This window comes from Neolamprologus brichardi, chromosome 1, assembly GCF_056152115.1.
Source record: "Neolamprologus brichardi isolate AB-2024 chromosome 1, ASM5615211v1, whole genome shotgun sequence".
NCBI lineage: Eukaryota > Metazoa > Chordata > Actinopteri > Cichliformes > Cichlidae > Neolamprologus > Neolamprologus brichardi.
The window spans coordinates 26058588-26190573 of record NC_142104.1 but is presented as its reverse complement, the minus strand read 5'-3'; the positions used below and the strand labels follow the sequence as shown (position 1 = coordinate 26190573).

Here is a 131986-nt window from a genome sequence, read left to right as displayed (position 1 = left end):
ATCCTGAAGCTTTCCACATCCACCACGTAAAGCCTTTTCCCAGTGTGAGCCCCACAGGGAAGCCAAAGGAAGGTTTGCCTACCTTCATAAGTTAAAAACAAAGTATTTCAATCTCATCAGATCTCTTTCCTCTGTGTGTTTTCTCGTTGTCTGCTCTCTGCCTATGTTCATTTTAATGCATAAAGATGACTATTCCCTCAACTTTGAGTGCAATGAATTCCCAACATCAAGGATTTTTTTCTCAGCTGTACCATGATGATGCAAACACACTTTCCAATCCTGTTAGGGGAAATGTCATTAACTGTGTTCCTTTTCTTAAGCATCACCATTAGTCACTCTCCTGTCTAGACAGCAGGGACATGCCATCTCACCTGGGGCCGTATGGTGAAGCAGGACTACCTGCTTTATCCCAGGTGAAGTCAGCCTACGTAGGAAAATGTACGACATACATCATGATATAACATGCAGCACTGTGGCTCATAACATTATCAGCTCACAGAAACAAGTACAACCAGTGGAAGGTATGTCTGTTTGGAGTTTGCATGCTCTCACCTTTTCTGTTCTGGTATCCATCAAAACCATGACAGGTAAATTGGCCTGTTAAGTGCCCCTGACCAAGGCATACGCTTAGTGCTGGAGCTGTTCCCCAGGCACTGCAGGATGACTGCCCACTGCTCCAAAGACTTGGCTTGCAAGTGTGGTTAAAAGTTTACATACACTCGCCATGGGCATGAATGTCATGGTAATTTTGGGCTTTTGATGAATTCTTTGAACTGTTCTTTTTTCCAAGTGGAGTGATTGTACATTTACTTTCATGACCTTAAAAAATAAGAATCGAGTGAAAAAGTTAATTTAGGGGGGATCCACACAGGATCAAAACTATACATACAGGCTCAAATATAATAATATTTGGTTAAATGTCCTTTAGGAAGTTGCAACTCAATCAAACACTTTGGTAGCCATCAACAAGCTTCTGGCAAAATCTATAAATTCAGAAATGGTAGAGTTTGTTCAAGTTAGTTGGTTGGCTTTGCAACATAGTCTACAAATTTTCAATAGGTCTGAGGTCGAGAACATAATTCCAAAGGCCTAATGTTAGCCTGACTTTTCCATTTCAAAAAGTTTTTATGTGTGCTTAGGATCATTGTCCTGTTAGAAAACCCAACTGTGTCCAAGTTTTAACTGTCTCATACTGATTTGGCATGAAGTTGAAAAAAGTTCAAAGGTATGCCTTCTTCATTATACCATCCAGTTTGTGCAAGGACCAGTGCTACTGGCAGCAAGACAGTCCCAGAGCATGAGGCTTCCACCGCCATTTTTGACCATGTATGGTGATTTTAAGATTGAAAGCCTCGCCTTTACTCCTCCACACAAACCCCTTGTTATTGTGGGCAGCTGCAAGTTTCAGTCAATTTCAAATGTGTCAATCAAAGTTTGTGTCTTTTTCCAGACCTTGGCCAAGTGATGACACATCAGAATAACTTGTACTTTTGGCAAATAAAAACTAATAGGTATCCTTGGCCTTGTCAAGTTAAAAGATACTGCAGAACCTTCAGCAGAACTTGTTAAAAGACTGAAACTAGAGTGCATATATATTTGAGCCTCTATGTCTACTCCTTACCCTAATTCTAAAATTCTAAATAAATTCACATTTCTGCACCCAATTTTTTTCCAAGTCATTAAAGCTGTATGCTGTACAATCATTCCAGTCTGGGAAAAGAAAAGTTCAAAGAAATAATAAAAAGCCCAAAATTACAAGTACACACCTCAACAGTTCTTTCAAAAACTGACACACAGTCAGACACTTCCAGAAATATACACACTGCAGACACTTCAGCAAACATAGTCCACACAGTTGTTTGTCCTCTGCCAGAAAAGTATGTTAGATGTGGGCACCCAAGGAACAAAAACTGGACTAGTTTGAAGTAATCTTACTTATCTTACTCTTTTCTACTCTCCCAGAGGATGTTATACAACCTCCCTCATCCATCCAAGCACTTTCATCTATGCTTCAAGTGCTTTCTATGTAGCATTCACACACATTCATACTCCAATGAATGCATCAGAGAGTTGGTATCCCAAGGATATTTGGCACACAGTCTGGGGCAGCCAGGGATCGAACCACCAACCCTTCTGATCAGCAGCTGACCTGCTCTACCTCCTGAGCTAAAGCCATGTCTCACATTGTGCAGACACACTGTGTTTGCATTCTGTTTTGACACCACTACTTGAAATAATTCCCTGGCTTCCATATCTGCAGTGCCAGCGTGGGCACAGCAGGACTGGGCTGCTTGATTCAGAGATGTTAAAGAGAGGCGAGAGCACAAAGGGTGTGGATGAGCAGTCTGCTGTAGTTGGTGAGTGAAGCTTGGATCACAGTTCACACCCACACAGTGATTTCACCAGTGGCTAACAGTGGGGATATAATGGCATTTCTTCAGCTTTGGTAGGGTCATGAGGATGTTAGGACTGTAAACTGTGACCTCTCATGCAAAGAGAATCACAATCCTATTTCAAAACCAGAAAGTCAATATTAAAGGAAGCAAACTCTCGGATTTGGTCAGTTCTACATTTCTATTGCATTTATTTCCACCACTTTTGAATGTCTTTCTTCTACAGTATTTGGATATGGCATCTAGAGTAGTGTTAAACTAGAAGAATTATGGCTGTGAGCTATGGTTTAGGTGAGTTTGGTTAATGTTAGTGCATTATGCACAGAGAAAGTTTGTGATTAAGGGAAATTAGAAGGTGTCTTCGAAGATAGAGGCTTATCCACCATCCCAGCCTCCACCCCTCTGCTTTTTAATTGGATTCTTAAAGGAATTATGTATTTAATATTTAAGTATTTATCAACACAAGGACACCAACTACAAATTACCCGTGTTACCTTTTTTTAGTCTGAATTGCTTTCAGTAATTAGAGTAGAAACTGGAAACATTTGAGGGGAAAACTTTCCACAAAGAACTACTAAAGCAGACGGCAAGATTGTTCACATTTCCCTGAAATGATTCAAGTCCCATTTATAGAGCAGAAAGTAATTTGTCCCATGTTTTGTCTAAGTTACACATTCAAACGGAATATGACGTAAAGCAATCTCCCAGGCTTTTATTCTTGTAATTTCGTTACGTCAAATAGTTCAAAGAAAACTCTGAAATCTCATGTTCTTAATGTGTGATTTATCATGAATGCAACAATAAGGTTCTAAGAGGACTTAGCTGTGTCACTATCAAGATAATGATAAGGTAGTCAGGTGATGAACACATAATTTCTTTCCATAATAGCTTAATGGGATGATGGAGGTGTGTTACTTATTGATTGATTGATTTGTTATGATATTGTTGATTTGTTATGATATAGTTGATTTGTTAGGATTAAATGTCCTGCCAGCGATTCACCTGATGTTATAAGCTTTCATCACAAAAAAGCAACATTATGAAAGCTGGTAGATACTTAAGATTTCACCAAGTGCATCTTGGTCTGCTGTACGTTTCACGTTTGCTTTGTAGGGCAGTCATGCTGCATGTAAGTTTATTATAAACTTGTTTTTGAGTCAGGGATTTCTTTGCAGTTTCAAATTATTTGTCTTGCGATTTCAACTTACTGTTACTTACAATTATGCATGTAATTTTTGGAAATGTGCTTTTGTGAATACTTTTAAGAAATTATCGGTCCATATTTTATTTATTTATTAGAGGGTAAATTGTTTGAAGATGTTGCTACTAACAACAGTATTAACAATATTTGCTGAGTGGGCTTAAGAACACCATTTCATCTATTTCATACATTTGTGTGGCAACTACATTCCTGGGGAAACAGTAATGATAACTGTAGTGATCTGAAAGTTGATTCTGAGTTTATATTTGGAAGTTTTAAATCAAAGAAAACTGGATTTACTGGATTCGCTTCAGAAGAACTGGGCATGATTTATTGACATAAAAAATTCATCAGTTTAAAAAATTAAACTGATGATCCATCACATCAGAACAGAATCCCAGCGGTGACAGGAATTAGGACAACACCCTCAAAGTATAGGCGCTAGTGGTGGTGAAGATGAAGAAAGAGACCTGGATGGCGCTCTGAGTGACCAGGGTGAAGCGGAGAGGAGGTGGGTTCAACAAATGAGAGCCTGAAAAGGAAAATGACAGAAGAGCAGAGAGACTTAAAGTATACAGAGTGGAGGCTGATTGGCTAAAACAAGGGGGGAAAGAAAATGATAGTCAAAGTGATGTAAACAATCTCACAAGCTTCTTTTTTTCAGCCACATAAGTTGCCCCTTTCTGGCATTTAAATCCATCTATCCATTTTCTTCATCTTATCCTATTATGGGTTGTGGGGGAGCTGAAGCCTATCCCTGCTGTCGTAAGGTGAATGGCGGGGTACAACCTGGACAGGCTGCCAGTCTGCCACAGAGCTAACACAGAGAGACAGAAAACTATTTGTGCTCACATTCAAAAATTGGAGTCACCAGTTAACCTAACATGCATGTCTTTGGACTGTGTGAGGAAGGAAGGAGGAACCCACACAGACACATGCTGGGAAAAGTGTTCGACCTAAATGGTCCTTCAGACCATCAATGGTTCAAATAGCGCTAAAGCAAACTGAAAGTGATGACACAGTAGCAGGGAATAATTTAATGTGGGCGAGATATCATTCCACCTTTTCGTGTTTTATCCCTCCTTGTTTTGTTTTTTTGTTGTTGTTTTTTTGCCAATTTCACCATCCCCCACTCTCCTCTTCCCTTCTTCACTTACCTTTTTTGGTCTCAGTCTGAGTACTCCTCTCCATTTGGCTTCACTGACTGCACCGCTCCTCTGACCATTTGCCGTAGTGCTGTTTTCTGAAGGAAATGCCAGAATGTTTTACTGTCTGTGGCACAGAGACCCAAACACTTTAACCACAACACACTGAGCTCACAGAATGTTTTGTACTTGAATGTGACTATTATTTGGTTTACCGGAGCACATTTTCTGATGTCCTAAATAGGCAAATAAACCAAATTTACTGTAATAATAAACTTTCATTTGGGTAACGATAGGCTGCAGCAGGTTTGCTATGACTCACGTGTATGGCAATGCAGCATGACAAAATCATAGCCAGGCTGCGGGAGAATGACTCACAGTCTGTGGACGGGCACATTGACGGTCCTGATTACATTATTTCCCAGCAGAATCGTTTTTTGCATGGAGAAAACATTAAGAATGAAATGAAAAGAGTTTCCTAAAGCTTTCCCTGTTTGGCACAGCACTACACTTCACCACAGCAGAGTGGAGTTACAAGCCCTTTAAAAAGCCTCTCTCTCTTGGAAAGGAAATTCTTTCATAATGAAACTATAACAAGCAACAACACAATGAAGCAAACGAACAAACGAATAGAGGCCTTCATAACAACATCTGAACCCTGCCTCACATAAACCCTCCCTTATTTTGCAATTATTTTTCAGACACAATACAAACTCACAGTCTGTCCCACTGCACAGCTTTGAAGGCTATTAAACAGATGATGATAGGACCTCGGAAAAAGCGTGACATCATCTCACCGTGTATGCGCGTGCATTCGTTTGTTTGCACCGGTTTGATGTCTCTCTCTCCCTTTCTTACCTCCTATAATTACAGCTCTTGTACCCCCTGAAGACAAGCAGCAGATGTTAACATCATCTGACCATGAGTCATGTTATTTATTTCAAGGTGAAAAGTTGGAACAACTTGACTTTCTCACACATTAGACTGGAAACAGTGACACCATAAGAGGTGTGAAGCATCGATCCAGGTAATAAGTCATATATAAGTGATCAGCACGTGTTCCAACATGTAAAAGAAACTTTTATCCTTGTGGTTATATCGACACAGGATTTCAGGCTGAACTACATTTGACCTAAACACTGCTGAAGTTGCAAATGTGACAGTGAGATAGTGAGGTATTGTGAAAGTTGGAGTTTGTTGTGGAGATGCTTCGGTCAGTGATGAGTGTCTCACTGCCAGAGAGGAAGTGTGGAGAAGACACATTACCTAATGCCTTTGTGCAAATAAGCTTATATGAAAGTGGAAGTAAGGGTTCCCTTTTATGCATTTATTAATACATTTCAAAAGACTACATTTCAGGACATAACAAGAATAGTCTTTTTCTTAGCAGGTCTTAAAATGACATAGTACATGTGACATTTCACAAAATGCTCTTAATTATTTAACAAAAATTCTGTTAAAATGCAGAAAATGTGTGTGGGAAAACTACATCTTTACTGCTTCCATCTTAAAAGCACCATGAATAATTCAAGATCCCACCAAATTCATCCCAAGGTCAATGTTGAAATTCATGATCATACAGTTAGAGAAAACAGACAATTATAGCTTTTTAAGGTTGCCTGGAGAAAAAGGAACATTATAGCACCATGTTCCTTTTAGGTTTGCAAAGCTGAATCTGAAAAAACCAAAGGACATCTGAAAAAATGGCATATGAGACCCAAGGGGAGAAGTTCATGTATAATCCACAGCAGCAAAAAAAACACCACCAACAACAAATGTCATGTCAGCTCACACCTAGCACAGTTTGTTCTGCAGCCATGGGACCTGGACACCTGTCAGTCATTCTGTTGATCATGAATTCCTCTGTATACCAAAATATACTTGACTCAAATGTGAGGACGTCTGTCTGACAGCTAAACTTGGCTGAAAATGAGTCATGCAACATGGCAACGATCCCAAACATTAAGATGTTGATGTTTGATGGATGAATAAAAGTAAGTTCCAAAAAAAGAAAAGAAGAACCACTTAAGGTGGTTCAACAAGCTATTCAGCTGTAGGATGTACTTAGTTTTTCACACACTGCTTCTGTGTTTTGGTTTAGTTTTTGTGAAATAAATAATACGGTGTACATGGTGTAATATGTCATGTGTTGTTGCTTTATTGTGTCCTCACACATACAACCTTAAAACTGGTGGAGATTATTCTTTCTTTTTGCCATGACTGTAAAAGATGGACATAACCTTTGGGTCTGAAAAATGAAGTCAGAGCAGCAGTAACCATGTGTGATTGTCTAGCAGTCTACAGCCCTGGTCATCTCAGAAAGGAGTTTATAGTTTTAATAGCTAGTTTCAGGCTAGAAGTCCATTTTTCAAAGCTATTTTAGTGGACAAACAGAAAACTAGAAGATAAAGCAGGGTGTGTTTTAGTGAGTGGCATTCACGGTCTCATCATTAGCTTTCCCATTCTCTTCTGTTCATAAACTAAAGCAGTGGTGGGAGAACTGGTTTTTTTCGACAGGAACATGATTAAAATTGACCCTGAATGCAACTGGGAGAGAGTGATGTAGGTTACGTGGAGTTTAAATTTTGAATCTCAGCTGTACTGTCTCTTTCAGGTTGTTTCTGAAAGAGACAAGAGGTGTTCATATTTTCTAACTACTGTTTTTTTAATCCTCTTCATTCAAACGACTCTATCAAAATATTCAGAAAGTGTACTTACTAATGTATTACCCAGCATATTACATGCCACAGCATCATTATCTGGCAGAAATATTAGGCTTAATAAATCCATGCACTGACATTTTAGATCCACTTGATCTGTGTAACAGAAAACTTCCCACCAGTATCTCCAGACTTCCCCGAAACGATCATAAGCTGTCAGGAATTCCAGCTATATAATAAAAAATACAATATTTCATGCATCTAACTCAGAATGACTTTTCTTTATTTGGCTGTACTTCCACTGATATCTTAAAAGAGAAACTTGTGTGCGTGTGTGTGCAGGAATATGCGGGAATATGTCAGGAGTTCATTGTTGACTTAAATAACACCAGCCCAGACGGTGAGTCCCTGAAGGCTAGACCAATGAAAAACAGCACCTCTGTTTTGTGGTTCTGTTCGGCAGACCCTCTTCTCTGTGCAAACGCAGCTGGTCCGACTGCACATACAAAACCCACACACACACACCCACTCGCTTCCCCTCTGCAGGCTCTGTGCTGTGGTGGAAACTCTGTGGACGCTGACATCATCACTCCGAGACCACTGAGGAACATTACAGACAGAGAGTGGAAATATAGTCCCGGGCAACAACATCAGACTACGGTTACTGTCATTGCTGTACCACAGAGATGGAAGCAGAGACTGCAGGATCCACATATCACATGTCCACCCCACCCCCCGTCCTCCTAAGGACCAGCGTACACAAACAAAGTGCAGAAATGCAGGAAATCAGCGCTCTGGAGACACAACTCTGAGCCCTCTAAGGTCCTCACTGCTTTCCAAGGATCTTGCTTCATGATAAAACCATCTAGAAACGAATCATCGTTGCTGCTTTAATTGCATGTTCTTATGACAGCTCCGGATGGCTTTTGTGTACTTGTTCACTATGGAATCCCTCCCTAACAATCATTTGTCCATCCAGTATCTCGAGAGGCACCTTTAAGCAAACACTCTGGTGGGGGTGAGCTATTCCCTGATGTGTTTATCTGCCTTGAAAGATAACAGTTTCTGGTAAATTCCTGCACTTATTCGCTCTCTCCTGTGGATTGGAAGCATATGGCTTCATTGCATAACGCTGACAAAGAAGGTAATCAAGGGGAGAAATGAATTCATGTTATTAGAAGGAGTAGGTGTGCAGGCTCCCTTTGTGAATTTTAAGTTTGGCCATTAATCTTATGAGTATAACCTGATCTATTTTGCACATGTCCGAACACAAATGAAGTCTTAGTCAGTGTTTCCGTTTCCAGGTAATTGGCAGTTTAAAAAAAGCCCAGAGGACAAAGCATTCCCCGTCAAAGTAGAACGAAAACAAATCGGGACAGTAACAAAAAGTTTAAGCCAGAAATTAGTCTCTAAATGTGACGTAGTTCTAACACAGATGGTTAAATATAATAATTACCGTGTTTGCCTTTTGGTCTGGTCTGCTGTTACACCACTTCACTAAATACAGACCAGAAGCTTCATTTACTGGATAAGTATACTTAAAAAGAGAACAAATTCAAACAATTCAGTGTTTACACTGAGTCTGGCATAACACTTGAAGCATTTTTTATGTTATATTTTTAAACTTTTAAACGTTCACATCATTTGCTACTATGGCCTTACTTTCCTTCTTATTTTAACCAATGCTCTGCATAGTACCAGGAGCACAAGCAAATCTATTGGATTTCATTCAGCACTCACAGTCCTTAATGAAAAGATCTAATCAGCCAATCAAACGGCAGCATCTCAATGCATTGTTCACTTCAAAATTCTACACAAAATGCTAATAAATAATGACAAAGTGAAAATGTTAGATTGAAATAATGCAAATTTATTAAAACCAAGAGACAAACGTATAACATTTACCTAAGAATTCATGGCCTTTGCCACAACACTCAAAATTGAGTTCAGGTGCATCTTGTTTGCACTGATATCTGTCAGATGTTTCTTCAACTTGCCTGGAGTCAACCCATAGTAAATTGAGTTAATTGGACATGATTTGAAAAGACGCACACCGGTCTATATAAAGTGCATGTGAGAGCACAAACCAAGCCATGAAGTTCAAAGGATTTTCTGTAGACCTCTGAGACAGGATTGTATCAAGGTGCAGATCTGCGGAAGTGTATAGAAAAGTTTCTGTAGCCCTGACATTCCCAGAGTCTCGGTGCATAGTGGCCTCCATCAGTCTGTAAATAGAAGAGATTTGGAACCACCAGGACTCTTCCAGTATGAGTGATTAAGGTTAAAGTGTGTCAGTCATGGAGGTGACCGAGGAATCAATGGTCTCACTGACAAAGCTCCAGTCACCAATATTTCTGCAGCACTCCACCAATCAAGGCTGCCTGGTAGAGTGGCCAGACAGAAGCAGTAAAAGGCACATCACATCCCAGCTGGAGGTTACCAAAAGGCACCTGAAGGACTCTCAGACCATGAGAAACAAAACTCTCTGGTTTGATGAAATAAATATTGAAGTCTTTCGAATGTCAAGCATCATTTCTAGAGTAAACCAGGCACTGCTCATCACCTGGCTAATTCCTACCCTACAGTGAAGCACGGTGGTGGCAGCGTTATGCTGTTGGGATGTTTTTCAGCAGCAAGAACTGGGAGACTAGTAAGGGTCGAGGGAAAGATGAATGCAGCAATATACAGAGACATCCTTGATGATAACCTGCTCCAGAGCACTGTGGACTTTGGACTGGGGTGAGGGGTCATCTTCCAACAGGACAATGACCCTAAAAGCACACAGAGATGAATGGCCAGAGTGCCTCAAGCTGATATAAAGCCAACAGTAACTCAAATAACCACTTGTTGCAACCAAGCAAAGTGAAACAATATCTCTGAACTCATAGCACACTGAACCTTGAAGCAGATGGAGCAGCAGAAGACCAGACTGGCTGCTAATATCAGCTAAGAACAGGAAACTGAGGCTACAATTTACACAGGCTCAGCAAAATTTTTCAACAGAGCATTAAAAAAACTTTGGCTGATCTGAAGAGTCTCGGTTACCCCTGCAACATTTGGATATTTGGAAGAAACAACATGAAAGCAGTTCAGGCTTCTGGCCATTTTCTTGGCGCACTTTGGGCTCCTTAATACCAATGGGCATCATTAAAGCGGCACAGCCTACCTGAGTATTGTTGTTGAGAATGTCCATCCCTTTGTGACCACAGTGTTCGCGTCTTCTGAAAGCTGCTTCCAGCACGATAATGCACATGTCACAAAACTCAAATCATCTCAAAAGAGGAATTAAAAACGTTCTACAAAGAAAAGCGAATAAAGCCTGGTGTCTGGTGCATATATAAGGGACGAATAAAGTCATAAAACATGAATCCCTAGAGGTAGAATAACTACTTGCTTCCATCTTTGCAATTCATTTGTTCTCTCTTATGCGTTTTGGTGAAAGAGGCTAGAAGGCAGGTGGTAACTGATGGTTTAAACTATGATCATTTCCTCTCTGACTTTGATTAATTAAAAGCTTAAGAGTAAGATAAACAGGGCTGAAATTTTACTAGCAGAAGTCACTGATGTCTGCTTGGTCAGAATGTTGGATGAAGCCAGGTTCAAACTTCTGCTTCTTTTCACTGACGCATTAGAGTCAAAGGTCTAATTTATTTATTTGCCTATTGTGTCACATTATTGCTTAAAGTCCATAAAGTATAGCCCAGCGATGTAATGCCTTGTTCTAACAGTGGCAGGTACCATCTATCACATCCTGTATATGTTTGAGAGAGAACACTGCAGGTACAAAGCAGCCTGAGCTGAACTAAACAGGATGTTATTTAAGAGTGAAGCTCTGTTTATTTCTTGGCTGAACAGATTTGCTGAGAAGGGAAGGACCTTTGCAGGTTAAGGCCATTCTGCCTGGAGGGGCAGGGTGCACAAGAACAGACACCGAGTTGACGTACCACAGCTGTCTGACAGATTGCATTGCATTTAAAATGTCCAAATGTTTCACATTTACTCTGAATCATTTAAAAGATGAAAATGGAAATACAGTTGGGATTGCTCTAGGAAGACTCTGGAAAATCAGATCTGGGTTCACGGGCGGGTCCTTATCGCCTCAAAGAGACGCTCCTCCAGATGTGCAGACCACTGGCCAAACTTCACAGCTTCGTGCAATAACGAACAAGTAGAAATATTTATTCACACCTTCAGCGTATTGTGGAGATCTCCACATGTGGAAGACAGAGAGAGGGCCGTGATATCACCCAAAGCTCCAATCGCTGGCTATTCTGGAGTTTTTCTTGTTTGTCATGAAAAGGAAAATGATGCTTTTCTATCCGAGCACTTAAAGTAACTCAGTTTATGCACAGTCTGCTAGCAGCTCTGTGAGGTTTTACAAAGGCTGCGCAACACTTTGTGCTGAATGTCAGCCTAATACCAAAAGACATAAAAGAAGCAACATGATGCTAAAAGAATTTCACTGTGTAACAGTGGAGGTGGTAGAAGTATAACTTCCAGGCATAAAAAGACCTAAAACCTCACATTGGTGCAAACTCAGCAGTGTTTCAAAATAACTGTACATTTCAAAATAGATGACACAGTCTCAACCTCCGTGCTAACTCATTGTGCAATTTAACATACCAGCATGTGATATAGGAGGAATTAACTCAATAAACTTGTACACATGTACACAGTATATATGGATCAATAATATGATATTTTTGTGTCTCAACACATAATTATATAGGTTCTAAAACATGTAAAATATTTGCAGTGCAAATAATGTATATTGTTTTACATTTTGCTATCTAAAAACCATAAATATAAGATCACAAATTAACTGTGCTTCACAGATTTTTTTTATTGTTAAAATAGTCCCATATTATAAATAATATTAATTCTAAAGATATTGAGATAATTTAATGTTGACCATCACTGTATGTCCTCAAATGTCATGGTGGTACAACCATAAACACAAGACTTTTATTATGAAGCAAAACAAACAAACAAAAATCATAGAGAGAACTCTATGTGACTAAAGAGGTTGATAACTGTCTTGTGAATATGGATAAAAAAAAATACCCTGCTGCTTCTCAGGTTGTAGAAGCAGTGTAAATCTGGGAAACCATCAACTTACCATAAATATCTGTGTGTTCTTTCTGCCAGTCATGAGCCTTAATACATGTGTCCAAGTACAATCATGTTTAAATTGAAAACAGCTGCCAAACTCAGGCAGCACAAGTGCAAGAAATGTTGCTTACATAAATCAATAATGTTATATAAACTCTGAGACGATCTAGTTGGTTTCTAAAACATATAAAATATGATCATTTATGGAAAAGAAACACCTACAGATCATGAACTGAATCATTTCATTTAAACAGAACAGCTGCACTCAGACATTATCGCACCAGTGAAAAACTAAAAGTATTAAGCAAAGTCAAATCTTCCCCAATGCTGGCATGAGATCAAAAGCCCAAGAAGTTTATTGCGATTTATTGTTGAATGTGTGCACTAAATTTAATAGCAGCCAAGCTGGTGAGATATTTTACTAGAAATTCTTAGTAGTGCTGGAGAAAAAGGTATTTCAGATTTATTATCTGGAAACTAAATATGTCCATATCACAGTTTTTGCCTATTCATCAAGATTTTTCCCAATTTTCCAGAATCAGTAAAACATTCGAACTGATATTGGCTGGATGAAAAGTCTCTGGAGTCATCGTCTGCAGATGGTTTGTGCAAAGTTTTATGGCGAACCATCAAATATTTGTCTAAATATTTCTGATTGGATCAAAGCAGCGAGTAACTGAACAAAAATCCTAAGAGCCATTTACGAATACGGCTAAAAAAAACCGAGGTGAAGATCATGTGAGATGATGAAAAGTTAAAAGTTATGAGATGTGATTTATTTATTTATTTGTCAACAGCATTTTAAGAATTTTTAAACTGTTCACAAAAACTTTTTTTTTGTTGCTATAATATAAATTGTCCATCTGGCAGAGCCGGGCAATTAAAAAGCTTTAACTCTGTCATCCTTTGGCTCCGGTCCACTAAGGTGGAGCAGAGTGCTGTGTGCTTGGCCGTGGCCCCGTGGGAGTAATCTGTTTTCTTGGACCGCACCAAACAGCTCCAGCATTTATTAAAGAGCCTGCCTTGTTTTACGCCTCCCTCTTTAGCTCATCTCTTTGGAAGTCCTTTGGAAGCAGGGAGAAAAACACTTTTTTTATGAGAGATACCATGAGCTAGTGTCTTTTCAGTTTCCTTGCAAGAGAAGATGTTGTTAGATTTGGGGAGGCAGAGAAGATGATGTCTGACCACGAAGGATCAGCTGCATGAATACTCAAACATGGAGAGTCTGCAAACTTCCCAAGTCTTCTAAGAAAAAGAAAGCAGACTTTTCTCATTCCCAGCAAAAGTGTCCAACAACAAATACATTCAGCTTAGACTTGAAGTTTGGAAGTTTCTGGAGGGTGAAGATAACATTGTGTTGTTGTTATGGCTGCTGCTCCGTGCGCACGACTGGTTTTGTGCTGTAATCTCAGGGAGACATCTCCTGACATTTGCAGAAGAATATGTCTGAAAATGCTTTCAGTGCAAGCTAGCATGATTCAGCACTAGAAATATGAAGGTACACTTTGTACCTAAATACATAGACTTGCTGCATGTGAATTGGCCCTTCATGCTGACTATGTTTTTAAGTAAGTGAAGCATGAGTTATTATTGAGATATGGTGATATCATCTGTTCATACAAGATAATCAATTATAATAAACTCCACTGAAATGCAAACATATTATTACAATGTAATAATAATGCAATATTCATACATTTGAACTAATATTACAAAAGAAGCTATGCTTCTATGACTTATATAAATAGTAATTAGGCATTTTATTGCTACTTCTGTAGGCTTGTATTTTGGTTTCTAAATGTACATTGTGGTGTAAATACACTGTGGTTTACAACATTGTTATCTGGAACTATAACTATGTCTTTATTGGGTGTGGAAACATAATATTTTTACAAGATGGTCTCTGTTGGTCTAATAGCTGATGAAAGATAAAAGCTCACCAACATGAACCTCACAGTGGAGCTTACATCGGAGGTCTCTTACGGAGATCTTTCACAAAAAGTAAACATTTTGGCCTGTTGGTGACATCAAAGATTTGTGGCATTATTTCTCTTCTTCTTTCTTCTGGTTATTTTCCTACAGTTTATTTTCTATCTATTCACTGTAACTGAGAAATAATACTTACCTCTTTAGCATTTATGGAGCCTAATTTCTTCAAAGGGATAGATAGGCATAGATTCAATAAGGTGATGGTAACATATCCATGTCCATATTGACATGACAACATCACACAGTCACTGTAGATGTGTCAACTGCACCCTTGGGATGCTCTATGCTATGCGAAGCAGCCATCAATATGTATAATCTGCATTCATAATGAGATGGTCATGGCATCTGCTTCTGCTTCTGTCTATTTCAGTTATTATTGCCTTTCTATCACCTCTAAGCAGTCTGGGTGTTCTCTTCTGACCTCTGACCCTCATCAACTGCTTCTCACTGGATATTTTCTCTTTTAAAAATCATTCTCAGTAAACCTTAGAGATGATGGAAAATCTGAGTAAATCAGCAGTTTCTGAAATACTCAGAACATCCGGTCTGGTACCAAAAACCACGTCACATTCAAAGTCACTTAAATCAACTGCACTGAGTTATTGCCATGTGATCGGCTGACTTGATATTTACATTAACAAGCTGTTCAATGGAGTGCTGAGTGTGTGATTGCATCAAAATAACCCCATGAAGAATTTCAGGAAGGGAAAGACAAGGTAACGTTTATAACCAGGGATTATCATCCTTCCACATTCTTACATAAACTGACACTTTGAAATGTTTATAATTTTATACATTTACAGAATGTTACTGATACCTTTGATGTTTGCAAAGTTACAGCTTGAGTCGTTATCAATTATTAAGAACGCCAGGCTTTTACTGATTTCCTGTTGGCTTGTCATTAATTTTTCATTAATTTAGGTCAAAGATCTTGAAAGGGTACTCCAGCTTCCTCCCACTATCCAAAGATATTTAGTTAGGTCAACTAGTGATCCTGAATTGGACATTGAGGTGAATTTGAGGGTGAATTATTGTGTGTGTGTGTGTGTGTGTGTGTGTGTGTGTGTGTGTGTGTGTGTGTGTGTGTGTGTGTGTGTGTGTGTGTGTGTGTGTGTGTGTGTGTGTGTGCGCGTGTGTGTGTGTGCGTTAGCTCTGTGATGACCTGGTGACCAGTCCAATGTGTGCCATGCTTCTCACTGTATGACAGCTGGACGAGGCTTCAGTTCCCAGCAACCAGGAACTGGACAAGCAGTTGAGAAAACAAATGCTTTCCAGTCATCTGCACAGCTGTAAAATACATCTTGGAATGTCATGTTTTTGATATCAAACTCTTTTGAATTATTTGTAGGCTTGCTTTGTCATTTGTCTTTGAGTGTGCTGTTTAACTGAACAGCCCTTTTTTATAAAAAATCATTTTTCACAGCTTTGGGTTGCAGAGATTTTGGTGAGGAGCAAAAATGACGTAGCCTGAAATACCTTAAGGTTGACAGAAGGGCAGGAGACCATGACTGTCATAACTATCTGTCCAGTTAGTATATATTAGATAGAGAGGAGCGAGACCATATGCTCCACATTCTTCGCCATCACTGGAGTTGATGTGATATATGTTGTTTGTCTGGCTGAGATCCTGTGAACCCATTGTCTTTTTTCCCTTTTTAATGAACTAAGACGAGCATCGGCTGTTAGGCTCAGCTTTTGCTGTTAGAAAATGAGTTCTCCCACACATATACACGCCTTTGCATAAGCTGAGAATGAGGTCTTTGTCAAGATGCTATATGTTCAGCCACATAATTTGTAAACTTTACAGTTCGTGCAGTCTCTCAGTTCATACCAAGGTCTAGTAATACATCATTACTTTATTTGTTCCTCCTTTCTAGAAAAGCTGTTATCTGTGCAGTTTCTTTTCCATGTCCTCGCCGCTGATTCACATACGAAGTGACGCAAATGTCAGCAGAATCACACTAAAAAGGACCTTTCAATCTCACTGATTAGTCTTTTTCTAAAAACAGGGAAACAGAATTATTACACATATTTTTCCTGTAAACTGACTTTGTGCAAACAAGTCTTGCCTTGGTCAAGAAAAACCTTTCACAACATCTGGCCAGTTATCACTGTCAAAGTCTACAACTGAGAGATGCTTTCATAAATGCAAGTACAAAGGGTTTACCACAAGGTGCAAACTGCAGAGCTGTACTCTACAACAAATAGGTCAGCTTAGACTTTCCCAGAAAACAGAGTCTGCACAGTTCTGGAAAAATTCTTTGAACAGATGAAACCAAGATTAACTTGTACCAGAATGGCAGGGAGTGAAAAGAAGATGACGAAAAACATCCTGTAAAACATCTGTCAGTGTTGTGGCATGAGCATGTGTGGATGCCAGTAGTATTTGTTTAGTGGCAGTTTTTATGGATGATGTGACTGCTGATAGAAGTCACAGGATGAACTCTGAAGTGTTCAGAGCTGTACTCTCTCCTCAGATTGAGCCAAATGCTGCAAAAGTGATCCCACGGCACTTCACAGTGCAGATGGATAATGGCCGAAAGCAAAATGTGAAAGCAACACAGGAGTTTAAAAGGACACAGAAATTGGATACTCTTCAATGTCCAAGTCAGTCACCTCATTTCAACTCAACAAAGCATGCTTTGCAGCTTCTGAAAACAAACCTGAAGGCAGAGAGGTCCACAAACAAGCAGCACTTGAAGGCGGTGAAAAATATATTAATGGTCCAATTAACTTTGATCTCCTGAAAATGGAACCCTTCATATAAAAAAATGTCAGTCCAAAACTTTTTTTAAAACCCCGCAAAATAAAGCTTCAAATTAAGTCTGCGCCTCACAAATGGTTTGATTTCTTTACTTCCATAAGTACAGTACAGAGGAAAAAAAAGAATTAAAGTTCTCTCTGTGTGGATAAGAGCGTATGCATATGAACCTTTGTTTCTTCATTAGTTGAATTATGTAAATGTATTTTATATAAGAGCATTATAGTTTTGGGGATTCTCAACCATTTCAACAGAAAGAGCTGTAGACCCTGAGGAAGGAGCCCATTTTTTACCAGGTCAGCAGTCAACTGATTTTAATACTGAAGGTGGGGCTGTTGGCCCTGTGGCATGTAACCCTGTCCCCATCTAATGGTCAAGAGAGGCGTTACATGAACATACAGTCTCTGCTGAGTCAGCTCAGTGATATTAGAAGCTTCGGCACAAAAGAACAAAGTTGTTTGCCCTCTGTGATGTCTGTAAAATATATTCTGATAAAAGCAGTAACTTCATGGTAGGTTTTTTTTTCCACTTTTTGTTTTAAGCTACTGAAACCTCCAACAACGGAAAACATCTGGCTGCTAATACTTGAATGTTCTGTAAAGGCTACAGTTGAGCATCAGGAGTAAGGTGGTCATGTATATTGTGCTGGCACTTATTTATCAAATGTTCAGAGTTGTTTTTACAATCTGTTTTAGAATAACTGATTAATAGACTGCACTGCTTGGTGCAAACAGTCAACCGGACTCCAGTTTCTGACAGATTACATCAGCTATAAAACCTAATCTGACATTTCTGGTTCTTTCCAATAAATAGTCGGGTATGTTTTTGCTTATTTACAAGTGGGCACTTTTTGCATCGCGTCATCTGACAGGTTACTGTTCTTATATTTGTAACATTGTCTTGGATTAAGCTTTTCCAAGTGCCCTGCGTTAATTAAACTAGATTTCTCCCTGTGGTGTATTTGCTGTGGTTCAACTTCCCTCAGTAACTGTTAACAAGTTCAGTTTACTACAAGTCAGTCCAGACACAAGCACAGGAATTACTGTCATACATACATTTATTTTATATAAAAGAAAACAAGGGTTGTAATATTAACAGTTATACACACACAGCCCAATCACTGGAAAACTACTGTATCCAACATGGCAGCTAGGCACTGAACAATGTTGGATGTCATTAAAACATCTACGTGCTCCTCCAAGTGCCTCTTGGGATCCTGTAGATTAAATAACAAAAAAAAAAAAAAATTTAAATTAAAAAGATGAAAAATGTAAACCACAGGGTCAAGATTTTCAGATCCTTTTTGAGAATCCCCTGGTTTCAATAAAGTTTATAATAAATACAAACAAAAATCTACCTGTTTTCCAACATTCTTGATTGCCAGCTGCTCAGGGGTCATTTTGTCCTCTTCTTCAACGGCCTGAGGTGGAAATATGACAGTATGTCAGTATTGTGGAACAGCATGGTAAAAAAATAATAAAAATAAAATAAAATAAAACATTATCTGCTGCTGAATTACACTATTTCAAGTCATACCTTATTGTAGTTCTTAGCCAGCTCCAGCATTTCTTTGACAATGGTCTCGTTGTGCTTGCAGTGCTCGCTGTAGTCCTGCAGGGTCAGACCCTCCATCCAGCTCTTCTTATGCAAGTTCAACAGCATCTGAATAAGAAAAGTCATGTTTAATATGTTCTACCACAAATTTAAAAAAGCAATAACTTTTTAATAGGTTGTGAGACTCAAACCTTCTGCTCCAGCTCATTTTTCCTGTAATTGATGGTGATGGAGTAGTAGTGTCTGTTGAGTCCGTGAATCAGGGCCTGAAAACACAAGAAGCATCAAGTTTAGCATTTTTTTCCTTTTTGGATAATGTCAACAAACATTGCACAAAAAAATCCTAACACTGGATTTGTTTTGATTTTTTTTTAATCCTCTTTAGAACTTTTACACTGATTTAGTTTCAATACAATGGCTGGAAATGAAGTGTGATGAATGGCGGGACGCACAGCTGTTCCTGTTCTTCACATCTCTCTGAATGCAACCTTACTAGTGCCAACTGCCTCAGGTATATGCTGTTATGCAACGATTTAACTGCATGTAAATAAAGTTAACTGAATTGTGTTTGTTCATGTTATAACAAGCTGATTGTTGAGGGTAACTGAACACTAACAACAAAACATCAAACAGCTGATGTTATCTGTAAATATTCAAAGAAAACTCTGAACATAATTTTATGGAGAAGCATGAGTGACTATTACTTTGCATATGATGTTCAGAAACTGGAGATAACAATACATTTTGCTACTGTTAGGAGATTTTAAGAAAAAAAACATGTTCTAAGAACAAAAACAGCAGGTTACCTGGATTGAAGGCTTGTTCAGATGACCCAGGTTGGATGTGGTTTGTCTTGGTTCATGACCCAACACCATCATGTTGGCATTGATCAATCGGAAGGCATCAATAACAACCTGAAGATGACAGTGGAGGAAAAAACATTTCACAATTAAACGATCATCATCACTAATTCATTATGAATTCTCACTTAATAACTAACCTTGTGCGCTGCACTTGAAATAATAAGAGGCTGATTAGAGGGTTTCTCCTTGGTACCCACTCATCCCTACCTTCCCTTTGACGCTCTGAATTGGATCAACGACCACTGCGACAGCTCGCTCTGACAGGGCCTCAAAACTCTGCTGTGTGTTGATGTCCACACCAGATAACCAACAACCAAACCCAGGGTGACTGTGGTACCATCCCACCACCATCTCTGGTCTGTTAAACAGCACAGGAAGAGGACAGCAGACATATGTGAATATGATTTTAGAGACATTTAATGGAAAAAATTTTTTATAAAAACTTTTCATTTTCTCTTCTAAGCCTTCACTTTATGCATCAATTACTAGCTAAGCAGGTATTTGATCAAACTATCCTTTTGAAAATGAGTTTTTATTCATTATATCTAGTCTCAAGTATTAGCGTGTTACCTGCCGGTCTGCTTTAGCATGTCCAACATCTTGGCCTGAAACACAGGATCCACTGCTTCGACACTCACACCCTGTGAGGCACAAAATTGTGATTTTGTGAAAAAGTATAAAGTCAACATTAATCATCACAAATTTATTTCAAAATTGGTCATATCATGATACAAACAAGGTGTTTATTATCCAACTGTGCACTCCTTGGTAATCTAGAGGACGGGATTAGGACAAATGAACTTACCGTTCCTGACTGTGGCATGGCAAACACATCAATCACTCGCACTGTGTAGTCATCAACAAATTCTCCCAGCATCAATCCCATGACCTCCATGGGTACACCAGCACGCCCATGTTTCAACATCTGAGGAATAGCATGAAAAGTCATCGAGATGGGGTTTTTTATGGACATTATATATTTACTGCTGATGATGTGGTGCAGAGGTGTTACCTTGAGTAGGGCAAGAGAGGAGATGTACACCTGCTCTGCTGTGTCCACAGCAGGTGCATCTGTTGGGGGGCCCTGAGGAGGCGGAGCAGTGTTTTTTTATTAGTTCAGGCTTTCGTAAGACAGCAGCAGCTTTTACTATTCACCACATTCCAGGTATCAGTTAGATTTTTAGAGCATACAATGTGCATATGCATTATATTTTTTCTGGTAATATTTATTTTAATGGCAGTAACCATCTGGTAAAACCTGCAGCAGACAAGCACTCCCCTTTAGCCGGTGTTTTTTCTATGTAATGTAGTTATACTGTTGGTTATCTTTATGTTACCTGGCCAAGACCTGGCATTCCACCTCCGAGCCTAAGCAGCCGGTCCATACTGAGATGTGTTAACTGAGAAACAGAAACAAACAAACAAACAAAAAAAACCTTTGTTAAAGTCGTGATCAGGACACGGTTTGTGAAGATAAAGAGTTATATGTAATAGTTCCTTGAGTCCACATTTATTCAAAGCAAACTTATAGAGATTAGATTTTACTCTGTTTGGACAATCTCCAAATTAATAAGATTACCTATATATCACCTAAGTCTAAATTTATATTTAACTGCTAACATTAAAATAAATGTACCTTATACATATTTTATTTTTATATTTTGGTTATATTTTGTTTTTATGAGATTAGACGTTATGTATACAGTGTACGTAGGCCTAACAAGTAAACTCGAGTAGAAAATTCGGACTATTTCTAAGCTCTGTGTGCAGAAAATGAGCTAAACTGCACTGTGAGTAACACAAAAAAATACATTAATTAATCAAATATCCATATTCCGCAGAAAGGCTAATGACAGTTAGCTTCAATGTGCTAATTCACCCACAATCGTCAAACGCAATACGGCAACATCATAAGCCTGATAAAACATTATCGGCTCGTATGTTTTAATTAATGTATCACTACATGCCTGTGGCTGATGACTATAGTTTTAGCTTGTTTACTGTTTTAAGCTGCTTTTAGCTGAGTTCACGGACACAATTAGCGTGATGCTAGCGCTAGCCTGTTTGTGCTAACTTAGCCTGCACCGTTTAGTACAAGAAAATGATTAACAAATTGTTTACAGTAATCCCCTTTCATCAGATTTAATGACTTCTGTGAGCTGTGTTGAACGTCTGCCTCCACTTACCTGCTGTCAGACCTGTGTGGTATTCAGAAGAGTTTGTTTTTCTGGTCGTAGCCGAAACAAACCACCCGGCTACAATGAATCAGCCAGAATCGTCTTTTTTCCACAGAGTAACTGTCGCACTAATGACGTATATTGGTGGAGCCCAATGACTGTAGAAAACCGTTTTCTACAGTCATTGGTGGAGCCCGACTGGCAGTTGCAACATTGAGACACTAGAGGGAGCCACAGTTATGTATGTGAAGTCATTTAGGACAACAAATCGATTATGTACAGAATTCGACAACAACAAGAATAAGAATAACCAGATTTATACCAAATTTCTTTATAATCTATTATTTGCATTAACTTTTCTGTTAATCTAACCAGCTGAATTATGGCTACTTATATATCAGCTCATCTTTCTGTCAATAAAAACATATTTTTGAAGTCATTTACATACCCTCATCATGGACATGACTGTCATGTTAATTTTGGACACCAATAAACATACACATCAACTTATATTAAAATGTCTATTAACAAGCAGCACCTTGACCAGATGCTTTTGCTAGCCATCAAGTCAACCCAAACTAACAGTAACCAAGTTTGAACTGTCGCACTGTTTTTGATGTAATTAGATTTGAAGAGAAGTGGAAGAATTTGGAGGTAGCCCCTCATTATTATTCTTCCATCCATTTTGTGCAATTTACCACTGACAGCAAAACAGCCCCAGAGTATGACGCTACAACCACCATGCTTGACAGTCAGTCCATTTTTTTTAGTTTGAAAGCCTCACCTTCACTCCTCAGTACCTACCTACCTCTTGTCACTTTATCTCATGTGACTAAAAGGCGTTTTGCTTGCTTTAGATTTTTTTGGAGCAGGGGCTTCTTTCTCTCTCTCAGCCCATGGACATGTAAAACTAGCTTCACTGTGGACAGTGACGCTGGTTTTCCAGCAGCTTTCAGTTAATAGAAGGCGTGAGCCTTGGTTTCTGAACATCCTAACCAATTTACTCTCATCTGAGGGCGAAAGTTTCTTTTTCCAGAACTTGCCAAAGTGGCAACACATTCAAATTACTGATAATCCTGGAATCTGCAGCTGTTTACAAATGGCCCAAGAGACCTTCCCAACTTGTGTAACTCTAGAATTCTCTTTCTTAGATCTTCACTGAGATCCTTGGATGTTCCCATTGCTCTAAGTGTTGATCAATCCAGTGAGTGCTGTCAAACAAATCCTTTTTATGTATTTTCTAAATGTAATGAATCTAACCAGTTGCTACCTCTAGCCCTCACATCAGTATCATTTCTATGGAAAACAGTAGTGTATAAAGTAAATAGTATTTTTATATAAAGGCTGAAGACTGCTGTGATGTTTTCATGGTTTCTCCTTTTTCAGCAATCAAGCATTTCATTGCTCCCAAAGGAGCCGCAAATGCTGAGCCAAACCACACCATTACTGGAGTTGTGAAAAAGCTTTTCTGTTTGTTTCCTGTATTCTAGCCAGACAGGAGCCAGTTCTACAGAACAACTCGTATGATCTCACCCAGCACCGTTACTAGCCACACTGCGACGCTAGACGTGTCAGCTGCCACGCTGATGGCGCCAAGGGGGTATTTCAAATTCCCTAATTCTTTGGTGGATGTGGACAGAGCAGATAATCATCTACATTCCTCAGCCCCTCCCTCTTCAAACCCTCAGGACCCCCTGCTACATCAACACAGTTCAATACACTCAGCAGTCTTAACCAGGATGTGCTTCCTTATGATGGGTTTCTCTGACCTTTGGGATCCAGGGCTAAATTAGTAGGGCATATATTATTAACTTTGCCTCAAAAGTACATTGTTTCAGGGCTTTCTGCTGGCTTATTGTTTGTTATAGTTTTAATACACACAGTCATTATTCTACCAAAAATGATGATGAAAACAGGGAAAGAAGAAATTCTTAAAACATCTGGAGGAATTATTCAGAAAACTAAAAATAAATTCTATGGAACAATCGACCTACTGGATATTTTAATTATTTATAAAGAAGAGCTTTAAAAAAAAAGTAGAATGAAAAAATACACAGATTTGACTCATCTACATTTGAATCTTTTGTGAAACCTCATCTGTCACCAGAACATTGGATGTATTGGGTTTATTAATCAAACATGGCCTAACTTCATAAAAACAAGTGCACAAACACATTTATGAAAACAAATGGTGCAGCTGACTGTTCAGATAGGAATGATTGGACTTTTTAAGTCACATCAGAAGTGGCTTGTAACTCAAAACCAGCATGAAACCTTAATCCTACCAGCAGAGGAAATAAGGAAGAGAAATTTGATGCTTTAAGAGCTTCCCTGCACCCTGATGGGATTTGGATTTAGAGCTGCTTTATAAATCTCCAGCAGGACTTGCAGCAGGATGACTACTAGAGGCAGGCACTGCTTTGAGCCTTTAAACATTTGTATGTGAATGCAAAATGAGTGTAATTAGATCAAAGTAAAAAAGGTAAAATGGGTGCTCTAAAAGTTAGAACCAACAAATCCACAACACACATCTACATGTGTGTGGTCTCTGATACCATTTCCTCCTTTTTTCCTCCTTTTTATATGTGCAAAAACCTCTTGGTAATGGTTCAGCTTGGGCCCGGGCTTGTATGCCATCATTTTCCTATTTTCCCTTAATAATAATAATAATAATAATAATAATAATAATAATAATAATAATAATAACTATTATTATTATTATTATTATTATTATTATTATTATTATTATTATTATTATTATTATTATTATTATTATTATAAAAAAAGAGCATCATACCATTTTTCTATGTGTTTATTAATTGTTATTAATATTTATTCCTTTTCCGTAGCAGCTTGTTTCTTTTCTACACTGAAATCCCCTGCATCATTTGCACAGGTGAAAAACTCAAACTCAATCCTGAAAAGATTCTGATGACCTGCACACTGCTGTGGACTCGTTTTCTTACACAATTAAGGCAATGCACTGTGGTAAATGTGGTAATTTTGCGGTACTGTACTTACTATTTATGTCAAACTAGGCTACCATGACTGTAAATTGACCCATATACAGAAGCAATCTGTTCCTGTGTGGATGTGAAGTTTATTTGCCCAATAAATAAAAGACTTCTTTACTCAAAATTTCCGATTTTTGTACAGACATTTTGGTTTTGTTTGGTTGTTTTTTAGAATAAAATTCTCGGCCTTAAAGGTAGGCGACGGGGGACGGGACTTTTAAAGCGCTTGGTCTTTAAATAAAGTCTTCAATACACAATGAAGCCGCTGATGAGAATCTAGAAAGGTACAGTTCCTGTTTTCCCATAATTCAGTGAAGTGGTTAGTATTAAAACGCACTTTTACGAAGGGTTCATGAACTCATCAATCTTGTAAAGCCGTTCAATTAAAAAAAAAAATATATATATTTCTTCTTCTGACTCATAATTATGTGATATGAAGTACACGAAGCCTTCCAGGCTACATTCCAGAAAACATCAATAGCATGTTTTTATGCTTTTTGAATTCAATATTTGCTCTGTGTTCTTGCCTCCGTCCCACATTGTGCGGTTTACAGGGAAACTGTGACCTCGTCTCTGGGCCGGTGGCGGCTGCTTATATTTCACTGCATCCTGACTTCTGTGACATGTACTAGCCTATGTTGGACGGGGTGTGTGTGTCGGGGGGAGGCGGGGGGAAGGGTACAAAGAGGAAGAGGGTGTGTGTGTACAACTCTGTGTGTGTGGTTTCAGGAGGTGGGGGTGAAGAATGCTTGGTATGTGCGGACGACGACAACATGAAAGGCGGCGAGGGTTGAGCCCAAACTGATTGTGCTTCCCAAAATCAAACCCAAACCCGCTTTGTGTCTGAATTTCGACCGAGCCTCAGACACCACACGTCCGTTTATCGCAATAAGCAAGCGTAAGCTGCGAGTTTTTAGGTGGCGGCAACGCAGTTTATTTGATGTCAAACACCCTGCAGAGGCGGAGATGGTTTAGTCTGTAGTAGGTGGGACTGCCGAGCGGTCTGCAGCAGGACGTCGTAGATCAATGAACCGGACCGGAGGGCTGGTCCATCGCCTGGTGTGCATCTGACTGTATAGATGTAACAGTGTACCTATGCGGGACCGAGGCTTCTTTTTTAAAGTGTCCAGCAGCCGTTCATGATGCGGATGTTATAAAGCGACTGGCTATTTGATAGGCTCCCGAACCCCGCTCGGATTTCGTCTCTATAGTGGCTCTCATCGGTGCGATTTTTTTCCCTTTTTTTCTGGGGGGGAGGAAGTAAAATCCATCTGTAACCTCCAGGATGATCTTTGCAAACACGGGCAACCCGCCGAAGACAGCCAATCGTAAGCAGGTAGGCCAAACACACACACATACACACATTGGGTTTTTCCCCCTTCTTCCTACTTTTTTTTTAAATCACACTTTGAGGGGAGAAAATGGGGTGAATGATAGCACATGACATTGGAAAGCCATTTCAGGATTTACATGCATTCACGCCACATTCTGGTAATAATTAAACCCCGTTTGGAAAGCAGATCATCTGCTCTCAGCACTTGTCAAAAGGGGAAACCTAATAAGATGAAGAGATTTAAAATAATAATAATAATAAAGATAAAATCCGAGCCGATCTGTAGCTGTACAACCGATACTTTAATTATTACGTCCGTATAACCTTGCTGGCCAACTCTGGTCAATGTGCATGACGGTTGTAGTCCATTTTATAGGTTAATGCATTCTGGTTGGATCCAGAGAGGGAGAGAGAGAGAGCTGGGATGAATGTCAGTGTGCTGGGTGAACTATGCAGCCTGCCTGCCTGCATTCTTCTTTTTGACCTCTCAGGTGAAGAGAAAAGGCTGGTCTGAATGAAGGCCGTGCCCCTGTGCTTTTCCATCTGAAGATGGAAGATGGAAGGAGAGAGGCGGCGGGTGTTTAACCTCTGCCGCTAACGGAAATGTGAACCCTGCTTCAGATAAGGTGGAGCGAGGGTTCAATTTTCTTGTAATATATATTCATCGGAAGGTACTGTACGTTACTTTGAGGACGGGGATGTGAATCCGATCTCCTATGAATCCCTTCAGGGGGAGAATGAATCTTCAGTGTAGGTGTTTAATCAGCTATAAGAGGGCCCTGCGTGTAAAATATACCATAGCTGCCCTCTAATGGAGAAGCTTTGATGGGCTTTTTTTTTTTTTTTAGCTTTAACTTAAGCTTTGTAATTGCACACCAACAAAAGTGTAAGGCCTCTACTTGAACACATAAGAGACCTAACAGATGTTCCTGCCACAGGTATCAGGTCTTCACGTGTGAAAGAATAATACCTGCTTTGAACATTTAGCCCTAGTTGGCCTTGTTTGGCCCATGTGCACAGTTTTGGCTCCTAAAATGTGGATTGTATTTCGGTTATGGACAGATGGTGTTATTTTGCCACGCTTTGTCTTTGATCTGATCTGGAGAGGGTTGCGGTGGCTGGTGGGGGGATTTTAATGAATGAGTAAAGGGAAGGAAATGCTTTGCAGGGCAGTGGTGTGGTTTGGTGTGCAAGTAAGAAAAAAAAAGGAAGTGTCTGTCTGATGTCAGACCCAAAGGCCCACCTATAAGAATGCACAGGAAATTTGTCTTTTTACAGCTAAGGGGTTAAAGGGCAAACCTTTTACTCAGTTTAAGAAAAGGTAGAGAATTCAAGGAGTTCCTCTGTGACTCTAAGTCAGATAAGCGAGTTAAGAACACGCATGCATCGATGGAAATATGGAAACGTACAAAATTATTATAAGAACATATTCAAGATGTAGGAAAGCTGCTTTTAGGCTGCTGTCCCTTTAAATAATTTAATTTGTTTGATTGCTTAATTTTAGGCACCTCTATGCACAACTGGGTAGTTAATTAGTAACATTTGTTAATATTTGTTGGGTTTTCTGTGATCGGCATCACTGCAAACTCACCAAATGTGTAGCAAGCCTTATTCTTTAAAAGGAATGTGAGTGGCATGCAAGCAAATAACCTAAAAGCAGTTCAAAGTTGGCCAATCCTTGAGTCCTTCTTCTGCTACCACCGGACCTGTTGTGGTCTCAGGTGTGTCTCGCTATAGAAAACCAACTGAAATGCACCTCTTTAGTGAGCAGTGCTTATTGATGTTAGACGAGTACTGCATGGACTAGTGCAGACAGCGTTTTCCCTGTGTGTTTGTCACACTGATGAAATGTTCTTGTGATCACGCTTGACCTGAGTTTAAATTAGATTATCCAGCTCCCGTACATTTCCTAACAGTGTGTTTCCTGTGTGCAGTCCTACCCCATGACTCCGTCCAGTCCCAGCAGCAACAGCAGCAGCAGCACAGGCCTGGAGCAGCTCAGCAAAACTAACCTTTACATCCGTGGCCTGCCTCCTGCCACGACAGACCTGGACCTGATCAAACTCTGTCACCAGTGAGTTCGTGCTCATATACGCTTATGGCTGTGCAAACTAATGTTTTGTCACTTATTGTACTTTGCAAATGAAAAGGGGTTGAATAGTAGCTCTAAAAAAGGACAGCAACAGTTTCTAAAAATACATTTTAATTGAAAGAATATATGACAAATTCAGGCTCAGATAATGGCCCAGAAAAGACAAAATATAAGTAGTTTGCGCTAAAATAACTCACAAAATTGAAAATTATTTATTAATTTTTTTATGTAAGGGATTTCTTATGGTACACGAGCAGCACTTCAGTGGTTCACCAGGTCGATAAGCTCCACACACTGGGAATCACTGATCCACAGGTTACTGAAGTCCTGCTATTGACCCTTGAGTGTTTTCGCCATGATCGTCCTGCTGTTTAAATTTGCAGCATTAATTTGAACTTTTGTTCAGTGTAATCAGAAACTAGCAATTGTGACCATAAATGTATCAGGAACATGTTAACCGAGGTCCCAGTCCAGGGGTTTCTATCCAGCCCAAAATTTATTGTGGAACCACAAGAGTCGTCCCCTGCTGTTAAAGACAATCCAAAGTAATTCCACCTTAGATTCACTTTCCACAGCTAGAAGCTAGCTCCATTGTTCAAGAGCTGTCCTCTTTATTGGACATCAAAAGGGGAAAAAAATTATATTCCCCAACCATTTCGTAAGTAGTTGCTTTTTTGTACTACAAGAAAAACCCTTTAGCGATTGCTTTGGTCACTAGCTTGTCTGCAAACACTTGTTAACTACTAGCCAAGTAGTAAACCCTGAAAAAGTGCAGCACAAACTGGAAAACAATAATGTTTGTCTAGCTAAGACATTTCAAAAGGCGCATTTTTCACAGTTCTACCACCATTTTTAGAATAGTTGGCCAGTGTTGGTAGACAAGCTAGCTGGGTTCATGCAGACTACAGGCGACTGCAGCATTCTGCTAGCAACCAAAAACCATCACAACAAAGTTTTTGCCTATCGGTCAGGGAATCCATTTTTTCCAAGAAATGGATGGTTGTCAGATGGTCGCAGACCGGTCTTTAGGCCTGTGTATCTGGGGTTTTATTCACTTAACTTTAAATTGTCAGCATGATTGTCACGTGTCCAAAAATGGCAGATAAGTTGACATCTCATGGCTGCAAAATCTCAATACTTTCTATGGTCAGCTTGTCTTAGGACAAAGAACAGAAAATAGAAAGCTAACATCTGTACCAGCACAGCATGAAATTGTTACATTTAAGGTTTTTAAAGCTAATTAGTAAGAATTTAAGAGTGGACATGAGACATATTTTGTTCTTTTGGGCAGAATATATATTTATTTTCAATTCATCACATTGTACTAAGCTAAGCAGATTAACAGATAGCGTTAGCCATCAAACACCACCTGTGTTGTGTGGACTCCTGCTTTGATATTACGGCTTTTACAATCTTCAGTTTTTGAAGCCAGAGGTGAGCATATTTGGGGAGGATGGTTGGATTTTTGCTACTCAGTGCTTGGTGACAGGAATATTTCATTCACCATATATTTAGCACACTTCTTAAAACTTTCTCCAAAAGGCACCAACACTACAAACACAGTCGTTGTTGTTGGATAGTAATTCGTTTAAGTAAAGCCTAGCAGTCTGCCTGTTATTGCATAATATTGAGTCTGAATGCAATATAAAGAGGTGAGTTATGATTTCTTGTTATTATTTTGTGTATAACTGGTTTCCTATACAATAAGAAGAGACATTTCCTGAATATGCTAAATAAATAGCATAAGTGGTTTAATAGTTACTGAAATTAAACTAAAATATTACACTCTTAAAAATAAAAGTCTGTTTGCTGTTTGATGCCAAAAAATCAATGCAGACATGCAAAAACCATGCTGGTTTAACTGTATTGTCCACATAAAAGGTGCCAACCACCATAAAGAAACATATAGAAAAGTCACAGCTCATCTTTGGTATGCAAAGCAGATTGCGAAACCCTCATTCAACTGGTGAGAATGCCTTATACGTGCTGATAGTACAGACGCCAGTCTAAGTGGTTAATGTGGTGGGTTGCCATAATTAGTGCTGTTTTGTCCAATCTTTTTCCTTCTGATTCACAAGCAAATGGAAAAGGACGTCCACTCATGTAACCCGCAGCAGCAACAGCAGCTGTTTGTGTCATGTTTGCTTGTGTTTTGTTCGTGTTCCCAGTGGTGTTTGGCAGCACAAAGCAGAAATGAAAGTGCTTTTCATAGCAACAAGGTCTGAATGGTGATGTAAGCTAGGCATTCAGTGTGTATGGCGTGCGGGTAGAGAAGCTCACAGTTTGTGTCAGAGTTCAACTTGAATGAAAAGTCAGAGATAAAGCAAAGCCTGAAACATGTAAACTGAAACCAGTTACACATTGTGTGGTTTAATCGTCCTGTGAACTGTTCTTTTCTTTAACCTCACTGTAAAGTTGAATGAAGGCTCTCCATGTAGAGATTTCTCTGGAAACAAATCCAGAGAAATATGGATCTGGAAATCTTAAATAATACACAATGAGAACAGTCTCAGCTGTTGATTCATCGTTGTCTTTAACAGTAGTCCACATCTTTTGTGCACGCAGGTATGGAAAGATTCAGTCTGCAAAGGCAATCCTGGACAAGACAACCAACAAGTGTAAAGGTCAGTGAGATCAATAAGTTCTAGCTGCCAAAATATACTAACAGTTCAACTTTAAGTACAGAGAGCCACCTAACACGTGAACACTGTTGAATTTCCACACCTATAAATCAGTGATGACCTGAAGCTAACTGTGAATACGCCCGGTTTATAATTTTGTCACACAACGTGTGCTGTTGTTTTGCTTCGCAGGTGAAAGTGTAGATTGATTGGTAAAATCTTCATTGCATTTTAACACTATGAAGACAGAAGTGTGATAAGTATCACAGAGGTTTCACCGAGTCTCCGCAAATAGATTTAACAGATTTTTACACTTTATGGAAATAAATGGAAAACAGTGCATAATGGCTGGCTGTATAATAAGAAAGCAGATGGTAAGATTCAATGCACTGTTAAAAAATACAGAAAAACTTTCTTCATTTTAAAATGCAGAACATACTGTACTGCATTTTTACAGATCCTTTTCACACTGTTGGAATGCTCTAGAAAATGGTGAAAAGGCATGCATAGAATGTGGGTGAGACATAGATACCGGTTTAAAGGAATAGTACAGCATTTTGATTTCAATACTACAGAAAGGTGGCTGAAAACCAAAGGTTTTGCACAGATAAACAGGATACAATGCAATAATTATATCCTGCTCATTCTGAAGAGGTCCTGGTAGACTGTTATCTTTTTATCTTTCAACAAAGCCAAGTATAGTTTTTAGTGTTTATTCTTAGCTGAGCTTACCCGCTCAAGGATCTTAGTGTTATCAAGCTTCTGGTCTAACTCTGGGGAAGGAAATGAATAAGCAGACTTCCCAAAGCAATTCCTTTAAAAGATTTCCCACACATCTCAATTACAAGATTTCTTTTATGACTCTTTCACGTATAAAATATGTTGTTGTATTTATGAGAAAAAGCAATTTATATATATATATATATATATATATATATATATATATATATATATATATATATATATATATATATATATATATATATATATATACATATATATATATATATAAGTAAGTGATGTTATCACTTACCGACTGCTGATGTAAATACTATTCTGCAAACTCCAGGTTACGGCTTTGTGGACTTTGACAGCCCAGCGGCTGCTTTAAAAGCAGTCCATGCTCTGAAAACCAGCGGCATACAGGCCCAGATGGCCAAGGTGAGTTTGGTACATGCACATGTGCATGTCTGTGCATATTTGTTATGCTTGCAAACATCTCTTTGGGGTTGTGCTTTTATTCTTCCTTTTTTTTTTAATGCGTGCACGCTTGTGTCCACTGTGTGTTGGGGAATGACATTAGACCGGTCACATGACCTCAGCTGACAAGCTGTTCTTCCCGTGACCCCATTTACTTTCACTGTAGAAACCAGATGTCACATCTCTCTCTGCCAGATAACCTGTCAGTGCAACACATTACCCACTATCCTTTATACACTATACAGAATTTTACCAGGAACTTTACTGCTATTGGGTATTTGCAGTTGCTATTTATACATATCTGCAGCAGTGCTCTGTTATAGCAGCACTTTAAGCGTTGAGGCATTCTCGAGCCTTTGTGGCCAGTTGAAAGTAAAGCACACAAGGATATTTTTGCATAATATCTGTGATTTTTCTCATAGTGGGCAAATGTCTTCCAGTCCTTTCCCTTTCACATGCATGCTGCGTGTGATTGAATTCACGGGTTAGAATTCACTGGTGTGCGGTGGCTCACTGGAGACCTGCATGTAGCTGCTTTGTTTGGAGCAAACATGGCTGAACGCAGTTTGTGTGTTGCGGTAGCTAGGCTACACCGCTCTCCTGCTGTTTCTAGGGAAGACTGTGGAGGCGCTGAGCTGCTGCACAGTGCGGATGAAGTGTGTAACACTGTGTGTGTGTGTGTGTGTGTCTGTGTGTGCAGGAGAGCTTGTTTAACCAAATGTTCCTCTAGCCATTAACCACACTTTAGCTGATCTGCGCCCAGGCAAGTTTCATGCAGAGAATTTATTTTTTTTTGTCATGCATTCATTTGTCAGTAGAGAAATGGCACAACACAGCCTTTGTGAGTGTTGATTTCATTTTATCGTGATATGATGCTAAAGCATTCAGTGCATTTCTTCTTTTCTGTCTCTTTCCACATGAGCAGCAGCAGGAACAGGACCCCACAAATCTGTACATTTCCAACTTGCCTCTGTCTGTGGATGAGAAAGAGCTGGAGAACATGCTGCAGCCCTTTGGTCAGGTCGTCTCCACGCGGATCCTACGAGACTACAGCGGCAACAGCCGAGGTGTGGGCTTTGCCAGGTCTGTCACAGGAGACTCACAGAAAGAACATTCTTTTCTTTTTTCCCCTGTTTGATCGCCATTAAAGGAGGTGCAACATAAACCTTCAGCAAACCTACGATGATAAATTGCGTTATGAAGTAGCAGTGGCACTGTGCAGCTCCTGTCCTAGCACAGCAATCTGTAACCTGCCTTCCTTTATTAGACATAGAATTAACAGTGCATTAGTTACTGTTACCGTTTGCTTTTGACATTGTGTAATACAATAGCTCACTTGAGGTACCATTTTATTGCAATATAGAGCAAACAAGCCTGTGTTCTGCCCTCAGACTTATTAAATAGAGTCAGTTATGGCTCATTGTCTGTGTAAGACATGCTTTTGCATAACACTGCTGTCAGTAACAGCAAACACAAAGCATACAGGCTGTGTTTGTGTTGTCTGTGTTCCTCCAGAATCTGGCGTTACAGTGCAAAACCCAAAGCAGTCATCGATAACTGGATATATAACCCTATACTGCCTCCTGTTTCACTTCACATATCTATGCCGGTTGTTGGCTATAAACCCTACAGAATGTAAATGGTCACAAAAACGAGAATCCGAGTTATTCCAGTCATGCCAGCATCACTGCATTAAAGAAGATTTCACTTTAGATGATCTCTGTGTCACTTGATGATGAGTCTTTGTTGTTGTTTCATCCTCTCCTCCATCAGGATGGACACAACAGAGCAGTGCAATGCAGTCATCTCCCACTTCAATGGGAAGTTTATCAAGACGGCTTCTGGAGCTCTGGGTAGGGAAGAGTTTCCCCTTTCTGGATACTTTCCCACAGATGAAAACCGCAGAGGCGGTGATTAATAATTGTTGAGTGATTGTTAACATGTCAGGGTTTTTGTTTTTGTTTTGTTTTTTCCACATCCCTCCTCCCCAGCACCCTCTCAGCCCTTGCTGTGTAAGTTTGCTGACAGTCAAAGGAAGAAACATGCTCATGGCGGATTTGTTCCCAACGGACAGACAGCGGATCTCAGATTAGTACGTAATGTCATCTATCTTGCATGTATGCGACCTCGTTTTTATTACTGAGAATCAATCTTCTTCTAACAAGTCTATCAAGAATATTGTATGGGTCTGTTGAGCCATACCGTTGAAATGAAAGGGTCATTTCACCAATTATGGTTTCATGGTGTTTTACTGTTACGCTAAAGTAGTAAGAACTAATAATTCAGTTATGTAATTCTACCTTTTTGTCTGGTTTTGTCATTTAGGGGGCAATGACTCTCACTTATGACCCCTCCTCAGCAGCTATACAGAACGGGTAAGTTGCACTCTGGTTATAACAGTTCATGCCCTCATTTCACACTTTACTAGCCTCATAATTCCCAAGCTTTGTTGTAAAATGCTGTCTTGTTTCCTAGGTACTATGCTTCTCCTTATCCAGTCACCAACAGGATAATGACTGTGCAGCCCACAATGCCTCCCTACATGTCTCCAGTCTCTGCTTACCAGGTACTGCACAATATCCCTTTAAATGGGCCAAGAAAATCCTTTCTAAGAGCTGAACCGGTACTTGTCCGCTCCTCTGTATTCCACATTTGAGGTTACAGTGTGTGGGCTGGTGGGTCTTTTTGCTTGTATATGCAACTTACACTGGCAGCCTAGTCACTGTGTACCCCACCTCTTGCTCAATGTTTGCCAGGATAGGCTCCACCCCTCCAACCCCCACATCCTAAATCGGTTAAGATGGATGGATGAATGTAATTTTCCTGGGCTGCCTCAGACGTTGGAAGCTCCTTGTGGTTTTACATTTTTTTAATGTGTGAACAGAGCTCGTGGTATCTGACAGTAAGCTTAGGAGTTCGTTGGAACAAACTCATCATTTGAGCAGGCACAGTCGTCATCTCTGAGTCACGGATTCTCTGAATTCTCACGTCTTCCTTCCTGTTGCCAAAGAGTTTTAATGAATGACATTCTGTGTGGAAAATACCTCAAACCACTGAAAAGGTCTGTCACTTGCACAGGAGGGATAAATTTAAGTTTTGATTTGAGTTTTTTTTTTTTTTTTCTCACCAGCCATCTGCCAGATGGTCGCAGATAAATTCACTTCGGAGTTTTAAGAGCTGTGTAGTAGATACTCGGATCACGTGAGGAGTTAATTACGAACTCCAATAGATTCTTAACCTGTTTCCAAGAAAGCAATGCCTTTACATTTGTAACACTATGATCTTCTACTGCCAGAGCTTTCCTGTATATTGCCAGAGCTTTCCTGTATATTGCCCATACCAAATTTAAGTGATAACTGTTTAACATCTAACAGGCTTACGAGGAAGGCAGCTGATTACAACAACAAATCAGCTTAAGCTTATAAAAAACTATAAAAACAAATCTTTTAAAAAAAAAGGGTTTTCAGGAAAAAAGCAGTTCAGCAGAAGTAGGGTGGACCTCACCCAGGCTGTTAGTAAGGCATATGAACTCCTTAATGGAGATGATTAGGCTCAGTACTGAAGGCAGAACTGGAGTTATGAAGCCACTGGTGTGCTTAGTGCCACACCAAGAGAAACAACCAGGCTTTTACTTAAAAAGATGATGGCTTTGGATATTACTGGGGCTCTTATGTCTGAGCAGGAGTGTGCTGTCTTTATGATGATAGATGGCGTTTATGCTGATTTGCCTGTGGCTTGTGATTCAGACTGTTAGAATCATTCAATTTCTATCCTAGTATGCATCCTAGTTTCTTTGTCATATATATTCATTCTTAGAGTGGTAGATGTTCATATTAAAAATGGCCAAAGGATCAAATGATCCATTACTTCTGAACTGTAAATTGTGCAGAGCTACTCTTATACAGTCCACAAATAAAACTACTGAGGTGGAGATGAGATAAATGTTTTTGCATTTGTAAATGGGCGACACGTTTTGCTGCTTTCTTTCTTTGCATCTGTCTCTCAATCTGCCTCTCTCGTCATTAGGTGCAGAGTCATTCTTGGGTGGCACATCAACCATACATCATGCAACACCCGGTAAGGCAGCTGCAGCCGCGGCTTTATACACTGCGTCGTGTTCTGTGCACAGGAAATGGGTGTGTGGTGCCACTGCAGCTAAACTTCTGAGCTCATAGCCGCTCACAGTGTCACTTTATTCCCCCTGTTCTGCTGATGCAGTCAAGTCCAGCTACAAAACTTCCCCAAACACACGAGAAGGCCAGAGGCTGAGACAAGTTCTGGGAAATAGCCGCTGCATGCTTTAAGTGTGTGTTGGACTGCGTATGAAAGAGAAATGGAACTAAAGAGGCTTCCAGCCTCTGCCCCCCCCCTTCTCCCGCTTTCTGGATCCAGCAGGAAATGCCTGAAGCAGAGACAGTCTTGTGACTCTTTGACTCTTCCAACAGATGGTTTCCAGTGGAACAAGTGTCTCTGCTGATCTGCCCCCTCCCCCATTTTTTTTTGGTTAGGAAATTGTCTGTTCCCTGAGGGCATCATGTTTAAAGCAATACTCCATCTGAAAACTGGCTAGAGCTGGCAACACCACACCTTCTGCATAATTTACTAGCATAGGAGACAATGTTCTGAATGTGCAGCGTTTTCTTTTGACCTGAAACTACTACACCGTCACAGTTAGTGTTACGGATGTGTTTCGAAAGCCCGTCCTTCTCCCCAGCTCGCTGGCCTGTGCTGACCCGTATATATGTCAGAGAGTAACACTTGTTATTTTTGTACCAATCACTGCCTTCCCTGTGTGGTGTTGCTGTTTTTATCTAAATGACTTGACTCATGTGACGTGTGCTACAAAACTGAGCCACTTTGTGTTTTCAGGCCTCTGTGATGTCGCCCTCTGTGGATCCCTCCATGTCACTGCACCCAACAGCCATGATTACTCAGCAGATGGGCCAGCTGTCATTGGGAAACACTGGAGCGGTGAGTGGAATTCTGGGATATCGTCCATCTCTCATGCACACACACACACAGCACTAATCAAATGAAATCTGTGCTACCATTAAACAGCACACTAGCAGCAATTATGATTATGATTGCAACACTGTGCACAGATATCTGTGAATTGGCAAGATGAAATCTTTATTTTTGGTTATTACCAGCTTTAGTATAGCTGGCAATTGCACCTTGTGAGTGTGTGTGGTGTGTGTGTGTGTCATTATTGCAAATAAGGTCATGTTAATTTTTTTTAAAAAGGGCCTTTGGCACACTTTTATTATTTAGTCTGAGCCAGAAGACCCTTTTTTTTTTTGCGCTTTAAGGAAGTTAAATTCATTCATACGTGACAGATGTTTTGGGTTCTTATAACTGCATCTGGGGATATGCAGATGCAGTTATAAGAACATAACATGAGCATCTAACTGCTAGTTACAGGAGGTTTTTTTCAACCAAACTTTGACATTCTCCTTTGGATCAACATTGTTATCCTGAAAATGCTGTGCACATAAAGTTTAGTCGCCTAACTGTCTTTCATGCATCTCCATAGGTAATATACTATTAAATTATATTATATTTTCTTATCTTTCAGTATATTCCAGCAAACCCAGGTGTCCAGGGAGCTTACATGCCTCAGTATCCCGCCATGCAGGCAGCACCGGTAGGTTTATTCTATCTTTAGCATATTCAACTTTTCATTTAAAATGTTCCGTTTCTGCCTTAACGGTGTCGTACATCTTAAAACAATAAACCGCTTAAACAAAATTGCAACAGCCAGTCCAGTGGTCTGTCCTTCATAAGGGCCTGGATTGTTTTTGAGGTGCTTGTCCTCTAAAACTATAAATTATCTCAATGCACACACAGCGAGGATGGTTATTATCAGATTCTAAATGAGAGATGCTGATGTTTTGCTTTTTAGGAAAATGGCACGCCGCAGCAAGTGGATTCCTCCAACAACTCGTCCCCTTACAGTCAACTCAGCAAGTAGATGCAGGTATGCTTTGGTTTCCCAACGTAAATCTCAACAACTTGAGTGTTTACTTCAGCAGCTTCACTGACACGTAACAGTCAAGTGGACATCGTAATAAAGCCCCGGGACGAATTTCTGTAATGATACAAAACGTTTGAGGAGAAACCTTTGTGTGAATGCAAAGTACTGTAAATGTTTATATAAGCTACTCTGTTACAGTTGTCTCTTTTATTAAGTTAAGAGTTGGGCCTCACTCAGCTGCCTGAGTGCACACATAACACCTGAGCAAAGGCATGTTGAGTCAAGTCCCACTGACTTATTTACCACATGATCAAAAACATACTGAAAATGTGGATTACTCGTGGGAATGTATATGTCTGAGTTCAAATCGTTAATTTAGTCGGTTGTGATTGTTATGTCTGCTATGCTCCATTTAACCTTTGACTGTTGTGTTTGTGCGACCCTGTGGTTTAGCTAGCAATGGGCCACCCTGAACGACGACACTTCTGTAGTGATTAATTGCACCCGGACGTTCAGGATTGTTGTTCAAATCTCAAGTGTGTTTATAGATATACACCGGCCACTTCATTAGTTATACCTTGCCTGTACCATGTTGAACCCCTTTGTGTCTTCAGAGCTGCCTAGAGTCTTTGCGGCACAGATTCAACAGGCAGTGTTGGGAAGGTTACTTTTAAAATGTATTCCATTACAGAATACAGAATACATGCCCCAAAATGTATTCTGTAACGTATTCTGTTAGGTTACTCAATGAGAGTACCGTATTCTGAATACTTTGGATTACTTAATATATTATCATGCTGTTTACAACTACATGAATGTACAATTGCTGTGATTTATTACTGTTACTGAAGGTCCGCGGCTCCGAACCCTAGTAAAGGGACCTCTGGCTAATACGGTGGGTTCTGTGTCGGGCTCGTAGCCGAAAACTAGCTTTGTTGTCTGGGTCAACTTTGCTAGCAAGAGACAGAGAGAGGCGTTGAAAGGCTGCTCCAACGGAACTTATTGTTTTTGGAGGAAAACACGAACACGGTGTACAGTCGAGTCTTAATAGCTTACTTACAACTGGGCTCGTCAGGCTCTCTTCTTGGCTGCAGTGGTTATTATTATATTTACATGCTTCCAGCTCCCGTTTTTGCTCGACAGCTCATACTTTTCCTTTTTCTCCCTCCCTCGCTCACAGACACATAACGGGTATGGCAGTCCATTCTCCCTGCAGCACGGACTACACTGCCTATGATGCTACATTCTTTAGAGCTATGCCTGTAGCATTCTGCCTATTAGCTTAGCGCAACAACAACAAAAAGGCCTCTCTCACCCAGGAAACACGTAGAGAGAGAGAGCGTCACCCTGTAACCATGGCAACCGTAACGCTGCCACCTGGAACAACAGAACGTAGCTGTCAAACAAAACCCAAACAGGCCTGACCCGCCACAATATGAAACAGGAAAGTACCGCCGTGTAATCCATTTATTTCAACAAAGTAACTGTATTCTAAATACCACCTTTTTAAACGGTAACTGTAACGGAATACAGTTATTTTGTATTTTAAATACGTAACGGCGGTACATGTATTCCGTTACTCCCCAACACTGTCAACAGGTTGCTGGAAACATCCCTCTGAGTTTTTGGTTCCATATTAACATGATAGTATCACAGCCAGTTTCTTCACTTTTGTCATCTTCACATGGAAATAAGTTGACTGCGGATTGCATTTGAGTACAGTCAACTTATTTATGTTATTGGCCAATTACCGTATTTTTCGGACCATAAGGCGCACTGTCGATGAACGGGTCTGTTTTCATTAATAAGGCACACTGGATTATAAGGCGCATTAAGCGAAACAAAATCAGATAAGTCAAACTTTACTCAAATCATTCTTCTTGCTTCCTCCACTTCCGTTCCATTGATTCATTAATGTTGAATTCTCTCACAGCTGCTCTATTCTCATGTTGTTGCAGTATATTAATGACTGACCTCGTATTGTGGATGGATTATCTCAGTTGTTCTCCTGACTGAAGTTTGGACCATTTACAGCATCCTGCCATGCGATTGCATTTGTCACGTTAACTTTTATAGAGTGGAAAAAGTTAGCGTTCATCCTCCAGCTTCACTGTGTTTATGTTATGCTAACATAGCCGTGTCGCCAGTGTTGCCAACTCCTCAGTAAGGAAAATCGCTATTGGCTGTCCTAAAAGTCGCTAGAAGTCGCTGAATGATGTCATCGCCAAATTTGCATAATTGGTCATGCTAATGTAATTGTAACCTACGTTATTGGAGAGAAATAACATCGTGGAAGAGACATAGAGTGAGTAAAAAACGTCCTAAATGCAGTTTAGTTTATTTAGAACTACGAATTAAATTTATTTTAGCAATTATTGTTTTTTGTAATGTCACAATTCCAACCCTGCTCATTTATCCGGGCTTGGACTGGAAAAAGTGACCCGAAATAGGCACTCTGGTAGAGTTACTTTGTGTGTGTGTGTGTGTGTGTTTATAAGTAGTTTTAAACCTGATCCACAAAACAGCATAACAGTAAAAGACGAACTGACTGCGTTACAGTCAATGCGGGAGCAGTGGCTTCGCTCATGCGCGATTCATTTGCAGTTTGGACGCACAGGTGTGAACACCTCCTGCCCTGATAGCAGCTGGGGGAGGACTATCCTCCGCCTGTGAGCGCTTTGGCACGGGCGAGGTGCCCACGGCAGCACCCGCTGCTTGTTGAGAGTAAAAGCGATACGCGCTTCACGTCAAAAAGATGTCATAAATAAGTCTTCAATAACACCAGAAAAAGTCGCCAGATTTGTCGCTAGTCGCTTTTTAGAAAAAAAGTCGCTAAGGGTGTCTGAAAACTCGCTAAATATAGCGACAAAGTCGCTAAGTTGGCAACACTGTGTGTCTCTATCGATCACGTAGCACATCATTGTATACCAGCTAGCCCAACTTCAGTAACCCTACAAAAGTCACTGCTGTTTAGTTTTCTGTCTTCATTTGTGTTGGAAGTGATAGCAGAGCTGTACGTTTTAATTTTTTCAGGAATCTCTGTCAGAACATGCTGTATCATGTTTAGGTGGAAACTAGCGAGCTAACTTCCTGCTAATTTCTAACTCCGTTAAATTTAATCAATTCTGGTTTTATGGATGCCTGGATGTTAAATTTAATTGTTACACCCGGTAAAGCAGAAACGCTGATCATTTTATTAAAGATGAAAGAATTTAGAGGGTTTTTAACTCTCAGTAATGCCACAGTGTTCGTTTGACTTTGAGACCTGAAGCGAACGGAGTTTTGGACGCAGATTACTCCGCGAGGCTCCTGACTACGGGAGCCGTAATGCTCTGACAATCTATCTAGCGGTGTGGCTTCATAGCTTACCAAAAAACATTTTTTGACAGTTTTTTGAGCACCGCGTACCACATAAAATCGGTTCGAGGTCAGTAAGCACAACCAGAATTCATACATAAGGCACACCGGATTATAAGGTGCGCTGTCGATTTTTGCGAAAAATAAAGGATTTTAAGTGCGCCTTATAGTGTGAAAAATACGGTAGATATTTGCGTTAAGGAGCAGTTGACCTGTAGCAGTTGAGTGTACTTTTGTGTACATTTGTGGCCACTGTTTAGTAAAAAAAATCTAGTTTTATATCTCTGTTTCTGCTTTCTGTGTCTTTCAGGCCACATTCCTGTCTTGTGAGCCAGTTGGCAGGTGGGAAGTTGCTGATGACATCACAGGAATAACAGTCTCCGTCTGCTGATTGGACCAGAAACATGAACTTTTTTTTTTTTTTTGCACAGCCCCAACATTTGTAGTTGAAAATGAGGACAGTGTAAACAGACTCAAGCAGCCAGCGAGTCACGGGGGGGAAAAGGAGAAAAAAAAAAAAAAAGAAAAACCAAGATTTATTTTGATAACAAAAAAATACAAAATGCTGTTCTTGTTTTCCTCTTTTTCAAGGATTCTCAAACACTTGCCAGATGACCCCGTACCTCCCTCCATCCCCACCTGTGCCCATTCACCCTCACCTTCCCCATTCAAGTACGATGTGGTAATAAATGCATGAGATGGAGATATCACTCCCTCCCTCCTTATCCCATCAAGGTTTCTATGATTTGATAGTTCCTTTATTCGTGGTATATGGACAAAAACCTTGCAGACCTTGTTTGCACTGAATTTTGAAGTTTTAAAATAACTTCACTTTGGTTTTCGACTTTGCCACAGCTCAGAAAACTGCACTCGACAGTTGATACGAGTGACCATTTCATTAGGAATTTACTATTGGAAAAGGTGCCTTCCTTACGTGATATCGAACATTCTCCAACCTTGTTTCATCAAAACTTGATCAGGTGTCACATTTCTTATCGGACTGAGCAAAATGGTGTGTGTGTAATCACGAGGCTTTCCATTGAGCGTTGCGCTATCTAGTCGTCTGGTAGCAATAAAGAAAATGAGAGTCCCGCGGCAATACTGAGAAGTGAGAACGGTGACAAACTCAGAGCAAGGGAAATCCTTATATTCTTCTTTCCTTTTTTTTACAAAAATAAATAAATAAATAAACAAAACGACAACAAATTCATGACATGATTTGAAACGAGAGCTGTACTTTTATGAAATTGCATGTATCTCACCCAGGCGGCATCGTTTTTGGGAGGGTTTTTGTTTCTCTTGTGGTCACTTTGACCCGTAATCTACCTCATGGTTCTGCTAGCGTCCGCTGGGGTGGTGGGGTTTGCAGGTAAAGCCCCTTTTCACCAGGGTGGACAAAAGGGGAACAGAAGCCACGCTCAGGAGCTGGCTAAACAGGACTTCTAACATTTTTCTCCCACATGCAGCATTACGCTTTCTGATCTTCAAAAAGGCAACATTGTGCTTTATTTTTTATTTTCCATCCGTATTTGTCATTGCTTCTGTTCCGGGTTTTCTTTTTCTAGACATTACGAGTGCTTTTCAGGTGCGATACTCCCCCTTTTCGAAAGCAAGACAAATGCCGGCTTCTCTGTAAAGTAGATGACTTAGTGTGTGCTTGAAACATATGAAATGCAGGCAACATGAATTTGCTGCATTCTTCTGACTCTGACTTCTATTTTCCCTCTTCAAAATTAATATTACGATTTTGGTTACTCTCCATTTAACAATGTAGATCTCAAACTATTTGGATGAGTGGGGAAAAAACCCAAATCTTGCCTTGCCTTGTGCAAAACAAAATATATGCAACAATCATGGATGGAATACTTAAAAATAAAATAAAAACTGTGGTATTTCATTAATATTAGATGGATGGTGAAATCACACGGCTGATGGCCTGTGTTTCTTAAGAATGCGATGTGTAAATTATACGTTCAGGGCCAAAAGTGAACAGTTTTATTGTGTTCTTAGCTTTTCTTCTTGACATTTACGATGTATTACCTCTACACCACTCTGAGACAAGAGAAATGGTAAAAGATGTATGGTCACCGTTCATCTGCCCACAATCAATAGTAAGCATTAAATGCTCAACGTAGAAAAATACAGCCAGGCTTTACCTGAGTGTACTTTCCCTTACTGAACATTTGTTGCTGGAAAAAAAATGTAAAAATGAGAAAAAAAAAGAGGAAAAAAAATCATTGCTTTCACCTACCACCTTCTGCTGATTCTCAAGTTTCCCCTTGCTCTTTCCTTGGAACAAAACCAGTGCTGAATAAAATGCTCTTTTCTTTTTCAGACGTGACTCCGATCTCTTTAATTTAATTGACTGACAGACTTTATGCATTAGTTCATGTCTCTGTACTGTACTGTACTTTTGGGGCTAGCTCACTGGACTTTTTAGGTATGTTACACTCACAAGGATTCCTTAATTGCCACATTTGAGTTACTGACGAGCACTGTGCTTGATAAGTATATAGATTATCATAATAAATATAAATTGGTACAATATAACGCCTTGGGACCAGAATCAGCCTGTGAAAAACTTGGATGGCTTTGGAAAAAAAAGATGGAGGGCATAAATTCTGGAGTTTCATCTGTATTTTTATAGGTTTTATAGCTTTTCTTGCTGATAAATAGCTTCCCCGCAGCCATCATACCACACAGCTAAATATAGTTAAGTAATAGATAAAGAATTAAATGACAGAAAAGTTATTGTTCTTCATTTTCTACTATAGAAATTTAGCTTAAAGAAAAAAAGGAAACACTTTATCAATCAGCAAAAACTTTTACGTTTTATAAAAGTGAGCTACCAGAACCATTTCCTCTAGTTTTACACATTTATCATGTAGAAAAACTGAGACGTGCTGTTGAGATTGCACTTCTTCTTCCTACATAAAGATATCTCAGAGATTAAATGTGTAGTTAAATGTCTTTAACTACGTTGTATGTGGCTCTTGATGTAAAATGAGTTTGACATCCCTGATGTAAACTGGACTCAAACCCTTGAGTGGAGGCTATACCAATTATCTGCCAGCAGAGGGTGCTGAGAGCCAAAGCTGTCCAGCATATTTGAATCCAGAGATCATTTCTGAAGGACTGTAAGTCTGCTCTTATCTATGTAACTTATACTGGATCAAATTAGCAACAAGTGCGACATGTGTGCTCACACCCCAGCCCTTTCCTGCACTATTTCGGGCACACAGGCTTTGTAGTCTCACTCATGTGCCGGATCTCCCTTCTTAAGCTCTGACATAGCACAACTGATCCCAGGGACATAAAGGCACCATGCGCGCATCTCTTACCAGTTGAAGGGATCAAAAGCACTCAGGGTGCAAGATTAGCCATCATCCCCACATCGCTCCGACCCCCACACCAGGAATATACATACATACATGTAGTTCATGCACACTCTCATGTCAATCAAATACTTATTGTAAGGGAATCAGACCTTTGAACGTCACATACAAGACAAATCCCTCTCTCTCGTTCTCCACAGCTGAGAGGACACATGGCACTGATCCCTTGGGAAAGACCAAGGTCAGATTTGGGGCATAGACACAGAGAGGACTCCTACAGTACTTGTTTTCATGCATTTAGTGAAATACGCATGTATCCGAAAAGTGAGATGCAATCAGGCTGAATAAGCCTGGTAAAGACTGTGTAGCAGATCATATATTTGTTATATCTTTTTAAGTTTTATATTTTCTCTTGCTGATAAAGACCTTCCCCATTGCCATTCAAAAAAAAGTAATTAAGTAATAGATAAATAGTAACAATAAAAACACAGGCGGCATTTTCTGTCAATTAGTCTGGCTAGTGAGCCACCAGAACTTTATATATAATTAATTCTATATAATTGTATACATTTATTTATTTGTGGTGACAAATTCCTTCATTTAATACATTTACTTAACTGTTAAAACTGCACTACTTTTTCTCAAATGGGATGAAATGTGTAGTTAAATATCTTTACACTGAGAAAAACGAGTTTCACTGGTACAGCCCAGATAAGATCAACAGTGCAAAAAGATCAGTTTTAAAGTCGCATCAAAAACAAAAAGAAATCCATTCCAGGACGCAGAAGCTAGCTAACGGCGACTATTTGAGGGTAGAACAAAAATTATTATTATTATCTTTTAGTTATTAACAATAAAATTCTAATATATATACATAATTGTTAAGTTTATACGAGGTGCAGGCTCTGGATTATCATGTTGACTTCATCATTAGTTTCAGTTACTGATAAAAGCATTAAGAAAAACTGGCTCGACCATGACCAACTACAACAGTAAAATGATGCTTCATCATAAGTTATTTTAATAGAGAAACTATATTAATATGTTGTTGTTGTTCAGTCTGAATACTTTCACTTTCACTGGTGAAGGCAATTTCTGGCATAAATGTCGTATATATGTCATTTTATGATATCTAATGTTATGAATAAATGTTAGTGCTGCAAGCTCATGTTCTGCTTTTACATCACCGGGTAAAGATTTTTTTATGATGGATTGTTAAAAATCTGTCAATCAGCTTTTTGAGTTCTGCTGCTTTGCCTAAACATCAACTGAGCTCAATTTTTAAAATAGTTTATATTTAAAATATACTTCCACATCTGAGCCAAACTTTATTTTGTTTATAAATAGTTAAAATATTAATATTATAAAGAACTAATAATAGTCAGAGAAGTAATCATTGTCTTAAATAAATAATGCCTTTATTGTTTCACAGCTAAAACCAAACCTAAAGTAGAAAATTTGGACTTATGATGAATTGCGGTTTTCCAAATGTAGTCAACACCATTTTTCAGAAGTATCACAAACGTCAAATGCTATTATAAACAAAGCAATGAAGGGAACATTTGTTATCATTTCTCATTCCTAGTTCCTGTTATGCAAGTCATGTTTTTACATTTCCCCATGCTGAGTCACAATACTTAGCCATTAAAAGTATAGCCAGAAGCACCTTCTGACAGGTTTGCATATATACATATATGTATACATATACATATGTATGTTTTTACTACTTTCTACATTGTAGATACTTACTGAAGACATCACATACTGTATATGAAGCAAGATATATGGAATTATATAGCAAACAAAAAACTTTCATATTTTATATTCCCTTTGTTTTGTTGACAGTGATGCAAACCTTTGGCCTTCATAGTGGGGTTGGGACCATCAGTTGTGTTGTGCAGAAGTCAGGTTGGTACACAGCTGACAGCCCTATTTGACAACTGTTAGAATTCATATTATGGCAAGAACGAATCAGCAAAGTAAAGAAAAACAACAGTCCATCAATACTTTGTAGAACTGAAAGTCAATTAGTCTGGAAAATTGCTACAACTTTAAATGTGTCCCCAAATGCAGTTGCAAAAACCATCGAGCGCTATGACGAAACTGGTTCACATGAGGACCGCCCCAGGAAAGTAAGAACAAAAGTCCCCTCTGCTGCCAAAGGTAAAATCATCTGAGTCCCCAACCTCCAAAATCGCAAGTTAACAGCACCTCAGATTAGAGCCCAGATAAATGCCACACAGAGTTCCAGCAGCAGACATCTCTAGATCAACTGTTCAGAGGAGACTGTGCGAATCAGGCATTTATGGTCAAATAGCTGCTAAGAAACCACCACTAAGGGAAAGCAGCAAGCAGAAGAGATTTGTTTGGGCAAAGAAACACAAGGAATGGACATTAAACCAGTGGAAAACTGTACTTTGGTCTAAAGATCTTTCGTTCTATCTGCCGTGTCTTTGTGTGACGCAGAAAAGGTGAACGGATGGTCTCTACGTGCATGGTTCACAGTCCACAGTCACCTGACTTAAACCCAGTCAAGATGGTTTTGGATGAGATGGACTGCAGAATGAAATGCAAAACAGCCAACAAGTGCTCAGCATCTCTGGGAACTCCGTCAAGACTGTTGGAAAACCATTTCAGGTGACTAACTCATGGAGCTCATCGAGAGAATGCCAAGAGTGTGCAAAGCAGTAATCAAAGCAAAGGGTTTCTATTTTGAAAGTCTAACATATAAAACATGTTTTGAGTTATTTCACACTTTGTTTACTACATAATTTCATATGTGCTGATTCATAGTTTGGATGCCTTGAGTGAGAATCTACAATGTAAATAGTCATGAAAGCAAAGAAAAACCATTAAATGAGAAGGTGTGTCCAAACTTTTGACTGGTAGTTTATATATATGTATGTATTCTCTTCTTTTTCATTCAAATCAAACAATGGTCCAGCAAAAAAATAGCATGTACAATGCTGTGAAACACTATGTGCTCCTTCCTTATTTCTTGTTCTGTTGCATATATGTCACCCTACATATATTTTGTATATCATCAAACAAAAATAATAATATTAGACAACAATAACCAGAGTAAAATCTAAATACAGTTTTTAAATAGTGATTTCATTTATTAAGGGGGAAAATCTGGAACTCCAGCTTTCCTTCTGTAAGTTGTGGATTGAATGGGTATTCAACCTAAGGACATTCACACTGATGTACCATCCAGTTAAATATCAAAAGACTAATCTCCACTTTATGTTTCAGTTTTTTCCACAGTGAATCAGACTACTGTCAAGAGAAAGAAACACTGTTGATGTACATGTCGGCACAGCTCCTCGGCTTGACCACCTCACATCAGTTTTGTTTGGCAGACAATGGGTATTGTTTTGTCAGTAAGCAGACTTCAAGACCAACAGCGATTCAGACTTCTGGAATGGATCATAATTAGAAACAACCACTCCTGTGACCTGATCCCTTCTTAATCTCGACGCAAACCGCAGCTTATCCTATGCTCAGACGTTTTTATATTTATACTTTTATATTTATATTTGCTGAACCCCCTGATGAGGTTGACTTTTTAGTCTCTTTTTAGCCTCACGTTACATGGCATGCTGTGAAATTTGGTAATATGGTGATGATTAGCATTCAGCTCAAGTGCATTTGTTTGTAGACTCTTTAGATCAGAAATGAGGCTCAAAGAAAAGAATCCTTTGTTGTTGTCTTAACAGTAATAACTTAGGGAAACCTAGAAGACTTACAGTTATTATTTTTCTCACTAACATATCCATGTACACCTGCATTCCTATCATACCACTGCAAGAAGGAGGCTGTATTACGCTCTGACACTCCTTCTCTTAGCGTCCTCCTCCTCCTCACTGCAGGAAGTAATTGTAGCAAAACACACACACACACACACACAAGTGCACACACAGAATCTTGACTAATCACAAGGTCTTTGAGTCAGAAGTGTTGTGATCCAGTTCATAAAGGGTTTAGCCTCTAGAGTGCAACACTAGCACATCAGTCAGATCGACTCTTAATAAAGAAGCTGGATCTGGAGGTCTCACAGCCAGCAGTTGTTACCGTCACTCATTGTCGTTGCGGCCTCCCCCTACACACACACACTCACACACACACACACACACACACACACACACACACACACACACACACACACACACAGGCAAGCTAGAGCTTGTACAAACACCCACACACAACCCCAGAATGCATACATGCACACATACTTACAAACTTCCAGACACACACACTCACACGCGCGCGCACGCACACATGAGCCAAGGAGCATGGGCAGCAGGGTCATCCTAGCGCCATGCTTCATAAAGGGCGCCGTTACAATAGGTTTACTGTTACTCTGCCAATTGCTGGGATACAATAGGACTGAATGTGCTGGGCTGATGCTTCTCCACTTCTCTCCATTTTTCACTTGATGTCAAGGAAGAAAGACTGAGACGGGACAGCATGTTATCAGAGGACAGCCTTGAAGGTGAGTCGGCTCACTGCAGTATTACACTTGCGTATAATGCTGAGAGAAGAGAGATAGGGGAACGAGATCTCTGAATTTGTAAATATTGATTGGCCTGATACTCATTGAGAATGCTACTTTGTGGTTTAAAGAGTCCCACTGGGTTTAAAAAGCCTGAATATCTCTGAAATGCTAGTGAAAGGCTACAGGTTTTAAAGTCATTTTGAGACATGAGACAGTGAGGTGAGGTGCAGAGGCAGTGATGCTGCAGTACACCTTTCACACAGGACAAACAGCAGGACATGACAGGCTACAAAAGTGGTGTTGGACTGCATCATGTTGAGGAATTCAGAGGAGAGGAGAGGAGTGAAGTGTGAGACAAGGGAAGAATTAAGCTGAAGGAGGCATGAATTAAATGGCAGAGGCTACTGGAAAATATGGATCACAACATAAAGAACTTGGGAGAAGAGAGCCAATGAAAGACAAAAGGAGAAGAGGCATTAAGGGGTGAGAGGGTTTGCTGTAAGAGGAGTGGAGGTGGGGTTTAACTCGGGGTGGCAGATGCGTCTCACAGATTCAGAAGGGGTGTGGTGCTGAATTGTGAGATTCCTCTAACTTAGGACATGCGGGGATATCTGCACTGCAGCTGTCAATAGTTCAACACCTACTCAGCCACACCCCTCCTCCCCTTCTATTACACACACACACACACTGATCATATTTCATATCTTGCGATAGGCCTGGTTTTCATCGTGAGTTAATCGTCAAGCTGGAAAATTCTTGTGAGACAGTGACACTGACTCATGTTCTCTGAGTCGCTGTGTTAAATATTAACATAACTTCTGTTATAGAGCCCACAGAATAGAGTTTTGAAGGATTTATTTGCTCATGGCGTGCCCTGTCTGCACTTTATTATTCCTCTCCACACACAATTTCAGCAATCCCATTTGACTGTAGCTTAATTCTAGCCTATTACACTGTAGCAGCAGTGTAATGAGGGTATAAACAATCTCATATTTCAAATCCAGAGTGACAAGGTGCGCCGCCAGGGCCTCACAGAGAACAACAACATTTTTAAAAGAACAGAGACTTCAAGGGGATGGCCCAACAGAGAGAAAGAGAGTACATTCAAAAGCAACACTAGTTTGCTATCATTAGCTCATAACAAAATGGCATAGCTTAATATGAAGTATTAAGCCACATTTAATGCTTCATTACAACAGAATGTTGTACTTTTACTTCAGTTTCAAATTTACAAGCAATCTAGCCTTAACAAGAAAGTCACTCACACTTACATAACACAAACACGACTATTTTTTAAAGGCCATTCATTCTACAGAAACACTGTAGCTGATGCAAGGTGGGGCTAATTTTACCTACTTTATATACCGCTGCAGAGTTTAGACCAACGCTAAGCCAGGGTATCTACCAAAGGTCACAAAGTTAAATTGAGGAGTCAATATCAAAAATATATATTTTTTTAAAGTATTAAAGACATTCAATTACACATTTGTGACGCCTGAATTTGTGATGTACTGTAAGATTTTAACTCCTGATATTAAAGGGGAAGTACGCATTTAGCTTGAAATAATAAGCTAATTATTTTAGGGGGAAAATAGGCCTTTTTAATATTTTTATTTACCTATTAATTTATTTGCAATGCCATTTATTTTTGGCTTCAGGTTACTTTTAACTAAGAATTCCTATTTCCTGTCTTATTCCGTACTAATACACAGACACAGATGGTGGGAACAAACCTGATTCATTAACGAACAGCTAAATAAGAAGGGGAGACATCAGCTAGCGGTCGCGGTTGCTTGCTTGCGGTTTGTTTTCTCCTCGCGCCCGCCTCGCGTTCTCACCTGGACGGAAGTTGACTTAAAAAGGCAGGGCAGGTAGAGGCAGCCCTTCACCTCCTCCTCCTCCTCTATCCAGGTGGTGGAAAGCGAACTCCTCTCTTATTCTAGCCTACGTTTGGCTGAAGAGAGGAGCCATGTCGTTGGATAGCCTTCACTCCTGTTAACGCGCTATGAAATAACCTGAAACATTCACCCTGTGTTTCTTATCAACCAGTAACCTCACGGACTCATGGGGCTTCTACTGCTGAGCCTGATTCTCCGGTACTGGATCAACGCCGTGGAGGGTAAGCTGAAGTCCTGGCTTTCTTTTTAAAAGCTCATTTGCAATGTAGTAGCCACTCAAGAGCAAGTCAACAATGCTGTCTAGGCACTGAAGAGTGGTTGGGATGTTTTATTGTGAGAAGTTATTTGAAACCAAGAATTATGTTACATTTACTACACTGGACTACACATTTACTACTACTAAGGATTAGAATAAACACACAGATTAAAATAATCATATCAATAAGTAAATAAAAAATGACACCATAAATGCAGACTTTTTCTAGTGTTGGACTCTGGTCTGTGCTGACAACCCTTACCTGTTTATGTGCTGTGCAGCAGGTTTGTGTTCAGCCGGCAGTACTGTGACTTGTGACGACTGTCTGCAACTCAGCCCCCAGTGCGCCTGGTGCACACAGGAGGTGAGCAGCTATACGAAAAGACAGTCACATTTAAAGTGAAGTGATTTTTTTGCAAAATATCTTCTTGTGTTTGATTTACATGATGACGCTGATGACAAAGTAATAATCTTTATGGCCTGCTGTAAAACAGCCTGCAAACTGAGGTTGCTACTTGTCACATGTTCCCCTTTGTTTGTCAGAATTTCACAGACTGGTTTTCAGTCACACAAAGATGTGACACACTGGATGTCTTACTGGAAAAGGGATGTGGCAGGGACCAGCTGCAGTTCCCTGTTTCCAAACACCAGATCCTCCAGGATCAGCCACTTGGCAAGAAGATGGGCAGCACTAATAGCACACAGATATTCCCTCAAAAAATGTCCCTCGAGCTCCGACCTGGTATGCAGTCCGACATCCTCTGAAGTGACGATTTGTCTTCTGAAGCAGTTTTTTGAGTTCAGAGAGATAAAACGTGGCCTGATTTTGTTTCTTGCACAGGCAGTGAGGTGACCTTCCAGGTGAAGGTTCAACACACAGAGGACTATCCTGTGGACATGTACTACCTGATGGACCTGTCAGCATCCATGGTCGACGATCTGAAAATGATCAAAGACTTGGGCTCTACTTTGTCAAAAGAAATGGCGAAGCTCACGAGTAAATTTCGAATGGGCTTTGGCTCTTTTGTGGAGAAACCCTTGTTGCCCTTCATCAAGATCACAGAAGAAGAACTGGCCAACCCGTGCAGGTTTACAATAAAATAAAAATCTAAACATGACTAGAAGTTTGTTTCTTTTTGTCTTTTTTAAAGTGCTCTGATCTTGTAAATCTGACACTCTGACTCTTCTAACGCTCGCTTTTAATGTCTTGTTACATTACAGCCGTGTAGACGAGACCTGCTTACCGACGTTTGGCTACAAGCACGTCTTGTCTCTGACGAGCAACACCAGCAAGTTCAACGAGATAATCGCCGTGCAGCATATATCTGCAAACATTGATGACACGGAGTGTGGTTTTGATGCCATCATGCAAGCAGCCGTTTGTGGGGTAACATTTCCCATTTCAAGGTTCCAAAGATGCCGGCCGTTCGTTTGTGACGCCACCTCGCCAACTGTTTTTTTCAGAGCAGCTGTGTGTCTCCTGCTAGGACAAGATCGGCTGGAGGAACGACTCCATGCGTTTGCTGGTGTTTGTCAGCGATGGCAACTCACACGTCGGGATGGACAGCAGGCTGGCCGGTATTGTGATTCCCAATGACGGGCAGTGTCACCTGGATGCCAACAATGAATACTCAAAGTCCACAGTGCATGTAAAACCTGATTTTATCATTTGATTCATCTAGGATTATTATTTTTTTATTATTATTTGGCTTTCTCCTTTAACACTGTGGTAACTCATGGTAAATAATCACCTGAAACCTCTTATAAATGTAACCCTTTTTTTTTCAGGAATATCCAACTCTTGGTCAGCTGATTGATAAGCTGGTGGACAACAACATCTTGCTGATATTTGCAGTGACAGAAAACCAGAAAGACAACTACATGGTAACAGCTCCCTAGTTTTTTTCCCTGTTAGAAGAGATCAAACTAGAGACCTGAATAACACAAGTGTTTGTGAGGTTAGCATATTTATCTTCTGAGTTGCATTCAACTTGTTACAACTGGCCCCGTTTCTCTTCCACACTCCTTTTCGTACTGATCTTTTAGGGAAGATGTGTGATGATGAGCTTCCCGTATTTGTAACAGTGACATTACTGTTTATCTGGCTTTTTTGTTTTGTTTTCTGTGTCTCTTAGAACTATGCAGATCTCATACCTGGTGCCACCGTTGGAGTCGTGGCGAAAGACTCGCGGAACATCCTGGAACTGATTGTAACAGCATACAAAGTAAATAAAAGGGCCTGATAATCAGGATGTGCTGGCAGAGTGGATGTGTGGCTTTGTGTGTGTGTGTGTGTGTGTGTGTGTGTGTGTGTGTGTGTGTGTGTGTGTGTGTGTGTGTGTGTGTAAAAGTCATAAGACAATTTTTTTTTTTTAAATCAAGTAATATTTAATGGTGCAAGCACAAAAAAGTATCTATAGCAAACTGGTACGTTACTATTTTCATTTTCTCCACCCCTTTGTTATTATTTCTTTTCCTTCTTTTATTCTTTCTTCTATCACATTTTCCCCTCCACCACCCTACACTCTGCATCAGCATGTTGGCCAGCATGTTTCTGCTTGTCCCAACCGTTTCATCTCCTCGCCCCCTCCAAATCTGATTTGCTCTAAACTTCCCCTCCCTCTCCCGCACACTGCCTCTTTTTTCTCACTCTTGGTCGTTTTCGTTCTGCCCATCTCATCCACCGTGCGTCGTTTTGTAAATCCCCCTTGGCGGCGATGACTGGTAGTTGTGCAGTCCTCTAATTACTTCATCGGTTGCGTCATTTAAACCCACATTTAGTCTCTGCCGCACTAGCAGAGGAGTCCCTGTCATCACAGTGATTGTAGATGTGGTGCTTAACTGGAACGCAGTGCAAACAGGGGACTATTTAGTGATACTGCACAGGTGATGAGTACTTGCACTCACCTGTAATTCTGATGAGTAACAGCGAAGTCTCTTTAGATGCGTTTTATCTACTTGATCCATCCTCAGCTGGGTGTATCCCATAAGTGCTCCGGTTTTCTTCTTCCTTACCAACACCAAAGCCAGGAAGCACACAATATGCCCTCTGTTAGCAGTCAGACGGGCCGTTACAGAGTTCATTAGTCAGTCAAGCACACTATTTTCTCAAGATGAGGTTAGCTGTCACACTTTCTTCAGGTGCTTTATACAGTGCAGCACACCTGGGATGCTGACTCACCCCCCCAAAAAAGAATTAGACAGGTCAGGTCAATGCAGGGTGAAAAGTATAATTCATCTGACAGCCCTGGAAATCCCACTTCATCTTGACTGAACAAAAGGAAAATCTGATTTGATTTTAGTTAACTTAGTTTTGCTTTATTTTGGTTTTTTTGAAGGAGCAACCTGATCAGTACCAAGGTGTGCTGCCCATTGTGTTCTCATATGGCTCACAATACACATAATCTGTTTTCCAGGAACTTCGCTCAGAGATTGAACTAGAGGTCCTTGGAGCCACAAAGGAGCTGCACATGTCTTTCACAACCATTTGCCCTAATGGAACTATCCTCCCTGATCTAAAACGCTGCTCCAACATCAAACCAGGAGAGACGGTGAGTTGCTGTTGTTACAAATTGCTTCATTTTTTATTTTATTTTTTGAAGCACCTTTCATTAAACTATCTCATCAGACAAGAACAGTTATTAACAATTCTAGTGAAACACCAAACATAACATAAAAAATGTAGATATTTAAGATTAAATGTGAACAAAAGTTGAAAACTTAAAGGAAACTAAACAAAGGCATTAATTCTCACAAGGCATCAGGAGGGCATCATCCCTGGGTCCTGATGGTAGGAGGGCCTCCTCTAAAGTGTACTGGAAGCTCATAATCATGGTGTTATGATGAAGTGGACATACTATAGGAGTTCCACTATGCCCATGGTTCTGTCTTGTGAATCAAAGCCTAGCTTTTATGCAGTGTACATTTTTCCTCATAAACTGAAACAAGGCTAAATCTGTTTTGAGTTTGTGGGAGCTTAGCTGAAGAAAATAGTGTTAGCGTTCATTCCCATGACATCTGACCCCAGATGTTGTCCATGGTGCTGATCAAAACGCTGGAAATATACTATTAATAGTATCGATTATTATTGTATGCTATTTTTTTGCACTTGCATCGTGTGCCAGAGAGAGAATGGGATGCTGTGTTCGTTCTGTTGTTGTTACGCCTGTGAAACTAAATAATGGAAGGGACAAAAGACTATTCTAACACACAGACAGTCCTAACAGCTCAAGAGTGTTAGGTCTTTCTAACTGTGTTAGGTCTTTCACTACAGCGGTAAAAGCTTAATTTTAGGGTATGCAGAGAACTTCGCAAGACCTGCAGTGCTTTATAAACTTGTAAAAGTATGTAAAAAAAAAATCAATACACAGACTGACAGGTGAAAAAAATAACACAAGGTGCACTCTGCCTCGTCAACATTCATGCCTTAGTTGTACCTGAAGAATTGTTTGGATTGGGTCAGATAGGAATGTGTTGTGTAAATCTGGAAAATTTTAAGTTGTTTTTTGTCAGAGACTAATGTTGATTAGAGGGAGACCTGGTGAATTTGAGGCTTTAGCACTTGTAACTGATAGATCAGACAATATTTCTGAGAGAAAAAAACCCCAACCAGTTTGTCTGGCAAAACACAAATGCATAAAACACGCTAGGACAGGATAAGAACTTAGATTAGATAAGACTTCATCAATCCCTCGGGTGGCTTCCTCTGGGGGCATGTGCAGAGGAGGGATGGTGGATATATTGGACAAAGTTAAAGATGGAGGAACATAGGAAGATGACAGAAGATTCATGGATGTAGTGAAGGAGGACATGCAGAGGATTGGTGTAACAGAGGGCGATGCTACAGATACGTGAAATGGAGATGGGTGATCTGCTGTGGCGACCCCTAAAGGAAGCAGCTGAAAGAAGAAGAAGAACGGAGGAACTAGTTTACTTACTTTCACCAACATCAGGGCTTAATGATCTTGTTTAGCTGGTTCAAATCTGAAGTTTTTCCTCTCTCTCTTAGCTGTGCTGTCTAAAACAGATGAAAAAGCCCCAAATTATCAATGGCGTTCCTGTGGGGATCAATAGCGCTGACTTTTCACATGCAGAATATTTGCAGTCTGTTCTTAGTTTGATCTTAATTTGATGCCCTCCTTGTTTTTGCTCCTCAGGTAGTGTTCAATGTGTCTGTGGAGCTTCTGGGATGCCTGTCAGGTGTTCGGCACTTTTCCCTCAGACCTGTAGGCCTTCAGGACAGTTTGGAGATAGAAGTGCAGTCCCTTTGTTCCTGTGATTGCCGGCAGCCTCCAAAGTCAGACAGCAGCCAGTGCACTGAGGGCCAAGGGGTTTTCCAGTGCGGCGTGTGCATATGTCAGCCGGGCTTCCTGGGAGCGCAGTGCGAATGCAATGAGGAGAGCACTTTGTTGAGCAACTGCCTCGCAAACAATGAGTCTGAAATATGCAGTGGTCAGGGGCAGTGCTACTGTGGACAGTGTGTGTGTCATGCATCCAGTTTTGGGCGCATCTACGGTCCCTACTGCGAGTGTGACAATTACTCCTGTGTTCGCTTCCGTGGGGAGCTCTGCGGAGGTGAGTAACTTCATGTGAAAGCTTCTGACTTGTTCATGTGTTTTTGTGGAAAGCCTTTTATTATAAACGAAGATTTCTTGTTTGTAGGCCATGGAGTGTGCGACTGCGGAGAGTGTGTTTGTGAACACGGATGGAAAGGGCAGTACTGTAACTGCAGCACCAGCATGGAGGCTTGCACATCTGAGGATGGCTCACTTTGCAGCGGCAGGGGGAAATGTGTGTGTGGCCACTGTGTCTGCACTGTACCCGAAGCATCTGGGGACAAGTGTGAGAAGTGTCCAACCTGTGGAAGCTCCTGTACATCTGCAAGGTGAGAGCGCAGTCATTCCATCGCTTCTTTCGGTCGAACAAGGGTGTAATGTCGAGTATTTTGTCAGCGTCACCTCGGTGATTGGTATTTCTTTACCTCAGAGATACAAGATATCGTCTCCGTGCGCCGCGTGATCTGTCTGCTCTTTGGAGTTCAGGCATATCAGGTTCTGGTCCTGTTGTTCACATGTGTCTACACCTTCCATGTAACTTCAAAAGATACTAATGTCCCCAACACAGCATTGAGAGATTTCCTTTCTTCATTGTAAAGCAGCTGTCAGGGCCAGGACCATTTGATACTACTCTTACTGTGGAGGGGGGGAACCCGTGATAGAGAGTGAGAGAAGCCTTGGGAAAAAAGCTGATAAGTGACCACGACTGTGATTTCTCCTTTTGCCCCGTGTCAGTGATTGAAGCCTCAAGAAATGCTTGCTGCATCATCTTAACCTTTCATTTTCCTGCTCATTTCAACACTAGGACCTGTGTAGAGTGCCATCTTCAAGATAAGGATGATGCTGAGTCATGTGATCAAAGGTGCAGCGCTACTACAATTTCCATCAATACAACAGGAGGTAAAGGATTCCCTAATTTACCTGTTGTTACTTTACTTTCATTCAGCTTCTTACTCTAACTCACTGAACTCTAACCGTAACCTAAACTAAACTTACTTACCTAATGGGGTAAATCACTAAATCACCACATACAAACCTTCCCATTTGTCTCTCGTAAAGTCGCTCTAACTCTGCCTATAAAAGTCATAAAACCATATCTGCTTTAAGTTCAGCCCTTCCTTATTCAATGTTATCTTGTTGGAAAGCCCCGCAAAGGTTTTCAAGACTACTGTTATTTTTAGATCACTCCTCCACTGAGTCAAAAATGATGACCAAACAGTTTGAGTTGCATTTCAGACAAAAGGACAAAGTCACAGTGAGACTAATCTGGCAAGTTGAGCGGGTGGTGTGGCTAAAAAAAAACAGTCCTGCCTTTTCAGGGTGTTACATCAGAAAGGGCTAGCTGGTATTTAGGCCTTCCAGGTATTCCTGGTTCAGTAACACAAAACAATGATTCTTTCCCCCAAAGAGAAGGAGGATGTAAGCAGCCTAGTGACCACAGTTTTCAAGACATCATTTTCAATATTTTTTTGTGATTTTAGATGCCAGTAACAGCTTGAACTGATTTCATTTTGTTGAAAATCGGGTCAAGGTCACTCGAAATGTGAAAATCAGTAAAAACTATCTACCCCAAAATTTTTTATGGATCATCTTCAAACTTCACAACAATATACTAGACCTTGGGGGATATGAGTACCTAGGTTGGCTAAGCATTTGACTTTGACCTTCACTGTCAGCACCCAAGGTCAAAGTTGACCTTGAAAAATTTTGTTTCAAGAAACCACATCAAGTAATATATTAGTTGAAGGACATGCATAGGGCTGTACAACACTTTTTTTTCCTTCAATATGACGCTCTACAAGGTCACAATGATGGCATAAAATGTTTTAGTGTAGCCCTTGCCCTTCAGAGGGAGTTGCGCTCTCTGAGTGCTTTTGTTCGAGTCCTGTGACACCTTTAAATCCACAGGTCTCTCTGGCTTGATAGTACAATACACTGCAAGCGACAGTATGAAAACTGTGAATCCACAGCTAGAAGGAGAGCCTTTTGACTGTTGAGAGAAATTGCTTTTTCACTTCTGTTTGGTTACTTTTTGCAATTCATGTTCACAAACTCGCTGTGGGGTGAACGGCAATTTGACACCTAAATCTGTATGTCAGACTCTCTTGTATGATGTTCACAAGGAAGAATTTGCAAAACAGGACCTGCTTGCAACTGTCAACGAATGTTTCAAGTCTCTGCATGTTAACAATCCTTAGTTACTGGTATTGATTTAAATCAATCAAATAAACCTAGCTGGTTTTTAACTGCCACCAAGAGATACTGGATCTCATGCAGGTTTTAAGTCTATGCAGGTTAACGCCTCTTAGTGGGTAAATAGTAATTAATGAAAGAAAACCTTCAAAACATATATGACATATTTTGAAGAATGGCCAGGAGCAAAATATTTAAAATAGCTTTTTTAAAATGTGCTAAAATGTAGCAACTACTTAAAACCAAGCAAAATATATTAAAATCAAATAACATCAAGTTTTTGCCTCCCTGTCCTGCAAGGGTTCTTATTTTTGGTGGTGGTATCAACACAGAGGCCTGCTAAGTTTCAGCCAGGGTCGCTGCTTTGGAGGAATGCTGACCTCCATTGACTCGGGTGTCTCTGTGAAGTCTGCACCCGCCCCCCCCCCCCCTCTCTAATACAACGCCATCCATGTCCTTTTGGGCAGTGTGGAACAATGGGGAACATATTATTTACCTTGTTGTACAGGCAAAGCTATTATGGTGCCTGTGAATAGCCAAAGAACCTGGTCTTCCTTTGTAGAGGAGTTGATTTTAAAGCCGCTGTACTTGTGCAAGCTGAGAGGCATATCTGATTATCGCAGAAGATTTTCAAGCTTCAGATGTGAAACACAATGGTTCGGTCCACACACACCAGATTCTAGTCTTAGATAATGAAGTCACACTGACAGCACAACAGAGCAGAGTATATCATCTGACATTCTCAGCACAATGTCAAAGGGAAGATGATAGCCTTTCCTTATGGATATGTATGTTCACATTTCCTCACAGATTATGACAAGAGTCCTTCTATGTCCTGCACGTTTATGATGAAGAATGAGTGCTGGGCGTCATTTAAAGTGGTGGAAAGTGAGACGGACACCACTGCCTATGATCTGCAGATGTACGGTAAGCTTGACACCAACGTAGATGACTAACGTGAAAGATACTCCCGGTGCAAGTCTCATCTCGCTCTCATGTCCTGTCTCAGGATGTCCAGAGCCACCCAACATCCCCATGATTCTTCTCGGGGTCTCCCTTTCTGTCGTCTGTATCGGCCTGATCCTGCTGGGTGTGTGGAAGGTGTTGGTGTCAGTCCATGACCAAAAGGAGGTGGCCAAGTTTGAGGCTGAGAGGGCAAAGGCAAACTGGCAGTCGGTAAGACCGTGGATGACTTCGCTTCTATTCTTTTTGTTGGGCTCAGATGAATAATTAAAAAGCAAAATAATGTATTAGACATTCATTAGATATTCAAAAGGGTGGACAAAGTCTGATGGTGAGTTGTCTCTTATAACTAAACTGTTCCCACTAATATTCACTGACGTACATCCCGTGACTCGGTAGCTTGTAGAAACACCTTTGGCAGCAATAAATAGAGAAAGAAATTCTGTGTGACTTTATCAGTCTCTAAGATTGTTGCGGTGGAATTTTTGCCCACTGTTTTTTACAACTGTGCTTCAGGTCATTGGGGCTTGTAGGTATTCATTAATGCACAGTCACCTTTTCCACTCTCTATGTGTTTATACACGTCTCTGGGTTTAATCATTAGTTATTATTAATCTCCGGCTCTCTTCCACAGCATCTCTTTTGTCTTATCTTCCTCCCTTCACCCCAACCGGTCGCGGCAGATGGCCGCCCCTCCCTGAGCCTGGTTCTGCTGGAGGTTTCTTCCTGTTAAAAGGGAGTTTATCCTTTCTATTGTCGCCTTGCTCATAGACAATTGTGTGATTGTTGGGGTTTTCTCTGTTGTATTGTAGGGTCTACTTTACAATATAAAGCACCTTGAGGTGACTGGTGTTGTGATTTCGCACTATATAAATAAAATTGAATTGAACTGAATAGAATAGAATTGAAAAGTTACTGTAACGGCATTTCAGGCAGGTCGAGGTCTGGACTTTGGTTTCAGCCATTCTGTTGTAGATTTACTGATCTACTTGGGATCACTTGGGCCATCTCTCTGAAACTTTAGCTGTCAGAGAGATGGCATCACATTTGACTCTAGAACACTGTGGTTTACAGAAGAGTTCATGGTGGACTCAATGACTGCAAGGTGCCCCGGTCCTGTGACTGCAAACCGAGGCCAAATCATCACCCCTCCACCACATTGTTTGACAGTTGGTATGAGGTGTTTGTGCTGATATTCTGTGTTGTTGTTTTTTCCAAATGTGGTGCCGTGCATTACAGCCAAACATCTGCACTTTGGTCTCATCTGTCCACAGGACATTGTTCCAGAAATCGTGTGGTTTGTTCACATGCAACTTTGCAAACCTAAACTGTGCTGCCGTGTTGTTTTTAAAGAGAAAAAGAGGCTTCTCCTGCAACCCTTCCATACTTGTTCAGTCTTTTTTTAAACTGTGCTATCATTAACTTTAACATTAAACAAGCTCACTGAGATTTCTGATTTGGGCCAAATGAGCTTCAGGCAGTTTGGAAGGTTTACAGGACTAGTGTGTTGTTGGTTTTCATCTTTCTGTGGCATCTGTAAAAATCTAAATGTCACTGTGTTCTTTCTTTGTTTAATTTCAGGGAACCAACCCTCTGTTCAGGAGCTCAACATCTACATACAGAAATGTAACTTATAAAAATGCACAGAAAGAAAAGACTATCACAATGAATCACTACTGATGACGAACTGGATGCGTCTGAGTGCACTTAAGTGTGTGACTTTGTGTGTGTATGAGACAGAGAATAGTTTTTGTACAAATCCCTGAGTTAATTCAGAGATGTCCTAGCACAGTAGACGACACTGTGAACAGACGAACACTGCGAGATGAATTTGCTGCTGTAGAAGTGCACTGTACTGTCAAACACTGGACATTTCTGTTGCATGGCCCTACATGTACTGCAACTTGGAACTTGGAAAGGAGAAGTCTACACTACAAGTGATCTACTACTGAATGAAAATGTATAAATATACAGGTGTAATGTCATAATGTGTCTATTGTTTTACTGTAAAACAAGGCTGAGCCTTTAATTTTAATAACTGTTGTTCTGAGTTTTTTATGGTATGTGGCACATAATTAAAGTTGGATTTGGCATTTGTGAAATGACTCCTCTGCAATTCTGGTTTTAACTGCAGGTTACAACACAGTTCTCACAAAGAGTGAGCACACTGATTTGATTTACCTGCGAGAAACAAAATTTAAAGTTTGTTTTGCTTACAGTGGGATCACTCAGTGCTCAGGGTTTCCATTTTCTAACAAGGCAACTTGCCCTGGATACTAAGGCCCTTTATTCAATGTGTGTCAGTTTGATCACTTGTTTGCAAATCTGACTGAAATTGCAATAAGCTAGGGTGCTTTATTTATCCCCACAGATGGGAAATTCCTTTCACACACAACCTTTAACTTAGTATAAAGGAGCAGGTTTCATAGGGATGAGGGGATGGGGAACGGGGCTGGAACAGAGGAGGATTCAGCGCAAATAACCAAAGTGATGTTGATCGAGAAGTACAGAGGCTCTGGCTGTCCCATAGGACAGGGAGACCAGGAAGGAGACAGAAGTGATGGTGATTCAAAAGACAAGGTAGAATTTGAAGGCAAAACAGGAATAATCAAGCAAACAAGGCCAATGTGTGCATGTGAGCTCAATGAAATAAATAATTTGCTTATAAATAAATTAAAATACAACTTCCAACATGATAATATACAAGACAGTCACCTGTGAAATGGAGCTCTCCAAAAGCTTAACTTGCAGATACACGTGAATCCCAATGTAAATGTCTCAATATCCTAAAATAGCCAGAGGAATCCTATCATAAAAATAATACTAATCCAATACAGAGTGGCACAAAAAATAATACCATAAACTTCACATAGAGAGTTGTTAAAACTTTTGAGAGATCCTTGCCATACAAGGTGCAATATAAGACATATTTTAGCAGCAACTGTTGTTATAGGTGTTTTTAGCTATTCCAAAGTTGTGTACCTTTACAGGTCACACCAAAACCTGTACACTTAATTTTGTTGTTTTTTTTTACGTGTTATATGTGTTGGAGGCATTACACATTGTGACAAGCATACAATGTCTTCTGTTAACTCTAAATACATTATACAGAACAGAGGCAATATTAAAGATAGATGTGCTTAGCATAGCCTAACTCCAGAGTACTTGTTGATATCTGGGTGCCTGTCCCAGACATGACACAGCTGTAGGCTACAGTTTGCTGTGTGTAGTTTACCTGAGAGCAGTCTGTTCACAGTCATGTACTTTACACAGCTTACAGACAAACTGTCTGTCTGCCCTCTGTCTGTTTTTTTCTTCGGTCAAGTCTAAATACAGACTTGTGGCTCTGCCCCAGCGAAAACAGTCCTGAGCGGCAGGAATGCAGCTTTCAGGCCGGACAGCAGCGGCTCCTCCGTCAGACGTGACGTCGCTGCTTCCCCGCTGAAAAACCAGACTCGACGGAGGAAGTTTTTCTACGAGGGGAGGAAAGAAAGAAAGAAGAAGGGAAAAAAAGAAACCCCCAAAACACCCCCTGCGCCTCTGATCTTCGGAATGTGCGGACATTGGCTCTCCAACGCTGCATCCCGCTGTCGAAATGTTCATCCAGTTGTACCGCTGCGTGGACTCCGCGCCTGTTCTGGCGATTATTTGCGTGACTGTGTTGTTGGCGAAAAACTGTGTGTGTGTCACTGAAGACGAGGACGATGAAGTCCTGGAGAAAAAACAGCTCGTGGAGTTTTACAGTAAGTTACCAGCTGGTCCCTTAGTAGAAGTTTAATTGCCTACATGATGGGACGCACAACGCATGTAGTAGTTCCCTTTTTTCATATTTCATGAAGATGTTGTTTAACATCAGGGAATTGTGCATGGAGGGGGTGATCTAAAGACTCACCTAAACTCTCCTCAGGTCTGAATAGAGGTCTGTGGACCACAGTTTGAACCCCACAGCTGCACCAGGCTCACATTTCTTGCTGTTTTTTTCTCAATCCCCCCGTGTTTGTGTGTGTGTGCATGTGAGCATGCAGTCTGTTTATTATGAGCACAATAGGCCAGTGATAAGCAGTTGGGTTATTCTGGGAAAATGTCAAACATTCACCTTTGCATGTGTGAGACTGTGCTGATTTTCTCCATCTTTCGCCATCTTACATCCCCGCGTTTTTGAGAGCTTTGCATCATCTGGCATGTTCCAGCTTCTTAAATGTGAAGATCTGGGCATGTTTAAACGACGAGTTAGTCAAAAATATCTGCAACTTACTGAACTGTAAGGAAAGTTATGAGCAGCAACCACAGTTTGTTCACTTTTGTTCAGATCAGCCCATGTTCTCGTCCAGAATGCAATCAAATACAGTGTGCGCATTAAAAACGCAGATGAAGAATATCTGGACACTGAAAATACCCTTTTGGTGATGGATGTGCACACCAGCATCTTTTTTTTTTCAAACCAATTGAGCCATGTAAATTCTCAGCGAACAATTTTAGTTATTTGTTTTAGATCCGGTAACATATTGCTGATTTTCTTTGTCTGTACAAACTAGCAAGATGCAGGAAGATGCACTCTTTTCATCTCCGCTGCTTGGAATCATCCTCTCTCTTTGTTTGAGTATCCAGTTACAAAAGACCATGATTTGTTTCTAAACACAAGGCCTTCCTCGAGCTTGAATATTGCTCCGTCAGATATGGAAATGCGGAAAATCATGTCTTTGTACTTTACTTTTTGAACCGGTTTTATCTCTGAAGCTGAATGCATTCCCTGTTGTTTACGGCACACGTTCACACGAATTGCCCCACATTGCCCCGTTTTATCCGCTTCTCTTCGTCTCTCAACCACTTCCTACCAGAGAAAGGTCTGTTTATCCTGGAGAGTGAGCCGCTGAAGCAGTGCATCTCAGCGAATCGCTCGAAACTAGTGCTGGAGGACTGCGAGCGTCCGACGCGCCGCATGCTGTGGAAGTGGGTCTCCCAGCATCGTCTCTTTAATCTGGGCACCAGCGCGTGCCTGGGCCTCAACATTTCCGACTCGACGCAGCCCCTCGGGATGTTCGAGTGCGATGTGTCCCTCCCCGTGCTGTGGTGGCGCTGCAACGGAAACACGCTGTATGGAGCGTCCCAGTGGAGGGTGACTGTGATTCGAGGTTTAGTGGCGGTAAAGAAAAACATTTACCATCAGTGGAAGAGGTACAACACTCCCAGAGAGGGTCCCTGCTCATATCCATATGAAGGTAAACAACCCAAAACTTCCTGTGTGCCTTGCCTGCACAAGATATTTCTGACCTCAAGTGAAACTTGGCATGTTTTGTTTACAGATATCCACACTCTGTTGGGGAATGCACATGGAATGCCTTGTGCCTTTCCTTTTAAATACAACAACCAATGGTACTCTGAGTGTACTACTGAGGGGCGTGAGGACCATCTTCTGTGGTGCTCAACCACCCCTCGCTACGATAAAAGCGAAAGATGGGGCTTCTGTCCAGTGCAAGGTAAACCAGACACACAGACGCACCAGTGCAAGAAAGGAAGACAAGTCATCACAGGCCGTTGTTGCTGCGTGCTCATGTTATCTTCGTCACTTTACCTTTGTGCTTATCAGTTTTCATTTGTCTGTTTTTTCATAGTTTCTGGTTGTGAGCACTTCTGGGAGTCAAACCAGGAGTTGCGTGCATGTTACCAGTTCAACCTGTACACTATCCAAACCTGGAGTCAGGCGCTGTCTACCTGCCAGGCCCAGGGTGGAAATTTGCTCAGCATCACCAGCCTGGCAGAGCACAAGTATATCAGAGGTACCGCACATGTTAAAAAAGACACTAGAACTGTTTTTATCTAAGATGAGTGCCACCCAGTGTGGTCTTCTGCTGCTGTAGTGTTGTGCATTCAGAGATGCTCTTCTGCATACCTTTGTTGCAGTTACCTGCATTACTCTTGCCTTTCTATGAGCTCAAAGCAGTCTTATCATTCTCTGTTGACCTGTGGAATCACAAAGGCATTTTCATCCATACATTCACGTTAAACTACCTTTCTTCCCCATTCTAATCATTCTCGTGAGCATGTGCACATGTCTACATGCATTGAGTCGCTGCCATGTGATTGGCTGATTAGATATTTGCATTAACAAGCAGCTAAACCGGTGTACCTAAAAAGTGTCCCGTGAGTGTATATTCAGTTATGTCCGAAGTGTATTTTAAGAACTACTACAACACTTTTCTGTGTTTGCATCTTGTGGTAGATCGAATGGCGAGCGTTGGGGCGATGGTGTGGACCGGGCTGAACCACATTAAGGATGGGCATGGATGGCAGTGGTCTGACGGAGCCCCTCTGTCACTGGTGAATTTCACCACAGGTACTGACTACTGGTTTATCCAGGACCAAGTGAGAGGGAAATTTAAAAAGTACCCCACATTTTCACTAATGAGAATATTAGAAATGCCTCTCCAACAAAGGCAAAAAAGAAGTCATTTTATCATGAAAATAAAGCATAAAAGACTTATTTTATAAAACCTATGTTATAGAAGTTTCATCTAAAATAGCCTTTTCATCTGATGTACATCGACAGCTCTGTCAGGACTTAAACATCCTTCCGTGTTAACACTTTAATGTTTAAATATGTCTAACTGCAAAACTTTAACTTGTGTAACTGATGAGGAAATAAAGCCAACAAAGCCTTTTTACCATTTGTGCCCGTCAGATCTCCCAGCCAGCCCGCTACAGGACAATAAACAGTGTGGTGTGTACTCAGGATTCGAGGGTCACTGGCAGAGTCTATCCTGTGAATCTGCTCTGCCTTACATCTGCAAGAAGACACCTAACGGCACCCGTGGAGCTGAGCCACTAGGTGAGAACACGTTAACGCACAGGACACAAACATATTGGAGACCTCTCTGCATCCTTGGAGGTATCTTACACAAAACAAGCTGTGCTGTGCCCTCACATATCTGAACCCCCAACATCCAGTTTGTTTGAGTTACATGATCAATGCATGCTTGTGAGGGTAAGGCCAGCTGCAGTTCAGCTGGACTCTGGCACATGACTCTATCCCTGCACCAACATGGATCTCAGATGTTTCCACAGCCATAGCTGCATCTCTAAATACTGCTTTTTTAAGTAAGAAATTAAAAAAAAAAAGTATAGGGCAGTGAGAGTGCAAGCCAGGGGAGGAATGTGGACAGGAAACGGTCGTGCTCGAGCTCAGTACAAGGCAGCTGCGTCCAGTGTGAATATGCCCTTAGAACGTGACTCGGCAGCTGCACTGCACCTGGGGGCCGAACCTTTGGCCTTCCTTTGTGTTGCTCTGTTGGCAGCTAGACCAAAAATAATGTCTGCAGCTTTGACTATTCTTGTCTGGCTTATGTCTCCTCTCCCTTTGCAGAGAACTGGCAGTATATTGATACCGAGTGTGCGGATGGCTGGTGGCCTCACAATGGTTTTTGCTACCGAGTGCTGCCAGAAGCAGAAGTGGGAAGCTGGGCGGAGTCTTCTCAGGAATGTCATTCTTACGGGGCAAATCTCACCAGCATCCACTCCTTGTCTGAGGTGGAAATGCTGGTCAACCTCCTGGCTAACTGTAAGGAGTGTTATGCAATCCAGATATTTCGTGCTATGTTTGTTATCTACCCTAAATGCTAAATTCTGCGGTGCGTATGTGTGTGTCCTCATATTTGACAGATTCTGGGGGGAGTACAGAGGTGTGGATTGGACTTTGGAAACAGGCGTTATTGCCAGCTGTAGAGTGGTCTGATGGCTCACCAGTAACTCTCACTCTCTGGCACCAGTATCACCCTCTTCATAACCTGACGGATGGAACACTGTGTACTAAAGTGGACAGGAAGGTGGGAAACCCTGTGTTGGTGTAAGAACGCTGCAGTATTTAAATTTCTGATTAAGCTGCCCGTTTAAAAAACAAACAGACATATAATTAAATGAAATGTTAAATATGCCCACTTCTAGCCTTTTATTATTACCAACAGTTGAACAAAGGATATTTCACCCTAATCTATTACCAGGAAAAGTGCCAATCTCATTTTTCAGTAGTTGAATGCATTTCCATCAGACTCCATTAAAGCAGGTTTTAATGGACTCATGATTAATAAGCTACAGAAATAGCCGCCAATTTATTCTCTGTCAATCAGCTAATAAATTAACCATCTAATTATGTCAGGGTTAATCACTTTATAATGTTTGAATGCATTCATCACGGAACGCATCATCTTTGAAAACATCTTTCACAGAGTGGCAACTGGCTGCTAGCGTCATGTGACGAGCGACTGGCTGCTGTGTGCAGAAGAGAGAGCCAGAATGGCGTTCAGCACCATGGAACCTGGGATGAGGGCTGTCCTGAGGTAGGGAAACAAGAATACCCACAAACACACACAAGTCCAAATGTGCGATTAATTTGAGCAAGATAAGAGAAGTCATCTTTTGGCAATATGTGAGCTTTAAACTTTGTCACATTATATGATGGCATGACACTAAAACGACCGCTGATAAGCATTTACTCACAGCAGGGCAAAGCTGAGAAATCAAAAGAAACATCTACAAGACTTTGGGTTAGAACTGAACCATTATGGTACTTGTCTTTACTTTTAAACATGAAAGTATTGCTTTTTTCCAGTAAAAATTAGCTATATAGTGAACATTGTAAAATTAATCTAGTCATTAGTATTTAAGTATTTAGATTTTTTTAATTCTGATGAGAAACTTGACATTAAAAAAACAACTTATTTCTAGTTTTTCAGGCATATTGTGTGCTGTGTAGCATTAAAATAGCTCCACAGAGATCAGGACTTGCGTTGGAAAGTGCCACATGTCTGCTGTGGTTCAATTTCAGGGCATTCTGCTCCTTCAAATGCACAATTAGCTGACTCATTCAACCTCTGACGTGTTGTCTGGCATGCATGTTGCTCCTTGACTGTGTTCAAAGGAATATCAGACTCCTGAGTCATCAGGGTGCTTCATGCCCTGAAACAGGAGGCCAGAAATTACCCCGATGACACAGTATCAGTGGACATGCTCGAGTAGTTTGTGAATTTTTCTGACAATGTTTAAAGAATCAAAACAAACTAGACAGGAAACAGGAGCGACGGGGGGGATGTGGAGGTTTTCTCACCTCTTGTCCAAACACGCTCACCACATTACACACACATGCACACGCACAGGCGTGTATTCTTGCTGATATGCATATTATTACAGTATTATCATGTTAGAACAGATGTAACAGGTGAGTTTTAGCAGTTATGCCAAAAGGATATTTTATTTAACATAACTGGCTTAAATGCGATTTTTATAAGGCAGAAATAAAATTGGGCAATTTTTTTATTCTGATTGTTGAATGCTTTAATTATGACATATCGTTTGACTTATTTATCAGCCAGTATTAGTTACACTATATTGCTAAAAGAAGCAGTCTGCGTGTTGGACCAAAGAATTGATTGTGGACTTTAGGTGGACCAGGAAACCCTTGATCCCTGTTTCAATCCAGGGGTCAATGTGGACATTGTAGAGGACTATAAATACCTCCGATTACACATAGATAATAAACTGGACTGGGTTAAAAACACCACTGCGCTCTACTGGAAGGGCCAGAGTCGTCTCTATTTTCGGAGGCGGCTGAGGTCTTTTAACATCTGTCCGACAATGCTCAGGATTTTTTACAAGTCGGTTGCGGTCAGCGCTGTCCTCTATGCTGGTGCATGCTGGGCCAGCAGGTTGAGGGTTGCAAATGCCAATAGCCTCGATAAACTTATCTACAAGGCCAGTAATCTTGTGGGGACGGAGATGGACTCCCTTAAGGTGGTGTTGGAGATCCGGATGTTGTCCAAGATAAGGACAATGCTGGATAATGCCTCCCACCTTCTCCATGACGTGCTGTCCAGTCACAGGAGAACATTCAGTGAAAGAACAAAGAACAACACAGGAAATCAATCCTGCCCATCTAATCCACACTACAGAGTGCAATAGTTACATCCTTTTGCACGCGCTCTACAGTAAAATAGCAAATCACAAGTTTTACAGGTTAGAGTAAAATGTCAATCTGTGTAACTGTAACCACATAATTTCATTAGGGATTAATAAAATATTGTGATTCTGATTCTGATGATTGATGAGAGCAGAGTCAGGCAAAGCATAAACAACTAATCTACAACTTGTAACAATTAAACCAGATTATTTTTAAACTTAAGCTTGTGGGGATAGGTTAATTGTTTGATTGTTTGATTATTTTTAAACTGCTCTGTCGTCTTATCTTAGCAAGGACTCATAAATAGCAACACATAACAAATGGTAGGAAAATCTATTTATGTTTCATGTGTCTGAAAGAAAAAGATATCGGCTGACATATTGTCTTCTTATGTCACCAAATATCTACATCGGTTTTGAAATTAGTCAGTCACCCTATCTGTCTCTGAGTGATCAGTGCCACCTTTCAGTTCCTCGAAAGCTACAGGCACATTTCAGTTGTTCACTTTTAAATGATTTAGTTTGTAAAATGCCTTAATTTGTGTGCACAAGCTTAATTTTTGGAGATTATAGAGAAAATAGTAACTGTAGCACTATTTGGCTGAAATGATGTTTTCAGTGGCACAGAAGAAGCATCTCAAATTCTGCCTGTGCTGACTGATCTGTTAATAAAATCTTCATTTTTTTTCTAAACCCTGAATGTATTGTCCGTGTGTAATAACCGTATATGTAACTACATCAACCAATCGAGCAGCATGATAATTAGAGATTACAGCCTCTGCGGTAAAACCAAAGATCAGTTCCAAGCACCAAAACAATAACTGCAATGTTTTTTCCAATCTCGTGTTTTGGAAAACCTAATTTTTCTTTTTTTGGTTAACAGTAGCGGCTTCGAGTGTGGTCTTCTGCTGCTGTAGCCCATCTGTTTCAACTTTCTATGATGTGTAGCAAATACAGAGATGGTCTTCTGCATACTTTGGTTGTAACGAGCGTTTGTTTGAGTTACTTTTGCCTTCTTACCAGCTCAAAGCAGCCTGAGAATTCTCATCTGACCTCTAACATCAACAAAGCATTTTCTCCCAGAAAACTGCTGCTCGCTGGATATTTTCTCTTTTTTTCTGGACCGTTCTATGTAAACCATGGAAATGGTTGTGTGGGAAAAAACCCAGCAGATCAGCAGTTTCTGAAATACTCAAACCAGCCCATCTGGTACAAACAACCATGCCACGTTTAAAGTCACTTAAATCACCTTTTCTCTCTACTGTGTTGCTCAGTTTGAATTCTGCAGGTCATTGTGACCATGTCCACAGGACTAAATGCACTGAGTTACATTTAGATTTTTGCATTAACGAGCAGTTGAGGAGGTTTGTCTAATAAAGTGAAACGGGACTGTATGAGTGAAACTGTCATACTTTTACTGACATTACCATAACAACGACTCTAACAAATTATATGAACTATAAATCTGTGTGCAACAAGTACAGAAATGTATAGAAAGCCATATTCTGTTGCAGTCTGTACTGAGGTCCTGACCACTCGTGTCTACACGTCAGGGATCATTATTCACTATAAGTAAATAATAGCTGCTGTGCCATGTGCTTAAATATACCTTTCAGCTTTCTCTCTCTGAAAATCCCGTTGCTTTATAAGAGCTGCCTCGATTTAATAAAGAGAGGAAAAAAGACTCCTACAAACAGCTGTAGGCAACAACCAAAATGTCAGCTCCTGTTAAGCTTCTGGCTAAACCTGGATTTGAATCAGTGGCATGAGGGGATGATTGTTCAGCCTCATTAATCTAACCTGTTATGGCATCAGGGACATTTCAGCGAGTAATAGATGGAAAGCTGTAGAGCAAAGCACATGAGGCAAAACCCGACAATCTGTAAATAGAAGCACCATGCATATTTACCTCTATCGCTGCTCTTTAGATAGTTTATTGAACAGGAGTGCTGAAATGTGAACAATGATGACGAAAGGCAAATATGTCTAACCTATAAATATGTATTTTTCTTATTTGGAGTTAAGCAGTGAGAGAGAGCCTGATAACGGGTGTTTTTGGTGGGGGGGGTTTAGGGCTGGAAGAAGCACGGCCATTCCTGTTACATGGTGACAGGTCAAGAACAGAGCTACGAAGATGCCCTGATGGGGTATTACTGCAAGGGTTCTCTTCTCACTGTGGAAAACAGGTGATTTATCAATTCATTTTTGAATTTGTAATTTTAAGTTTTTACTCACACTCTCTTGCTCCACCTGCTGGCAGGTTTGAGCAGGCGTTTGTCAACAGTCTGCTGAGTGAAAGTGGGGCCAAAAGTAGCATGTATTACTGGATTGGTCTCAGGGACCAGGACAAGGGGAGGAAGGGAGAGTACAGATGGCTTCATCATAACGGCTCCTCTCTGCCTCTCACCTTCACAAACTGGAATAAACACCAGCCAGGTAGCCCAGTGTTTGGAAATGTTTGTTTTTTTAATTTAACATTAGTAATAAAATAGATTTTTAAACATTTTCACTCATTTTTTTTTAACTCCTACATCTTCTGCCTTCACTAGTCAGCACCGGTGGCTGTGTCGCTATGTCAGGAGGACCTGCTTTGGGCCGCTGGGAGGTGAAAGACTGCAAGGTTCACAAGGCCTTGGCTGTGTGTAAGCAGAACATCAGGAGCTACCATGATGTTCAGCTGCCAGAGCATCACATTGATGCCTACGCCCCGTGCCCCCCAGGGTGGGAATCAAACTCTGGGCTGCTCCACTGCTTTAAGGTTAGATTATCCTCCTATTTTTTTTATCACACTAAACAAATCACCATGCACTCTATCTGATGTGGATATTTGCTTTTTTGTTTTGTTTATCATGCTAAGGGTCACTGGGGACGGTGTCCTATCCCATCATGCACTATGCAACAGGCAGGGCTACCTGGGGTCTCACACATTCACACTGACAGGCAATTTATTTTCCTGATTTCCAGTTTCAACCAGCTCTACATTTAATAGTTATTTTCATTATCAGTTAAAACGTCTCCTATAGTATCTGTTTACTCCAGTTTACAGCTGCAAGATATTTACTTCAATGCAATAGACAGATCCTAAAAGACATTTTAGGGTCTAGAGCTTATTAACTGTCTGTCGCTTGACTAATGAGTCGATTGGCTTACTATCCCAGCTCTGAAAATGCGTCTCAGTGTTTGTTTGATCAGTACTGCACTCACACACTGGTTTTACTGAAAAACCATCCCCCGGATTGCTATAATTTTGCTGTTGCCTGCCTTCTATGAACATCTTCTTTGAGCTGTTCCCTTATAAACGAGGGATCGCGGCATATTTGATTTAACACGTTTACACCACACTGCCCTTCTGAAGCAACTCACAGCAGGATCAGTGTCCCCCCCCGGCCTCAAACTGGAACCTTAGTTAGGTTAGGAAGTTAGGCAGATGTGTAAACCACTTGTCTATCGCCGCCATACATCATGATTGCTAATAGCATTGATGTTTTGATATGTTTCCTCTCCTTCTTGTTTATAGAAAAAGGTGTGAAATAGCTGAAAAAATTGTTAAAATGCAGCTCATCTTACTATAAAACTGACGCAGCGCTACAAATCAAAAGCGGGATGGAATAAACCATTTTTTTAGACATAACACCCCACTGCCAAATTGTACCCCAGCTATCAGCATGTTTCCGAGCAACGAGCACATAATGGGATACATTTCTGTTCTTTGGACCCTGTAACCCTCAGCTGACTCCAAGTGTTGCTCTTCCAGGTGTTCCACAGTGAGAAAGTCCTGATGAAGCGCTCCTGGGTGGAAGCAGACTTCTTCTGTCAGGCCCTCGGGGCTCAGCTGGCCAGTTTCCAACACTATGAGGAGCAGGTGTTTGTTAAACAGCTCCTCAGTACCATGTTTGAAGGGTTGGTACTCATCAGTACAGGAATGTTATGGGACGACTGAGATGATTTTGTTTTATGTGCTTGGAGGAGTGAATATAGAGTTTAATTATTTGGTTTTGGAGAGCAGATGTCCACCTTTTTTTATGGTGTTAGTTGTTTAGTTGTGTGTAGGAGACTTAGATTTGAAAAGTTATTTATCGCAGCAATCTCGATATCAAGAACAAGGACAAGGTGACCACAGATTCTGAAGTTACATCAGGGCGTCTTCATTTCCAGATAAGACTGATTTAACTCTCTGACGCATATTTCTCAGATTCACGTACGAAAGACATCACTCAAATTAGAGATAATTTATCTCAGAATGTCTTTGGGGTCAGTTTGACTTTTTTTTTGGTTTATGTTTTCTTAAAAATATGTTTTACATTAAGCTTAAAAAATGAGCAGACACAAGTTGTAAAATGAGTTTCTCGTGTAGATCAGAGCAGTCCAGGACTTTGAAGCCCTGAAGTCATACATTTGTCTATTTTTACATGTAAACGGAAAAACAGTCATCAGGTTCTCATGTTTGTTTTGTGGCAGCAGCTCGGAAATATAAATATGAAACAAAGCCAAGACAGTGTTGCTAAGGGGGTGGGCTATGACTTCATTTCTAGGTCTTGGGAAAAAATGAATCAGGGTTTATTTTGTATGACTGCAGGGGATGAAACCAAAAAGAAATTAAGACATTCAAGTCCATTTTACAATCTCAGTTTAAAATAGCGCACAGCTGTCAATCTGATCATTACAAAAAACATACTTATCTATTTTATATAAATATTTTTACTGAGAGACAAATGTACATTAGTTTACAATGACAATACAATCTGTTCCCCTCACATATTTGTTAGTTTTTCTTACATGAACAGATACAATAATACACACACACACGCTTATATAAAATTGAGAAAAACAAACAAAACAAAAACTAAGAAGAAACCCAAAACAAACAACAAACCCCAAAACACACACACACACACAAAAAAAAGGGGGGGATGATATTAATCAGTTGGTAGAGCGTTTAATGACTTGCAATAGTTTACAAAGGGGCTCCAGATACGATAAAATTCTCTGTATTTGCCCTTCGCCACAAGGCCTATCTTTTGCAATTTAAGAAATGACATCACATCTCTAAACCAAAAAGAAACTGAAGGTGGCTTTGAAGATTTCCAAAGGAGTAAGATGCAACGTCTAGCCAAAAGTGATGTAAAGGTCAATATTTTGACGTGTGTAGTGTTGACTGGAAGCCCAAAAACAGCTAGAAAAGGGTCCGTGCAGATTTGGGTCCCAAGAGCCTTGGAAAGAATACCTGAATACTGACTCCAGAAGCCATGGAGTCTTGGGCACAGAAAGAACATGTGACCTAGGTCACATGGGGTGGCATGACATCTCTCACACTGATCCATCACTTGTGGGTAAATCTCAGAAAGACGAGACTTTGAATAGTAAACCCTGTAGCACCTATCTATTTTGATGTATATACACAGTTTTGTTTTGCACAGTGAAGACTTTGATGGGTTTTGAGGATTTTAACTGAAGATCATTTGTGGACGGAGGATCTTTCACTTCTAGGAGAACTGCCTGACTCTGTAGCAACAAACTGCACAATCCAAATAAGTTCGAAATGATGAGATTAAATCTACAGCTAAATCCAAAATATAAAACAAGGGAAACTGTTTCTCCTCACGAAAGCTAGACAGTCTTCCAAGGGGTGATGGGAGGAAAATCATTGCCGAATAGCCGAGTCCTAAAAGGTTAGAAGACCCGTTTATCTGTGGCTGTGTTTGTACTGTGCTTCTCTTTCTTCAGAACAGAGGCTCGTCGGTTCTGGGTGGGTTTAAATAAGAGAGACCCGGAATATGCCGGAGCTTGGGAGTGGTCTGATGGTTCTCCTGTGAGTACGCAGAGACATTCACTGAGTCGCCTGGTAACCCATCAACGCTCCGTGGAGTGTTACAGATTTGTCTTTGTGCAGGTGGTGACGTCGTTCATTGATGATAAGAACGAGGAGGATGACAGGAGGGACTGTGCTGCGTACAGTGACCTGACCAACACGTTCATGCCGCAGCTGTGCGACTCCAAACATGAGTGGGTCTGTAAGCTGTCCAGAGGTAAACACGCACAAACACATTCACCTGCACTATCTACACGCACATGCTGCTTATACACACATCAGGACTGCATCATTTACCAAACTCCGTTTTACATTGCAGGTGATAAACTGAACAAACCCTACTGGTACACTGAGCGTAAGTAAAGATTGTCTTTAATTTCAACATTTGGGAACTTCATAGAGGGTTTTCTTTGTGTATTTACAGTCTGCTGCTGAGTACAACTACATCATTATCATGTGACCTGCTAGATTAAAAAAAAAAGTTTTGAGAGAAAGTGCTAACCGACCATTTAATGAGCATAACTTCAAGGCATGTTCCTAAAGAGTACACCTAGTTTGAGCTACATGGATGCCAGAATGCTATACTCAAATTTTATTTTGAAGTAGAGAAATCCAGCTCTGGCAGCAGGCTTTTTCTATATTTGTGTCATAGCCAGGAGTTTGTCTATATGTAGTCCTATCTCATTACGTGAAATTGTGTCCTGTTTCTGTGCTTGTCCTTGGCCACAGAGAGCGAGCCCTGGGTGTTTTACCGTGGAGCTGAGTACCTGCTGGCCAAGCAGCCCTTTGACTGGCACGCTGTCTCTCTGGCATGTCAGATGATGGGAGCCTATCTGCTGTCCATTCACTCCAAAGAGGAGCTCAACTTTGTCAAGGAACGCTTGCGGCGGGTATGTTACTGCCGCTGCTCATAGACATGGATTCTACTTTAAATCTTTAAATTCATAACCTGTTAAATTCGATTCAATTCAGCTTTGTTTATCTAGCAAAAATCACAAAAACATATTGCAAGATAATTCAATTCAATTCAATTCAATTTTATTTATATAGCGCCCAATCACAACAAATGTCGCCTCAAGGCGCTTCATAGATACAGAGAAAAGCCCAACAATCATATGACCCCCTATGAGCAAGCACTTTGGCGACAGTGGGAAGGAAAAACTCCCTTTTAACAGGAAGAAACCTCCGGCAGAACCAGGCTCAGGGAGGGGCGGCCATCTGCTGCGACCGGTTGGGGTGAGAGAAGGAAGACAGGATAAAAGACATGCTGTGGAAGAGAGACAGAGGTTAATAACAGATATGGTTCAATACAGAGAGGTCTGTTAATACATAGTGAGTGAGAAAGGTGACTGGAAAGGAAAAACTCAATGCATCGATAAAGACCCGACAATAATAAAGATCATCAAATGACCCCCTATGAGCAAGCACTGGGTGACAGTGGGAAGGAAAAACTCAGACAGAACCAGGCTCAGGGAGGGGCGGGGCCATCGCAGGCTCGGGGAGAAAGACGGGATGAAATAATGAGATTCCACAGGCACAAAATCAGTTTTTATAATCACTTTGAGGTGGTAACAGAATTTATTTCCAGATTACTTGTTAGCATTTTATTTATTAGCATTTATTTCTAACATTAATTGTATTATAATAGTATTTGATGGAATTAATTAAAGCCAATTATATTACACAATTTCTTCTTTATTATATTCTAATTCCTACCACTTTAATAATTTAATTTAAATGTAATCAAATGGAAAATTATTCAATAATTTATTGAATACATACATAAATACAGTAAATATATATAAAAAATGTATTTTGATCATTTTAATGCTCCTGATGAAGCTCGAACGGGCTAAAAAGTTGTAATTTAATAAATACACATAAATTGATTGTATTTAATTGTTTGTTGTCCCTCCATCACACCTGGCCCTCAGTATACAATTTGCATCAGATAATTTTAATTTGACTTTTTTTTTTTAACAAAGTGGCATCACTTTGTTTAAACTTTTTTAAAATTATTGTTATTAAATTTTATTTATTGAAGTTGCAGGTCTAACATATCCCCAATACAGAACATGAAAGACAGACAGACTGTGTCGCTATTGTTGACTTTTTATAGCCACAGTAACCAGATAAAATTGAAAGTATTCAGTTAAATAAATCCACAATACATTAATATTGTAAAGCTACAATAAATACACATTAGCTGCAGGGAAAAAAATGCAAAACTGTTAGGAAATACAAAAAAATGCAGCTCTAAATGTGCTTTTAGCACTAACCTTTGACCTGAACTGTGAAAGATGTAATATTTGTGACTGGTGTTAGTTTATTTCACAGATGGCAGGCCTTAATGGAGAATGCTGATTGTCCATATTTAGATCAGCGATGTGGTATTTCACAGCTACCATTCACCATGCTCCTAGCATCTCTAGCACTCTCTTGACTTTGGAAGAATCTACAAGGAGGCTCCAGGGCTAGATTTTTTTAAACAGTTGAAATGTAATTTAAGAAAACAGCAATGAATGAAACTCAGAGCAAAGTGGTTTATATTTCTTTAAGGTGTGTTTTCAATGATTTCTAATGTTAAACACTATTAATTCTCTTAGGATTAATGGTCCAGCTGAGTAATCCTACTTCCTAATTGCAGTGATTTCAGTGAAATCAGGACCTTTTGAGGCATTTTCTTGTTTTCAGAGATCCAGACAAACAAGCCAAATGAATGCGCTTAATCACAGAGGTTTGTCTCCATTGAATGGGCCACTACATCCATTCTTCAAACAGTTTACGCACGCACTGATTGTACAAGCATGAACACAATGGATTTCCTGACTCAAGTGTTTACAGACGCATAGAGACAAGCTAAAATGCGCCTCATATGTGGACCCTTTAATGCTCGAGCGCTCCCAAAAAGCCTTTTGGATCGGACTAAAGAAGTCTCTTGTGGCGTCGAGGCTTGTGAGAGGATAATGAGAACAAAACAAGGCAGTGAAAGAGGCCAAGAACAGACTAAGCAGGGTGCCTGAAAGGCCCCTCATGTCAGGAGCTCTGAAAAGCCAATCTTCCGGCCTGGTGAAGGATGGCTCGCGAGTTTTCTTTGTCATTTATTTTCTGTTTACTGTGTCTCTTCAGCTCTCGCTGGGCCCGACTGACTGGTGGATTGGCCTGTCCATTGGTCCGCCTGGACAGGAGGTCAGGTGTGTGGGGATTTTTTTGGGAGCTTGTATCCTGTTTCTGTTACTGTGAGTGAAAAAATGCTGATGTTATTTTATAAATGTCAGACGTGATTTATAAAATGCAGGTCTTTCGAAGGCCTGTGCATGCTTTGAAGGTGTGGTGTTCTGTTTCATTTTGTGAAACTTGTAAAAGCAAGCAAGAGGAAATGGGCCTTACATGACTAAGGAAAAGCAGTATAAACAACTGGCCTTTAAAGTGGGGGGAGGGACATAAAGTGGGTGAAAGACAGAAAAAAAGCTCATTTTTTTTTTAAATAAAAAAACTTAAACAGAAGTTGGAAAAAGTCACAAAATTGCAAAATATTTCAAACTTTAATAAATTAGAATTGTGAATAAAATTTAAAGCTAATCTTCACTGTCCATCACTTAAGTCTCTACTTTAATAAAGTGACTAGAATAGCTGCAGTGAAATCATCTGTGTGGTTTCATGAGGAGACAGTAACATATAGAACATGTTTTCATCAGTAACAACATCATCTCTTTAAGTTGATGTTTTGACGTGGAGAAAATCACTGTGTTCGTACCTCAATACTGCATTTTCTTTTTCCAATTTTGGGTTAAAATTTGTCCAATATTTACATGGAAACATGACCGATATCGAGGCTCACAGCTGCAGCTTCAGGCGTTTGAGGTCCAGTGGCTCACAGCACAGTTTGTAATGGGCAAATCTACTCCAGTTCACTTGTATGAGCATGACTGCATTTACTTATTGGCCAGCAGTTGTTAATGTTAGCTTTAAAGCCAATTATATTAAGTATGAAAACAGCAGCAGTGAAACCCTGTCAGTCACAGGTAATGAGGTGGAGGTTAGTGCCAATGAAAAATGGGGTTATTAAGGTGAGAACACTCAGGCGTGTGACAATCCTCATTAACAATATTTTTTTTCATTTATTCCTTTGCAGGTGGAGTGACAAGACTACAGTAGACTTTCAGAAATTTGATGAAGTGGCTGTTGACGATGATCTTCGGAGAAGAAGGGCGTGTGTCACCATGTCTTCTTCTTCAGGTAAGCGCGTGCACATGGAAACGCTCGCCCTCGTTCGCGTGTATTACCCTATGCCAGCGCTGAGATCTGCTCTGTACGTTGCAGGGAAGTGGGCACTGAGCAGATGCAGTGATCTCCATGGATACGTGTGCAAGAGAGAAACTGTGTCTGTGGTGGAGACCCCCCGGGAACCGCACTACATCGGAGGATGCCCGGAGAAATGGCTGTACTTCGGACACAAGGTTCAGATAAACGCTTGTTGTCTGTGAAGGTTCTCAGTCATCCAGGTCATCGTAGTCTAAGGAGCTTGGAAAGAAAAGCGTCTGGACTTCTTTAAGTTGCTTGAAGACGTTTCACCTCTCATCTGAGAACCTTCTTCAGGTCTAAGAGTCAAATGGTGGAGAGTCCCAGATTTAAACCCAGTGGGAGTTTCCCCCCAAAGAGGGACAAAGGACCCCCTGATGATCCTCTACCTAATCACATGAGCCACGGTGTGAAAACGGGTGTGGGTCACAATCAGCCAGGGTTTCGGGTGAGCTCATTGTGAAATCTGGCCCCACCCTATCATGTGATTTCCTGAGGTCACATTGCCCAGGGTGTGAGTGGGTGTTAGCAACACACTCAGACAAAAAAAATGGTTCACCCGATAGACAAAACTCCAAAACACAAACTTAACAACGTGGTGTATGCTGTACAGTGTAGCGAGGAATGCCCAGACCTCCACATTGGAGAGACCAAACAACCACTTCACAAGCGCATGGCACAACATAGAAGAGCCACCTCCACGGGACAAGACTCAGCTGTCCATCTGCATCTAAAGGACAAAGGTCTCTCTTTTGAGGATGCCAATGTTCACATTTTGGACAGAGAGGACAGATGGTTTGAAAGAGGAGTGAAAGAAGCCATTTATGTCCACTGTGAGCGACCATCTTTGAACAGAGGCGGTGGCTTACGACACCAACTGTCTGACATCTATAATCCAGTTTTGAGTTCCCTTCCCAGACGCCTTAACACCCACTCACACCCTGAGCCATCTGACCTCAGGAAATCACATGATAGGGTGGGGCCAGGTTTCACAATGAGCTCACCCGAAACCCTGGCTGAAACCCTGGGACTCTCCACCATTTGACTCTTAGAACTGAAGAAGCTTCTCAGATGAGAGGTGAAACATCTTCAAGCAACTTGAAGTCCAGACACTTTTCTTTCCAAGCTCCTTATAAACACTTGTTCACACACATGCACGCATATATTCAAATACAGATAATGAGACATTTGCATTAGTCTGTGGTAACTCTCCTAATCTGGTGATTTGTGCAAGGACACTGCAGCTTTCTAAGCTTGTTAAGTTGGCATATCTTTAATAGCAGCAGCTCATAATGTGTGCATATGTGAGCTTTTATTAATGCTGTTGTCAGCAACTAAAATTTCAGATATATATCTATAATACTTTTGTGCAGTGTCATACCTAAAATACATTATATCTTCACGTGCAACATTGTAATTTTTAGTTTATCCCACCAGATGAATTTATGCCACAGTCAATTGCTGCTCCTCATGTTGGTCAGGACTGAATCAAACTTGCACTCAGCGATTGCCTAATGCGAGGATATCAGAGCCATTTATATGAGGGACCACACACAGCGGGCTATGATCTTAAGTGGGCCAGACCAGTAAAAATCCCCTTTCTGTCAGTATAAATAACTTTAGCTGCATATTTAATCCCTGCAATAGCTCAGTATAAGAAAAAGAAGTGCAATTTCAACAGTTTAACCACATGTTTAAAAAAGCAACCAAAGCAATCTGTCAGCATGACTGTCAGGACTTCAATTCTTAAAATAAATATTTAAAATTACAGAAAAAACTTCTGGTAGCTCATTGCCCAGACTGTTCTGTTATTATAAAGCTGGAAGTTTTTGTTAATTCACAAAACTTTTCTATTTTATTTATTTATTGTACTGTGGACACATTGTAAAAAAAACCCCAGAAATTTCTATTGTGGATAGATTATATTCGAATATAGATTAATGAAAATACAGTTAAATGTCCAAAGTCTTTTCCTCCTTCACATTTTCCAAAGATGTCCAGTGGGTTGGGTTGGAGTATTGGCCGATTCTGACCCCGGGGCCTAATGTTTGACACCCATGGCCTTTCACAGCTTTCCCCTTTTCACAAAGGTGAGAAGGTGAATACTTGCAAGATAACTTCCCAAAGACCTGCAGCTGCGTTCTGGCCATTTCTCTACAAATGCATTTCGTTTACTAGAAGAGCTCACAGATGCTGGCAGGGATGACCAAAACCAAATGTGTGCAAGTATTTATATAGTATATAGTATAAGTAGCCTAAACACCCTCGAACACCGAGTAAAAACCGCTACAGCGAACATGAAAGGCAGGAAATAATAGTCGCACTTTTCAGTAAATCATCTGCTTTGGCAGTTACTGCCTCTCAAAGCAAACCTGCTGTCACCACCCTAATCACAGAGGAACCGGGCAATCTGCCAGTTCAGTCACCTCAGCAATCTGTAACTGTTCACTGTTAAGTAATATGTACAGTATATCTTATTAATAAACTGTGTTAAGTGTGTAGGAAATTAAATGTTTGCATCTGTTGACAATCTGTGTATTGCACACTACTCAAATTCAAATTCAAATTTTATTTGTCACATACACAGTCATACACAGTACGATATGCAGTGAAATGCTTAGACAACTGCTCGTGACCTAAAGAAAAAAAGAAAAGAAGAGGTTATGAATAAGATAGGAAATAAATATGAAAATTAAAAAGGGTAAATTTAACTAGGAAGGAATAAAATAAAATAAAATATAAAAATTAAGTTAAAAATGAGATAACTGTACAACACAAATTAGAATGAAGGGTAAATTTAACTGGGAAAGAATAAGATAAAATATATAAATTAAAGTTGAAAATAAAATAACTGTACAACAAAATACACAATACACAGTATAGAGATATATAAGAATGTATGAAGAAATATAAATATATATATATACACAATAACAGCAGCTGTACAATTATTAACTGGAAATGAGGAATATAATGTCCAGTGTTGTGCAATCCACATTATTTAGTGTCTTGTGCAGTGCAAATATGCTTAAAGTGGTTTAAGTGATGAAGTGAAACTCGACATTGCTACCACATTATTATTACGAAGAGCAAACTGCACAAAAGTGGCTCATTTTACCATCTGTGCTTCCTCTAAATTCCCAGCTGCCTTTGGGTTTAAAGCAGGATGTTTGTGTTTCCATTCACTGTTTCTGGACTGTTGTGATGTTAAAGAGCAGCACTGACAGCACTCGAGCTGCATCAACCTCACAAGAACCAGCACATGCTCACATGAAGCAATATCAATCGATAATGAATGATTGTTTAAATTGTGGATTTTTTGGCGTCATCAAAACAATTATTTTGAAATAAATGCAATAGGAAAAAATCTGGTAAAGACTTGACACAGGATCTGAGAGATGCATCTGGTCCTTCAGTTCATCCATCTACTTTTCAGTGAAGCTTCAGCGGAAATGTTATCAGTGGAAGGGTGGCTGTCAAGAAGCATTTCCTAAGGAAGGGAAACATGGAGAAAAGGCTGAGGTATACCAGATCACACAAGAACTGGACTGATGAAGTGAATCCAAATTTGGATTTTTTGGTTCAAATCATCATCAGTGTTTACACAGAAGATCAGGAGAGAGGTACAACATCTGTAACATCTGGTGGCATCTGTAAAACACGGTGGAGGCTCTATTGTGGTTTGGGACTGGATTTCAGACAGGGATGTTGGGAATGTTGTCAAAATTAATGCAATTATGAAGGCAGAAAAGTAGCGTTGGAGTTTGATCCAACATCTAATGCCATCTGGAAAGTATCTAATTGTTGTCTTTCTTCTTTTTTTTTTGCCTTATATGCTATAATTCTATGTATGTTTGTGCATTTAAAAAATTGCTGCAATTATTTCCTACTTTCCTCGAAAAAATGAGAGGTGGCTTAAGACTTTTGCACAGTACTAGAAGGGAGAGAAACACGATAATAACAAAGAGACTCGGTTCATAGTTAATGGGGCTTGAAATCCTTAGTCAGAGAAACCTTAACTGCTTTCAAAATACAACAGAGACGCTGTCATTTCCTCGTGTAACGCGACCATATTTCTCTCAAATTGAATCAAGAAGCAGAGCTCTTGTTGCTGAAACTTTCCCTTTTTGTTAACCAGTAACATTGTGGTTACATTACCTCCTCCCTCCTACATGCTTTGACTTCTGTATCTTTGAGTCGTGCACACTCCAAACAACAGTCCTGTCAGTGATCTGGGAATACTGATTTGCATTCATGTTTTGTGTGTGTGGTTGTGTGTGTTGGCAGTGTCTCCTGCTTCACCTCCCTACCAGTCCAAAGGAGGGAAAGAGTTGGAACGATGCCCAGTCCATCTGCTCTTCTTTTCAAGGCTCGCTAGTTGCCATAGAAGATGAGATTGAACAAGGTAGAGTCTTAGTGAACTGCACAACCATGCGTCAATGATTCACTGCACAATCACTGCCTGAGAAGACAAACAGCTTTATTTCCACTTTTTTTTTCCTGTCATGTCATCATTTCTGTAGCCTTCATCACCATGTTTCTCCAGGGAAGCGCTGTAGGTGTGTGGATTGGGCTGCGAGATGAGGACACCATGAAATGGACCAATGGGAGGCCAGTCAGCTACACCAACTGGTCTCCAGTAGAACCAAAGAACCCTCTCAATGTAAGCTGTAGAAAATACCTGAAGTTCACTTTATTAACTGCTAGAACTGCTAGCATATTCTTAATACAGTGGGGCAAAAAAGTATTTAGTCAGCCACCGATTGTGCAAGTTCCCCCACTTAAAATGATGACAGAGGTCAGTAATTTGCACCAGAGGTACACTTCAACTGTGAGAGACAGAATGTGAAAAAAAAATCCATGAATTCACATGGTAGGATTTGTAAAGAATTTATTCGTAAATCAGGGTGGAAAATAAGTATTTGGTCAATAACAAAAATACAACTCAATACTTTGTAACATAACCTTTGTTGGCAATAACAGAGGTCAAACGTTTACTATAGGTCTTTACCAGGTTTGCACACACAGTAGCTGGTATTTTGGCCCATTCCTCCATGCAGATCTTCTCAAGAGCAGTGATGTTTTGGGGCTGTCGCCGAGCAACACGGACTTTCAACTCCCGCCACAGATTTTCTATGGGGTTGAGGTCTGGAGACTGGCTAGGCCACTCCAGGACTTTCAAATGCTTCTTACGGAGCCACTCCTTTGTTGCCCGGGCGGTGTGTTTTGGATCATTGTCATGTTGGAAGACCCAGCCTCGTTTCATCTTCAAAGTTCTCACTGATGGAAGGAGGTTTTGGCTCAAAATCTCACGATACTTGGCCCCATTCATTCTGTCCTTAACACGGATCAGTCGTCCTGTCCCCTTGGCAGAAAAACAGCCCCATAGCATGATGTTTCCACCCCCATGCTTCACAGTAGGTATGGTGTTCTTGGGATGCAACTCAGTATTCTTCTTCCTCCAAACACGACGAGTTGAGTTTATACCAAAAAGTTCTACTTTGGTTTCATCTGACCACATGACATTCTCCCAATCCTCTGCTGTATCATCCATGTGCTCTCTGGCAAACTTCAGACGGGCCTGGACATGCACTGGCTTCAGCAGCGGAACACGTCTGGCACTGCGGGATTTGATTCCCTGCCGTTGTAGTGTGTTACTGATGGTGACCTTTGTTACTTTGGTCCCAGCTCTCTGCAGGTCATTCACCAGGTCCCCCCGTGTGGTTCTGGGATCTTTGCTCACCGTTCTCATGATCATTTTGACCCCACGGGATGAGATCTTGCGTGGAGCCCCAGATCGAGGGAGATTATCAGTGGTCTTGTATGTCTTCCATTTTCTGATGATTGCTCCCACAGTTGATTTTTTCACACCAAGCTGCTTGCCTATTGTAGATTCACTCTTCCCAGTCTGGTGCAGGTCTACAATTCTTTTCCTGGTGTCCTTCGAAAGCTCTTTGGTCTTGGCCATGGCGGAGTTTGGAGTCTGACTGGTTGAGGCTGTGGACAGGTGTCTTTTATACAGATGATGAGGTCAAACAGGTGCCATTCATACAGGTAACGAGTGGGGGACAGAAAAGCTTCTTACAGAAGACGTTACAGGTCTGTGAGAGCCAGGGATTTTCCTTGTTTGAGGTGACCAAATACTTATTTTCCACCCTGATTTACGAATAAATTCTTTACAAATCCTACCATGTGAATTCATGGATTTTTTTTTCACATTCTGTCTCTCACAGTTGAAGTGTACCTCTGGTGCAAATTACTGACCTCTGTCATCATTTTAAGTGGGGGAACTTGCACAATCGGTGGCTGACTAAATACTTTTTTGCCCTACTGTATATGAGCTTGTGACTGTGTGAATATGTAGGAAGTACCTTGCTTTTTGTCCTGTGAGAGCTTAGTACATCCAAGTTAGTCATTTTATATTAGATAAGGAGAAATAGCTCCTCCCACTGCTGTAAAAATTGGCCCTTCAAAGAAAAAAAAAAGGTGAGCAGCTGGTTGTGACAACACGTTGTCATCATATGACAAAAAATACCACCTGACCTCCTCCAAATCAGCTGATGGTTTTTGTACAATAACTTTTTTTATTGTCTTCTTTTTACTTTCTTTTTATGTCTGTCAGACATAAAAAGAAAACAAGGGGACTTGGTGGTGGAATGAAGACGTATAGAAAAGTATGCAAAGGAAGATGTTAGCAAAGAAAAAGTAGGATAGAAATAGTGATGAAGAAAGTAGACAAGAGTGCTGGGAGGATAGGGACACAGCAAAGAGAGGCGGCAAGAAATAAGCCTTGTAGCGAGCCTTATGGACACTAAGGAAGGAGAAAAGGACTTGTATTGATTGGCCAGGCAAAGAGAAATACTTTGAGAAGCTAATGAAGAAAATGAGAGACAGACATGACGGATGGAGATCAGTTAGTGAATCAGAGATTTGAAGGAAGGCACAGATGATTTGGACATGTGCAGAGGAAGGATAGCGGATAAAGGATGTTGAATATGGAGCTGCCAGCCATTAGGAAAGGAGGAAAACCACAGAAAAGAGTAATAGATGTAGTGAAAGAAGACGTGTAGACTGCTGGTCTGATAGAGGAGGATGAGGGGAAAGAGTGAGATGATGGCAGGTGATCCACTGTGGCGCGCCCTAAAGGGAGGAGCCAGAAGAAGAATACAAAAAAAGAATAATTCATTCATCTCATTACTTTGGTTTTAGACACTTGGAGTATGAATAAAGTTGATTTGATTGCAGTTTTTGGGCTCAAGTCGTGACATTTTCATCGTTTAAGTCTAAAATTTTGTTTGACTTTATTAAATATGCTAAAGTTATCGTATTAAAGAAAATCAGGTGATTCTGGGGCAGTCAACTGGGAGGTAGTGATTCACTGTTCCTGAAACGAGCTTGTCGTGAACAGAGGTGACACATGCTAATAAATGTGCTATTGTCAGTAGTTCTTTAGTAGTGGTTCTTTATGTTCTCAGGAAGACACGTGGCTCCAAGGATATACTGATGAGCCTCTGTGTACTGTCCTGTCCAACAACCACAACTTCCACCTGACGGGGAAGTGGTACGACGAGAAGTGCAGCGAGAGCGGGTATGGCTTTGTATGTCAGAAACCTCAAGGTAAGGCTCCCTCAGGTTCTTTAGCTTTGGTTTTGTTTTTTTGCTCTGAAGGTTTGGATGGATGGATGGATGGATGGATGGATGGATGGATGGATGGATGGATGGATGATGGCAAAGCTAATCAGCGATCCATTAGCTGTGTATGAACTAATCCAACATGCTGAACCCTGAGTTCTTTCCACACCCCTCCCTGCTTTCTTGTCACAGATCCATCCAAACGCCCCACCCACTCATACCACCACCTTCTCCCAGAAATTATTGAGTACAGGAACCGCAACTACAAGGTTGTGACTGGCAACCTGAGCTGGTACGACGCGATGAATAAGTGCAAAGGCCATGATTCTGACCTTGTGAGCGTTACAGATGCCTACCACCAGGCTTTCCTTACTTTCCTTGTCAATAGATTGGGAGCGCCGCACTGGATTGGACTGTACAGTGTAGACGTATGTACCTTCTATCCTCTTATCTGTTATGTACTGTATACCTCTGTAGTGTGTTTGTGTGAGATATTACTGTGTGTATCTTTAAACAAATCCTTTTTGGACATACACAGACTGCTTCCAATACCTAAACGGCTTTCTTAGTTATGTGCGGATGGTTAGCCTAAATGCTAAATCACAATCACCAGGAGGTTTTTGTCAGCTGTTTGGGGAATACACATTTTTCCCTAGCAACTAGATTGTCACACAGCAGTCTCTAGGCCTGTATGACTGGGGCCATCTTCACGTGATCCTACACACATCACACATCAAGTTAGCGCCATGTGGTTAGTGGTCACATGTCTGCAAAACCTTAGTGTGAAGAGTTCAGAGTTATGCAGTACATTTTTTGTTAAAAAGCATTTCTACCAAGCTCCTGTCTTCAGATTTAACGCATTCAATTTAATTGTTATTAAGAAGGAAAACGTCAAAGATTTAACTTCAGTTAACTTACATTTGTTTTTTTTTATGTTATTATCTTTTCCAGCAAAGCTCACTTTGTCCTTGCGCACTTTGTTTTTTTGCAGAAAAGTTCACTTCTTTGGACAAGACTAAAAGGGTACAGATCATTAAGCATGCAGATGAAAATGTTGCAAGTTGTGAAAGCAACAGTGAGAATCAGTATTAACCTCAAAGCACAACCACATATGATGACACAAAATGACAGCACATCCTTATTGCTGAACACTAACAGAATAATAAGCAATAAACCGAAGGCATTACACCAGACGAAGCACTCAGAGTGCCAACCTTTCCCAAGGCAGCTCACTCAGTGGACAGTATTTGCTTTTAAGTAAACAGTATTTGTTTTTGTACATATATATATTCACTTTGTTTTCCTTGCTCCTTTTAAATGTACTTTAAGATCTTTGTAGTCCAGAAAAAATAAAGCATTTTGGGATCTGCTTGAAAGAAAGGCAGACATGAAATGCAAAAGTGATATCAGAGATCAAATATGACATGATATTTGAAGGAAAACTAAAACGTGATACATAGAATGCCCATACATTATTCTCTGTATGCCTCTATGTTGTCGGTACAAACATTGGCAGTAAGAAACAGTCTTAAATAGCTCCATAAAGCTGTTGATCTGTTGATCTCAAAGAGAGGTCAGAGGTCAAGTGTGACATGACATTTTAAATCTTTATGCACTACTTTCTATGTTACACACAACACACTTATAAGGCTTTTTGTGAGTTTTAAATAAATCATTAAGTTGGCCTTGAAGACTTCGGTGGATGGAAGCCAACCTTTAATAGCTTCTTAACATGAACCCACACTACATACCTTTTAGCAGAATGCATTAAAAACTTTTCAAACTGTTATGTTTACAACCAGAATGAGCCTCACACATGTAAACACAACCAAAAAAGTATATCCTCCCTGGTATATATATATAGTGTACTGCTGTCACACAGTTGAGATAGAAAGTAGGAAGTTGGCACACAATGCTAACAGTCTGAACAATCAGATTAAAGGGACCTGTTTCAGTGTCATGGGGTCTGATTTGTGACTCCTGATAGGTGGGGCTGTGGACTTCTGCTGACAAAGGGAAGTGATATTTAGACGTTTCTGGGTGTGTGGGATGTATCGGAGTTGAAGCAAAAGCATTTGATACTAGAGGACCTCACTCTAGTTGATATCACTGTCTTATTCCTTAGTGAGACCTCTGTTGGCGTGTTGCCCATGTAGAGATCTCAGGGGCACGTGTTTTCCCGTCAGTCTTCCTAGCCACTGTAAAATATCTTGAGCGTCGAGACAAATGAACACAGTGTGTGTGAGGAGCTGATTTCCTCTATTAATCATGTTAAAGATAAGCCAGCTACTCATTTTTATTGTAGGGTCTGCCTTACAGTATAAAACACCTTCAAGCGACTGTTGTTGTGATTTGGTGTTGTATAAATAAATTGAATTAAATTAATTTTAGCAAATTTTAGTCAGTAATACATTGACCAGTGGCTAGATGCTCCCTCGGAAACATATATCTCCTTAAATAAAGTTTTTTGATTTTTAAATATATAACATAACAGATGGTTTTATGCAGTAAAATATAGAATAAAATGGGTGTTGGTCTGAAGAAATACACCTGACACACTGGTAGAAACCCAGCGCTAATGACGGTTTATCCACGCAAGTGTCAGCACTGATTTCAGGAACGTTTTGGTTGCTTCTTATTTAAAGTTAAGTCATGACTGACACTTTGTGACTGTGCTTGCTTACAGAGCGGCATCAATTATCAGTGGTCGGATGGCAGCGACACAGTGTACACGCACTGGGACGCAGCCGATGACGATGACGACTTTGAGACCGGCGAGTGCGTGTACATGGACGTGAATGGAGGCTGGCGGCGAGCTGACTGTGAAACTCTGCTGCCAGGAGCCCTGTGCCATGTTCCCCAAAGTCCCTCCAAGCCAAGTCGGTGCTACTTCAGTGAAAATCCGTGCACCCGACATTGCATCTATTCAGCTTTTGGTTTCTGTTGTTCACAGCGGAATGTGTGAAAATACCCATTTCCCGCCTTCTCCTGCTGTCCCTCGCAGGCAATAAACCGTTAACCGCGAATGTGATGGCGTGTCCCTCCACATGGGTGAAATTTGGACATGGTTGTTACAGCTTTGAGTCCGTGGCGGAGAAACGTAGTTTTGAGAAGTCAAGAGAGCACTGCAGGAATAAAGGTAAGCTATTCGTCGGATATGACTTACAGTCACTACCAACGCAGCTGCTATCTGTTAATGTTTCCAGACCGATAGCTGTAAATGACCTTATTTCTCAGCTGTTTTTTCAGACTGTGGCGTGACGTGTTGCTTTTTGAGTTTCTTTAACCCGCTTTACTTTGTCTGACAGGTTCTATTTAAGTGATTTCTTGATTCAACAGGTCTGCCAATTATCAGGCCTGGGTGTGGCTAGTGAAATTAAGTGTAGTTAATCCCAGTTCATTCATGATTCACAAAGGAGAGAAACTACTTTTTCAAATAGGGACAAATAGATCCGAAGAGCTTTTTTCCCTTAATAGCTGAAGCCATCATTTTAAAACTAAATAACTCGGGTTATCGTTCTCTAATATTAAAATGTGCTTGTTTATCTGAAACATCCGAGTTTGACAAAAAATGTAGAAATCAGTAAAGGGGGAGATGCTTTTTCACAGCACTGTAGGACCACATGCAGCACCTAGATTAATGAAGCTGAGCTGAACTTGGCAAGAAGTTCAGAAGCAGGATGAAACAACGAGCCTGTCTCTCTGCAAAGATAACATCCACCCACGGCAATAAAAAGTAAAGTGTAACGTTAAGCTGTGTTTTGTTTTGTTTTTTGCGGCGGGTTATTTTTCTGGTATTTTCTTTGATTTTTTTCCTTAAGACGTCTCTTCTCGCCTGCCAACTTCACAGTTATAACAGGACAGAGCCAAGTTGTTGTTTCACCCTGCTTCCTATCTCCTATCTCTTCAAAGTCAGGCCGGCATTCTCAGCGTATCTGCTCATATATTGCATTCAAAAATGAAGGTTAAATTCAAACGTCTGCCTTTTAGTAAGAAAGCAAATACATATTTTTGTCATATTCGCATTCCTTTACAACACTAATTATCGTGAGTGTGTCATGTTTCTGTTTTTGTCACCCACTAGTCAACACCTCCGATGTCCTGACCATTGAGGATGAGACAGAGAACCGTTTCATCATGGAGCAGCTCTGGTCATCGAGGTTCCTTCCCCAGACCTTATGGTTGGGGATGCACTTCAATGTTGACAGTAAGAGTCAGTCACTTTTCTGTGCCATCAGATAAAACACAATGTCGTGTCATTAAAGTGAGGAATCTGCTTTTAGCTGACTCTATGGCCTGGGTAGATGGTTCACCAATGGAGTACACCAACTGGCCCCACAAAGGTCCAAACCCCAAGCTGCTGACTGAGGATTCCTGTGTCACTACTAGGGTAGTTGATGGTACTTGGCACTTTACACCGTGCACAGAGCGGCTTGGCTTCATCTGCAAAATCATCTCAGGTAACGTGAATCAGAGGCTCCCAAATTCTGCACCTAAGTCACAAAGAAAATAAAAGAACTGACATTAAAACAAAAGTGGAGTACAGAGAAGATTAGATAAGAGACATAAAGGTAAACTCCTTGTTCACTCTGTTGGAGGAAGATTTGAATTAAACTCTAAATATTATTTCTACGTCTTTCAGCTCAGTGTTTTGGTTTTCCGACTGACAGCCAGTTTTCAGTGTTTTGGGTGAAAACAGTAGAGCAGCCAAACAGCTCCTTCTGAACACAAATCTGCAGAGTAAGCAAGCAACTATTTGGTGAAGTATTTTGCTTTCTCTTGGAAATCCAACCATCCATGGTCATCTGTGTTTGCAGCTCATTTTAAGTAAAACTTCAAAACAGGGAAGGCAGGATAGTTTGGGATACATTGTAACACATTCATATATATACACACACAGGCAGATTCTTCTATATACTTCTTTGTAGAAATATACATGTATGTGTACATATGCACATGCATATACAAAAGTGTACACATACACACACATTCACACACAAGCACACATACGTGAACATAAAATACATGTATACATATACACATGCATACATCATCCAATGAGATAAAAGATGAGAATAGCTAAAACAGAATAAATGAGGTGTCAAAGAGATCCAAAAGCCTTTGGAAAAAGATAGGTCTTTAAATTTGATTTGAAGATTTCCAAAGAGGAAGAGGATTTTTTAAAAGAGGAAAGACTGTTTCAGAGTCTAGGAGCGGCAATGGAGAAAGCCTTGTCACCTCTAGATTTTAACTGGGAGCGTGGAACCAGTAAAAACATCTGACGGGAAGAGCGCAGAGTTTGAGTGGGTAGGTGCAGGCTAAGGAGATCAGAAATGTAACCTGGAGCCAAGCTTGGTGGGCTTTAAAAACAAATAATAAAACCTTTAAATCAACTCTATATTTAACTGGCAGCCAATGTAAAGATGCGAGTATCAGAGTAATACTCTCTCTCTTTCTGGTACCCCTCAGGAGCTTTGTGGCTGCATTTTGAACAAGTTGCAGGCGGGACAGGCTTGAGTGACAGATGCCTAAATAGAGAGAGTTACAGTAGTCAAGACGTGATGATATGAAGGCATGGATAACGGTTTAGAGAGAGTTACAGTAGTCAAGACGTGATGATATGAAGGCATGGATAACGGTTTCCAGATCTTTAGATGGCAAGATATTTTTGAGTTTAGAAATGCTCCTGAGTTGGAAAAAACTGCCACAAACAACTGAGTTTATTTGTTTGTCCAGCTTGAGGGTAGAATCGAAAATGAAACCAAGATCTTTTCAATGGGGATGTACATTAGCTGATAGTGGGCCCAAGTCATTTCTTATGCGACTAACAGAGTCTTGTTTACTGAAAAACTCTGTCGATGTCAGAGGTCAGAGAAGGGTAGCCAGACTTGTTCAAACTTATAAAAAGGCAACAGTAAGTCAAATAACCACAGGTTACAAGCGCATCTCTGGATACACAACAATGGGTTACAGCAGCAAAAGACCACACCAGGTGCCACGCCTGTCAGGCTACAGTTTGCACGGGTTCACCAAAATTAGACATTAGAAAATAGGAAAAATGTTGCTTGGTCTGATGACTCAATTTCTGCAGCGGCATTTGGATGGTGAGGTCATACCATGGAATAAGCAACATAAAAGCTTAAATCCCTCCTGACTTGTATTTACTGGTTCAGTGTGGTGGATTCACAGGTTTCTTTGTTTGTCTGTTTGTTTTATATATTTAGCTCTATAGAAATGGTTGGAAATCATTATTGAGACCTAAAATAAATCAAATGTTCATATTGATTCTTTTGATAATTGTTGCTGCACCGTAACATAACATTTGAAAGCATAAACTTTTCCTATTTATTGATCTTTGCTGCATATTCTCACCTGATGAGTTCAAAACGGTTATGCATTTCTTTTCCAGATGGAAATACTGAGGTGGAAGTGAAACCGCTGAATGGTAAAGTGCATTTCAAGCTAAATAACTTAAAAACATTGAATGTTTTTCCGTAGGTTTGATATGTGTGAGGATGCTGTTTCATGTTGCAGGGCCGCATTCAGCTGGAAGCTCAAAGATGTGGTTAAACATGCTGACCGCGATTCCTGCTGCAGTGTTTAAGCCCTTTGCATGCTATTTAATAAGAGGTTCACACATTATATTTAGAGCACGACTACACAAAAGCTGCTGTTGTGCGTTTCAGGTTTGCATCACGGTGTCATCCCCGCTGCTGTGCTGGCAGCGTTGCTAATCTTTATCCTGCTGGCAGGGGTAATGTGGTTTCTGTACAAGAGGAGCTCCGGACGTTTCCAGCGGCTCCCCACGCTCGGCAGCGCTTATTTCAGGCAAACGGACTCGCAGGCTACGGAGTCAGATGGAAACGTTCTCATCGCAGACCTGGAGCCTCCCTCGGGAGAGTAGCACACGTTGGCTTGTTTCTTCCTCGAAGCCTCTGCTGTCCTCCCGCGCTCTGTCACCTTGTCACCGTCAGGTACGGATGCCGCGCTGCACTGTAAAACTGTGATGCTGACTCCTCAGGACAGTGGTGAGATGATGACAGCAAGCAGTTTCGAGCGCGTCTCTAGTTTTCATTTACTCGCACCATTTAGGTCACCAAACACTTGCAAAGACACTTGAAGACCACAGACTAAGAGATCACACAGACCAAGAAGGGACGCTAAAGAGCTTTGGACTTGTTTGAAGAGGTTCCGTTTGATGTCATCCGGGATTTATTCTATTATGATTTGTAAACAGTGTTAAGGAGAATAATTTAAGACATGCTCTTGGGCTTCTTTTCAGGGCAAAAAGTCACTTTTATTGTCAAGCATGAGTACGGTTCATGATAAAATATTCTTTACAATGACGCTTTGTTCAGTCAGACTTCTGTTGATGGGTCTGTATGCATGGTACAGTATTTTGTCAGTATTACTTATTTTGTCATTTTTTATTCTTTCATGTGTACGTGCTGTATGTTGTTCATGACCAAATAAGTACCGGGACTGAATGGATTTGCTTGGTTCTGGCTGCTGACGAAAAGAACACAGAGGGATATATGTTTTGCACAGTTTTATTTGTGTTTTAATAAATCAAATTTGGTTGAATGGTTCCTGTTAGTTTCATTATTACTTACTTTCAATTTGCCTGGTGTTGTTTTCTTTGTATCATCACGTTAACCCCAACACTTCCTCTTAGACGGTCAACTTAAAAGATGCCAGCAGAAACCACAGTGAGGTTGTGCATCTCGTATTTAACTATGTTTTGTCTTTTGGGCATTACTGTTTTTACCAGAAAGAAATCTAAAAACTTAGATTGACGTGAGGGACAGAGATCAGAGTCCTTCCAGACTGCCTGGGGAATAATGTTATTGATATAGTAATGATGTAGGGCCATAAAGGTCATTGTCCTTTTTTATTATCAAAGGAAACCATTCGTGCCTATCGGTTTCCCTTGAATGTTATCTGTTATGTTTTATGATCTCACCCTGAAACAATTTCTTGATAAATTTCTTCACTGTCCTGGGGGAAACTGTTTTTTTCCTGTCATGGTGCCCTTTAAGTAATAATTTAATAATCACCATGTGTTTTGTTGATCGCTGTAAAACACACAAAGGTCTCGGTGTGTGTGCAGCAATTATCGGTAACGAAGCTGGTGAAATAATAGAGAATAAACTGAAATGAAAGGACAGGTGATCAGCTGTTAGCTGTCACGGGACTTTGACAGTAGATGAAAAAACACCTGAAAGCCCGATTATTCAGGGAAACAACCGAGCGGGTGCGAAGTAAACTGGGTAAAATACCTTTCTGGGAAGTGTATGTGAAAGGAAGATGCCAGAAAAGAACCAGAAAGTTCACGGTATTTGAGGGCGAAACCGGAAGAAGAACGTCGCCACCTTCCAAATTAAAATTTAACGGTTCACTACGTCAACTTTTTTCTTTAGGGTTTTTTTTTTTTTTTTTTTTTTTTGACAATATCGTAATTTAAAAATATCAGATTTTTGGCTAAGTATTTAAATTTGTAACATAATTCTGGAACACTTTTTACTCCTTAGTCCTATTTTTATTTTTTATTTGAAGTTTCTCAAATTTGGGATAGCCTAATATCATTTTTAAACTCGTAATTTGATATGTTTTTAAATGTAAATGTGTTCTAATATATTTTTTTAAATTGTATCTGATAATACTGATTTTGGTAAAAATAAAAAATAAAAATCTAATTTGACTTAGGGTTTCACTTTATAATGGAATTGGTTTCATTTCTTACCATGTTGGAAACACCCCTTTTTATATTTATGTAAATTGCATAATTATTGCATAAAACGGGCCTGAGCTGTAATATTTTATTTTTATTTTATTTTATGTGGATATGGTTTTACATATAGATATAGATATATATAATTTTGACTTCTATTAGAGTCCTTCTGCATGCGCCTGTTGTGTCTGCTACGCAAGATGGATCAGACGCTCAACCCCCCACCCCCCCGAAAGGTTTGTAGTTGCTGTTGTTTTATTCGTAAAGCGGAAGTTTGTTGCTAAATTGACTTGGACTCAGTGGATGACAAGCCTTTCAACTGGGAGAACTGGGTGGCGTCGGCGATCACTTTCGCTTTGGAGCTCAGTTATCAACCGGCCTAAACGAAGTGCGCCACGCTCAGAGGAGGCTTTATGATTATAACAGAAAGACTCGGTCGTGACCATGCCGAGTCTATCCAGAGCGCCTCTTTGTCTTTGTTTGTTGATATTGTTGGAGGCAGCTGTTCACTGGGAAACTGCTTCACCAGCTGCAGGTTTAGGTGAGTAGTTCCGACACTTTGCTTTCATTTCTGTTCACTTGCCACACTCTCATCCAAGTCGCGTCTTTATTCCTCACTTGACGCAAATGAGCAAAAACTTGTCTCATATAAGCGCGAACTTCATTTTTAGGATGCCAGACACTTTTAACTGACAAGATTTGCGTTTGCATATGTAGATTGATGATCGTTTTTTTTTTTATTATTATTACTTTGTTTGCTTGTTTTATTTTTTTTGTTGTTTTCTTGCCCCCAGTGTTATATCTGACAGGTCAAAGAAATCGCTAACTCATCCTTCTCTCCGTCCCGAGCAGCTCCGTAGAGCCAAAATATCGGCAGATTACTGCCGTGACACCAAGTCGAAACTGTACTCTGATAGTATTCCTGCTCAGTTGTTCTTTAGCTTCAGCCTGTAAACATTTACCCAGATCACCTTGTCCCCGCCTACTGTCCTCTTTTATAGTTCCCCTCTCTCAGCATAAATATGAAACTCTTTTATGAAGTCAAATGAATAATTCTCCGTGCGGGGATATTTATTACATTTATTATGTATTCATTTAAACGAGTAGTTTCACTCTAATAGAGCTGTATTGGTATGCATTTACACTGCATATATAATTTTTTTAAAAAGCATTTTTTTATGTGTCAGTCTCAGATCTCTAAGTGGTGTGTGCCCACATTAATCATGGAAACAAGGTCAAAGTTTGAAACAGTGAGGTCTGCCTGTGTGCAATTAAAACCTGTGAGCTAAAGCGTCACGCTTCAGACTGGTTCAAAGGCTTGGTCTCCTTTGAAAAAGAGATGTTAATCTCGAGGGACGTCCCGATTAAATAAATGAATGAATAATAAAGTTTTTGTTACAGCTGTTAAAATTTAGTGAGACACAGTAAACATGTAAGGTAACTTCCGTGCAAGGAATGGAATCTAGCTTGTTAAAGGTGCTTTCCGGACCTTTTGTTTACAAGTGTCAGCCAATCAGAATAAAGTTGGCTTAAAGAGGCTTCAGGTTTTATTTTGTGCTGAGTCATGCAAAGCTACTCTAGAATTAAGTTCAAAAATGAGGATAAAGAGCTGCAAACCTCTTCACTTTAATTATGTCTGAGAACTGGTGACAGTGTGGGAACACAGTAGCGATGAGGGGCAGCCGATCAGACCAAGGCTGCCTTGTTGAAATGGATTGTTTGAGAAGTGGAATGAACTCAGGGGAAGATAAATGAGGATTATTTTTGAACTGTGGCTCATGCCAAGCTACTCTAGCACCGTCTAGGGACTAAAAATGCAAAGCCAGGCGTAATAAGTCCCCCTTAAACTTGTGTTTTCTGTCCTGTCATCACAGATGAGGATGCTTTCACCATTCAGCACCAGAGCACAGGGAAATGCCTGAGTGCAAGTGGTCCAGCAAACCTGAGCCTCGCCACCTGCAACTCAAACAGCAAGTCCCAACAGTGGAAGTGGGGTTCAGGTCAACGGCTCTTCCATGTGGGAACATCGCTCTGCATGGCGCTGGACGTCAGTTCCAAGATGTTGACTATGTTCGACTGTGGCTCCAACATCCTGTTATGGTGGAGCTGTTTGGATGGAGTTGTTTACACTGTTTATCAGATGGGCCTGGCGGTCAGCAAAGGGAAAGTAGCGCTCAGTCGGGAAACTAATGACACTTGGGTAAGAGGAGAATCCCAAGACAACATCTGCCAGAGGCCATACCGCGGTAAGTGTGGATTCCTTTCTCTTATCTAAGAGACAGAATTGCTTACATGGACTGGCTGTTTTCTTTTCTTTCTTTCTTTCTTTTTTCTGAATAGTGCTTCAGGAACTAATTTGTCAAGAAATTAGTTAAAGTCAGCTTGCTCTTCTGTTGTGTTCACTTCTTGAACTAAATGTGAAGACAGTCCAGGCTTGTAACACATTGGCTCTTGTGTCACCTGACCATACAAATTCTGGTCCCTTTTAAACACACCGATCAGCTTAATTGTTGTCAGGCCTCTCAGTTATTGCTTCTTTGTGCTGGGCAACAACACAGGGTGTCAAATTCCAGGTGTTCAACTTGCTCTGAAAACGTAGAGTCTGCCTGTTCCGTTTCTTTTGTTTGTCGTTGTGGTCGTGCAATCGTCTGTAGCATGTCTGCAAGGTGCAAAGGCTCTGTAACGCAGACTTCTACTTTCTTTTCTGCGTTCATTCCTGTTTTGATGCACATTCCACCGAACACTGCAAGGTTAAAGAAATATTCAGGTAGTGACTGAATGTTTGGCCATAACATTTTAAATAACTGTGTGTTATTAAAACAGTTTAAACTCTTGATTAAGGACACTGAAGCTTATGCAAGAAGAGGAGGTGCTCTAGAAGTACATGATGCAAGACCAACCAGGCCTGTTCAGCTGCCACGTCTGATCCACCTATTTGAAACAGAAGAGCATCTTGTTTATTGTCATTTTTCATGTCTGCAGTAACATTTAGAGAGAAGTTCTTCTTCAAATGGTCCATTATTATGCGTTCAGATCCTTTTTGTGGCAATACAGGAAAATTAGTTTGAGTGCAGAGAGCATGAATATTAAATTCAATCACAATGATGATGCAGACTGAGTTGAAGATGCACTTACATGCTACGTTTAGCATTTAACTGAATCAAAACTCCTTTCCTGGGACTTTGTTTCTTTTCTGTCACTGAAGCAATAAACAAAGCACAATTTTTGCATCGTCTTTGATTTCAGTTTCTGCACAGACTTGTTGGGGGTGCAGGAAGGAAGAGAGACGTTGGCTTATAAACAAGCCTAACCTCCCCTTCTTCACATTCATTTATTTATCAGTATACAGGAATTGATCTAAGGAGTAGGATGAGCTGTCTATATTGGAAGCTCACGTTTGATTGTGTGTATTATGGTACGAAGAAGGTGCTTTGGTGTTTGCAGGAGGGCATCAAATTTCATCTCATCCGTCACTGCTGTGAGATGATTTACGAGTCGTCGAAATGAAACGACTACCACGGGCTTGAAATAGATCTTTGACTTTGTTCACTTCTTCTCTCGGTGCAGTCATCCATACCATGGATGGGAACTCTGCTGGCAGCCCCTGTGAGTTCCCCTTCAAGTACAATAACAGCTGGTATCATGGATGCCTCCCCGATGCAGAATTCCCTGGAATGTCCTGGTGTGCCACCTCCTCAGACTATGACCAAGACAAGAAGATGGGATACTGTCTGAAACCTGGCATGTTGTATTTTTATTTACTTGTAGTTTTAATGGTTTAATGTTTTTTAACTGTTTCTTTATTCACCAAGCCCCTAACATATTTATTTTTGAGAGCATATAAAGCATTTTTTTTTTGTGTGTGGTCATTTCCAAATGATGTCTTTGCACAGTTTAACCAACAGGGCGGGGTCAGCTCCATTAATAGTTAGCACTGTCTGCAGCACATGTAGCAGTATAACTTTAGACTCATATTATATATAAAGAATATATTCTTATATCAACATCAAAATATTTACCCTATTTAAAAAAGTTACCCTAATAATCTTTTTGTATATTGTTATATTAATATAACAGTTCACGTTCATGATATTAATGACTTATTCTCGTTGCACATAAATGTGTCCAAGCTTAAATCCACTTTTCTTTGTTAATATTGAATATCCGAAGCTACATGAAACACAAACTGTTGATACTGATACTGTTGTTGTGTCTTTGACTTTGCAGAGGAGGGCTGCCAGACTCTTTTTGCTGGTCCAGACGGCGATTCATGCTATGAGTTTGTCACCAACGGTGCGGTGACCTGGCACGAAGCTCTGGATTCGTGTCGCAGTCAGGGAGCAGATCTGCTTAGTTTCTCTGGGCCTGATGAGCTCAATTCTACAATCTGTAAGACTGACTTACTACTAGTACTTCTATTACTGCGGCTACTTCCATAATACAATTTAAAAAACACAAAAGTTAAAAAAAAATAAGTACATTCAGATTGTCTTTGTGACAGAAATGCCTCATTTACAACAAAGAAAAATGCAATAATGGTGACATGAGTAATGCTCGAGATTTTGATTTTAAAAGAAGTATAAATAAGTAATGACAAACATTATTCCGATTGTCACTGTATGAGCAGGCCTGTGCTTCTCAAGGTCTTGAACTATTAGTCACACAACCTGGAAATAAAAAACACACACAAACACACTTTTTCTACCTTTAGTCAGTCAGAACTAATCCTTCTAAAACAATCCTGTCTTAATGTGAATATTTTCTGTACTGTGGTGATTTCTAAATGACTTTATTTAAAGTTTCTTTCTCCTTCCTTCTATCGCTTTGTCTTTTATTAGTTTATTAGTCTGCTTCTCCTATTTAGTGTTCCTTGTGTGACGAGTAGAGACGTACAGAAAGGAAAAGAATCTGTGAACGACTGCAAATTTTCAGTCTAAATAAGTCCTGGGATTTTTGTTCTTACTTTTTTATTTCTGAATTTTCCAAGTATGATGTCATAGAAGCCACATATTTTTCATTTCCTCAATTTGTTTTATTTATGTCCTTTGCTTCTTAATCGTCATTCTTTGGGATTTTCAGTGGATGATTACAAAAGGGTGAACTGTAAAATGTTCGCCTATACAACCCCATTTCCAAAAGAGTTGGAGCACTGTGTAAAATGTACATTAAAGAAACTGAATTTAAGGGTTTGCAGAGCTCACAAAATCTTACTTTATTATCATCAGCCTGCAACTGGATGCGTGTGATCTTCAGGCCATCTTTTTGGAATTGAGATTGCATCTAAAGAGTAAATGAAACAGCTGTGGAGGCTCAAAGTTTCAACTTGATGATTGAAACTGCATGAGACTTACAATTTCCTTTATTACATTTACTTGTCCTGTGTGCTGTGGTGTTGCATTGTGCAGTGTTGGACGGCCTTCGCAGAATGCCTGAGAGGATGTGGATCGGCCTTCACCAATTAGATACTTCTCAAGGATGGCAGTGGTCAGATGGCTCTCCTCTCTCCATGTTACGCTGGGAACAAGGTAACAGTGAATATGAATGTATTTTTCACCTGTTACTTACTACTCATTCTCTCTGAGAACTGTGCTGCACATGTTCTCATTTTGCAGCCTCGTTTGTAGGCATTGTTTCCACAAAACCAGAATAACACAGTTTCACTTGCCAGAAACACCTGGTCCTCTCACCACACCAAATCTTGCATCAATGCTGTGTTTCTGCTCGTCTATGAAAGGGAGCGTTGGTGTCGGTCAGAGAAACAATGAAACTAGTGTTGTGAAGAAACCCACTGTGCCACACACTGTGGCACTGCGACTGCTAATGTTGTTGAATGACCCATTTATAGTACTGAGTAATGCCTGCTAGCTTTTGTAATATGTATTTCTTCTTAACAAGAGCAAGCATGAATGTAGCATGAAGTATATTGCAGTCATTTAGTTTTCTATTGATATCAACTCTTTGTGATTGCTCTCATCAACAAGATTGTGCTGGATCAGAGAACTTTGAACTTCTATGCAAAGCACAGTTGATATGCTAAGCTGTGAATGATACCCACATCTCTTGTCCTTCTCGCAGTCACTATTTATTTTTATTGATATTTGTGTGGTTATATATTTAACAGGAATGCCCTCCACCTCCATCATCATTCTGTCAGACTGTGGAGTCCTGAACTCTAAGAACAACTATGAAACAATGGCGTGTAACAGGCGGCTGCCATACGTCTGCAAGAAAAGAGTCAATGCCAGTGAGACAACAACAACAGGTGAGCTGGCTGCTGACGCTCAGCAGTTACACTTCTATTGAGTCATACTTACAAAAAAAAAAAAAAGATTTGAGCGCAGATTTGGTTCACCACATATACCGCAGGGCTTGTTGCGGCAGTCTGGGTTTGGTTTGGGGCTCTTTGTTGCGTTTCTTCCCCCGCTTTCTTTCATCGCTTTCCTGTCTAAATCTTCACTGTTCTGTCAAATGAAGGTAAAAATAATGTGCTAATCCTAATGGCCCTGCTAAGCTGTGCTGATACGCAGTAATGCTTTTGAGATGAATTCTAATGTTAGCATGCTAATAAGTTTACAATAACAATGCTAACAAGTATTCTTAGTTTAGTTTGTCAGCTTGCTAAGGTCTCAATAACAGAGGGCAACTATCTGGCAACTACCACATACAAAAGAAAGATGTATATTTCCCAACTGACCAGGGGTTGCAGCAGGTATACAGCGCTGCACCAAAGATCTTTTCGTGATTGCTTTGACTGCTAGCAGGTTGCCACGGTTGCTGATCGTTTGTCTGGAAGTCTTATCAGACTGCAAACAGTCTTTTAAGTACTTCTCAGACATCAAAAAGTATAATGCAAACTGGAAATGGACAACATTTGTCTTCAAAGTCAAAGCTGAACCTTTTGAAATGTGCTGGTTGCAGTGGTGAAGTGTTGTAGAGTTAATGGTAAGCATCTGAAGACAACTTGGCATCTTCCAACTCTTGGCAACTAAAGCGATCACGATCTGTTTTTGGTGCAGCACCCTCTTCGTAAACATTTTCACCTGGCGACAGCCCAGAAGCTTTATGACCATCTGCCCAGCCAATAGTCAGCGAGTGTTTGCAGACACGTTGGTGTCTTTTATGCAAATAATGGGTGAACACAGCAATCTGCTAGCAACCAAAGCAATCATAACATTTTTAGTGCATTTCACTAAGCAGCTGGCAGCAACCTCAAGCATCCATTCACCAACAGATTGGGGAATATACATTCTTCCTTAACATAATACAATAATACAATAAGTTTGAGCCTCTTCTGTCACTTTTTTTCTCACAAAACCTTTTCCTTTTTTTCTTTTAAATTGGTTTAAATGGTTTAAGGATAATACAGCACTGTGGATGTTGTACAAAATATGAAGCCCTCTAAGTTAAATTGTCTTGATATAAAACACCCAAATCCCCTCAAGGCCTCTGTGTGACTTGACTTCTCTCTACAGATTCTTTTGTCTATAAAGAAACGTTGTGTAAGGATGACTGGGTGCCGTGGAACGGACTTTGTTACAAGTTGATGGAGCAGCCAAAGAACTTCAACGCTGCCCAGGAACAGTGTAAAGCTGAGAATGGAGTTTTAGCCAGTTTCCACACGATTGACAGCAAAGAGATGATCAGCACTAATTTCCACGGAGGTAATACTGTCCAAGTTTCTCTTGTGTTATAAATAATTGTATAATTAATATATTAATGAGTCTTCCTAACATGTTCTCCTTTTCTCTATTTATGTACAAAATGTATTTTTTTATTTTTTAATAGAGCCATACAGTTAGTACTGAAGTATCGTGATTTATACCCTACTGCCTTATTTTTGATGAGAATGATTTCCAGGCCTATGCTTTCACTGTTCGAGTCAAATTTAAACAAAGCTTGAAATTGAAAATGTTTGCATGTGTGTTACTGCTCATCAGATGGCAAGACTTTAGATGTGTGGATCGGTCTGGTTGGTGTCGGCACGAACCCCACCATTTTTAACTGGACGGACGGAGCACCCATCACCTTCACTTACTGGGCTCCATCACAACCGGTCCAGCCCACTTCGGATACCAGCTGTGTCTCCTACACTGGAGAGGTGTGTGTGTGTGTTGGTGTAATACACTGTACTCAAGCCTTGTGTGCACATTTTTTGTATGTACTGCCAAGAGCATTACATTTGTCCTGTTTGAGGTCTTGCAGAAACGCACGCTGTCTGTTTTTCCACAGTTTCATAGTTGGCGGATTGAGGATTGCACACAGATGCTGCCCTTCATGTGCCAGAGGAAAGGAGAGGTCAATGAATCAGCAGCACAGGTCGGATGTAGCTCGAAAGATGTGAGTATTCTCACAACCAGCAGTATTTTACATTTCCTACTAAATGTGTGGTGAGATACTTCTACGCCTCCACACCAGCAATTACATTTCATATGTTAGAAGGATGTAGAACCCATGCATATGTTTGGTGGTGTTATAACGAGAGCTTACTGTAAGGGTCAGATGATTTTTATGGCATTATGGAGTCATAAAGGAGTTGAGAAGCAGATGTCTAGCTCTATTGGCAGCTGTTGCGGATAGAAGCAAATAGATTTGTAAAGTGAAAACAAAACTGTAATCCTTGATGGTGGGGGGAAAAAACACTCATGCGACAGTTGACAAGAAATCCTGTTGTGAAAAACAGCATGCATGTCATAACTTGAATCGTGAAAGAGACGTAGTTCTAGCTTGCAAAATTTGACTCTTTTTAACTGACCAGGGTTGGAAGAGACATGGAAACTCCTGTTATAAAGTGAACATGACGCAAGTGTCCTTCAAGAACCGTTGCAACGTCACCATAAGAAACAGGTAATCAAAAGGGTTTTTGTTATCACTCCAAAAGATGACCTATATTACATTTCTGTGGTTTTGCAGTTAAAGAAACTCACTCACATTTGACTGTTCTTTCCAGGTTTGAGCAGGCCTTTATTAATAGTCTGCTTCAAGAGACGGCAGGCAAGGAAACTCAGTATTTTTGGATAGGGTTGCAGGACATCAACAGCACCAGGGAGTACAAGTGGGTGAGGGCAGATGGGTCGACGGATGTGGCAACATACACCAACTGGGGCGGGTTTGAACCAGGTACAAAGACTTAGGGCTAATGGCTAAAGTATCTGTATATAAAATGTTATAGCAGACTATAGTGTTACAACACATTGTATTTAATTGTGAACCTCTAATAGCAGTTTCTTTATACTGTGGAGGCTCAGATTTACTGATTTTTTTTTTTCTCAACCATTTAAGTTTTTAGAAATGTGAAATTTACCAGACACACTCATACATTATACCCCTATAGCTTGGTCATTAACAAAGAGCCTGACATGAAATGAGAAGGCTATGAGGTGTGAGCCTAAGGTTTGATGAATCTGGCCTTTATAATCAAAATCCATACCTAGTGTAAATATGGCCATCTCCCTTTTTATATGTTCCGTATACGCTATTCAGAGAAATGTCTGTGCACCTGAGAATACTCACTAACATGCAGTCAACATAATAAAAAATGATCTAGTTCTTAGCATTCCTTAAAAAGAGGTAAATACAAGCCAAGATGTGCAGCAACATCTAACGTATTACATTTTTCCATTATTTATTTAGCAAAAACGAAGCCAAGATGCAGAAGTGGTGTAAAAATCAAACCACTTTTAGCAGCAGTCACTTTGAAGTAATCATTATTTGACTTTACCAGTCTGTCATGTTGGTGAGGAGGAATTTTGGCCCATTCTTCTTGACAGCGTCGCTTCAGGTCATTGAGGTTTGCAGGCATTTGCTTATACACAGCAGTCTGAAGGTCCCACCCAGCATTTCAATCAGGTTGAGGTGTGGATTTTACTGGGGCATTGCAACATCTTGAGTCATTTCTTTTTCAGTCATTTCATTGCAGATTTGCCTCTGTGCTTTGGATTGTTGTCCTGCTGCATTATATTATTTTGGGACAAGCATTAGCTGTTGGACAGATGTCCTCATATTTGACTCTAGATACTTTGATATGCAGAGGCGTTCACGATTGACTCAATGATTGCTAGCTACTCAGGTCCTGTGACTGCAAAACAAGCCCAAGTCATGACCCCTCCACCACCGTGCTTGCCACAGTTGGCATTCTGTTGATGTGCTATGTTTGGTTTTCACCAAACATGGTGCTTTGGATCATAGACAGATATGTTTACTTTGGACTTGTCTGTACACAGCAGATTGTTCCAGGGGTCTTGTGGTTTGTTCAGCCACACTTTGTACAGGCATAAACTGAGATCTGTAGAGACTTGAAGAGTCTGAGCTCTAGCAACAGTTGCTTCTCTAACATCATTGCTGATGACTTTCCTCCTTGACATTCTGCGGACACACACCTGAATGCTTCTGCTTTTATAGAGGTGCTCATAGTGTCTGATCATCGGTTAAGCAAGTGCATTTGATTAGTAGCACCTGGCTGCTGCTTACCCTCCTAATTACTATGGAAGTAGTAAGGGTGTACTTTGCCAATATTTTGACTGTAAAGATAAATGATATAAATCCCTATTGGGGTGGTATTGGTTACACCAAAAGATGCAGAGCTGAACTTTCTTTTACTTCTATCAGTATCTTATATGTTTGTGTGAGAATATATGTTATATAGAATCGTATATGTTATAATAGATGTTTAACAAATGAAGACCCAAGTAACTTAATGGACTGCTCCACCCCAATATGTCATAACATCACCGAACTGGTTATCGTAACAGGCAAAATCTACGTAATAAATGTCACTTTTAGAGATTGAATTTCATTTTGCTTCATTTTCTTTATAGATCGGCAAGGAGGGTGTGTTGCAATTTCCACTGCAAAGCCTTTGGGTAAGTGGGAGGTGAAGAACTGCACTCTCTTCAGGGCCGGCACCATCTGTAGAAAAGATCTCATTACACCTCCTGCCCCAGAACCAGAACCAAACCTTAATGCATCGTGTCCTAATGGCTGGGTGTCCAGGCCAAACATCAAATACTGCTACAAGGTGTGTGTATGTGTGTGTCTCTTTAAACAGCACCAATAAGAGATGGTTCTTTTGTTTTGTGGCAAAAGCACTGCACTGATTTTACATTTTAAAGTCTTTTTTACAAGGCTTCAAGATCATTTCTCCTGAAAGGAAGTAATATGTAGTTTGGTTATAGCTAAACTGAGTTTTTTCACAGTCTACACCATCTAAGCTGTTTTAAATTCTTCTTTCACCTTGTCAGGTGTTTCATGAAGAAAGGTTGAGCAGGAAGCGCTCCTGGGATGAGGCCATGAGGTTCTGTCAGGCTCTAGGAGCCAATCTTCCCAGTTTCACAAACTTGGATGAAATGAGAGCCCTACACTTCATTATGAGAGAGGCTATCAGGTAGGCACACAATCAACACAAGTTGTGTTTCCTGTTATAAGTAACAAAGGACTACTTACATGCATCAAGTCACAAGTCAAGCACAGGAACACGCAATACTGTCTGAACTATTGTTTGTATACCAGCAGAAAGAAATGTATTTGTTTTTGTCACATTAAAGAAAAAAAATTGCCCAAATTGAATTATTTTTAAAAAAACGAGCAAATGAGGTTTCAAAATTGTGAAAAATGAGCATCATTCCTCGCTCTGGATTTCTCTGGGGTTGTGTCTGTTAAGATTGCTGATTGGCAGCTCTCACAGAACCAAACCTGTCTCCCTGAATCATGTTCTACTAAAGGTTTCTTCCTGTTAAAAGGGAGTTGTTTCTTCTCTTTGTCACCAAGTGCTTACTCATAGAGGGTCATCTAATTCTTGCCATTTTCTCTGTGTTATTGTAGGATCTTTGTAGGATTTTAGCTGACTGTTTTGGTGAATTGGCGCTCTATAAATAAAACTGGCTGCTGAAACCAGCAGGATAAAGCCCGGTGAGAGCTGGCTCACCAGTAATAGCGGATTGTCTGTAAATCCCATCTTAGTTAGTGAAAACTTCCAAGTGTAAAGTCATTATTAAAGAGACAGCTGTCAGCGTGGCTCTTCTCAAAAGCAGTTCTGTTCTGTATTCATAGAAAATGTATGACCAGTTGCAGGAAAAAGGCAAATCTGTATAATCAGGCCCCATCTTTTCCTAAAGACCTCATAATACTGGATTATCCCAATAGAGCACTTAGTTCTCAGACTGCTGGCTCCCTTGCGGCTCCTTGAGTTAACGGTAGAATGGAAGGCAGAGACTTCAGCATTCACATTGCTGGGGTTTTGCCCAAACACTGTAAGGTCTTTACCCTACCTACATTATAAAATGTGTGAGCCAAATATTGTGAATTAGCGCTATATAAATGTGAATTAACTGGCTAGTTAACAATATGGTAAATGGCCTGTATTTGTATAGCGCTTTTCTAGTCCCTAGGGACCCCAAAGCGCTTTACACAACCAGTCATCCACCCATTCACACACTGGTGATGGCAAGCTACATTGTAGCCACAGCCACCCTGGGGCGCACTGACAGAGGCGAGGCTACCGGACACTGGTGCCACCAGGCCCTCTGACCACCACCAGTAGGCAACGGGTGAAGTGTCTTGCCACAACAACCGAGACTGTCCAAGCCGGGGCTCGAACCGGCAACCTTCCGATTACAAGGCAAACTCCCAACTCTTGAGCCACGATCGCCCATGCTGCAAAAATGTTATTTGTAGTAGCTCAAGTTCTATTAATAGAAACACTAATGCTAAAGTGGTGTAGCATTTATAACAGTTATATTGTTAATGGTTTGGTCATGCTGAAGAATCTGTCCTTCTATAGTTTTCTGTTTTTCTAACATGTACAATGTGTCAAACTCATGTCTGATAGTGTGATTGTTGGCAGGAGTCTTTGGAACTTTCCTGTATGAACAAATCAATATTCGTTATGGCTTTAACCTTTATACACACTTCAAACAAAAGAGTGTGTACGGGAGGTGGTGGGGTGTGTACTGGCAGCCTTTTCTTTATCGGACCGGCACATCTAGTCGCTTTAACGAGGAGACGACTTGTAAACATGCTGCTTCGCCTTCGTGGGAGCATACCTAAGAGTTCAAACTTGTCTCTTTGCTCACATAAACATTGAGCGCACTCGGCTCGAGCATTAAAATAAATACATACCATCTCCTGTCTCGCATTTCGCACGTTGCAGTTGAGTCAGCGAGGGGGGAGAAATAAAAGCTTATGTGAAACATCAAACTGTCTTTAATTCTAATTATTATCTTCTTACTTGAAAGAAGGCTGGTTGAGTAACACAGTGTCCTCCTCTTCTTGCAGTAATAATCGGTACTTCTGGATCGGCCTGAACAGGAGAAACCCCGCAGATCGCTCGTGGCAGTGGAGTGACGGCCGGCCCGTGAGTATCCCAGCTCTAAACACACGTATACCAATTTTTGTAAAATCTGGCGGAGAGCTTCATATCATGTTTGTGTCTTTAATAGGTATCTCTAGATATTTCATACAGAAATTTCTACGAGGACGATGCGTACGATCGGGACTGCGTTGCATTCAAGGTGGGTCGCTAAACTGAGACTTTTAATAAAGATGGAAACATTTGGCTTACACAGTTGTGTGCTTTTTAGAATCTGTAGTCTCTATTCTTTCTCTTACAAAAGCTCAGCATTAAAAGTTGTTTCATGTTGTCAGACACAAACAGCTCTTGCATTTTTTTTTCTTCTCAAACAGACAGTGAACATGATCTGTGATGTCAGAATTGTGTTGCCGATTTTTGTTCATTATTGGTGATGTTTGTGCAAAACCCATCTGTGTCCTCAGACAATGACGAACAGCTTGAAACACGTGTTTTACTATCTGCTGCACGACGTGTCTCCCATACCGTTCTACCCCAGACCCTTTCATTGTGACGCGCAGCTGGAATGGGTCTGCCAAATACCCCGAGGTGAGCTTGTATCTGTGACCGATGACGTATAGTCTGTGTGTGCACCAAATAAAGGCTGGTACTGGTTTGGGAAGAGCTCAAAACACTCATTAAGCTAATTAACAGGAATTTGGAGGTCCATAAAGTGAAAGAGTCATTTGTACAGCAGTGATGTCTCCGTATAATTTAAAAACCTGATGGACTTGACCGTAAATCTACTTGAATTCTTTGTTTGATGTCTCAACAGGAGTGACACCGAAAACGCCAGAGTGGTACAATCCCGGTAATGCCCTCGTCATCATCTGTTCAGTGTGATTGCATCTATCATTAGTCTGACTTTTTTTTTTTTATTCAAATGTGTTGTAACGTTAGAGTTGTTTGTGTTGTTTTTCAGATGGGCATCATGACACGTCCATCTTTGTGGATGGAGCAGAGTTTTGGTTTATTAATAAGCCACCGCTCAGTTTTCAGGAGGCGAGGCTCTTTTGCGATTCAGAAAACGGCACACTGGCAGCTCCAACTAGCGCCAATGCTGCTATTAAAATCCAAAAGGCAATACATACAGTAAGTGGCACACTATTACAAGTGGCAAACAACATAATCAGAAACGTTTGATTGAAGTTTTGATTAAAGCCTATTTTATTTTGAAATATTGGACTGTTTATTTGAGACAAGCTTAACAAGAGCAGCATTCTCATTTCTTTTTGCTGTTCCTTGAGGTCCCGCATTAACATTGATGTTGAGGATGAGGTCCTGACTTTGACTGGGCCGTTGCAACACTTTGATTCTTTTCTGTTGTGGATTTGCTGCTCTGCTTTGAAGCATTGTCCAATTGTTTGACCCTTTTTGGGCCAACTGAACAAGGCTGTTAGAGACGCGGTGTCACATTTAACTCTAGAATACTTTGGTATACAAAAGAGTTCATGGTCAACTCACTGATAGAAAGGGGCCCAAGTAATTCATGCCTCCACCACCGTGTTTGACAGTTGGTGTGTTTATGGTGCTGTGGTTGTTTTTCACCAGATGTGAATTCTGACTCTTCTGTCCAAAGGTCATTTCCCCCAGATGTCTTGTGGTTTGTTCAGATGCAGCTTTGCAGTCTTAAACTGTATTTCCATGTTCTGCCAGCACCTGGCTGCTACTTACACTCTTAAATGCTATAGAGGCAGTAAGGTTGTACTTAGTTCTTCTTCATTTTAAGCAGATATCGGTATGAATCAGCAAGTTTTGTCAGGCAGGGAAAAAAATTAGTGCTGGAAGTTTCCTGATTCTAGTTATTTCATCCAGTCAAGCTTGAGTAGGCTTTAACTGCACATAAATTGTCTATGCAGAGAACTAAAGAAGGATCCCATTTGCTGAAATACAACCTGGAAACCTCTGTTTTTGTTTCTTGCTTTGTTAAGATTTTTCATAATCATCATTTATAAAATCTAACTAATAATAAATGGGCAGCTAACAATGAAGAAGTCTGATCACAAGAGGAATTCTTCCCACTATATTCAGGTTTTTTATTTATTTAGAGAAAAAGGGGGCATAAGTCCTATTAACCTGTAACAACCGTGACACTTGCTTCTAATAAAAGATATGTGTCAACATCATACTTCTTAGATACATACTTACTAAACACAGTATGGAATATAAGTCACCTCAGATGTTGATACAACTAATTTCAATTGTGTGACACTTAAACCTGCATGTTTTAAACAGATATCGGATTCCAACAACCAAAGCTGGTGGATTGATATGAGCCAGCCTGGACGCATATTCCCTATGACGTAAGCCAGTCTCACACACACCTTTTTGAACTTTGAACTTGTATAGATGTGGTAAAATGTGATACTGAGCTTCACTGAAATTCTGTTTGGTTTAGGTACAGCTCTATTTTCCATAACCATTTATTTCCCCTGGGTAACTGCACCTACATCACTCCTGAAAGTGTCTTTCCCGGTGAGTAAACACCAGAGAGTTTGTGTAAGGCTGAGAATGATTAAGGTTTTAAATTCAATTCGTTGTGAGAACTTCTACGCTCATATTGTGCTGAGGAGCAAAGAGCAGTCATATCAAATATTTACCTGCTAAAAGTTAAATAACTATTGTGTTTAAAAAAAATCACTTTGCTTTTAGTGCAGTGAAATGATTGACTTTTTTTTTTTCAATTAAAAACAGTGAAAACACGTTTCAGCCAAATTACATAGTGCACGAGTGACTTCTTGCTTATTCTCTCCTTACACAGAGCTGTGGGGTACCCTTACAGTCACTACTTCTAACACTTATACACACATTTACTGTCCTATTTAAACTTGCAGACTCTGATCAGTGCTCACAGAGGTTACCGTTTGTGTGTGAAAGAGTGAACACGACATTAGTGGAGAAAAAACCCCTGGAGCCTCAGCCTGGAGGACTGCCCTGTGGGAAGGAATCTATCCCCTTCAGAAATAAAGTCTGACACGTTTATTACGTACATATTACATTCTTGTCATTTTTTACAAGTCCTAAGTGATTAAAAATCAGGAAGCAATGATAGTTTATATTTTAGGAAAAAATCCCCATAGAAGAAAGTCAAATCAAATTTACTACTGCAGTTTTATAGAGAGGATTTTAATGATATGTTTTAATGTTAATGCTTCGTTTAATGCTTGAGTGATAGAACGTTGCTTGTAAAATTATTTCCGATAATGTGGCTTTTTTGCCATCAGTCGCGTATTTTATTCATAGATTAGTAACCCAGTGCCTGAGTTGCACTTAATGGCATTTTCTGCTGTAGTGATTATGATGCTGGTGTCCTTTTGCAGTGCTACACGCTGATGAAGAATTCAAAACCTTTTAACTTCAAGGGTGCCAATGAGGAATGCCAGACAGTTAAGGGAACCTTGGTCACCATCTCCGATCAGGTGGAGCAAGGTGAGAACGTTAACATGCTATATATATATATATATGACAGAGTTTTGTAGTTTATGAAAAGCGTGACAGAAGTCTACAAGAGTGTAAATGTGCAATCCACAGTGCAAAATATTATACAATTCAGATGTGTAACAAATGTGTGTTTCAGATTTTATCAACACCCTCCTGATGGACACAAAAGACGTGGACAAAACATGGATTGGTATGAAAATCCAGAACAGCGAAGCTTCATGGATTGACAGTTCTACAGTTAACTACATAAATTTTAACCCTCTGCTTCTGGGCATGCACAAAGTCGTGGCTTTTCATGTAAGTAAATTGCTTCAGCTGATATCTCTTTTAGGCGCGCCACATATTTGACAGAAGCATGTATTTGTACAGTTATGAAGCATGACTGCATTATTGTAATACACCCAAATCTCCAACGAATTATTTTAATGCAAACTTCAGATGAATTATTTGCTTTGTGTCTCTTGATAGCCATGGGATCTGGAGAGTTTGGATTTGTGCGTGTTCATGCTCCATAACGTCAAGTCTGACATGCTGGGTACCTGGGACTACACCAGCTGCACAAAGATGCTAAATGTGGCTGTTTGCCAACACTATGCAGGTGAATCTCTACTCCTGTCACTTTATTATCCAAATCTCACCCAAAACATGCATGTTTATCCTGAGATTTAATTTTATAAGTGCTTAACTTGTGAACTTTGATGTACCTGATGTGATAAATCCTGATAAATGAGCAGCAAAAACTGCACTAGGGCTCTTTTTAGAATCGTAGTGTAGGGGTTAATGTTATTAACTGAGACATCCATGGAGCAAAAAAAATAAATAAGCGTGGACCTTCCTTGCATGTCGTTTCCCATCACTCTCGCCTATAATTTCCTCTCGTATCTCTACAGCAATCTCTCCATTAAAAGACAGAGTGCAAAGCAGATACATTTCTGTGTCACAAAGGCACAGAGAATCAGGTCTCTTGCAGCCCTGTCATGAGATGATAAAAGACATGTATCATTTCTCATTTCAGATAAGCTAGAGGAGCCACAGGTCCCCATGAAGCCTTTCGTTGTCAATAACCACACCGTGCTGCTGCTTGTCAAAAATCTCACCTGGTTTGAGGCTTTAGAGGAGTGCAAAAAAAACGACATGGACCTGGCAAGCGTGGCTGATACCTACATGCAATCCGTCCTCACCGCGCACGTGAGCCGTGCAAAAACACCCATGTGGATTGGACTCTTTAGCGAAGATGTAAGTGGACCAAAAGGGACTTCTGTTGGAACTCATCACTTGTACAGTCCTTAAAATGATTTCCCGTCTCTTTCGCACTCAGAACGGGAACCACTACCACTGGACTGACCAAAGTCACACTGTGTTCAGTCGCTGGTCTTCTGATGTCACTAGTGGCCAATGCGTTTACCTGGACACCGATGGCTTCTGGAAAGCCACTGAGTGTCTGGACAGTCTAGGAGGTGCTGTCTGCCACAAACCAAGCAGTAAGTGAGGATATAGTAATGGCTGCACATCAGTGCAAGGTCCAAAAAAAACATAGATTAGCGAGTTTGGTGTGGAAGAACTTGACTGAAATGCACAGAATCCCAACTTAAACGTGACAGGACACCTTTGGGATGAATTAGAGTGGAGACTGTGAGCCAGGCCTTGTTGTACAACATCAGTATCTGAGCTCACAAATGCACTCAGGAAATAATGGTCACAAATTCCCATAAAATGTTCTGGAAAACCCACAAGACCTGAAGCTGTTATAGCTGCAAAGTGTGGGCTGACAGTATATTAAACACTATGGATTAAGGATGGGATGTCACTCAAATTCATATGCATGTGAAGGCAGATGAGCGAACACTTGAGCGATATAGTGTAGCTTCTTGACATTAATATAAAAAAAAATATGTTCCTGATTTCTTTGGCAAAGCAGTTTCTTCCTAATTTCTCTAGAAACGTATATAATTATCCTTTATCATCCTTTGCTTTTTAATCTCGTGGTATCAAAGCTTTTATCTATTTTTCTTGTAAGGCATCGTTACGCCATTTGTTTGTTGTCTTTGGTTTTTTTACAGAGCACAAAATCCCCACACATGAGGATGTTTTAGTGAAGTGCCCCCATAAAAAAAATGGTCCAAACTGGATCCCCTGGAAGAATAACTGCTACTCATTTCAGCTGGTTGGCTCCAGATGGGAGTCGTATAACCGAGGACGTATTGAGAATACCTGCAAAAAACTTCGTAAGAATTTGATAATATTAGTCACACAGTGTTCTTCAGCATGGCTAAAGATACTAATGATGGTGTGTATATGTTTCAGATGCAGATGCAGACATCCTGACTATCCGAAATGCACAAGAGAACGAGTTTATAAAGAGCCAGCTGCTGCCGTTTGAGTCATTGGTCCAGTTTGTATGGCTGGGACTGTTCAAGGATAACATTGGTGGGTATGACTACCTGTGTTTAGTAGATGTTTTATTTTTGGTTGTCTTGTTACCAAAGCTCTTGGGAATTGACCCTTTTTTTTCTCCTCTAAGACAAATGGGTCAGTCACACCAGGGCAAAGAAAAAAAACGGGAACATCTTTGTGACTAGAAAAAATTGGAGGTGGCCCAATCATTGGATTGAATTTTTTTTTGCATTTGGTGACTGATTACAAGCAGATGCAGCAATGAGCTGGTTGCCCACACATTGAGCTTGCCACACTCTCTCTGAGAGATCATTTTTGATCGCAAGTTGATTGTGCAGGTCGCCCAGAAAGAAGCAATGTTTCCAAATAATCGTGGCCCAACTTGGTCCGACTGGATTCTTTCTCAGACAGATTGGTGAAGGTTTTTAATAACTGCCATCTAATTTATACACACAAATAGATTAGCAACATGCTGCAATCAATCCGAGTCAGTCCGCCCCAGTGAGAGCGATTTATTTACAATGTGACTCTTTACAATAGGGCACCAGAATCAGCGATTGTATTGTGGTTAAATTCCGATATAACGGCAAGGTTACTGAGTCCCTAGGTCATTTTGCATTTACATCACCATTCTTTATCAATCAGTAACAATTGTAAAAATCCGATCCTGTGATAGCAGCAGCCTAATGTTACCTTGCCCTGTGTTTTACATACTATACAGACACTGACAATAGGTCCTATTGTGCTTGTGTATGTGCCAGAGCTAATAGTGATTATCTTTTGCCATAGATGACCAGACAAGGTGGTATGATGGCACAAATGTGCAATATTCCAACTGGGCGAAAGGCCGACCAAATTTAGAAAACCCATTCTTAGCCGGTCTCACGACTGATGGCACATGGATTCTCGTCACAAAGAAAGAGCTACACCCCGTGTTCAAGCAGAGGACAATTGTGAGCTGCAAGCTGGATTATGGTATAGTAAACATCTACATTTTAATAGTATTTGCCTGTTTCTGTTCTCATGACTAAAAATGCTTAATGCTAAAAATAACACTTTATGTGTTTAATCCTTCTCCCCTAAGAACCCAAGAAAGAATACAACCAGTCAGCCAAGGATTTTCAGCAGTACGGTAACTTAACATATAGGGTTGTTACCCAAAAGTTGAATTGGTCTCAGGCTCTAGTCGAATGTGATAAGCTTGGAGGCCACCTGGCAAGCATCCATGACGTGGAGCACAACACACACCTGAGGCTCATTTCCAAGCTGGATGGCTTCCCACTCTGGATTGGCCTGTCAAACTATGCTGTAAGAACTTTTGGCAGCCAGAAACTGAGCAAAAATATTCACTTCATCATAGTAGATCCAAACTCATCTCGTTTGCACTTCACCCATTTGGTTTTACCTCTTAATAACATCCTGACACCCATAATGCTTTGTTTCTGTGTGCAGGTCAGTGGCTCAGCCTATGAATGGTCTGATGGAACAAAATTTGACTACCATCCCACCATCTCTGACTCCCAAGACACACCGAAAACCAACTGTATTTATATAAACCCTGCTGGAGACTGGAAAAGGACCAGCTGCAATGCTATGATCGATGGCGCCATCTGTTACACCACCAATATTACCTCTTCTAGCCAAAGTAAGACACTAACTTTCATAGAAAAAATTGGTACTACTTTGGTTAAGTAAGAAACAGAGCTTGTCTATAATCCAACAGTACTGAATGGTTTACAGTAGTGAAAACACTCAGCTTTGAATCTTTTTTGGCTTTGGGTGAAACTGTACATTGTAAAAGCAGGACATCTACCTGTGATTTAGTTCATTTTGGTTAGTCATTAACCATTGTCTATCTTCCATTCTCCGTTTTTGTAATCAGGAGCCAAACTACAAGATGTCCCAGAAACTAATCATTGCCCTCAGGTCGATGGTAAGCCCAAGTGGGTTCAGCACGAGGATCACTGTTACGCCTTTGACATGAGCTTCTACAACTACAGACTCTACAGCATGGAACAGGCCAAGGCTCTCTGCCGGGAGATGGGTGAGTTGTTGTTTTCTGTGTAAAGAAACCCAAAAAGTCGACCTGAGCCGAGAAGATATTAGTGGAAAAGAAGCTTTAGACATGGGGGGTTTGGGGGGGAAACTGTAGATGAGCACTGTTGACTTCAATTTTAATAGCACTCCAGTTTTCACACAGTCATATTTATCCTATTCATCCTTATTTATCCTTCCGAACACTGAAAGATGCTGAGACAGGGGAGCCGGCGAGTCTTCATATACCCCTATTTCCTGCACCCTGCCTGAGGCGGGGGTGGTTGGATCCCAGACCTTTGCCAGTTGATATATATGTTGACTTAACTTTGACGGTGCATTATAATAAAATATACATAAATGCATACATAATATAGAATCATAACAAAACACATGTACACACATCACAAACAGCTGTTTAAAACACAAAGTATGCCCTATTCAGGGTGAGCCTTGGCAGCATTATATTTAAATTAATGCTCAATACTGCAACGCAAAAACAAAAGTCTAACTTAATTTTAACATTTCTCACAATTTCTACTTGTGATCATAGCAAATAAATGGTTTTTAAACCTTTTTTTAAATCCAGTTTTACTGGTTTGTTGTGTTTCCTGCTTTGGTGACCCATTTCATTCCTTTGTTTTTTTCTCAATTGAATGGGCTCTTGCTGTGGGTAATCAAAATTGTCCTCCTGTGGCCTGTCTGGTAGAATATTCATGTCTATCTTCTCTGATATTTTTATACAAAATAATTTGAATTTTTTGTGTGAACTGCGGCTTCTCTTTACTGACAGATTCTCATCTACTAACCATCGAAACCAAAGACGAAAATGATTTTCTGGCCAACTACATCACTGAACACCCTCTCATCACCAGTCAAGTGTGGCTCGGCATAGATCTTGATGCTCAAGGTAAGAATCGCAATTTAAAAATAAAAGCTGGACAGTAATATGACATTAATTCATTCTTTTTTTCATTTTTGTTTGTCCTCTTAGGTAAGCCTGTATCCTCGCAGGATGGCTCCCATCTGGATTTCTCTAACTGGTCATCTACAGCCGGAACCGGGAAGAAGTCCGGGTCCCAGTGTGCTGTCATGGTGGCAGGCAATGGTGGGAACTGGAATCTGGTCCCCTGCGAGAGTAGCTACAGTCGTGTTGTTTGCAAAACGAAAGCAAGTGAGTATCACAACAGGTGTCGAGACAAACCCTAACACTTTGTGGGAATTTGTTTTGCTGCTGACTGAAGGATGAGAGCATTCCTCTGTTATTTGCATGATAAACACAGAAAGTACGGCAACTTTTTCTTCATTTTATTTTGCTGTAAAATTAATTCACACTAAAAAACCTGTAATAACAGGAGGTTTTAGTTGAAACATTTTTTGAACTTAGTTTGTGTCTAACACGCTGCCTCTTGGACTTTGGCTGATGATGTGCTAACGTTTGTTCCTCAGAGTCTGCAGGCTCACCGGTGGCACTGGGCTTCTTCATCGTGGCCCTCATCGCTCTCATTTTAGCCCTCGGCTTTGTCATCTACAAGAAAAAACGAGCCTACTTCCCTTCTACCGTCCGCTACGAGAGGACCTTAGACGATATGGACACCACCAGTATAATTGATGCAGACTGAGCCTGCTTCAGGTTTTCACCCTCAGGAAGTATTGATATGTCTGCCACAAGTGATTTTTTTAATGTAATCTCCCCCCTCCTCTTTTTTAAATTATTTATTTATCTTTCTCAAGCCAATTTTTTTCCGTGTGAAGTTGTAAATATTGTTTGAGATTTGTGAATATCTCCCAATCAGTTTCTTAATTTGGGTTCAGATTGTGTTTAATAAGAGCAGCACTGTATACTTAATTTTAATGTGTGGCCTTATTCTTCTTGGTCTTTTTTTAATTTTTAATTTTAATTATAAAAATGGGATTTTCAGATGCTTTACAAACATATGCAACCTGCAGCCTTAACAGCTAAAATTGCACTGATGCATGAGTGACTTCAAACATTCACAAAAGAGCTTTTAACCAATAATCTACTGTTTGACTTACGTGTGTGTGGGAGGGGGGGGGGGGGTGTCAGTATATGAATATGATTTTTAAAAGCTCAGGTCATCTGAAAATACAGTAACAACCTGTTTTCTTTCAAGCGTTTATGTATCTGGATGGATTGTATTTCAGATAACACTGCCACATCCCCTGTACTTTTGTCTTCAAGCAAAACAGGGAGACTAAGGGCTGTGGATCTTGACTCTTTTTTTTTTTTTTTTTTTTTGGTTTGTTGTATGCCAACTGCAACTCAGCTGTATTGAAAGCTGATTGGTTTGACAAATTAACACTGTGGCCTAAGAAAATACATGTGTATTTTAGTTTGACTGCACTTTAAAATAACATTTTTTTGGTTTTTGGGTTTTTTTTTACTTTAAAACGCAGTCAAACATGATCTAGTTTCATTTTAACAAAACTTAACAGATTGTTATAAACATGTATTCATGTCTAACAATGGTTTTATTAGTGTAAGGGCAAAAAGGAATTTGAAAAAAAATCTTAATCCTACTGATAAGCTTTGAAGGATACTCTCTTAAGACTCATTTAATTATATTTAATATAGCTCTGACTATACTATGTACTTGACTACTGACCAAGAACGCACTTTAATACCTTGTGGAGAAGCGGTTCCCAAATTCAAGCACAGTGAGTTTTGGAAAGAGTTGTTTTTTTATCATGTTTGCGATTGAGATTGCACTGCTGTTTCTTGTAAATGCTCTGTAAATAAGTGATGTGTTTATTACTGAGAATGAACCAAAGACGCTCTGACTCATTTTGAATGTTAAAAGCCAGAAGAACTGCTTCCGTGTGGCTTGCTAACCTCTCTTTATATCAAACTGCAGACCAAATGGGTTTTTTTTGCTCTGTTTACTTTCATGTCATTGCTGCTCAAACTTATCAGCTCAAATCAGGTATGCTTCCAATAAAATGCACCGTTTTCAATGGCTTTTATTTTTCAGTTACCATTGTGGCCACTACCATTAGTTTATTTATACTTCAAACACACAAAATACCGGGGAAGGGACGTATCATCACAAGAAGACAACACATGAAACCATACACACTATCCTCCCAGTCATCGCTCATGCATTCATCAGGCAGACTAAACATAAACATGGCCATTGCTACAAAACAAAGATCTCTCCATACCTTGTGACATCCATCCATCCATCCGCTTCCGCTTATCCTTTTCAGGGTCGCGGGGGGCGCTGGAGCCTATCCCAGCTGTCATAGGGCGAGAGGCGGGGTACACCCTGGACAGGTCGCCAGTCTGTCGCAGGGCTAACACACAGAGACAGACAACCATTTGCACTCACATTCATTCACACATTCACACCTAATGACAATTTGGATTATCCAATTAACCTATCCCCACAAGCTGCATGTCTTTGGATGGTGGGAGGAAGCCGGAGTACCCGGAGGGAACCCACGCAAACACGGGGAGAACATGCAAACTCCACACATGTGACATATGTCACACCTTGTGACATATGTCCTCCAAATAAAGACGTAGATTTGTGCCCTTTTCTAAAATAATTATCCGGTCTTCCCAATCATCTGAGAGATATCTTTTTAAATGCTATAGCTTGTGTCATCGCCACCAACAGTTCTTGATTAGTCTGGAACGGTATGGGATAAGAATCCCTACATCACCACAAATCATTTAAATAATTTCAAATACAGCACTGTGGGAAAGTCTTGAATCACCCCTCAAGATCTAAAGAATCAACAATGTCAAGGTGTGGCTGATTTTGATATCTCCAATTCAGTATCCAAAAATAAATATGATTTTTTTTATTTTTTAAAGGGTCAGTCTTCTCTTTTGTTCTTAATTTATGGTGATGAGAAACAGGCAGAAAAGTAAACTGTTGGGCCAGAACCTCATGTCACAGTGAGCTTTAAACATGTAGTTATGAATTATGGCCAAAAGATCTTTTTAAAATAAAATACTTGGAAAGTCAGAGCATGCTGCCATTTGTCACTGAATTCCCAAATATGGCAGATATGAAAACACTCATTTAAGGGTGATCCCATACGAGCAGTGTGTGCAGTTGTATGCTGCAATTTACTACTAGCTGTGATGACAGTGAGAAGCTTTGCTGTAAGTGACCCTCATCTAGAAGTCTGCCAGGATCCAACGTCCCTGCACTTCGCCTGCAACACAGCTACCCAAAAAAAAAAAAAAGTTCCTCATGCTTGATAGTAAAGAGGACTGAACATAAGGCAGTGTGCAATTATTCTTTATTCCCAAAATTAGAAGCATTAAACGAGATGTGTACATACACAAAGAAATTATGATACACCATTGACAAACTGTCCTTGCTTTGTACGCCCCCCCTTCTCTATTTTTAACATATTCCTAACTGGGAAACAAAAATAATCAGAGAAAAACACAAAAGAATAATTTCATTTTTTATTATTATTTTTCCCCCCAAAAGCTCGCACTCGCCATCACACCAAGTACATATCACTTGTTACCACAGTCCCATTCTATTTCTGCTTTTTCATCTCAACATTAAAGCACTTGTGGTATAACAATTTGAAAAAAGAGAAAAAAAACCCTTGCATTTTAATTGAATTATAACTGAATTAAAGTGCACTCTCAGGGAAACAAATATAGTGGTATTAACCTAAATATTTTGTGTACTAATTCATTCCAAGTTTGCATATCTGCAGAAAAGTCGAGACATGTTCTGTGCACTTGGTATCTGTAGCCGCTGTTGCATTTCAGATGTCAAAGCCTGTGTGAAACCTGGTGAGCCCCCTGGAATGAGAAGCCCTGCAACTGCAGATCGTCTGACCTACTTTTATTCTTTCCCACATATTTAGTACTCCTCTTCGAGATCGTCATCCAGGTCCGAAAACTCGATGGACGGTCTGTTGTCTCGCACCTCCTCGTCACTTTCTCCATGGGGAACTGCAATCCACAGACATCAAGTCAAATTAGGTAGCCACAAAAGATCCCTCATGCATTTGTCAACACAAAGCTGGTAGCTTTAGAGAAAAACAATCGGACAAAAGCTTGTTTGCGACAAAAGGGAAGAGCAACATACTTTCAAGATTGTCCATGTGTTCATGAAGAATTCTCACCAGGTTGAATAACTAGGTGAGAAAAGGAAGATGTGTCTCTTTTCAAGATTTCAAGTCAGCCACAATTCATCGCTTCAACATTTTTGAAATTGTGCAAGTGTTTTTGCTCAACTACACACAGCGAATGGGCAAACTCAATGTGCGGCTCAAATTCAAGAAAACATTTGTGAACCCTGTGAACTTTCATTGGTTATCTGGATGGCCATCAAAAGATAACTGAGGAGTGGGTATCAAGTAAAAGATCACACCAAAGATTACATTCATTATCAAAATGTGGAAAATACTTAAGGCTACCAACAAAACACCCATTTATGTATCTGGTTTTTTGTAAGTTCATAGTAGCATCTAATCAGCTTCTCCCATAGTCTAGCCAAAGCCGTTATACGCACAGATGAAATTAATGTTAAACTTGGCATCACTGTGTTTGGCCCATCACAACAAATGCTCATCCTAACTGAAGCACAGTGAAGGGAGAGTCTTGTTTTGGGACTGCTTCTGTGAATCAGGGACCAGATGCTTTAAAAATCATTGTGTGAGATTAGTCTGGATGAATTTGTGTTTGTCTATGACTGACTCAGATGACAGCAGCATGTTTTCTTTGATTAAAATCACAGCAGAAATCCTCACAGGTTCACAAGCATTTTCTTACAGCTGTGCTCTAACAGAATTGGACAATAAATGAGTCTTTCCGCATTCAGGCTAATAAACACCACAGGTAAATTTGTTTGGTTTCTCACCCCAGCTGTATCGACCGCTCCGAGGACATCTGAGAACCTTTGCTCACAGAAATGTAGCAGGACCACTAGGTAGAGACCGCTACTGATGAACTCGTCATATTCAGACTGCAGAGCATGAAAAACACTTGTAAGGACGTTTTCCCGGCATACTGAAATAGGTAAACCCAAGAGCAGCTTCAATGCTGCTTGTCTGTATTTAATCCAACATAGTTCAACTTTGTTCAGATCCAACAGCAGCAAACATCATAACAGAGGAATCACTTCAATTACATCAGCACTCATTGTGCTTTGTGGGGGGGGGGGGTTTAAACTTGGTACAATGACATGTTTTAAATCCACTCAAATTAAAAAGGGCAGAGAACCCCTTGATTAAGTTATTAATAAATTTGCATAATTAATAAAATCAGCCACAGTAAATGAAAACTGCTTCTTTATTCATTTTAATTAGAGCTTTTGGGTTTGGAAATTCTGATTTTTTTTTTCTCCAAGTGAGGTGAAATGACTCACTTGCACATGCGTCCTGTACAGCTCCTGAATGTCGAAGTTATCAATGTTCAAACGCAGCTTCTCCTTACAGAGTTCACACGTTGTGATGCCTTCAAGGTTTGCACCTGAGCAGGAAGGAAAAAACAAAAGAAAAGACAGAAAGAAGTAGTAATTATGAGACACTATTTTTCATAAAAGCTGCACCCATATGAGAAGCCTGTGATTACCTGAGCCAATTTTGGAAAGAAGCCACCTCTTGATGCATTCCTGGTGGACATATTGCAGACTGCCCGTACAGCGGCACGGCTGAATCAGAGGGTTGGATGAAGATTCCTCCCCCATCTGGCAGATTCGGCACAGATCACCTTCTTCCTCGTCAGAATCCTCCAGCAACAGTCTAAACAGGAAACAGGGCATTCAGATCTACTCGATACAATGTATAACTTATTTTTTCTGTTTTACATAGTGAATTAATTAGCACAGAGCTGCTGATAAACACCTTGAGAAAATAGAGCTGTGTTAAAGATCTGACACTGATCACTACAAAATAAGTGAGATCAGTCCTGCGCAGACAGATCAAAAGCCATTACCTTTCTTTGATCTTGCGCAGCTTCTCTTGATCCCTACTGGAAATGTTCTTCTCTTTCTGGTCGTCAGACTGGCTCTCAGCCCCACCCAGAGGACCCACAGAAACGGAAATGTTTTCATACACCCTGACTCTACGGCGTGGTGAAATTTCAACTGAGGCATCTTCGAGTTCAGGTGATGTTTCATTCTCCATTGTATAAGTACGCCCAGCACCAAAGGCCTCTAAACCAACTGCTCCTTCCTCTTCTTCATTCTCTTCTTCATCCTCTTCATTATCATCTTCTCCATCATCCTGTGAGGTTTTAAGCTCAAGATCATCCCACCTTCTCAGTAAACGCTGAGGCCGTCTGTAACCTTCTTCTGAGGCCACAGTCGACTGCGTGCTTTCATCCCTGGCATGCCTTCTGAGGCGAGAGAGGAGAGGAGGACAGCGGCCTCGGAAGGAGGAAGAAAGCCAGGAGGAGCCGCTGCCGCCTCCATTGCTGACACCAGGCTCTCTCCACGACGCCATTCGTGGTCGAGGCAGGCCACTGTGATAGTCACCGCAATTGCTTTCCTGGATAGAGCTGAGATCTGCTCTGTTTTTCCTGAGGCTACCCATGATTGACCTTCCAGTGTCAGGGTCCACACTAGACATCCTGGTTCCTTCATCGCTGTCCACCGACTCCCCACCAGTTGATGGGCTGTCGTCATCAACTGAACGAACACTGGAAGATCCGCTTGAAGAGTCCTGGCTGGAACGCCGTGAAAAGAGACGGGACAAAAGGCGGCGTGTAGAGCGACGGCCCTCCGGTTCAGCGGCTTCAGGGATCGGCCTCGGCAGCACGGGCTCTGGTCTGGGCACGGGAGTGGCATACCAGGGGGCGTTGGAGGAATAAGAGGAGGAGGTATGAGAGGAGGATTCGGGCCTTTCCGTTTGTTCCTGAGATGAATTGAGGGTTGATGAGCCATTCGAAAAACGGGTTGCACTTCTGTTCCTGAAGTTATGCACCTGAGGAGAGGTCCCGTGAGAAGAGGAGAAGTGGTGATTCAAGTGGGAGCTTTCTCGAGTAGAAGAGGACGATGAGGGAGAGTAGGAAGTTTCTTTAGGACGAGCTCCCTGTGCATATGTGGAGGTCACCCGGTCTGTGTGATCTGAAACAAGGGTAAAGAAGAGTAGTGTGTGTAAGACTGGTGCCTAGTCGACAGGGTATTATGTGTTCAAATTATCCAAAAGAAAGAAAAACGAAGCCTACATAATGAGGAAACAAATCCAGGCGTCCTAACTCTTCTTTCTCCCAAACCTGAGAGACTGGGCTCATTCTTTGTCTCTTGGTCTCTTCTGGACAATAAAGGATTGGAAGATGAAGAGGATGATGACGATGATGACCGTGAGAGTAATCGGCATGAGCTCCACGAAGAATCAAGAGAGTCATTTGGTTTTTCTCCTATACATTTTAAGAAAGAGGGTATACAAATGTTCCAAATCAAATTAATGCTGATGGGAAGTAGAATTTAATCAATTCCCCCTGAATGCAAAGTTTCTTTTATTTCACATTTGTTTTTCCTATTCGCTATCCTGATGCCAGGTTCTTTTTTACTTCATAGCCTTTGTATTACTTTCAGCTGATAATGAGGAAACAGCACCGTGAACTGCTATAACGTACCTCTGCCACTGCTAAGCCCATTACTGGAGTAGGTGGATCCTGTAACTGAACTGCTGGCCATTCTTGAGTAAATTCCTCTGTTGGTGCTTGACAGTTTGGCCCTTTTAGAGTCACCATCGTCAACGGCATTCAACATACCCGAGCGCATCCCAAACCTTGCCTCAGAGTCAGTCTAGAAATAATGAAGGCAGACATCAGAGAATAAAATACTTCAATAGCATTCACCAGTCCTCTACCTTGCAGTCTTTCAGAAAATACATTTAACCAGGCTGCTTTTTTGTGCCTGCTGTTAGAAAATGGCACAGAACATCATCAGTACCAGTTTGCTCCTGCTGCTGAGAGAGGAATCGGCCCAGTGGCAATCATACGATCTGCTGGACGATGTCAGAGAGGGCAACTTCCAGCTACTGGAGCGACTGTCAGAGTTACTGTAGTCTCTTGTCGAGCTCAGGAGACGAGAACTCTTTGAAAGGAGACAAGGTAAATAACTTTAGCATTAGCTAGTGTCTGCGCATTGTTTTGATGAGTGGTTCGCAACTTGTGCTCTAGCAGCACAAACATATGTACATATGTGTTGTATCTAAAGGTTAATCCCTGATTTAGATATTGGTGGGAAATCTATGTCAAAACCATAAACCCCTTCTAACTCGACACCGCAACCTTCCATCCCATTTAGCTGTGTTGGCAGTGTTGACCCTACGTTTAGTCGAATGTTTTAACTAATGCATGATACTATAAATTTTTAGACTTAAGTTGTAACGGTCGCCGTCTTCTTTGTGAGTGCGGGGAAAAGCCTGTTCTACCGTTTGAGTCTAAGGTTTATTTTTAGCACCTGACAGCTCTTTTTTGCTTCTCATCCATAAATACTCTGCATACTCTTTCACGTGATTCAGTTTATTTTGAAGAGTCTCAACAGGATCTTGAGCTTTATTGTGAAAGGGGGTCTTGATGCATGCTCAATCATCCAGGTAAGTAAATCTCCAAAAGTTGATTCTGTTCAAGTTCATGTGCAAATCTTGTGCAATTCTTCTTCTGACGAAGTTGTATTTTCTTACTCAGTTGTATATAGTATTTCTATTTCTATTTTATTCTATTGTATATATTATTCTATTGTATATAGTATTTTATTCTATTGTATTTTATAGCATTCCAGTGTTTTCTAATTTCTGCTACATAACTTTGCACTTTTGCTGTAACAAAACAAATTTCCCACCTGTGGGACTAATAAAGGTCATCTTATCTTATCTTATCAAAACGGTGAAAAAATATTGCCGTAAACAGTTTATTTTGCGACACCACGAAATAAACGATAGCGTAAAATGAAACGATAGATGTTTTTATATCATCATCCGATACATATCATTATATCGAACAGCCCTATGTGGAAGGTTGTGGCATAAGGTTAAAAGAGGTTTCTGGTTACATCGCAAGTTATGATGCAATTTCCTGTAGCAGTCTAAATCAGACATAAGAAATTTAGTGCTAAACTGAAAAGGAAGACAAACATGAGCAGACCTACATGTCAACAGCCTGCCTTTAGATATCTCATACAGGAAGGACAATGACTCAAGTAGTTTGAAGTGATAGGCCAAAAAAAGAAAATGAGAATGCATTCATGTCCGCTTTAACACCCTTTAATAAATAAAAAAAAAAATTAACAATCTTTCTTTAGGCTAACAAAACATGTTCATGTGTCTTAGGTTGGAAGAAGAACTTGTGCAGATTTAAGTGAAATATTAAGAAGGTGACTGAAATGATTGCTTATCTCGCTTCATGAGCAATAACATTAACATACACAAGGTAGTTTGTAGGGTGAAAGCACCAAGAGTCCCTTGAGAAAAGAAAAAAACAAAACAAAACAAAACAACAAAAGCTAGACACAGCCAGAGCCAATAGTAACACTCTCTTTTGAGATGGTCTTTGACGAGCATTGGGACTGAAATACGCACATCATGTGCCAAGGAATCTAGGCTACCCTATAAAAAGACCTCCAGTGTGTCTCCTGTTGCACTACTGATATACGTAGTTTGGATCATGCACTAAAGGGAACCTGTGAGAAAAAGAGCTGACTTGAATGCCATGGAATACGCTAGAAAGGCAGCTCACTAGAGCCCCAGGTAGTAGAGGAGAGAGTAGGGAGGCAGATTTTAGGAGCAGCTGCTGTTGTAACCGATCGTTGTATCCAATTTAAACCAGCAGCTTTCCCGCTGAAATTTCACCCAATTGGGATAAAATAGTGACATTTAACTGCTTTATTCAAAGAAATAAAATAATAACACACACATACATACACACATACACAGAGAGAGAGAAGTGCTTCATAGGGTAAAAGCTGCTGACTCCCTAAGTGCACCCAAACCATGAGAGCAAAATACAACCGATAACTTAATCACCCCTCACTTAGCAATCAAGAATTCAGGTTCTTTCTTTAACTTAGCACTTGGCTGTACATATTGTATGCAAAGGGTCTGGGAGGGGGTGTGCATGGTGTAAAATGAAGTGTACAATTCCCTGCATTAGCCATTTTTTGCTGTGCCATCAGCCTACCTACCTGTTTGTCGACATCTGCCTTGTAAGACGATGACGCCCTTGGGAAGTGGTCATTATTCAGTGCCGTTTCCCTGCTGTATAGTCTACTGGAGCCCAGCGATGAGGATGGGACTGTTGAATGCGCAGGACTGGATATGTAGGACGACCTTGAGCTGGACAGACAAAACGGAAGCCTGCGAGACCTCGAGTCCATTGTGGATTGCCTTGAAAATAAAGCTGACGGGGGGGAAGAGAGAGATATTGTTGCTGTAATACCACAGATGTCTTTTCAATGTTAACTTCCTTTCACAAGTGCCTATTATTCCACCTAAACACAAGACAGGACATGAAGTCCACACCTCTCAGCACAAACTTTTAAAGGGCCTGCAACTTCAATCTGTTAAGCAACCATGCTGTGCCAGGTGGTGTTGCAAGACCTCTGATTTGTCGATGGAGCACATGTGACAGTGTGTCTGTAAACACTTAAAAACTTACCACCCAGCCACTTCCTGGTCTTGGTATCAAAGTCACAGTGCCTATCTTAAGGACTGTGAACTCTGTTACAGGAACATGATACTACCAAGGAGCCAATTCAGCCCTGCGAGCTGAGCCTCTAAGCAAACAAGATGCTCTGCAACACTTATAAGACACTCATTTATTATTAAACACCATTACAACAGCAGCACATTGAGCACAGCCAAATGAACTGTATTACTCTTACATTTTTTAATGCAACTTTCAGCACCAGCTGAACTCTAGATGCACCAGCCGACCTAAAAACAGAGAGTCGGGCCTTCATGGCATAAACTTGTACAGTATGAGTTACTTCCTGGTATTGCCACTGAGATTAGCTACAGCACCTGTGGTCACAGATAGTACAGCCAGCCAGCAGCCTGTCAGGTCAGAAATGAAGGGCAGTAAATCAGACCAGAAGACAAAAACATTGAAACCAAAACACAGCACTGAAACCTGTAAAACAGATTAATCACTAAAACTCCCACTGAAATCCCCAAAACAGTCCAAATAAATCGGAAGCCTAAAAGCAGAAACATTAGAACTTTCTGCAAATTTTGCACAAAAAAAAAAAAAAAAAAGCGTGCAGGTGCATCCTACTAAAAGGCAATGCAGTTTAGCTGGATTTCCCCCCAATCTGTCTTTAATACGTTTGCATAAGCAAGGCCCTCGCTTTATTTATGGCCAACTTATCTGTAGGTTACGTTTTTGGACAAATAGGGAACTAGCATAATGAGGACCTGAAACCCCAACACCCGTCGACAAAACCTCATTAGTCACCACAACCCTACCAAAGAATTTAAATAATCGTGTGGCTGCACATACTCGGCAGCGGCCTGTGTTTTCGAGATGAGCCATAACTAACCCCGGCTGCTTGACGTCTTGCTTTGTTTAATTTATCAAGGAACGCCCTCCTCTCCAGCAAAACCCTTAATCCATCTAATAGTTAGCTGTCTGACAGCCGTTTAGCTTTAGCTGTGCGATAGTAGCATCCAAACTTTCATGAATTTCCGTTAACCTGCGCTTGCCGTGTATTTCCATTTACGCTGGATGCTCGGAACTCCGCGTCGCTGTTTGTCTTCACCAACTTATTACATTCCGCTGCACTTGCACGACAAACGACGTTAGCAGTTTAACCAACACCCGGGTTAAAATGGATGTCACTTTCCGTGTTTACATTAGCAGGTTAGCCGTCGCTGGCTATTTACCAGTCTTATTTATCTCGCTAGCAGTCATTCAGACTCGGTTACCGAGCAGTTCAGCCGCTGTTTTCCGACGACTCAGCAGACAGCCCTGTTAGCTTCAAAGCTAGCTGCTTAGCTCCCCCATAACCCCCACTTCACGACAGTCACTCGCTTCTTCTTTTCTGCTTCTTCTTCTTTTTACATTTTAAACGCCAGGTTGCGTCAGCTAAATTCCCAAAACATTCCCACCTCACCTTTAGTTTCAAGCTTGCTTTTCGCACAACAGTAGCGATGGCGTCTGCTGCCTGCTGTCGACGCAGACGGTTAAGTGACTTTACCGTGACCCGGAGGGAGTGGTCTGACTGAAAGGTTGTTTTTAGGTGGTTGTTGGAGCATCCACCTGCATCCACCCCCTTTTTTCTGCCACCTCTGAGCCAGCTACAATTGTGCGGCCTGAGAAGAACACAAGAGTATTTATGGCACTAATTAAATCAAACCTGGTGCGACTTTGTAACGTCAAAAGTATCCAGGCAGAGCCGAACAACACCCCCGTGTGGCCGACAATTCAGACCTGTTTCTAACGTTTTAGTGCTCAGACTGAAGTAACTTCTTCTCTCTACTTATAATGAGATTTACTTCACTAAAAGCAGACTGCTTAAAATCTGTTTACAGTTACTTTACAAATTAAGACGCACGTAGAAAAAATAGAAATGAATTAATAAATAAATGATTAAAGACAGTACACCATTGTTTATGACATCCATACAAATCAATCAGTAATGTTAAAATGCTGTTAAAGCACTAATACTGCTGTAAAAAAAGTTTCAACTTGGGATCATTCAGCAGTTATGACTGATGAGCACTTTAGCCTTTAATATTTAATGCTGCTGACTTAACTCGTGATTTCTTCTGCTTGTAATTAAGTGTTTTTGCATCAATTATGTTTCCATCTCCATTTCACGTCTGAGATAAGGCAGGGTCAAGAAAAAATGAACAATATTTCAGATCTCCATATCATACAAGTTTTTAACATCCTTTCAGATGTGACAGAAATGACGGAAATGTATGTTTCTTGGTCCACACAAAGTGGTCCACAGTGACAAAGCAAAAACAAAGTACTTTCACTGGGGAAAGTTCTAAGGAGCAATCCTAGTTCCAGCTTGTTGAATTGTTTGATTAATATGCAAATATGGATGGTATCAATACCAACGCTGGTATTTGTATTGGACCATACTGGCGTGATAGGATCGATGCTTTGTTTCATCCAGGGGCGTAATTTCCAGGAGGGTTAGGGGGGTCACGACCACCCCAATAATCAGACCCAGCCAATATATTTCAAAATACATGAGAAGCTAATATGTGTGTTTTGTTGTTTTAGCAAATTTTTATGGAACATAAAATGTGA

At 40.5% G+C, this 131986-nt stretch overlaps 6 protein-coding genes across 10 annotated transcripts; 4 read left to right on the top strand and 2 right to left on the bottom strand.

Annotated features, from left to right (window-relative positions):
• Positions 1–18300: 18300 nt before the first annotated feature.
• On the bottom strand, positions 18301–21986 carry psmd14 (proteasome 26S subunit, non-ATPase 14). Its single transcript, XM_006780390.2, has 11 exons — positions 21865–21986; positions 21016–21078; positions 20691–20762; positions 20484–20603; positions 20249–20319; positions 19886–20036; positions 19622–19729; positions 19007–19081; positions 18798–18923; positions 18619–18681; positions 18301–18477 (listed from the first exon to the last, which is right to left on the bottom strand). Exons 2-11 carry the CDS (start codon positions 21061–21063, stop codon positions 18379–18381), a joined length of 933 nt encoding a protein of 310 aa, XP_006780453.1. The 5' UTR covers positions 21064–21078; positions 21865–21986; the 3' UTR covers positions 18301–18378.
• Positions 21987–25607: 3621 nt separating this feature from the next.
• rbms1a (RNA binding motif, single stranded interacting protein 1a) lies at positions 25608–41975 on the top strand. Its single transcript, XM_006780389.3, has 14 exons — positions 25608–26205; positions 28137–28276; positions 30860–30918; positions 31985–32076; positions 33041–33198; positions 33889–33968; positions 34107–34207; positions 34441–34490; positions 34591–34681; positions 36142–36192; positions 36985–37086; positions 37691–37759; positions 38018–38092; positions 41757–41975. Exons 1-13 carry the CDS (start codon positions 26155–26157, stop codon positions 38084–38086), a joined length of 1113 nt encoding a protein of 370 aa, XP_006780452.1. The 5' UTR covers positions 25608–26154; the 3' UTR covers positions 38087–38092; positions 41757–41975.
• A 7108-nt stretch (positions 41976–49083) lies between these two features.
• On the top strand, positions 49084–62246 carry itgb6 (integrin, beta 6). 2 transcript variants are annotated; one of them, XM_006780388.3, is made up of 16 exons: positions 49084–49276; positions 51329–51398; positions 51715–51797; positions 51977–52175; positions 52275–52521; positions 52655–52820; positions 52921–53082; positions 53222–53317; positions 53569–53658; positions 54850–54984; positions 56590–57007; positions 57095–57317; positions 57794–57888; positions 59992–60108; positions 60191–60357; positions 61726–62246. In XM_006780388.3, the coding sequence occupies exons 2-16, from the start codon at positions 51344–51346 to the stop codon at positions 61822–61824; spliced, it is 2352 nt and encodes a 783-aa protein (XP_006780451.1). In that variant the 5' UTR covers positions 49084–49276; positions 51329–51343; the 3' UTR covers positions 61825–62246. The 2 variants fall into 2 exon arrangements, with proteins under 2 accessions (XP_006780451.1, XP_006780450.1); XM_006780387.3 differs by lacking the exon at positions 49084–49276 and having other exon boundaries at positions 51200–51398.
• A 1150-nt stretch (positions 62247–63396) lies between these two features.
• pla2r1 (phospholipase A2 receptor 1) lies at positions 63397–95372 on the top strand. 3 transcript variants are annotated; one of them, XM_087839846.1, is made up of 30 exons: positions 63397–63887; positions 64983–65363; positions 65448–65621; positions 65757–65921; positions 66365–66478; positions 66824–66970; positions 67505–67699; positions 67801–67964; positions 68364–68474; positions 72163–72275; positions 72350–72525; positions 72639–72847; positions 73844–73989; positions 75814–75898; positions 75980–76115; positions 76218–76253; positions 76628–76788; positions 79028–79137; positions 80034–80137; positions 80222–80358; positions 84488–84605; positions 84724–84863; positions 87676–87817; positions 88025–88260; positions 90519–90711; positions 90786–90971; positions 91917–92039; positions 92116–92292; positions 94242–94277; positions 94519–95372. In XM_087839846.1, exons 1-30 carry the CDS (start codon positions 63740–63742, stop codon positions 94734–94736), a joined length of 4581 nt encoding a protein of 1526 aa, XP_087695972.1. In that variant the 5' UTR covers positions 63397–63739; the 3' UTR covers positions 94737–95372. The 3 variants fall into 3 exon arrangements, with proteins under 3 accessions (XP_087695972.1, XP_087695965.1, XP_087695975.1); XM_087839849.1 differs by having other exon boundaries at positions 63400–63887; positions 79028–79092; positions 90837–90971; XM_087839839.1 differs by having other exon boundaries at positions 63399–63887; positions 65448–65921; positions 79028–79092; positions 90837–90971.
• A 1457-nt stretch (positions 95373–96829) lies between these two features.
• On the top strand, positions 96830–120843 carry ly75 (lymphocyte antigen 75). The gene is made up of 35 exons (XM_006780386.3): positions 96830–97104; positions 98438–98809; positions 100131–100304; positions 100791–100952; positions 101969–102088; positions 102685–102825; positions 104036–104224; positions 104501–104661; positions 104793–104900; positions 105319–105407; positions 105511–105680; positions 107378–107577; positions 107801–107943; positions 109833–109911; positions 109997–110068; positions 110331–110454; positions 110681–110716; positions 110828–110997; positions 112141–112208; positions 112304–112380; positions 112740–112873; positions 113226–113334; positions 113483–113643; positions 113815–113944; positions 114362–114582; positions 114665–114827; positions 115407–115571; positions 115651–115773; positions 116530–116715; positions 116825–117048; positions 117193–117385; positions 117623–117784; positions 118568–118684; positions 118769–118948; positions 119224–120843. The coding sequence occupies exons 1-35, from the start codon at positions 97008–97010 to the stop codon at positions 119394–119396; spliced, it is 5193 nt and encodes a 1730-aa protein (XP_006780449.2). The 5' UTR covers positions 96830–97007; the 3' UTR covers positions 119397–120843.
• Positions 120844–122032: 1189 nt separating this feature from the next.
• Positions 122033–131086, bottom strand: marchf7 (membrane-associated ring finger (C3HC4) 7). Of its 2 annotated transcripts, none has more exons than XM_087839827.1 (11): positions 130836–131086; positions 128907–129121; positions 126675–126818; positions 126356–126527; positions 125945–126136; positions 124712–125843; positions 124349–124518; positions 124143–124246; positions 123636–123740; positions 122862–122910; positions 122033–122725 (listed from the first exon to the last, which is right to left on the bottom strand). In XM_087839827.1, the coding sequence occupies exons 2-11, from the start codon at positions 129096–129098 to the stop codon at positions 122634–122636; spliced, it is 2352 nt and encodes a 783-aa protein (XP_087695953.1). In that variant the 5' UTR covers positions 129099–129121; positions 130836–131086; the 3' UTR covers positions 122033–122633. The 2 variants fall into 2 exon arrangements, with proteins under 2 accessions (XP_087695953.1, XP_006780448.2); XM_006780385.3 differs by lacking the exon at positions 130836–131086 and adding an exon at positions 129244–130809.
• Positions 131087–131986: the final 900 nt, after the last annotated feature.

Bases quoted from the DNA above. Each gene is read 5' to 3' on its own strand.
- ly75 (XM_006780386.3), top strand. From the start codon at position 97,008: ATGCCGAGTCTATCCAGAGCGCCTCTTTGTCTTTGTTTGTTGATATTG. The intron at 114,583-114,664 runs GTAAGTGGACCA...TTTCGCACTCAG, and splicing joins TTGGACTCTTTAGCGAAGAT to AACGGGAACCACTACCACTG. The intron at 117,049-117,192 runs GTAAGAACTTTT...TTCTGTGTGCAG, and splicing joins TTGGCCTGTCAAACTATGCT to GTCAGTGGCTCAGCCTATGA.
- rbms1a (XM_006780389.3), top strand. From the start codon at position 26,155: ATGATCTTTGCAAACACGGGCAACCCGCCGAAGACAGCCAATCGTAAG. The intron at 37,087-37,690 runs GTGAGTGGAATT...CTTATCTTTCAG, and splicing joins CATTGGGAAACACTGGAGCG to TATATTCCAGCAAACCCAGG. The intron at 37,760-38,017 runs GTAGGTTTATTC...TTTGCTTTTTAG, and splicing joins CCGCCATGCAGGCAGCACCG to GAAAATGGCACGCCGCAGCA.
- itgb6 (XM_006780388.3), top strand. From the start codon at position 51,344: ATGGGGCTTCTACTGCTGAGCCTGATTCTCCGGTACTGGATCAACGCC. The intron at 52,522-52,654 runs GTTTACAATAAA...GTTACATTACAG, and splicing joins GAACTGGCCAACCCGTGCAG to CCGTGTAGACGAGACCTGCT. The intron at 57,318-57,793 runs GTGAGAGCGCAG...TTTCAACACTAG, and splicing joins AGCTCCTGTACATCTGCAAG to GACCTGTGTAGAGTGCCATC.
- pla2r1 (XM_087839839.1), top strand. From the start codon at position 63,740: ATGTTCATCCAGTTGTACCGCTGCGTGGACTCCGCGCCTGTTCTGGCG. The intron at 79,093-80,033 runs GTGTGTGGGGAT...ATTCCTTTGCAG, and splicing joins CCGCCTGGACAGGAGGTCAG to GTGGAGTGACAAGACTACAG. The intron at 84,864-87,675 runs GTAAGCTGTAGA...TTATGTTCTCAG, and splicing joins AACCAAAGAACCCTCTCAAT to GAAGACACGTGGCTCCAAGG.
- psmd14 (XM_006780390.2), bottom strand. From the start codon at position 21,063: ATGGACCGGCTGCTTAGGCTCGGAGGTGGAATGCCAGGTCTTGGCCAG. The intron at 20,604-20,690 runs GTAACACCTCTG...GCTATTCCTCAG, and splicing joins CCTCTCTTGCCCTACTCAAG to ATGTTGAAACATGGGCGTGC. The intron at 18,924-19,006 runs GTTTGAGTCTCA...TTTCTTATTCAG, and splicing joins AAAATGAGCTGGAGCAGAAG to ATGCTGTTGAACTTGCATAA.
- marchf7 (XM_087839827.1), bottom strand. From the start codon at position 129,098: ATGGACTCGAGGTCTCGCAGGCTTCCGTTTTGTCTGTCCAGCTCAAGG. The intron at 126,137-126,355 runs GTACGTTATAGC...TAAAATGTATAG, and splicing joins TGGGCTTAGCAGTGGCAGAG to GAGAAAAACCAAATGACTCT. The intron at 124,247-124,348 runs GTAATCACAGGC...CTTCCTGCTCAG, and splicing joins TCTTTCCAAAATTGGCTCAG to GTGCAAACCTTGAAGGCATC.